Here is a 144,179-nt window from a genome sequence, read left to right as displayed (position 1 = left end):
CCCTGGCGTGAATATTTGCTTATGGAATAGCCAAGCTAGCCTGCAAGTTTCCCTTAAAAGGCTTATCTTCCTACAGATGGAAAGGAGATGACTACGGAGAGAGGGGGGAGAGAGAGAGAGAGAGAGAGAGAGGGAGGGGGGAAGAGTGAAAGACGTGAAAGACAGACAGACAGACAGACACAGCTAGAGGGAGAGCGAAAGAGACAGAGAGAGGGAGAGGGAGAGAGAGACAGAGAGAGGGAGAGAGGAAAGAAAAATGATGGAGGAAAAGAAAGAGAGAGGGAGAGAAGGAGAGGGGTGAGAGAAAGAGACTGACACAAAAAAGAGAAACAGAGAGAAAGTGGGAGGGGTAGGGAGAGAGAGAGAGAGAGAGCTGTGAAAAGTAAAAGGAAAACACTTTCTCCCAAGGTGATTATTGCCCAAGCCTCTACAGTAGCTAATTGATAATCTGTGGGTGGCAGCAGTTTAGCTAGTCACTAATAGCCCTGCTGACTAACTGATGCCTCCTGCTAGCTGTGACCCAGCATTCTAGTGGGCTTAACATGCAGCCGACTACGCCACCAATTATCATCATTAAAATTGTATTTATATGTATTATGATGTTACATCTTGACCAAGGCTCCCCCATCTTAATTCATGAGACTCACATGGTTAAATAGACTCACATTGTTAAACAATTTAAATAAGAATATGTGATCTTCATATTTGATCACGATGAGTAATTAGCCACATTGTCTACAAACTGTTTGACATTCCAATGTGCATCTGGTTCATTTAATCTGGAGTGAAATTGGGGAGCCTGAAACTATCAAGTTTATGAGCCTCTCTGTTGGTTGTCGAGGTGTGAGGCTGGTTGCCATGTTTAATTAATGTGAAGGTATAAGAGTGATGTGGGTGGAGGGATGAGGGAGAGGGGGATGAGGCGGGAGGAGAAGTTTAGAGGAAGAGGGGAGAGGGGAGTGGGAGATGAGGCAGGAGGAGAGGGGAGAATCTGACTGAGAGCACTGACAGCAAATAGAACAACCTCCATCACTCTCATTGACTCTATATAGCGGGTAGAAGTTGCATAGATCTATGATCTGCTTACCATCATCAAATCCCATCCTTAACCATGAAAGTTAAATTGCAAAACTGTCCTCAAATCAGTGTTCTGCTCACTCACTTTGTAGCCTGGGAGGCTGGTGTGCTCCTCCAGTACAGCACACACATACCTTCACAGTGCTTTCAGTGTATTTAATCAATACAACTATAGCTTTTCATTAATGTGGCAGTATTTGGTTTGATATTAAGTAACGCCATCTGTGTTTTTATTTCAATTAATTTCTGGGGGCTTTAGAAAACTCAGCTCTCGTATATTCAGTCTAGACTTACTCATATGCCTCATGCATTTTTACAACCTCTCTTGGTAGCAGGGGTATTGGCGGTATAAGTCAATACGGGATCAAACATTTATGGAGAATGACTAGAAGAGAGGAGGGCCTCCATGCTAAAAGCTCAAGATCTGTATGTCCAAATAAGATGGCGAGTAATGTGTTTTTCAATTAAGTCACATACTGTTTATATTTTTTAATTTATGGGGTCATCTAAGAGGGGTCAAATTTTATTGGGTGTTTGGATTTTTTCATAAGTGGAATCGACCATCCTCAACGCTTCGAGAAAGATTTAGTCTATTTTCCTCATCAAACAAGTTTGTTCAGTTTTGGCTATCATGAGAGAAAGAGAACGAAAGGGAAACATAATAAGTGATTTTCAAGCCTCGTCATCAAAGCTTAAAACCTTAACGCCTTGAGGGAGAAACATCTTGCTGTTACAGATCCTTAATCCATAAACAAGCTGAAATATAGACTACGTTTCTATGTAACAGGCTGAATACTAATTTCTTCAAAGTAGGTAAAGAGTTCAAATCCTCAAATCAAATGTAATTGTATTTGTCACATGCGCCGAATACAACAGGTGTAGACCTTACTAAATAAACTAAAGGAAAAATAGTAACACAATAAAATAACAATAACGAGGCTATATACAGGGGGTACCGGTACCGAGTCAATGTGCAGGGGTACGAGGTAGTCGAGGTAATTGAGGTAATATGTACATGTAGGTAGGGGTAAAGTGACTATGCATAGATAATAAACAGAGAGTAGCAGCAGCATATGTGACGAGTGTGAAGGAATGTAAATGTGTGTGTGTTTTGTGTGTGTGTCAGTGTGTTTGTGTGTGTGTTTTGTGTGTGTGTTTTGTGTGTGTCTGTGTGTTTGTGTGTGTGTGCATGTGTTGGAGTGTCAGTGTAGTATGTGTGAGTGTGTGGTTAGAGTCTAGTGCGTGTACAGTGGGGAAAAAAAGTATTTAGTCAGCCACCAATTGTGCAAGTTCTCCCACTTAAAAAGATGAGAGAGGCCTGTAATTTTCATCATAGGTACACGTCAACTATGACAGACAAAATGAGATTTTTTTTTCCTGAAAATCACATTGTAGGATTTTTAATGAATTTATTTGCAAATTATGGTGGAAAATAAGTATTTGGTCAATAACAAAAGTGTCTCAATACTTTGTTATATACCCTTTGTTGGCAATGACACAGGTCAAACAAGGTTTTCACACACTGTTGCTGGTATTTTGGCCCATTCCTCCATGCAGATCTCCTCTAGAGCAGTGATGTTTTGGGGCTGTCGCTGGGCAACACAGACTTTCAACTCCCTCCAAAGATTGTCTATGGGGTTGAGATCTGGAGACTGGCTAGGCCACTCCAGGACTTTGAAATGCTTCTTACGAAGCCACTCCTTCGTTGCCCGGGCGGTGTGTTTGGGATCATTGTCATGCTGAAAGACCCAGCCACGTTTCATCTTCAATGCCCTTGCTGATGGAAGGAGGTTTTCACTCAAAATCTTACGATACATGGCCCCATTCATTCTTTCCTTTACACGGATCAGTCGTCCTGGTCCCTTAGCAGAAAAACAGCCCCAAAGCATGATGTTTCCACCCCCATGCTTCACAGTAGGTATGGTGTTCTTTGGATGCAACTCAGCATTCTTTGTCCTCCAAACACGACGAGTTGAGTTTTTACCAAAAAAGTTCTATTTTGGTTTCATCTGACCATATGACATTCTCCCAATCCTCTTCTGGATCATCCAAATGCACTCTAGCAAACTTCAGACGGGCCTGGACATGTACTGGCTTAAGCAGGGGGACACGTCTGGCACTGCAGGATTTGAGTCCCTGGCGGCGTAGTGTGTTACTGATGGTAGGCTTTGTTACTTTGGTCCCAGCTCTCTGCAGGTCATTCACTAGGTCCCCCCGTGTGGTTCTGGGATTTTTGCTCACTGTTCTTGTGATCATTTTGACCCCACGGGGTGAGATCTTGCGTGGAGCCCCAGATCGAGGGAGATTATCAGTGGTCTTGTATGTCTTCCATTTCCTAATAATTGCTCCCACAGTTGATTTCTTCAAACCAAGCTGCTTACCTATTGCAGATTCAGTCTTCCCAGCCTGGTGCAGGTCTATGGGTCAATGCAAATAGTCCAGGTAGCCATTTGATTAATTGTTCAGCAGTCTTATGGCTTGGGGATAGAAGCTGTTAAGGAGCCTTTTGGTTCCAGACTTGGCGATCCGGTACCGCTTGCCATGCGGTAGCAGAGAGAACAGTCTATAACTTGGGTGGCTGGAGTCTTTGACAATTTTGAGGGCCTTCCTCTGACACCGCTTGATATAGAAGTCCTGGATGGCAGGAAGCTCGGCCCCAGTGATGTACTGGGCCGTACGCACTACCCTCTGTAGCACCTTGCAGTCGGATGCCAAGCAGTTGCCATACCAAGCGGTGATGCAACCAGTCAGGATGCTCTCGATGGTCCAGCTGTATAACTTTTTGAGGATATGAGGTCCCATGACAAATCTTTTCAGCCTCCTGAGGGGGAATAGGCGTTGTCGTGCCCTCTTCACGACTGTGTTGGTGTGTATGGACCATGATAGGTCCTTAGTCATCCATAAAAATTTAGCAATCATTCTGTGGATGTACCGCCTTTGTTGATTAGGGGATTTCAACATGGTTGTGTCAGCATTTCAATCATCGTGGGAAGAGCTGGCCAGAAATAAATAGCTTGGCAGCCAAACAACCCTTCTCATCTGTGTGGAATAGTGGATGAACACAAGTTTACACAATCAACCCAAATACCAGTTATAGCCTCAAGGGTGTATGAATCCCTCAAACCTGACTTCACTCAGCAGCCTAAAGGGAGTAGCCTGGTTCACACGTTCCAACACTGCATTGGCTGGCACACACACACACACACTTAAATGCCATAATGTAAGATACACTACACAGACATGAGGAGTAATGACCTATCAGGAAAAACACAGATATAGAAACAAAATAAAGTTTGATTGATATGAGCCTTAAACAGAATTGCTCATGTAGGATAAATAAAATATGTAGCTGCAGTTATGATCATAAAACCCTACTCTGCCATTTTCAGAACAAAAGTATAAAGTGCTGCTGTAACCAGGCGTGAGTATCAGAAGCTTTTCTCTCTCTCTCTCTCTCTCTCTCTCTCTCTCTCTCTCTCTCTCTCTCTCTCTCTCTCTCTCTCTCTCTCTCTCTCTCTCTCTCTCTCTCTCTCTCTCTCTCTCTCTCTCTCTCTCTCTCTCTCTCTCTCTCTCTCTCTCTCTCCTCCCTACACTTCAGTGCCCACAACGGGCCACGCTCATTGGCATTTCCACACCCAGCCAGCTCTCCAGTACTAAAAGGGCATTGTGTAGCATGCCAACAGGACACAGAGGGGTTAGGTGAGAGATCAGGCCTCTACGGAGACTGGGGAGGGACATAATAATGTCTTAAATTTTAAACCTAGCAACACTGCTAACAATAATGCCTGACCCTAACCTTAAATTAAGACCAAAAAGCTAATTTTAGTTTTCATGATTTAAAAAAATTATATAGCCAATTTTGACTTTGTAGATGGCCTATCTAACGGGAAATCACTCAATTAATAATAATAATAATATGCCATTTAGCAGACGCTTTTATCCAAAGCGACTTACAGTCATGTGTGCATACATTTTTACATATGGGTGGTCCCGGGGATCGAACCCACTACCCTGGCGTTACAAGCACCATGCTCTTCCAACTGAGCTACAGAGGACATCCAGGACAAGACTCATGACAATAAATGTCAACCTGCACAAAATACTGTTGATAACAGCGTGATGGTATGGACTTTAGACATGGTACTATCGTTAGAGCCACCAATATAAAGTGGTCATCTGATGATTTTCTAGCAGGGTTGAAAAGTTAATAGCAAATCAAATCAAATCAAATTGTATTTGTCACATACATGTTTAGCAGATGTTATAGCGGGTGTAGCGAAATGCTTGTGCTTCTAGCTCTGACAGTGCAGTAATATCTAACAATTTCACAACATATACCCAATACAAACAAAACTAGTAAGGAATGGAATTTAAGAATATATACATACTGTATATGGACAAGCAATGACAGAGCGGAATGGACTAAGATACAGTAGAATATTATAGAATAGAATACAGTATATACATATGAGTTGAGTAGTGCAAGATATGTAAACATTATTAAAGTGACTAGTGTTCCATTTCTTAAAGTGGCCAGTGATTTCAATAGGCAGCAGCAGCCTCTAATGTGTAAGTGATGGCTATTTAACAGTCTGATGGCCTTGAGATAGAAGCTGTTTTTCATTCTCTCGGTCCCAGCTTTGATGCACCTGTACTGACCTCGCCTTCTGGATGATAGCGGGGTGAACAGGCAGTGGCTCGGGTGGTTGATGTCTTTGATGATCTTTTGGGCCTTCCTGTGACATCGGGTGCTGTATGTGTCTTGGAGGGCGGATAGTTTGCCCCTGGTAATGCGTTTGGCAGACCGCACCACCCTCTGGAGAGCCCTGCGGTTGCGGGCGGTGCAGTTGCCATACCAGGCGGTGATACAGCCCGACAGGATGCTCTCAATTGTGCATCTGTAAAGGTTTGTGAGGGTTTTAGGTGCCAAACCAAATTTCTTCAGCCTCTTGAGGTTGAAGAGGCTCTGTTGTGCCTTCTTCACCACAATGTCTGTGTGGGTGGACCATTTCAGTTTGTCAGTGATGTGTACGCCACGGAACTTGAAGCTTTCCACCTTCTCCACTGCGGTCCCGTCGATGTGGATAGGGGGGTGCACCCTCTGCTGTTTCCTGAAGTCCACGATCATCTCCTTTGTGTTGTTGACGTTGAGTGAGAGGTTATTTTCCTGGCACCACACTCCCAGAGCCCTCATCTCCTCCCTGTAGGCGGTCTCGTCATTGTTGGTAATCAAGCCTACTACTGTTGTGTCGTCTGCAAGCTTGATGATTGAGTTGGAGGCGTGCTTGGCCACGCAGTCATGGGTGAACAGGGAGTTCAGGAGGGGGCTGAGCACGCACCCTTGTGGGGCCCCAGTGTTGAGGATCAGCGAAGTGGAGATGTTGTTTCCTACCTTCACCACCTGGGGGCGGCCCGTCAGGAAGTCCAGGACCCAGTTGCACAGGGCGGGGTTCAGACCCAGGGCCTCAAGCTTAATGATGAGCTTGGAGGGTACTATGGTGTTGAATGCTGAGCTATAGTCAATGAACAGCATTCTTACATAGGTATTCCTCTTGTCCAGATGGGATAGGGCAGTGTGCAGTGTGATGGCGATTGCATCGTTGGTGGATCTATTGGGGCGGTAAGCAAATTGAAGAGGGTCTAGGGTGTCAGGTAAGGTAGAGGTGATATGATCCTTGACTAGTCTCTCAATGCACTTCATGATGACAGAGGTGAGTGCTACGGGTAGCATTTTTTTTTGCTTTGGTATAAAGAAGTAAGAAGATATATTTGTCAGTGGATATATTCAATCAAATATGGATAAAAGAATATATGCAATCAATTTTTTTGTTCTCATGAAAGTGACTGCAGTGCCATTAGTAGATTAGATTCACCCCAATATATTAGCAGATTTGATTCACCCGATACATTGGTAGATTTGATTCACCCCGATACATTAGTAGATTTGATTCACCCCAATACATTAGTAGATTTGATTCACCCCAATACATTAGCAGATTTGATTCACCCCAATACATTAGCAGATTTGATTCATCCCGATACATTTAGAGATGTATGCGTCTGCACAGGTACTGGTGTCAAAGGTTGCGTTTCAAATGGCACCCTATTCCCTTCATAGTGCACTACTTTCCCCAGTGCCAATAGGGATCTGTTCAAAAGCAGTGCATTACATAGGGAATAGAATGCAATTTGGGATGTACCCAAAAAGTCAAGAAGGAGGGCGAGGAGGGCGAGGAGGGCCCTAGGAAGCAGAGGGAGGGAGCCCTGCTGTGTTTCACGTATTTTGTTTTATTATTTTTTTATTTAACCTTTATTTAACCAGGTAAGCCAGTTGAGAACAAGTTCTCATTTACAACTGCAACCTGGCCAAGATAAAGCAAAGCAGTGCGATAAAAACAACAAGAAGAAAGAAGACTATCATTTTGTGGGATATTTATGAGCTGCAGGGTTCACGTCTCTGGGGAGGGAGCCTAATAAATTGGAGTTTCAGAGGAGATTGTATCTCAAAGAACTCAACAAGCTGTCGGTGGTTTCGTCTGAAAGTGGATGTGTTGGGGCTTGTGTTAGAGTGTTGGTGTTAGTGGTGGAGATACGCAGAGGTGGAAGACTACTTGGAATAGTTTGGTTCTAGTGAAGTTGCTGTTGTTACCAGTTAGTGTTGGGGTGTTAGGGGAACTGACTATCAAGGAATCTGAAAGACAATACAGGGACATTTTTAAGAGAGGGAGAGGAGCAAAGAGAAGGAGAGAGAGGGAATTGTATTTTCTCTGTCTTATGACATAGTCCACGCTGAATCAGAGCATGTCCAGACAAGTCTCTAACATGTCAATGCAACCAATAATGACTCATTTGGGAGAGTTTGCATACTATACCATTCAGAACATTGATTACAATATACTATACAGTGGGGAAAAAAAGTATTTAGTCAGCCACCAATTGTGCAAGTTCTCCCACTTAAAAAGATGAGAGAGGCCTGTAATTTTCATCATAGGTACACGTCAACTATGACAGACAAATTGAGGAAAAAAATCCAGAAAATCCCATTGTAGGATTTTTAATGAATTTATTTGCAAATTATGGTGGAAAATAAGTATTTGGTCACCTACAAACAAGCAAGATTTCTGGCTCTCACAGACCTGTAACTTCTTCTTTAAGAGGCTCCTCTGTCCTCCACTCGTTACCTGTATTAATGGCACCTGTTTGAACTTGTTATCAGTATAAAAGACACCTGTCCACAACGTCAAACAGTCACACTCCAAATTTCACAATGGCCAAGACCAAAGAGCTGTCAAAGGACACCAGAAACTAAATTGTAGACCTGCACCAGGCTGGGAAGACTGAATCTGCAATAGGTAAGCAGCTTGGTTTGAAGAAATCAACTGTGGGAGCAATTATTAGGAAATGGAAGACATACAAGACCACTGATAATCTCCCTCGATCTGGGGCTCCACGCAAGATCTCACCCCGTGGGGTCAAAATGATCACAAGAACGGTGAGCAAAAATCCCAGAACCACACGGGGGGGACCTAGTGAAGACCTGCAGAGAGCTGGGACCAAAGTAACAAAGCCAACCATCAGTAACACACTACGCCGCCAGGGACTCAAATCCTGCAATGCGAGACGTGTCCCCTGCTTAAGCCAGTACATGTCCAGGCCCGTCTGAAGTGCATTTGGATGATCCAGAAGAGGATTGGGAGAATGTCATATGGTCAGATGAAACCAAAATATAACTTTTTGGTAAAAACTCAACTCGTCATGTTTGGAGGACAAAGAATGCTGAGTTGCATCCAAAGAACACCATACCTACTGTGAAGCATGGGGTTGGAAACATCATGCTTTGGGGCTGTTTTTCTGCAAAGGGACCAGGACGACTGATCCGTGTAAAGGAAAGAATGAATGGGGCCATGTATCGTGAGATTTTGAGTGAAACCCTCCTTCCATCAGCAAGGGCATTGAAGATGAAACGTGGCTGGGTCTTTCAGCATGACAATGATCCCAAACACACCGCCCGGGCAATGAAGGAGTGGCTTCGTAAGAAGCATTTCAAGGTCCTGGAGTGGCCTAGCCAGTCTCCAGATCTCAACCCCATAGAAAATCTTTGGAGGGGAGTTGAAAGTCTGTGTTGCCCAGCGACAGCCCCAAAACATCACTGCTCTAGAGGAGATCTGCATGGAGGAATGGGCCAAAATACCAGCAACGGTGTGTGAAAACCTTGTGAAGACTTACAGAAAACGTTTGACCTGTGTCATTGCCAACAAACGGTATATAACAAAGTATTGAGAAACTTTTGTTATTGACCAAATACTTATTTTCCACCATCATATGCCAATAAATTCATAAAAAATCCTACAATGTGATTTTCTGGATTTTTTTTTCTCATTTTGTCTGTCATAGTTGACGTGTACCTATGATGAAAATTACAGGCCTCTCTCATCTTTTTAAGTGGGAGAACTTGCACAATTGGTGGCTGACTAAATACTTTTTTTCCCCACTGTACATGCATACAAACATACAAACATGCTTGTTTAGGGTCCTTGCATGGGAATATCATTCTCAGTGGATGGGGAAAACGTGTGTAAAAATCCAAATTCTCACTGAGCCAGCTTTGTAAGCTACATTGTATTTTATTTATTTAGTTGGCATGAAATGTTCCCTTTTAATTTGTTGGCATGAAATGTTCCCTTTTAATTTGTTGGCCTTTTATAGCCATTTCTCAGGGAGAGCTCTTTACTGCTAGTGACCTAGCAACACATGCAGGAATCCCCTACTGCTGGTCTAGATGTGGTGCTACTGACAACACTATGGAACGAATAGAATAAAATAGAGAAATGTTAATAGAAAGATTTGACAGGACAATCTCAGCTGTAATTTCTATCAACCTCACAGAATAGTGAGGGATACAGGGTATATCAGTGGTGGCTGGTAGCACCTTAACTAGGGAAGACGGCTCATAGTAATGGCTGGAACGGAATAAATGGAATGGTCTCAAACACATCAAACATCTGGTTTCCATGTTTTTGATTCCATTCCATTCCAGCCATTATTATGAGCCGTCCTCCCCTCACCATCGTCCTCTGGTGTATATCTGATTCTATCTGTGTGAAAGAGACATATACACATAGTTCAGTATGTCCTTGTCCATATCAACACACACACACACATTTGCACTCAAATACACCACATAACATTTGAACATCAAAACATGCATGTTCCATATTCATTTTCTACAATCAATCAAATTCAATCAAATGTATTTATACAATTCTTTTTACATCAGAACAAAGTGGTTATACAGAAACCCAGCCTAAAACCCCAGAGAGCAAGCAATGCAGATGTAGAAGCACAGTGGCTAGGAAAAACTCCCAAAGGCAGGAACCTAGGAAGAAACCTAGAGAGGAACCAGGCTCTGATGGGTGGCCAGTCCTCTTCTGGCTGTGCTGTGTGGAGATTATAGGACATGGCCATTAAGGCCAGATTGTTCTTCAAGATGTTCAACCATTCATAGATGACCAACAGGGTAAAATAATAATGACAGTGGTTACAGAGGGTGCAACAGGTCAGCAGCTCAGGAGTAAATGTCAGTTGGCTTTTCATAGCCGAGCATTCAGAGGTTGAGACAGTAGGTGTGGTAGAGAGAGAAAAGGGGAAAGAGAGAGAGAGAGAGAGAGAGAGAGAGTCGAAACAGCAGGTCTGGGACAAGGTAGCACGTCCAGTGGACAGGTTAGGGTTCCATAGCTGCAGGCAGAACAGCAGAAATTGGATCAGCAGCACGACCAGGTGGACTGGAGATGGGGACAGCCAGGAGTCGTCAGGCCAGGTAGTCCTGAGGCATGGTCCTAGGGCTCAGGTCCTCCGAGAGAGAGAGAAAGAGAGGGATGGGAGAATTAGAGGGAGCATACCGAAGATCACACAGGACACCAGATAAGACAGCACAATTACACCAGATATGACAGACTGACCCTAGCCCCCCGGCACATAGACTATTGCAGCATAGATACTGGAGACTGAGACAGCCTTCAGGAAACTCTGAGCCCACCTGAACTCTCTTTACACACTCCCATTAATACTTTCTGACAAGGCTTCACGTCCCTGATGCTGTATAAAAGGTTGTCATGGGAACAACACATCTTTGCCAACTTCTCTCACTTCTTGCACTTGCTGCACAGAAATACACTCACGGGAAGACAACCTCCAACATGTCCAAGGCTAAAATAAAACGTAAACTGGGGCAGAAAGGGTGATGGGAAGGATTCAGAGGGTAACTCACTGGAGGTGTATCTCAATAGTCTAAAGTGGCTTCCTCTCCTCATCTCCTTTATTTCATCTGTATTGGACATGCAGGTCAAAGCAAGTTCCTAAGAGACAAGGAGAGGAAGCAAGGGAGTCTACTCACAGTGACAGTGATTGGCCAGGATGAAAACTCATCAGACAGTTGTGGCTTTGACAAGTTAATTGGCTCTCTCTCAAAGCCAACCAGTTTTTATCTTGGTCAGGTCACATGGCCCGTAGCTTCCACATAACAGTGGTATTTACACCCAAGCGACCTAGTTCTTTCCTGCTGTAGTAGTGAGAATGATGTATAGTTCTTTCCTGCTGTAGTAGTGAGAATGATGTATAGTTCTCTCCTGCTGTAGTAGTGAGAATGATGTATAGTTCTCTACTGCTGTAGTAGTGAGAATGATCTATAGTAGGAGGTAAAAACTCTAACGGTAAATGAGCTGCAGACTCAGGCATTCTGCTCTCATGTCTGCCTCCCTGTCAGAGATTTATCACACAGTCTCATCACAAGTACACTACACAGCACTCAACACTCCACACTAATCACATCATACCATAGGCCAGAGAGAGAGAGAGAGAGAGAGAGAGAGAGAGAGAGAGAGAGAGAGAGAGAGAGAGAGAGAGAGAGAGAGAGAGAGAGAGAGAGAGAGAGAGAGAAATTGTGTTAGGGATAAGATTGTCTGCATGTGTATTTCTCTGTGTGTGTCTGTGCCCACATTTGGGTCCACATTCCATGTGTATTTTTATGAAATTCAGAAGCCAGGGATATCAGGCCTCCTGTATGAGCTTAGAGCCAAACAGATTCTGATACCGTCTTCCTCTTAAATCATTGTATGTATTTTTAGGCTAAGCAGTTGCCTCAGCTTTTTAGTCTGCATATATTGAATTGCATTTTCCAATATGATCCAAGCCTGTGTTGAAAAAATAGATGTAGTCAGCAATGTTCTGCATTCCTCGGAGTCGATTATATGAATATAATATCTCCCAAACAGCACACGGTTGCATTGGAGGGACGGTTAGATTGAACTCTTCACTGCTCTAGTGTTTGTGTTTGTGTGCGTGCGTGTACTTTCGCTTTTTCGGTTGAGCCCTGCAGCATTGAATGTATAAACTTCATATCCATTCCAGGGGTAATGCAGACTAGCAGATGTTACCACAAAGCAGTGTCTTTTTGACAAAACCACACTATAATATACATGAGAGTCTATGACAAAAACACACCATAATATACATGAGAGTCTATGACAAAACCATACCATAATACAGTTGAAGTCGGAAGTTTACATACACCTTAGCCAAATACATTTAAACTCAGTTTTTCACAATTCCTGACATTTAATCCTTGTAAAAATGCCCTGTCTTAGGTCAGTTAGGATCCCCACTTTATTTTAAGAATGTGAAATGTCAGAATAATAGTAGAGAGAAATATTTATTTCAGCTTTTATTTATTTCATCACATTCCCAGTGGGTCAGAAGTTTACATACACTAAATTAGTATTTGGTAGCATTGCCTTTAAATTGCTTAACTTGGGTCAAACGTTTCGGGTAGCCTTCCACAATAAGTTGGGTGAATTTTGGCCCATTCCTCCTGACAGAGCTGGTGTAACAGAGTCAGGTTTGTAGGCCTCCTTGCTTGCACACGCTTTTTCAGTTCTGCCCACAAATGTTCTATGGGATTGAGGTCAGGGCTTTGTGATGGCCACTCCAATACCTTGACTTTGTTGTCCTTAAGCCATTTTGCCACAACTTTGGAAGTATGCTTGGGGTCATTGTTCCTTTGGAAGACCCATGTGCGACCAAGCTTTAACTTCCTGACTGATGTCTTGAGATGTTGCTTCAATATATCCACATAATTGTCCTTCCTCATGATGCTATCTATTTTGTGAAGTGCACCAGTCCCTCCTGCAGCAAAGCACCCCCACAGCATGATGCTGCCACCTCCATGCTTCACGGTTGGGATGGTGTTCTTCGGCTTGCAAGCAACCCCCTTTTTCCTCCAAACATAACGATGGTCATTATGGCCAAAGAGTTCTATTTTTGTTTCATCAGACCAGAGGACATTTCTCCAAAAAGTACGATCTTTGTCCCCATGTGCAGTTGCAAACCATAGTCTGGCTTTTTTATGGCGGTTTTGGAGCAGTGGCTTCTTCCTTGCTGAGTGGCCTTTCAGGTTATGTCGACATAGGACTCGTTTTACTGTGGATATAGATACCTTTGTACCTGTTTCCTCCAGCATCTTCACACTGTCCTTTGCTGTTGTTCTGGGATTGATTTGTACTTTTCGCACCAAAGTACGTTCATCTCTAGGAGACAGAACGCGTCTCCTTCCTCAGCGGTATGACAGCTGCGTGGTCCCATGGTGTTTATACTTGCGTACTATTGTTTGTACAGATGAACGTGGTACCTTCAGGTGTTTGGAAATTGCTCCCAAGGATGAACCAGACTTGTGGAGGTCTACCATTTTTTTCTGAGGTCTTGGCTGATTTCTTTTGATTTTCCCATGATGTCAAGCAAAGAGGCACTGAGTTTGAAGGTAGGCCTTGAAATACATCCACAGGTACACCTCCAATTGACTCAAATGATGTCAATTAGCCTATCAGAAGCTTCTAAAGCCATGACATAATTTCCTGGAATTTTCCAAGCTGTTTAAAGGCACAGTCAACTTAGTGTATGTAAACTTCTGACCCACTGGAATTGTGATACAGTGAATTATAAGTGAAATAATCTGTCTTTAAACAATTGTTGGAAACATTTATTGTGTCATGCACAAAGTAGATGCCCTAACCGACTTGCCAAAACTATAGTTTGTAAGAAATTTGTGGAGTGGTTGAAAAACAAGTTTTAGTGACTCCAAACTAATTGTATGTAAACTTCCGACTTCAACTGTACATGAGAGGGTGCCGAAAACGGAGAGTGTGAAAGTGTTCTATATTACTGTGTGTGAAAGAGACAGGGTAAGAAATAAGCAGAGAGAAACTCATAGAGAACTCAAAGAGAGAGACTCCTTTCACTCAAGGACATGTTATGGAGAGAGAGAGAGAGAGAGAGAGAGAGAGAGAGAGAGAGAGAGAGAGAGAGAGAGAGAGAGAGAGAGAGAGAGAGAGAGACCTCTCAGTCCGTCCTGACATAGAGAAAGTGAGAGAAAGAGAGACATAGTGATAGAGAAAGAGTCACAACCTCAGTCCAATCCATACATTAACCTTTCAGCCACATCTCTAGGTGTTGACATGTCAGTGTGGCAGTCTGACACTGGGCTGGCTGGGCGTCTCCTGCTCCATGTCAGCCCTACCCTGTCTGTCAGGGCTAAGGGCTGGTGACCTCAGGCCTGCTGATATCCCTTATCTCTGCCTACTAATGATATGACGTCAGCCCATTCCATAGTCCAGACTGTAGCATAGTGACTGCCATACCTCTATTACCATGCCATACATAGCATCCACTGGCAGACTACTCATACAGTACACAACACATTTTGTACTCACTCCTTGTAGACCCTACATGGAAAGTGAAGTTGCCCTTGTCTATAAAGTAGCCCAATACAAACAAACATAGGTTACAGATGAAGGTCTGAGGGTGATACGTGCATGCATGTACACACGAACGCACTCATGCACACCTTCAAGTAAAAGAGGAAGCCCACACCTCTATCTAACACTTGACAGTTTTCCAGATGGACACTTCAGGACTCCTTTTGTTGAGGAAAAACTAACTGTTGGTCACTTCAGTACACACCTCATACATGTCAGAACATTTAGGATTTGTGATTTATAATGTAGGATATATATTAATAATATTCTGTATATTTTCATGGTGTGCACTTTAAATGAGCTACAGTATACCATTAGTTGTCAATTAGCTATTTTGACCTTCTTACTAGGTGTCAACTTGTTCCTTTTTTCACATCTCATAGCTTCCCTCAAAAACAGTTACAGTTAGGACTGAGTGTCTGTGTAACTGTCTGAGGTGATTTGATTTGCCTTATCTCATGCCCACATGCTGCCAAGATGCTTTTCTGTGAACACAATTTCTGTGAACATTAATTCTGTGAACACAAAAAAAGTATAGACAGTCTCAGTTTAGAAGTCACAGAGAAGGACAGAGAGCTCCTCATAGCTGTAAAATATGTAATCTACATTTTAATGAAGCATCTCATCATTTTTTAAATATTTAACCTTTATTTAACTAGGCAAGTCAGTTAAGAACAAATTCTTATTTACAATGACGGCCTACACCGGCCAAACCCGGTGCCCTATGGGACTCTCAATCACGGCCGGTTGTGATACAGCCTGGAATCGAACCAGGGGGTCTGTAGTGACACCTCAAGCACTGAGATGCAGTGCCTTAGACCGCTGCGCCACTCGGGAGCCCGGGCATCATCAAACAGATCTCTTGGAAGAACACACACTATCTATTAAATTATATTTCTCCAGTGGCCCATTTAATCATAAACACATATGGGCGTTCACAACTGGTGATTGTGTAAAAGATGCCGAGCTTAGGCTATATTATAAGCCGCATATTCTCATCAGTTGTATAGAGAGTCACTCCATAAACCATGTATAGGTAGAATGTGTAGGCTAATGTATACAGCACGTATTCTGTATCTATAGAATGTCTATGTATATATTAGTGAGTAACACTTTCATGGACTCAGGTTATACATCTTTTAGACAGGACCACCCACACTGACTGGGTCCCCTCTCCAAATTTAGGCCTGTTTTCACAGTCCACTTCTTCCCTACACCCCCCTCTGCCCCCCTTTTTCCACTTCCCACTATAGCTTGCACTCAAGGTGTTATGGGGCTTGAGTTAGCTTACCCCCAAGGCTGACAGATTTTCAACCCACGAGGGTAACACCTTTTTTGGGTCTGGACTAATCAGTAGCTCACCCCTTTCCTCCTCGCACGTACACAAACACACAGACAGGCACACATACACACACATATATATACACACAGACCATCTGGAAACCTTTCTGCAGCAGCTTGCGACTCACTTCACGCCTCCTGACTTAAAAAAAACCTCTCCAGCTGTTGGTCGTGCCGTTTACGTCATATACACACACAGGTCTGAGAGGGTGCTGAGAGGAACAGGAGGAAGCTTTAATGTCACCTCCTCATCAAAGGGTGATGACAGACAAAACAAAGGGGGTGAGACGCGCACGAGGAAACACACAAAGAACCAACACACAGACACACAAAGATACACATAATTCTCTCTACACCCCCAACACCATTATACAGCCTTACAGACATTTGACCAGACAAAAAGAGATGAAGAGGAAGATGATAAGGTAAATGACGGGAGAGGAGGACCCCACTGTTCCACCCCCTCCTCTCCTCTCACCCACTGCCCAGCAGGTGGTCAGGTCTCTGAGGGACAGGTGACGTTGGGTGAGTGTTTACTGGACATGTGACGCACACCAGAGCCGAGCAGGGGGAATGTGTGGTACGTCAAATGAGACGAGGGGGAGAAGAAGATAGGGATGAGAGAGAGAGAGACAGACAGACAGAGAGAGAGAAAGAGAAAGAGAAAGAGAAAGAGAAAGAGAAAGAGAAAGAGAAAGAGAAAGAGAAAGAGAAAGAGAAAGAGAGAGAGAGAATGACAGACATAAGGGAAAGAGTTAAGCGAGAGAGGGAGAGGTCTAGAGACAGAGCAGCAGGCAGTGTGTGTTTGTCATCTGTGTAACAGTAGATGGGGCTGTGGGGCCAAGGAGGATCTATAAAGGAGAGAGAGAGTGTTATATTACCCATGTTCTCCTGCTGCCCCCAGCTACCGTCACACTCACTCATGTCCCAACACTCAGACACTAAGACACGGATGCATGCACATAGTTACGAACGCACACACAATCAGACCCACATGCACAAATTTACTTACTTACATACTGTACACACACACCACCTCATTGTTTTACACTCTCACATCCCATGAAAAAATACTATAGTATACTATGGTATAAATACTATAGTATTCACTGTAGTGTGTTTGCGGACTGTAGTATTTACTGTAGTATATACTGTATTATACCGCAATATATACAGCTAACTATAGTATAAATAATGTAGTAGAAAAAAATGGTAGTACTGTATATACTATAGTAATTAATGTAGTGTTTTTGCAGACATTATTGTAGTATTTACTATAATGTTTTTGCTTTGTTATCTTTGACATAGACGTGGCGGCTTTCTCCTTCAGGAAATCTACTGAAGAAATACAAAAAGAGCAAATTTTTCATAACCTGTAGCACTTGTGTCTGAACAGATAGTTCAGCGCTTCTGCTCTTTTCAATAACCTGTAGGGAACACAGTATGGTCTATACTTGGCATGTAGGTTTCTCACATGGGTGGCACAAATTGCGATATGGGGGAGGGGGGTGGACAGGGTATATGCAAATTTAATACTTTTTTTGCGGACGTTACTGTAGTATTTAGTACAGTGTTTTTTTTTCTGTATACAGCGCATTCGGAAAGTATTCAGACCCTTTGACTTTTTCCACATTTTGTTACGTTACAGCCTTATTCTAAAATTGATTAAATTGTAATTTTTTCCTCATCAATCTACACACAATACCCCATAATGACAAAACAACAACAGGTTTTTAAGATTTGTTTGCAAAAAAACAAAATGAAAAAATGAAATATAACATTTACATAAGTATTCAGACCCTTTACTCAGTACTTTGTTGAAGAACCTTTGGCGGTGATTACAGCCCCAAGTCTTCTTGGCTATGACGCTACAAGCTTGGCACACCTGTTTTGGGGGAGTTTCTCCCATTCTTCTCTGCAGATCCTCTCAAGCTCTGTCAGGTTGGATGGAGAGCGTCCATGCACAGCTATTTTCAGGTGTCTCCAGAGATGTTCGATCGGGTTCAAGTCCGGGCTCTGGCTGGGCCACTCAAGGACATTCAGAGACTTGTCCCGAAGCCACTCCCATGTTGTTTTGGCTGTGTGCTTAGGGTTGTTGTCCTGTTGGAAGGTGAACCTTCGCCCCCAGTCTGAGGTCCTGAGCACTCTGGAGCAGGTTTTCATCAAGGATCTCTCTGTACTTTGCTCTGTTCATCTTTGCCTCGATCTTGACTAGTCTCCCAGTCCCTGCCACTGAAAAACATCCCCACAGCATGATGCTGCCACAACCATGCTTCACCGTAGGGATGGTGCCAGATTTCCTCCAGATGTGACGCTTGGCATTCAGGCCAAAGAGTTCAATCTTGGTTTCATTAGACAAGAGAATTCTGTTTCTCATGGTCTGAGAGTCCTTTAGGTGCCTTTTGGCAAACTCCAAGTGGGCGTCTGAACACTCTACAATAAACGCCTGATTGGTGGAGTGCTGCAGAGATGGTTGTCCTTCTGGAAGGTTCTCCCATCTCCACAGAGGAACTCTGGAGCTCTGTCAGAGTGAACATCAGGTTCTTGGTCACCTCCCTGACCAAGGCCCTTCTCCCCCGATTGCTCAGTTTGGACGGGTGGCCAGCTCTAGGAAGAGTCTTGGTGGTTCCAAACTTGCTCCATTTAAGAATGATGGAGGCCACTTTGTTCTTGGGGACCTTCAATGCTGTAGAAATGTTCTGGTACCTTTCCCCAGATCTGTGCCTCGACACAATCTTGTCTCAAAGCTCTACAGACAATTATTTTGACCTCATGGCTTGGTTTTTGCTCTGACATCCACTGTCAACTGTGGGAACTTACAGTTGAAGTCGTAAGTTTACATACACTTAGGTTGGAGTCATTAAAACTAATTTTTCAACCACTCCACACATTTCTTGTTAACAAACTATAGTTTTGGCAAGTCGGTTACGACATCTACTTTGTGCATGACTAAAGTAATTTTTCCAACAATTGTTTACAGACAGATTATTTCACTTATAATTCACTGTATCACAATTCCAGTGGGTCAGAAGTTGACATACCCTAAGTTGACTGTGCCTTTAAACAGCTTGGAAAATTCCAGAAAATGATGTCATGGCTTTAGAAGCTTCTGATAGGCTAATTGACATCATTTGAGTCAATTGGAGGTGTACCTGTGGATGTATTTCAAGGCCTACCTTCAAACTCAGTGCTTCTTTGCTTCACATCATGGGAAAATGAAAATAAATCAGCCTAGACCTCAGAAAAAAAATTGTAGACCTCCACAAGTCTGGTTCATCCTTGGGAGCAATTTCCAAACGCCTAAAAGTGTTCATATGTACAAACAATAGTACGCAAGTATAAACACCATGGGACCACGCAGCCGTCATACCGCTCAGGAAGGAGACTCGTTCTGTCTCCTCGAGATGAACATACTTTGGTGCGAAAAGTGCAAATCAATCACAGAACAACAGCAAAGGACCTTGTGAAGATGCTGGAGAAAACAGGTACATAAGTATCTATATCCACAGTAAAACGAGTCCTATATCGACATAACCTGAAAGGCCGCTCAGCAAGGAAGAAGCCACTGCTCCAAAACCGCCATAAAAAAGCCAGACCATGATTTGCAACTGCACATGGGGACAAAGATCGTACTTTTTAGAGAAATGTCCTCTGGTCTGATGAAACAAAAATAGAACTGTTTGGCCATAATGACCATCGTTATATTTGGAGGAAAAAGGGGGGGCTTTGCAAACCGAAGAACACCATCCCAACCATGAAGCACGGGGGTGGCAGCATCATGCTGTGGGGGTGCTTTTCTGCAGGAGGGACTGGTGCACTTCACAAAATAGATGGCATAATGAGGAAGGAAAATGATGAGGATATATTGAAGCAACATCTCAAGACATCAGTCAGGAAGTTAAAGCTTGGTCGCAAATGGGTCTTCCAAATGAACAATAACCCCAAGCATACTTCCAAAGTTGTGACAAAATGGCTTAAGGACAACAAAGTCAAGGTATTGGAGTGGCCATCACAAAGCCCTGACCTCAATCCTATAGAAAATGTGTGGGCAGAACTGAAAAATCGTGTGCGAGCAAGGAGGCCTACAAACCTGACTCAGTTACACCAGCTCTGTCAGGAGGAATGGGCCAAAATTCACCCAACCTATTGTGGGAAGCTTATGGAAGGCTACCCGAAACGTTTGACCCAAGTTAAACAATTTAAAGGCAATGCTACCAAATACTAATTTAGTGTATGTAAACTTCTGACCCACTGGGAATGTGATGAAATAAATAAAAGCTGAAATAAATCATTCTCTCTACTATTATTCTGACATTTCACATTATTAAAATAAAGTGGTGATCCTAACTGACCTAAGACATACATTTTTACTAGGATTAAATGTCAGGAATTGTGAAAAACTGAGTTTAAATGTATTTGGCTAAGTTGTATGTAAACTTTCGACTTCAACTGTATATAGACAGGTGTGTGCCTTTCCAAATCATGTCCAATCAATTGAATTGACCACAGGTGGACTCCAATAAAGTGTAGAAACATCTCAAGGATTATCAATGGAAACAGGATGCACCTGACTCAATTTCGAGTCTCATAGCAAAGGGTCTGAATTCTTATGTAAATAAGGTATTGATGTATTATACTTTGTCATTATGGGGTATTGTGTGTAGATGGATTAAATAAATGAAAATATCATCTATTTTAGAAGAAGGCTGTAATTTACTGTAGTATTTTCCAGTATACTAGTTCTATAGTAAGTACTACACATGATTGAGGGATACTACAGTGTGTAGTATAGTATTCTACAGTATACTACAGTTTAGAATTTTATAGTAAGTACTGTAATATTCTATAGTAAACTGTAGTATTTTTTCATGTGGGCAACTCATTCTCACATACACACAATCGAACGCCCTCACATCCCTTTTCACACACGCAGGTCTCCTACACTCTTACACTCATCACCTATTCAACAACACTTACTCCCTCATTCATATATTCACTAAACCACTCTCTCACTAACTCACCTAGTCCCTCACTTCTTCATTCCCCCACTCTCTAGTGTAGAAACCTCTAGTCCTGTCCTCTGCTTCACTCACCTCCTCATACTCTCCTAGCTATCTCACTCCCCGGGGCACATGAGGATAAGATAGAGGGAATGATATGAGATAGAGATAGATACTGAGAGAGAGGGCGAGATGGTGAGAGAGAGGGAGAGACGGAGAGAGAGAGAGAGAGAGAGAGAGAGAGAGAGAGAGAGAGAGAGAGAGAGAGAGAGAAACACAGTTCCAAGTTCTCTTGCTCAGAAAACATGAAAAAGTGGGCCACAACCCCAATGCGTGAGTAAACCTAGACAGATAGTTAGGACTGATAGGACTGTGCTTTAAACCCAGAATAAATATAGAAGGAACCAGTATCTCTCCACTGCACCCATATGGACGTGACCTCCCTCACTCACGGAGTGAATACCGTCCCCCTCTCAACCCCTCAGCGCTTCAGTCACACTCTACAAATAACTCACACAGGGTCCCAAGACACAGCCACACCCCCCTAGCGTTGTTTATATACTCTCACAGCTTCTCATTGGTCGATACAGAGATGTCAATCATTGATTACCTGCTCTCGTGACCTTTTGTTGGTCGATATGGAGCTGTCAATCATATCCAAGCCCCGCCCAGTCCTGTGTTTTCTGTTTATTTGTGTGCGTTGTGTTGTGCCTCCTGACAGTGCTGTACTGTGCTGCGCTGGCTAGGAAAATGCTTACTGCAGTCGTGACTGTGAAATTCTGCACGCTTCCACGGGCGGACAAGGGCACACACTCCTCGTTCAGGGGCTTTAAATCACACCGCACGGGAGGAGGTACACACACACACAATAACATAAACACGTGTGTACACACCAGCGTAGGTACGCACGCACACACACATCCCCACTGCAGAAGAGGGGAGAGGGTGATTTTTATGTTCCTATTGTCCTCCTGTCCCATTAATGCTGGTCTGAACTGGACATGGGCGTCCATGATTTCCTCTATGGGGACAGAGTTCAATACATGGTTGTATTTGTGTGTTTTGTGTCTGGTCAGACTCCTTGGAGGAGACACAGTGTTAAATGTCTGGTGGGACACGTGAGCAAGATATGTAAACATTATTAAAGTGACTAGTGTTCCATTTATTAAAGTGGCCAGTGATTTCTAATCTATGTATATATGCAGCAGCCTCTAATGTGCTAGTGAAGGCTATTTAACAGGCTGATGGCCTTGAGATTGAAAAACATCTTCTGTCTCTCGGTCCCAGCTTTGATGCAGCTGTACTGACCTTGCCTTCTGGATGATAGCGGGGTGAACAGGCAGTGGCTCGGGTGGTTGTTGTCCTTGATGATCTTTTGGCCTTCCTGTGACATCGGGTGCTGTAGGTGTCCTGGAGGGCTGGTAGTTTGCTCCCGTTGATGCGTTGGGTAGACCACACCACCCCCTGGAGAGCCCTGCGGTTGGGGGTGGTGCAGTTGCCGTACCAGGCGGTGATACAGCCCGACAGGATGCTCTCAATTGTGCATCTGTAAAGGTTTGTGAGGGTTTTAGGTGCCAAGCCACATTTTTTCAGCCTCCTGAGGTTGAAGAGGCTCTGTTGCACCTTCTTCACCACACTGTCTGTGTGGGTGGACCATTTCAGTTTGGCATGGAACTTGAAACTATCCACCGTCTCCACTGTGGTCCCGTCGATGTGGATAGGGGGGTGTTCCCTCTGCTGTTTCCTGAAGTCCACGATCATCTCCTTTGTTTTGTTGACGTTGAGTGAGAGGTTATCTTCCTGGCACCACACTCCCAGAGCCCTCACCTCCTCCCTGTAGGCTGTCTCGTCATTGTTGGTAATCAAGCCTACTACTGTTGTGTCGTCTGCAAACTTGATGATTGAGTTGGAGGCGTGCTTGGCCACGCAGTCATGGGTGAACAGGGAGTACAGGAGGGGGCTGAGCACGCACCCCTGTGGGGCCCCAGTGTGGAGGATCAGCGAAGTGGAGGTGTTGTTTCCTACCTTCACCACCTGGGGGCGGCCCGTCAGGTAGTCCAGAACCCAGTTGCACAATTTTGACAGCCTGCAGCATCTCTCTCTCTCTCTCGCTCTCTCTGCAGCATCTCTCTCTCTCTCTCTCTCTCTCTCTCTCTCTCTCTCTCTCTCTCTCTCTCTCTCTCTCTCTCTCTCTCTCTCTCTCTCTCTCTCTCTCTCTCTCTCTCTCTCATCACAGCTTTGTTCGAGAACAGCAAGTTGGGGGAGAAAATATTGTGTTTCCAGTCAGAGTGCCACCTGAAAAAAGAGATTGGTCAGCTACATTGGTAGGCAATGGATTCCGCCTGTGTGATCTTGCATTATGATCAGCCACTAAAGAGAAACCATGCCAACCACCCTCTCACCTCCATGTAATGAGTGACCATCATCCTTAGGGCTCAGTCAGGGTGAGAGCCAGAGTTATGCTGGTTTCGAGGCAGAGTTAGACAGACAGATTGGATGGATGGGTGGATAAAGACTAGAGAAAGACACAGGCACCAGAGCCTCATTCCACCCTAGCCTCTGTCTGAGACCACTAGACAGACAGGAAGAGAGAGACAGAGAGAGAAATGGTACACACAGAGAGAGAGAGCAGATGGTCTGGTAATGTAATACTGTAGCCGAGTCTAACTCCATGTACTGGGCGATAGGGTAGCATAGACTGGGCTAGTCTGGGAGATAGGGTAGGATAGACTGGGCTAGTCTGGGAGATAGGGTAGGATAGACTGGGCTAGTCTGGGAGATCGGGTAGGATAGACTGGGCTAGTCTGGGAGATAGGGTAGGCTAGACTGGGCTAGTCTGGGAGATCGGGTAGGATAGACTGGGCTAGTCTGGGAGATAGGGTAGGATAGACTGGGCTAGTCTGGGAGATAGGGTAGGATAGACTGGGCTAGTCTGGGAGATCGGGTAGGATAGACTGGGCTAGTCTGGGAGATCGGGTAGGATAGACTGGGCTAGTCTGGGAGATCGGGTAGGATAGACTGGGCTAGTCTGGGAGATCGGGTAGGTTAGGCTGGGCTAGTCTGGGAGATAGGGTAGGATAGACTGGGCTAGTCTGGGAGATAGGGTAGGATAGACTGGGCTAGTCTGGGAGATCGGGTAGGATAGACTGGGCTAGTCTGGGAGATCGGGTAGGTTAGGCTGGGCTAGTCTGGGAGATAGGTTAGGATAGACTGGGCTAGTCTGGGAGATCGGGTAGCATAGACTGGGCTAGTCTGGGAGATAGGGTAGGATAGACTGGGCTAGTCTGGGAGATAGGGTAGGATAGACTGGGCTAGTCTGGGAGATCGGGTAGGATAGACTGGGCTAGTCTGGGAGATCGGGTAGGTTAGGCTGGGCTAGTCTGGGAGATAGGTTAGGATAGACTGGGCTAGTCTGGGAGATCGGGTAGCATAGACTGGGCTAGTCTGGGCGATAGGGTAGCATAGACTGGGCTAGTCTGGGAGATAGGGTAGGATATACTGGGCTAGTCTGGGAGTTCAGGTAGGATAGACTGGGCTAGTCTGGGAGATCGGGTAGGTTAGGCTGGGCTAGTCTGGGAGATAGGTTAGGATAGACTGGGCTAGTCTGGGAGATAGGGTAGGATAGACTGGGCTAGTCTACACCTTGACTGCTATAACAACAGCCTCCCACAGAGCACCATACTACCTAGTACACAGGATCTCTTACTCTATCTCTGTATCTCTGCATGTTCCACGGGAACACAGGAAGTCTCTTTTTCTCTCTCACCTCCCTCCATCTCCCTCTGTGTACGTGTGTGGGAGACAAGACGTAAAATCCACCTGATAACCAAGTATACCGTTACCCTGCTGCTGCTGTGGAGTCATCACCTGGAGAGCAGTTGGACCTACAGGCAGGAGGAGAGGGAGGAACAAGAGGTGAGGGGATGGAACACAACAACACAGATGTATCATAAACACTAGCTATTGGCTGGCATGCCAGAGGTGTTCTGACTGTGTACCATAACTGTCTCTCCCTTAAAAACAGTGTTTAAATGATGCACACCAGGCTATTGAACGTCAGAGGTGTTTTTTCTAACAGAGTACCATCATCCCTCTGAGGGGAAACAGCTGAACGAATGGCAACAGTAGCAGTAGCTCGCTAGGCTACATAACAGACTCAGAATCCCCTCTCTGGGATGCGTGACGTCAGACACCCAAGCACGTCGGCGTGCGCGTACATATGTGTGTAAGATAGACTGGGCACAGCCCCAGCATGGCTTAAGAGAGGAGGTGGGTGGAGCAGGGAGTGGGAGGAGGGGTAAAATTACATCACAATATAATTTCATGGAAGTCGTTTTTTAAGGTGCTGTAGCCCTTGACTGTGTGCAGAGTAGTGGTGCCCCCTACTGGTAGAGAATGGGACATGCATGGCTCTAAGCTCTGTTAAAAATGCCAATGACACATTGAATGATGCTAATGGATTTGTGCCACTCATCTATCAATTTTTACTCCACTTTTTACAATACATTTGTCTCATTGAGATAGAAGTGAGAATATATTGTTTTAACATGTAACTTCTGCATTTGAAACAGGTTATCACTAGGTTTAAGGTCACATTATTCATAATATAAATGTAGCATTTCAAATCAGCAGATGTTATTGCGAGTGTAGCGAAATGCTTGTGCTTCTAGTTCTGACAGTGCAGCAACATTAAGAAAGTAATATCTAACAGTTCCACAACAAATACCTAACACACACAAATCTAAGTAAAGGAATGGAATAAGAATATATAAATATATGGATGAGCAATGTCATTATCAGAGTGGCATAGGCTAAAATGCAATAGATAAAATACAGTATATACATATGAGATGGGTAATGCAAGATATGTAAACATTATTAAAGTGGCATTATTAAAGTGACTAGTGTTCCATTTGTTAAAGTGGCCAGTGATTTTCAAGTCTGTATGTAGGCAGCAGCCTCTCTGTGCTAGTGAAGTTATGCAGCTTCCTGGCTATTATCTGTGGAACGCATTGACACACAACTGCTATGTTAACTTGACTTATAAATGTCAAACAATCAATCAATGAATCAATCAACTGAATCAATCGTCATGAATTCCCCATGAAATTTAGTTTAATAGATTGTTAAAAATAAGGCTATGATGCTGTTTTAGCAAACATTTACCAGGAGAAACCACAGTTATGGCCGTACGGCTTTAGGTGCCCAGAGAAAGGCCTGGTACATACTACAGACCATCCTCTGCGGTACTGGAGATACACATATGCATACACACACACACACACGCGCGCACACACGCACTCACACAAACTCAAATGCAAGCCACACACACACATGCAGACATACACCCACCCAAAAAGGTGGCAGTTAACAGGGATTTGAACCAACCAAAACATAGCAGTGTTCTTTAAAAAAAACATGCATAGCTTAGTACAATGAATGTGTTGTTCTCCTGATCAGTCCACATACATTACTGGACTGTTTAGCTTTGATCCTTGTGTATTTTATGGCACCATTATTACTGATGAGACAAACCCATTGGTTTAACAGTTTGAATATTCTCCTATTATGTTTTTTCATGTAGAAAGTTACATTCTGAACCACCGAGGCTCAATAAGAAAAATAAATACTGGAATGGCTACAAGACGATATGAACGTTATTTCTTCTGAACTGGAAAATAAACAGACTGAGGCCCAACCAATCCCAAACCATTTTTTTTCTTCAAATATATATAAAAACACTTGTCTATCGGTTTTTCTGCTTTCAGGTTACAGACACCATCAAAATACAGATTAATTTATAGAAGTGTCTCACAGACAACAAGTACAAAAAGAGCACAAAATAAAAGTTTGAAAAATAACTGTCATCAAGGTATTTGAATGCATTTGTAACAACACAAAAAAAATGAAACACAAAGCAATCTTAGTGCTGTGTGGACAATGATTTTTTAAGGTGCAACGTAAACACTGACGTTCATTAATACATTCCCTGTGAAATATACAGTATGTCTTTTTCAGAGATTAAACCTTAAAAAATATATATTCATCATCAAATCATTGCTATTATGACTTTACTTAAAACCCCCAGAGAAGATGCAAATGGATAACATTAGTTACTAATGACGTTTGTTTAATATTATTTTCATACTTTATTTTTTTGTACTTTGGTAACTGGGTACACCTTCACAGAAATAAATAGTCCGTTACGTCCCTTTCCCTTAAAATTGTTAGCACATTTTTAGTATAAGTGTACATTACCATGGACGGGTGTTCTACTTCAAGCGGCCTACATTACGTTTTAAAGTGCCAGGGAGCTCTAGCATGAGGGAAGACCCAAAATTGCAGCAGGAGCACATTTCCTTAAAATGGCGGAACAGAAAGAGTTTGCCCCAAAATGGCAGAGCAGGCAGACATTTGGACGGAGATATAGTACAGGACTTCCCCATGCAGGCTGATACTAACTTCGGCACCGTTCCAATACTTCAAAATGGATCCTTTCTCCCCAATTACTTAAAGGAAGGGAGGAAATAAGGAAGGCTTTTTAAACTATTGGAACAGGGCCCTACAGTACATCTCACACATAGGTGCCCAAACATTGCTTACATTACCCACACCACGAAGGTAGCAAAAATAAATCTGTTTTGTTCAAAGGTTACGATCTAAAATGCTCGACACGGTAAAGGCGACAGTGAACCCACACACATACAGTCCCATATCATAACTTTACAAAATAAGATGTAATGAATTCAGTGCAAAACCACTTAACCATTCCCTTTTGTCTTATTATGTTTCTAAACATACAATACTGATGTTCCCTTATCTAATGTAATCTTAATCAATATAATGCAATTCCTCATCTTTGTTGACTGTACTGTTATTTTAATTATTTGTTCATCCTGTGCCATTATTATATGTGCAGTAAATACCAAACAAGAAGTTTGCCTCACAGGAAAATGACGTTATTTGATCCTGATTGAACTATGGGAAGTAGATAGTACCTACACATGGTGATACAGTACATATGTAATAACCTGGCATAGTAAGCCTGTCCCTTTAAAGTAACTGTCCAGTGTTTCCAGATTTCAATTAAATATGACCTATAATTAATGACAATATGAGTGAAATAGTTTTCCTTCCATTTTCTAAAAATTAAATATGTAAGAAAGCTGCTTTTCTATGTTGGAATGGTGTGGGCGTACCCCAACAACAGAATGGTGTGGGCATATACCGGTCATTAAAAATATTTATGTGAGTAGACCGCTGATTGGCCTGCTCATCCTCCTCAGGAGGATGACATCATCCTCTATGAAGAAATAGCAAGCATTTTTGAAACAGTCTGTTTGAGATACATGTTTGAAGTGGGGGTTTTGAAGTGTCAACAACATTATTTAGGCATGAGTTAACAGAATACAAACTTCTAAAAGTGAGATTTTCACTGGACAGTTACTTTAAAACACTGAGCTGCATTTATACCACAGTCGACTTCTGGAATATGCTGCAGATATCTGGAGCAAGTGAAAACAATGGTTTGAAAAGGGCCCGGTGAAGTGCACTGCACTTAAAAAGAGTGCACTTATCTATCCCATGTGCAGTCAGGAGTTGACTTCACTTTAACCTTGCCTGGCCCACATTAGGGCACCAAATTCATGGATACATTTAAAACAGACACTAAAAGAATCCTTAACAACAATGTAGTCATCCACAGTAGTAATAATAATTTAATATCAATAATAACAACTTAAAATCTAAGGGAGGGGCATGCGGGGGGAGGGTTGTACAACCCAGTAGTGATGTGGCAGTCTGTGATTGGCTCACTCCTGGCAGGAAATGACTTGCCAGACGATGATGTGGCTGCGTTCTGGTTTGGCGGGGGTGGCCTGCTTCATGGTGGGCTCCGATAGGCTCCCATCCACCTCTCCTACATCGTCACCTGTTAAAGAGAGATACGTCATATAACGTCATACCCACACACACACACTCACACTCACACTCACACACACACTCACACTCACACTCACACTCACGTCTACTCTACTCTATTCTACTCTACTCTACTCACCCATTCTGAAATCGATGTAGCCTTCTCCTCCACTTATGACCAGGAAGGTTTTGGCATGTTCAGAGGTCGCCGTGTCAGGCGACTCAGAGGCGGGGTTATCCGACCCAGAATCCCATCCGTGTCCGGGGGGCGGGATCACCTGACCTGGAACAGGAAGTTAAGTATTGAGCACTTCCTGAGTTCAATACTCAGTCATGTTCAGGAAGAAAACGGAATGAAACATTGCAAAATGTTTCTCGTTGCACGCCCTAATGAACACTACCCCTTGCTGCTTACCTGGGACGGCTGCAAAGAACTTGACTGCGTCTCTGTGTCCGTGGAAACACAGCTGTGCCTGTGCCATGGAACAGTAGGGCACAAAGCTGCCTGGCAATGTGCTCTCCGTGCACTCCTCACTGTACACCCGCACGGCACCACCAGGGCGATTTGGCACTGCACCCGCTGTCTTGTTGGCTACAACGTCACAACAACAACAAGACAACTATAGAGTTAAAAACAAAACCTATAGAGTCATGCGGTCAGGAAAAACTCCTGGCCTTAACTAAATAATTTCGTAACTGTAATGTTTTGCGAAGTGGATCCATTTAGCTTGTTATCCATCCATAGCAAGAGGCACACTGCAAATATATACCACATCTCCTCAGGCCTTATTGCTTAATTATACCACAAGGCCATGGGTGCACTATGATGACATCACAGCCCAGCTCTTGCCTGGAGTGAACAGACAGATGACAGCACGTGTCATATGGAACAAGGGGGTGAAATGTGACTCAGACAGAAAGAAAAGAGTGATTGTGAAAACGGGAAGAAGAGTGAAAAGAGGAGAGAGAGAGCGAGAGCGAGAGAGTGGGATTAATGGAAAGGATATTGTAGATACTGAAATGTCACGTCAGTAACTGCAAGGCCATCCTGAAAACACATACAGTAGACCCAAAGCCTAGGTCACGCTGTAAAAATGCTACACTTGGAAAGGAAGGAGTCATTACGATATTACTGAACGGAGTGTAACATTTAGCTACAACAATACAGACAAGTTAAAACAAAAATACATGTTATGGGTCGTCAACAGAGCGACAATGACTGTGATTACCCGGCACAGACAATGAAGCAGTCAGTTGGGTCTGTCCGTTTGTCTAGCTGCATAGAGAGAAGCAGAAACCAAACTGTTGTTGTGCACTAGAGTACAGGAGACTGTTGGAGAGGAACAGAGGTTAGGGAGAGACCAGAGACCCACTACTAGGATCAGAAACAACAGGCAGGGAGAGACCAGAATTGACCAAAGAGCACAAACCAGGCCCAAATACATGGAGAGAGGGGGATAGAGAGATAGAAGGGTAGAGAGGAAAAGAGGAGAAGATGCAGCTATATGGAACTGACTAGGAATAGAAGCACTAGATAGAAAGGGCAAGACAGCTAGCAGGAAAGAGTAAAGGAGGAGAGAAAGAGAAGGAGACTGGGAAGAGACAAGATGCAAGAGAGGGAGAGAAACAGAGTGGTAAAGAAAGAGAGAAATCTGGCTAAGCTTGCTGTATGATGGAGACTCACCCCTGAGGCCCCTCAGTAAGACTCCATGCTGAGGAGAACCTATAGCTTCAGTGAAAGAGGGAGGAGAGGAGGAGGGATAGATGGGCAGCGGAGGAGTAAAGAGTCTATGAATACCCACTCTCTCCTTTACAGACAGCTGACTGGAGCTGTTTCATTCACTGTATGAGTGTTAATTAAGCAGGTTGGTATTTATTGGGATGACTCATGTACTGAGGCAGCTCTGCAGAGTAGCCACTAGCTGGCACAGCCACAAAGACATTCAACCCTAACTTTAAACACACTGCTAACCTTATGCCTAACTTTAAATTAAGACCAAAAAGCTCATCAGTTTTTATGCATTTTTACAATATAGGCAATTTTGACTTTGCAGCTGGCCCATCAAGTGAAAATCACTCAATAAACGTCAACCTGCGTGAATGAATGGGCCAAGTTAAAGTAAATACACCTTTTCACCATCCAACAACTTAATATGGTGGCTTGAAAAATATTTGTTGATCGTTCCGTTGTTATAAAACTTGGTATTTTGAGGGACTTTAACGTTTTCAAGGGGCAAGGAACAATGAATGACAGAAGGTGAGGAGGAGGCTATTTTAGATGACTGAGATGTAGCTTGTGTGGGCTTACCTTCTGACAGTGGGATGGAGATGATAACTCCATTTCCTGTTCCCACCCACAGACGGCTACAGGATATCATGAGGGCTGTGATCCTCACGAAGGAGAAGCCCAGTTTACCCGTACCTAGAGAAGGGGAGAGAAGAGAGGACAGGGTCATAACACTGCTTAAACTCAGGCTAAATTGACAGTTAAACAGTGTAATGTACACTGAGTGTACAAAACATTATGAACACCTGCTCTTCCCATGACAGACTAACCAGGTGAAAGCTATGATCCCTTATTGATGTCACTTGTTAAATCCACTAGATAAAGGGAGGAGACAGGTTAAAGAATGATTTTTAAGCCTTAAGACAATTAAGACATGGATTGTGTATGTGTGCCATTCAGAGGGTGAATGGGCAAGACAAAAGAGTTAAGCATGGTACTGTTTCAATGATACTGTAAGTGTTTGATATGATTTTCGATTGCACTTGCATTGATGTCAGAGTGGTTAGAGCCTGAGTCCCAGGCCATTAGCAACCTGACGGTCGTTAGCGAGTTGGGTACTACCAAAGCATGTCCAGAGTGCATACGAGGAGATTACCGTGACTCAACGGTCATGTGGAATTTGACTGCGGTCATGACTCATGACTGCCGGTGTGGCAGTAATACGGTCACCGCAAGAGCACTAAGCACAATCGTTCATTCGTGTATTCCCCATGCATTCTATTGAAACAAATGTATTTTTCATCTATCATTCTAAAACTCCTCTGTTTTGTCAATGTCAATACTTCATGCCAATAAAGCTTTATTGATTTGAACAGTGAGTCAATGTACAGTACCCAGCATCTTGGAGACGTAGGGCTCTATGTCGACGTCCTGGAGGTGCTGGTAGGTGTGGGCGTGGAACAGTCTGAGGGTGGAGTCCAGGCGGATGGATACCCAGATCCCATCTCCCACCCAGGCCAGCTGACGCACCTGGCTCTCCTTTCGGGGGTGTGCGTCAAAGAACTTCTACACAAGGGGAAATAGATAAGATAGCATTATAACCATGTTAAACCAGACTCTATCACTTTTAGATATTGCACAGACGTCATGGGCCGATATACAGTGTATATTCTATTTGATTGTAGTTCTACTTTTGAAAGAATACACAAATGTTAGATCACAAGAAACATAAGACAATGAGATCTCAAAGGACAAAGTGGGCTGGAGTTATTCTAACCTATGTGTAATAAGTCACCAAAGGGGCGATATCAATTTCATGGATGAAAGGCTTAAAAGTAGAACTACAACAATTAGAACAACAAAACATCTCAAAACCAAAAGGGAGATTATACAATAACTTTAGTGTAATTTGCTGTGGGGAAAGTCATAAGGATTCACATTTATCTAGCACTTTTCCAAAACGCAAAACACTTTACACTGTCCCCCCTTCCACCATCAGAAGGTTTACAGTATAAACCGTGTCAGATGATGTACCTCTATCCTCATGGCCTTGGGTTGGATGACGTAGATCTTGTTCCTGTAGCCACACCACACCTTGTCATGCACCACCGTCATACAGCGGATAGAGTGGTGCGGCCGGCCCAGGTCTAGTAGGTGGTAGTTGGTCAGATCCCACTGTCCGTCTGCATAAGGGAGAAACACACAGAGGTGAGAAACGATATGCTTGTGACACAAAATAGCTGCCAAGCTGTTTTACTTGAGGGAGCATCACAATAGCAGGTTGACGTTTATTAGAGTCTGGTCCTGGAGGCAGAATTTAGCGATTTCTGCTAGATAGGCCAGCTGCAAAGTCAAAATTGTCTACAATGTAAAAATTCATGAAAACACACATTTGCTTTTGGGTCTTAATTTAAGGTTAGGGTTAGGCATTAGGGTTAGCATTGTAGTTAAGGTTAGGGTTAGGCATTAGGGTTAGCATTGTAGTTAAGGTTAGGTTTACATTTACATTCCATTTTAGTCATTTAGCAGACGCTCTTATCCAGAGCGACTTACAGTTAGTGAGTGCATACATTATATTTTTTATACTGGCCCCCCGTGGGAATCGAACCCACAACCCTGGCGTTGCAAACGCCATGCTCTACCAACATCCCTGCCGGCCATTCCCTCCCCTACCCTGGGCCAATTGTGCGCCGCCCCATGGGTCTCCCGGTCGCGGCCGGCTACGACAGAGCCTGGATTCGAACTAGGATCTCTAGTGGCACAGTTGGCACTGCGATGCAGTGCCTTAGACCACTGCGCCACTCATATTTTATTACTTTGTGGCTGGGCCAGCTAGAAGATTCATAATGGAAAATGCTAACCTGCATCAGGAAAACGCTAACCTGCATCACAATACGGCTTGAATCAATGCATCCTTACCCAGGCCTCTGTGGAATATAGCCAGAGTGCCGTCCGCCAAGGCAACCAGGACTCTTCCTCTCACATGCCTGCAGACAGAGAGCACACATACACATGTCTGGTGAGATATACATGGCCTGAATACTCACTACAAGACATGTCTGTCTCTCTTTGGGGAAACTTTGTGTGTGAAATAATCAATTAATCATATCAACATCGATCATGTATATAAATGACCTTGAGTAAGAGCGGAGTCCTCAGAGTACTCACACTATGTTGAGGATGGAGTCCTTTAGCTTGATGGCGTGGAGACACTTCCTCCACCGAGCCACAGACGAGTGCACGTACAAACTAGAGAGGGAGGAGACGGGAGGAGACAAAGATTTTAAAAAACACAATCCCCAAATAAATGGGGAAGATTGGCTACAGATAATTATACAGATCAGGATGCATAAACAAACAAAATGATTAACAGAGATATTACAACAACAAAACATTTATAATGTGTTTTCTTTTTCTTGATCAGAGAGATCCTACTGTATATTCCATACTCATTTCTTTCTGTGTGGCCCTAGTGGCCCCTGGTGACCCCTCCCTTGTCCTCACCATCCATTCTGGGCCCCCAGCCACATGGTGGGCAGGGCACTGCTCATCCTCTGGAGGTCCTCCCCAGCAGGGAGCATGTCGTCAGGAAGAGACGCCTCGCCCTCCACCTCCTGGTCCCTGGGAGACAGAGAGAAAGACAGAACAGGGCTGGTGAGCTTTAGTGTATCAAACACACATTAAGAAAGTCATACATTCTGATATTACGCACATGTATGTATTGCTGAGCCAACGTTTCAGCACCCAGTGCCTTAAACAAGGGACCAGGTCATGAGGTCAGGGAACACTACTGGTCCTACTAACTAGTACCAGGTCAGACGGTCTCACCTCTGTGTGTCTGCAGTGGAGGACTCGTGGTGGCCGGCTCCCAGAGGGTCTGTGAACACGTGTTCTGTGTAGATGCCTGGCTGACTGATGTCCAGCCCCTGGCTCTCCTCCCCCTCCTCTGTAGCCTCTGTGGCCTCTTCCGCCGTGGGGACCCCATCCTCCGCCGGACTGGGCTCTCTGGACAGATCTACTGTTGGGTAGAGGTAGGGGGAATATATAGAGAGGAAAGATTACAGTAAGTATGCATTAGATACAAAAGGATGATTGAGAGTGGAACCCAGGGCATACCCCAGTTTTAATGTGTATGAAAGTGTGAAAATGCCAGCACTAAAACCTCTCATTCAACTACTCCTGGTTTAATCAAATGGTATAGTTTTGGTTAGGAACAAACGCCTACAAACACTGTAACTCTCCAGGACTAGTGATGGAGGTGGCCACTGCTATAATGTCCTGAACTGGGGCTAGTTCCTGTGTCTGTGTTACCTGAGCTGTGCTGGGCCGGGAGGTCATTGACCCCTGCGTTGGCCAACTGGAGGACGGCGGTGGTCCCTTCCGTTGCCATGGCGCCGTCACTGCCCATGGAGCCCAGACTGGCCACGCTGCCCGTCAACGACACGCCATCAACTGGCCCCGCCTCCTGGTCCTGGGGTACAGGTAGCTCCTCCCCTGCAGGGTAGTCTGTCTCCAACACACCTGAGAAACAGACATGTGAAAACACACAGAAGCGAGCACACACACACACCCTCCCGTTATATTCATTCCATTCCAGACATTACAATGACCCCTTCATCTGACTGAAAGTAACACCAGCCAACACTGACATACACAGACCCATCTTGAAACATACGTACTATATTAATACTATAAATCCCTCATAAACTGTACACAAACATATATACACAAACATCATACACACCTGGTATGCTGGCGATGCAGAGGACGTGTGAGTTGCAGGCGTAGAAGCTGTCCAGCAGGTCAGAGGGCTGGTTGGCCTCCAGCACCATGACTTTAGTAGAGGAGTGGGTACTGGTACAGATCCACACCCTGCTGGACATCTCATCCTTCTCCTGCTCCTGGTCACCTTTCTCCTGCTCCTGGAGCAAGGACAGGACAGACTGATCATGAGCAAGGGCTCCATTATACCATGACTAGTATGTGGAAGGGCTAACAATGTTGACATGACTGAGCCCTGTCATGAGGGGTTGAGGCCAGTGCAAGTAAATATGAGAGTTTGAATTTGTGTCTGTATGCATTATTATCCAGTCTTCTTTCTCCAGTCATTTACAGTACAAGCTCTCTCAAAAACAGTAATAAGCTGTTTTAAACACACTTATATTGTATAAAGTTCCAACATACAGTACTTTTGTTGACTGATATACAAGCTCCCAAAAGCAGTCATAAGTTTACATATACTATCCTTTGATCCTGATGAGACACTCCCCTTCTGTCAAGGTGCTCAAGGTACGGGTTCACCCCCTTGGCCAACTTGCTCAAAATCCCTCCCCCTTACCTTGTTCTCTGTCTCTAATTGGTCCAGGCTGCTCACAGAGCCCTTCCTATTCTGTCCTTCCAACATGGACCCTCCCTCTCTGATTTTCCCTCCTGACAGGTTCACACCCGCAGCACACCACAGCTGCAGACATATCAATAAATCAATCAATCAATCCAACTTCAACGTAAACCTGATTTAAATTGCATTTAAAAAGCTCAATACACCACAGGAGGTTGGTGGCACCTTAATTGGGGAGGATGGGCACGTGGTAATGGCTGGAGCGGAATGAGTGGAAAGCTATCAACAACATCAAACACATGGGTTTGATGCCATTCCATTTGCTCCGTTCCAGACATTATTATGAGCTGTCCTCCCCTCAGTAGCCTCCACTGCAAAACATGTATTATACTTGTGTATGACAACTTGGTATTCAAATGTTGCATTGCGCACCAAAGTAACACTTGTTTTCACAGATCAAAATTAAGTTAACTTATTCCTAGTGTGTGCTGTGCTCACCTTCATAGAAGCATCTTTCTGGTCCAGGGGCCTCAGGTAGACCGGCACAGGTAGGTTCTTCTCTTTGTTCTCTGTTGGATCCCCGTTCACTACCTGAAAGGACACATAAGATTTGAAACTTGGAACATCTCTCCCTCTCTCTCTCTTCCCCTCTTACCATAGATTTGCTGGGTAGACTCCATCCGTGGGCCTGTACCTGTCCGTCCTCCTTCTGCATGTGGGCTTTGACCTGTCTGTACTGGGCCTTCTTTTGCTCCCTACGGGACGGAGAGGCGCACGGGTCCATTCTGACAGGGAAACAAGACAAAAAGGCCTTTCATTACAAACAACTCCATTATGAGCCGGTTTGCTGAATCCATATCGCGCTCAGCCCTGGACTAGAAAGGAATAAGGAGAGCTACATCAGTACTAACACATGACAGAATGAGTGCGGTGAGGCGGGGGGTGTCACTACTCACTCCTCGTTGAGGAAGTCGAAGGCCTTGGACTTCTCGATGGGGAACTGGGAGAAGGTGCTACTCCTCTTCTTCATTCCCCCTCCTGCAGGGGGCGTGTACTTCACCTCCCTCCCCTGGGACTCCGCCTTCTTCATCACTGCTGTGCTGGAGGCGGATGCGCTAAAGAGACGGCTGAAACTGCGGGGGGGGTTGAGGGAGGAGCAAGGCCAGGGGTCAACCACCAACCAACAGTAAACAGTCACCCACCACCACCACCACCACCACCATCACCTCAAGTATAGTGAAGTGAAGCATGCTGCGGATTTGGGAACGTTGATTGACAGAGCCAAGGCCCACCCACCACAATACCACTCGTGGCCCCTTAACTGAACGGGAGTCATACATATTAATATACAGTATTATAAGCATACATACAGTACACTAGTACTGTACATTAGGAAACCTACACCTGTGTATTTCTGTATTTGTGTACAAGTTATTATCTGAATGTTAATAGCAGATAGTAATCTGATAGTGTGGGAAAGATCATAATCAATCAGATAGATCTCAATACAGACTCCATAACATGTGACTACAATGAGCTCCACAGCACAGTAAGAGGAAAGAGCCCCATGTTAAGACCAGAGAGTTAGTCACAGTACAACTCACAGGGATGAAGGAGGACACCTCTGTCAGTTGATCAAAAGAAGCATGCAATTATATTTTTCATATGTCTAAACAGCATACTGTAATGGACAGTATATCTTAAAAGAGAGCACATTAATAAAGAGTTGGCCCTCTTTATATCTCTGCATTACAGCAGGTTATAGGCCTATTGCAGAATGAAGCCCTTGTCCATAAATTGTCCTCTAAACAAATACAACTTCTGATAAACTCAAAGAGGACATGAAGGTGATACAATCAGCTGACATAGACCTCTCCCTCTCAGCAGTCTTTAAGCAGACTAGCAGGACAACATAAGGCAACAGAGGCAGGCGGGAGGGAGGGCAAGATAATCACATTAGATTGGATGGAAAACGTGAAGAGAGTAGTACACATCCAGGATATGTCTATCGTTCAGGGGACTGTAGCAGACCTGGGTTAAAATATTATTTTAAATCGTTCAAATACTTTTAAAGTTTGCTTTAGCCTGCATGGACTGCCAGGTGGGCGGGATATGCGCAGTTGGGAATGTTCTATTGGTTCCATTGCAATAGGCAAGCTCAATCAAGCAAAGCTAAAGTATTTGAAAGTATTTGAAATAGTATTTGAACCCATGTCTAGACTGTAGTTACTGTACGAAGGGACAAGAGAAGGATGGCTATGACTTTTTAAACGTTTACCTAATGCTGAACATTTAATAGCACATCCAAAAAGAAAGAAAACAGAGATGGAATTTCCAGAATGTTAGCATATTATATCATGTTGTTATTGTTAGATACATCATATCAGAAATTCATATAATTTAACATGAGTTATTTCATGCAGGTAGTCATTGAAGGAAAGATTATTTGAGACTGCTTACAATTGCCAGATGCTAGATTTCTTCTTCTCAGTAAAGGAAGGGTTTTCTCTGGAGGCTCTGGTAAGACAACACAAGATGGCATCAGGTTAAAGGGATAGTTCAGTAGAATTTCTTATGGCATTGGTTAGTTTAACAAAACCAAAGTGTGGATTGCAGTCACTCCTTGTCCATAGTCTGCTTTCTAAGTAAGGACATAGTGATCGAAATATGTAATTTCTAGTCTCACGAGTGGAGCTTAAAGAGTGTATATGAAACAAGGGAAACGCTTCACCAGGCAACATAGTATTATGTTTCATTCTATTTATTAATATTTGATCCCCCAAAAACTAAAAAATATGAATTTTAAAACAACAGTTTGCAAAGTACTTTTGAACATTCTGGACGTTTGGCGTTCTGCAACAATGGACTTTGTCATCACTCTGGGAACCAGTCAAGCAACTGCAGCATATTACTATAGCAGAGGCCATAGAAATAACTGTGAAAAGGAGGAATATTTTTAATGAAATCCATAGTCCATTGTCTAACAGCTGAATTAAGATGGACCTGCCTATTCCTTCATATAGGTATCAGATTCTATAAAAAATTAATCTATATTTTGAGCATCCACATATGCGAAACGTCTGTATGATCGATGGCTTACGCTTCAAATTTGCAACATTGATCATGCAATGCATGCGCAGTCTGGAGCTAAATTGGTGGCCATAAATTGACCTACTCTCTTGGATAATAATCATGGTTGAAAAATTAATCATAAACTAATTTAGGTCTACCGGAACATGACAGCCAGCCAAAGGTAGGCTATATTTTTTTTAACTACTTTATTAATTTATTTAAATTACCGTAGCATTTCTGTTGTCAATACTGCGACCACAACACAGTAGCCTAGTAGATGAAAGGTGGCTGTGGTGCTGAAATGTGGAGACTAGGGCTCAAGTCTATTACAAGCGGCACCCGATCCATCAATCAGAGCGTGTAGATGCGAGAAGGAATTATACAACGAGCAAAGTGATCATGCTGTTTGTATGGGACTGCTATGAAAGTGAATTGTGTTTGCGGGTGATCAGGGGTGTATACATTCCGCCCATTCTGTTGAAAAAAAATATTTTACGGAAGCAAACAGAACAAAACGGGGATAAACATACCAGAATTTGTCAAATAGAAACTCTTGTTTGCAACTGTTTGGACTAATGATTACACCCTAGATCAGCTAGATGCAGACAAGAGTGTGCAAGACGGTATTGAATGTGTCACTGTCTGTCACCTTGATTACTCTAATTTTGCTCTCGACCTGGGCACTTTCATTCATAGGCTAGGTTGTAGCAACCTCATGATGGGTACAGGGAAAATGTTAGTATCATGTAGTAGCCTAAACCTATCGATGTTACATTGAGCTGGGTGAATGGAATATGAATGACAGTCATCCAATATGATGTAATAGAAATAAGGCCATGCTCATTTAAAAAAATTGCCCTCCCTGATCTTAAAACGGCACCGACCGCCACTGACTCAAGTGTATGGCAGTGGCCTAGTTTCAAGTCTAGCATTCAGGTTAATGTGCAGACATAATTGACCGAATAGTCTAATTGGCCATATTGTTTAAAAAGACATGGCTAGCTGAGGGATTGCATTGTATGCTGGGTCTATTCTATTCCCTTCAATCCTCCTCTCTCCTCTCCTTCTTTCCATCCTCTCGTGTTCTGTCCTCTCCTCTTCTCTTCTTCCCCCTCCCCACTCCTCTCCTCTCCTCCTCCTCCTCTCCTCCTCACCTGATCATCTCTGTCCACCTAACAGCCTCCTGTAATTCCATCAGTCTCTCCTTGTACTGGTTCCTCTCCATGAGGACTCTAGCCATCTCTACCCTGGTGAACCTCTTCCTCTGGGCTGTAGGAACGTCACTCTGGAACACCAGAGAGAGAGGGTGTTTTGTAGTGGTCAGACATGCCAATCACAGTAACAATCTGAATGTTAAGGAAACTATATTTTGCAGCAATATGATAAAAATATACATTTAAAAGGATTACAATACAGAAAAGGGCACCACTATAGGACATGAAGAGGTCCAGTCATATTATACAGGACAATGTTCTACATATGGTGAGATACTCACATCCTCCTCCTCATTTGTCTTCCCTTTCACCTCCTCCATCTCCACACGCACTCTGGAAAAACACAAGAATTGGTTCAATCAGGTTCATCAACAATATGTTATGCCATGTGTTCATGTTGACAGTTTACTCTTGGGGATTTCCCAAAAAATTATGTTATAATTGGGTGTCCATATTAATATGTTGTGTTGCTGTTGTCAGTTGTGTGTAGTGTGTAGTGTGTTGTTGACCCACTTCTTGAGCTCCTCCTCCAGCTCTCTGTTCTTCTCCTCCAGGTTTCTCCTGGTCTGTGTCACGGCGTCTAGTTCCCCCTGCAACACTTCCTTCTCACACGACAGCTCATCCACCCGCGCGATCAGGTCATTCTTCACCACATTCAGAGCGTTCCTACAGGAAACAAGGGGGGAAAGGAATGAATGAGACACCTTACAAATGTATGCAAAATGTGTGTTATGTTGTGCTTATATAGTGCGCTATAGTGGGATCTATAAAGCTATCCACATATGGAATAGACTTTAGACCAGTTTAAAAGACTGATAACATTTGAATAACTTTGGGGGATATACATTGAACAAAAATATAAACGCAACATGTAAAGTATTGGTCCCATGTTTCATGAGCTGAAATAAAAGATCCCAGAAACAAAAAGCTTCTTTCTCTCAAATTGATGTCAACATTGTGAACAGAGTGTCCCGTGGTGGCGGTGGGGTTATGGTATGGGCAAGCATTAGCTACGGACAACGAACACAATTGCGTTTTATCGATGGCAATTTGAATGTACAGAGATACTGTGACGAGATATTGAGGCCCATTGTCGTGCCATTCATCCGCCCAAATCACCTCATGTTTCAGCATGATAATGTACAGCCCCATGTCGCAAGGATCTGTACACAATTCCTGGAAGCTGAAAATGTCCCAGTTCTGGCCTGTATACTCACCAGACATGTCACCCTTAAGCATGTTTGGGATGCTCTAGATCGACATGTACGACAGCGTGTTCCAGTTCCCGCCAATATCCAGCAACTTCGCACAACCATTGAAGAGGAGTGGGACAACATTCCACAGGTACAATCAACAACCTGATCAATTATATACGAAGGAGATGTGTCGCGCTGCATGAGGCAAATGGTGGTCAAATCAGATACTGACTTGTTCTCTAATCCACGCCCCTACTTTTTTTTTTAAAGGTATCTGTGATCAACAGATGCAAATCTGTATTCCCAGTCATGTGAAATCCATAGATTAGGGCCTAATGCATTTATTTCAATTTACAGATTTCCTTATATGAACTGTAACTCAGTAAAATCTTTGAAATTCTTGCATGTTAGGTTTATATTTTTGTTCAGTATATATGTCAAATAAATCTAAAACTACACCAAGCTACATGAATCTCAAAATACACCACAGAATTAAGTGAGTCCAGCGTGTGGTTCTTACTTTGTCTCCATTAGTTGTGTGTTCTCCGTGATCAGGTTCTCAACCTCACGGCCCATACCTGTAAACAAAGACCAACACCAGCACGGGGGAGAAATTACTACATTTTCTGGTTTGTGTTCATACAACTGGAGTATATAGAATAGCATGTATATAAGGCCTGGATAGGTTCTCTTATGTATCACATAGTTCTTAATCAACTATGTTTTAAAAAATCTTTATCTAAAATAAATCAATATTTATGGAGATGCATTTACTTCAATGGATGAACACACTGAGTGACTTAAATATTCATATAGATATAATAAAGAATCAGTCAATTCAGGGTGTTAATTAAATATCTCATAGTGAGATATTTCCAAGAAATACAAAACAGGGACAACCCCAACAGCCACCACACAGAACATGTTACAAGTCGCAACAGAGTAGGATGGAGCGAGCGGGTGAGGTCTTACCAAGCAAGCTAAGTTCTGAGAAAACCATGCAATCCAAGTCAAGCAAGAGAATGAGAGAGAGGTGGAGAGAGTGAGACATGAGGTATGTATGAGAAACACAACAGAGGAATGAGAGCTAGGGTACTCCTAACAGGCTAATGGTGAAAGGAATGAGTTACAGTTCTAGGGTTAGAGAGACAGTTGGGACAGCTAGAGAAGCCATAAAAACAAACACACAAACTAAAACAATTAAAGCTGTAAAGTACAAAATGTGTTATTAAAGCTGTACGATGAGTTATTCTTTATGCTTATGGTGCATTTTAGAAAGTCATCAGTATAACCAAAGCAATTATATGAAGAACAAAAATGTGGCAAATGCATTTAGCCCTTCTAACAGCTTTCATATGTCCGGTTTCATCTTGTGATCAACTTTTGTTGCCACTGTAATGCTAGCGAGAATCTGCGGGGGTCAAATGCAGGTCAAGGCAGTAGTAGTAGAGCTATGAGCTGTAGATATGAGGGGGTGAGAGGCCGAATGTAGAGCAGGGATGGGCAACTGGTCCTGAAGGGCCACAGCGTATACAGGCATGCTTTTGTTCCAGCCCAGCATTAAAACACACCAGATTCACAATGCCTAATAAACTAGCCATGGCTTTCCAATATAGGCCATGTTTGGTTTAATTAGGTCAGGTGTGTTAGGGTGGAGCAAAACCCTGCACACACACAACTGCAGTTACCCATCCCTGGAATAGAGTTTTTCTCTGAGGGCATAGAGAGGTATCGGAGGAGAAATAACGAAGGAGAAGGAGCGAAGCAGAGGCTTTGAGGTCATAATACACACCAGAGTACTCCACTGGGGTTAGGGACAAAAGCCAGAGGAGAGGACCCAACGAGGAGAGAGAGAGGCGGGTTAGACACTGATGGAGCTAACAGCAGAGAATGACTTTTAACTTATACAAGCAGAATTTCTAAATCCAGTTTAGCTTTGTTTTTACCTAACAGCAATGGTTATTTTACTTCAGTGCAACAGCCAGTGTGTATAAGTCAGCTGAATGTAGTAAAATAGTGTCATCTTATTGTCTAACTCAGTGGCCTGCTACTATAGTAATTCATGAGTTAGCATGCATTGAACACAGGAGCAGGAACAACATATGGCGGTCACCTGCGTAAATAACACACTCAGACACTCACAAGGGGATGACACAAGTCATTCCCAAACTATTTTAACTTCATCTGTGAAGAGACATTCCAAAGATACACTTTTAAATGAATCCAATGGTTGAACTTTGTAGTTGACAGTGTCACACAGTTCATATGTATTTCTTTTTAAATAGATAAATCTTCCCAAAAAAATTATGCTGTTCCTTGAAGGTGTTAGGTGTCATTTAGTTAGTACAGTATAGCTTACATAGAAACAGATCCTTGTAAGTGTTGTAATTCATTATCATAGCATTACTACAATGTTACTACAACATTACTAAAATGCTAATAGCAACAGATTGTTAAAGGTGTTATATTTTATTACCATAAAGTTACTACAGTGTTATTACTACAATGTTCCTACAATGCTAAAGGCTACACATCCTTGGAGGTGTTTTGCTGCTATGGAAAGGATTCCTTCCCTCTCTTACCCAGCAGGTCCGCCCCCTCGTCCACGTCTCCGATGACGTCCCCTATGCCTGCAGACGACAGCTCCGCAAACAGAGAGTCTGTGTTGCGGTCAAACGCCATGTTCTCAATGCCAATGCCTCCTTTAGTCGGGGTGCTGCATAGTGGAGGAATTAGCAGTTAGCATTTAGCAGTTAGCACTGGCTAACACGCAGTATACATTACAATAGCTTTAGCAGATTGTACAGGAGTAATACCCAACATATTTCAAGGTCTAAATCAGGGGTGTCAAACGTCCGGCCCGCGGGCTGGATCAGGCCCGCAAACTGGTTTAATCCGGCCCGCGAGATGATTTTGTAAAGTCTAAAAATGCGCTGCAATTTTTCAATAAAATAAACTGCTGTTCCAATTGCGCCCACTGGATGGCGCAATAGCAATTGTGTTAAGCAAGCAAACTGTTTATACCGGGGCAGAGCAAGTACGTCAAGCACGTGCAGCCAGTCCAGATGAGCTACTTTGTTTTGCCCGCGATATTTATTACGGCTTCTACTTTTAACATTATGTGCTTTGGCACCCTCATTGCCCCAATATGTCTCTGTCAAAAAAGAGAAAAGTGGACGCAGAGTGCAGAGTGTTCCAAGGAAAATGGTCATCCTCCTATTTATTCACGGAATTGAATGGGAAAGCTGTATGTTTGGTGTGTTCACAGCATGTTGCAGTGCTGAAAGAATATAACCTTCGTCGCCACTATGTGAGTCTTCATGCCGACAAATATGACAACTTTCAAGGACAGCGGAGAAGAGAGAAGGTGAATGAACTGTTGGCGGGTCTGAAGAAACAGCAGTCTGTGTTTACTCACAGCCGAGACATCAGTGACGCTGCAGTGAAAGCTAGCTAACTCATTGCTAATGAAATCGCAGTGGCTTCAAAACCATTTAGTGAGGGTGAATTTGTAAAAACATGCATGATGAAGGCAGCGGAGTTTGTGTGCCCTGAAAAGCGTCAGGCTTTTGTAAATATCAGCCTGACAAGAAACATAGTTGCAGACAGGATTTCCGATCTTTCAGTGGATTTGGACAGCCAGTTGAAGCAAAAAGTAAAGTCATTTATTGCGTTTTCGGTTGCAATTGATGAAAGCACGGACATTACAGATGTTGCACAACTGGCCATTTTCATCCACGGAGTTGATGACACATTGACCGTCACCGAGGAGTTCGTGGAGTTGGTGCCGATGACAGATACAACGACAGCAGCTGATATTTTCACCGCACTCATCGACGCACTGGACAGGGTCGGAGTGGACTGGTCCCGCGCTGTCAGCCTGGCTACAGATGGTGCGCCCTCAATGATCGGGAAAAAAGCAGGCGTTGTGACAAAGTTCAGAGAGAAAGTGCAATCTGCAAATGGAGGACGTGATTTTTTGACTTTTCACTATTTTGCACCAGGAGGCTTTGTGTTGCAAGTCATTAAAGATGGATAACGTCATGAAGGTGGTCATCCAAACTGTTAATTTCATCCGATCCAGAAGCCTGAATCACCGTCAGTTTGACAGCCTTCTCAGAGAGAAAGACCACATCTATGGCCTGCCATACCACACTGAGGTAAGATGGTTAAGCCGAGGTGCTGTTCCCTCGTTTCTTTGATTTACGAGAAGAAATTGAACAGTTCATGGAAGAAAAGGAGTGTTAGAATTTCATTCCGCAGAATGGATGCAGGACCTTGCATTTATGGTGGATGTTACAGAGCACCTGAATAACTTGAACAAACAGCTGCAAGGGCGCAACAAAGTTGTCACGCAGTATTATGACAGCATACGTTCTTTCAAGTTGAAGCTGTCATTGTGGGAGACGCAACTCGCCGGTGGTGATGCAGCTCACTTCCCCTGTCTGAAAAATGTGTGCGCGACCCAACATGTGGCAGACATGAAGCGGTTCAAAGATAAAATAACGTGACTGTTACGGGAGTTTGAGCAACGCTTTCAGATTTTTGGTGAACTGGAGAAAGACTTCAACGTTTTTTGCTCGCCATTCACCATGAATCCCTCTGATCGGCCCGTCAGCATCCAACTTAAAATAATAGACTTGCAGTGTGACTCGGATTTGAAGGGCAAATTTGCCGCAGCTGGCTTGGACACATTTTATCAGAATCTCTTGCCAGGTTACCCCAACTTGACAGCCCTCGCTGCAAAACTGTTGTGCATGTTTGGAACCACATATCTTTGTGAGCAAGTTCTCTGTAATGAGCATAAATAAAACAAAGCTGCGCTCAAGGCTCACGCACAAGCACTTGAATCACATCCTGAAGTTGGCTGCCACTCAGGATGTGACGCCTGATATTGATGTGCTGGTGAAAGCTAAAAGATGCCAGGTATCAGGAGTCAAATAAACTATGCAACCCCACTTAAAGTGCTGCATGAGACACCCTGATATAGTTCTGTGATCTGTGATATACTTCTGTGAATCACTGAGGCATTGTGTGTTTGTGTGTTCTTTGTCCTCAGAACTTTCAAATAACTTGGTGTTTTATGATTAATAGTGATGTTGTGCTTTTGGACACACTGTCCTCAGGCTCCAGCTTTATGTTTATATGTTTTTATGTTGATGTGCTATTGTTTTTAATTGATTTTATTTTATTTGTATATTTAACCTATTCTTGACTCTGTGGTTCTTGCACTTGTTTGGGGAACAGGATTTCATTATTTTTATCTACATTTCTGCCTGAGAAATGACACCCTGATATAGTTCTGTGATCTGTGAAACAGTTCTGTTAATCACTGAGGCATTGTGTGTTCTTTTTCTTTAGAATTTTCAAATAAACTTGGTGTTTTATGATTAATAGTGATGTTGTGCTTGTACTATTTTGGACACACTGTCCTCAGGCTCCAGCTTTATGTTTTATGTTGATCATATTAAAACAAAGAAAACAATCTGAAGTTGTTGTTTTTAAGTTATATATACCATGATTTTACCGGTCCGGCCCACTTGGGAATAGATTTTCCTCCATGTGGCCCCTGAGCTAAAATGAGTTTGACACCCCTGGTCTAAATTGTAGTCTCAATTTGTCAATGAAAGAGGGGATTTATCCCAAGTTGACTCTACATGGTTATGGTTTTGTAGGGGTTACCTGGATGCTTTGTATCCACTGAGGTCCATGTCCAGTTCAGGGGTGGACTCAATGATGTCCTGCACCTCTGAGCTATCCTCGTTCTCTGGCAAAACTACAGGACACATATAATATAGAATAGAATAGAATCAAATCAAATATAACTTAATTATGTGCTATTAGATAATCAAGAATGGATTGAAAGACAAACAGATCTCTCTGCCATCTACCACTGTAATACATGTCGTGAGGACTTAGTTGCGGTATCGTGAGTAACATCTCATACCCACTGATATCGACCTGTTCCCTGGCGCCGCCAGCACCTCCATGCTCTTACTGTTTGGCCCCTCCCCTTCCATGGCGACGTCCGATGCCGTGGTGGACATGGGCGTGACCGACTTTGAGCCAAGGTCCGACAGCTCATCCTGCAACCACAACCGATGGGGTCATCATACAGGTCATAGAGAGGTCAAGAGTCAAAGGTTAACCCTAACCCTGACCATGACCCATTAAGGAAAAACATTTTCCTGAACTAGGGCTCAGAGTTTTTCCTGGTCAGGTCATGTGTGGAGGAAAAACTCCTGTCTCTAGTGCTAGGTACAGTAGAGACAGGACAGGGACTAAGGAACACAGGTAACTGGTCAGACAGGGTAACTGGTCAGACAGGGGAGACACCACAACACCACAGCTCAGCCTGGCTTAAAGCAATCACACTGGAGCTGGGGACAAAACTAAACAACAACTAGTTACAGACATTGAGAACATTTTAAGTCATTTAGCAGACGCTCTTATCCAGAGCGACTTACAGTTAGTGAATACATATTTTTTTATACTGGCCCCCCGTGGGAATCGAAACCCACAACCCTGGCGTTGCAAACACCATGCTCTATCAACTGAGCTACATCCCTGCCGGCCATTCCCTCCCCTACCCTGGACGACGCAGGGCCAATTGTGCACCGCCCATGAGTCTCCCGGTCGCGGCCGGCTCTCTAGTGGCACAGTTAGCACTGCGATGCAGTGCCTTAGACCACTGCGCCACTCAGGATCCACTCAGAACACAAGTAGTACAGACAGAAAACCATCGCCTGTGACTCCCATCAACTTCCATAAAAAATGTATTCTATTATGATGGTAGAGTGACAATATTGTTATGATAAAAGAGAATGAAGATCTTTCATTTTAATATAACATTTCTTAAAGGGATTTCTTTGAAGTTAAGACTTTTTCATTGGGAGAAGCTTTAAAAAACTGAAATTGGTATCTATTATTCTGTACAATAACCAAATATGAATTGATTGTTGATTATCTATTTGCTGTAGTTTGAGCTCAGGACCAGGAATACATTGACTGGGACAAGGAAGGGTAGAACACATAGAAGAAACAGTCAACAGGCAGCTAAAACACACTCATTCACACTTCACATCAGATCACAGGGTTCACATGGACTTCACAAGAGGTCAGAGGTCAACACAGAACATAAACCAATCATGAACCCAGCAGGGAGTGTCATTCCTTCACTGAGAGACAACAACACTGAACACACACAACTCAAAGGACAACTCATAATAGCAACAAACACAAGATTCACTATGAATGACAATACAATAATAAGTAATCTAATCTACAATGTTAAGTCTACATAGAGTACAATAAGATATAAAACTACAGAGAGTGTAGTTCTACTGTGTAAAACTACAGAGAGTGTAGTTCTACTGTGTAAAACTACAAAGAGTGCTATAACTACGAAAAGGGTTATATAACTACGAAGAGTGTCATACATGCTAAAACTGTGAGACACAATTTGCTTCCAAGTTCACATGAAAAACATGAACCGGAGCTAGGACAGCAACAGCGTGTGAAAGAAGTACAGCTAGTACCATGCAGTTTGGCAAAATGAAACACGACAACATAGAAGCTGAATGCAACCACACCTTCCCCACTCTACAGACCACTGACTGATCAAAACAGCTCATTTTAGGGGGGAAACTAAATGGAAATGATAATTTACTGTTCCTCATTGAGGAGGATCTATCTATGATTCGAAGGGAAACTTGACATGGTTGCATTGGCCTCAGGAGGTCTGTGAAGTGAGTGTCGTTGAATAATGCGCGAAGAGATGCTGCTTGTTCTGAAAAAATGAAACAGCAAACTAAAGACAACTACTAAAGCCTACACACACAACATGGCTCCATGGCATGTGCAAGCGGGTTGCAGTTGCTGTTTTCCAATCCACCACCACAGATCCAACTACCTTGCAGTCGTCTGTGAGTGAATTCCCCCAAGTGATCTGCAGCGTACTGTAACCCTCCCTTTTCTTTGGGGGGTCGTCTGCATCCAACTGCTTGGGAAGAGAGTTACAATGAAGAAGCGCATTTCTGCAGAAGCACTGAGTCAAAACACACTGCCAAGCTTGTGTGTGTGTGTGTGTGTGTGTGTGTGTTTTCGTGTCGGTCTGCCATGCTCACAGCTGGTGATGGCTGGCTAAAAGTCAAGGTTATTAGATTCAACATGTCGGAGGTCTTGAGGTGACTGACTAGCCCAGTGACTACCATCTCACCACAGCTGACTGAAGCCTTTGAAGTCCAGTCACTGAACCATACAGAAGAACCCTACTTACATATTCAGAGGGTTGATTACTCAAATAGTATTATTGTGTCAATGAAGTTTAGGGTTTGAATTACTCACATACAGATTATTGGGGTTGAACGCTTATGGAGGTCACCCTTATTTATGGGAGAACCCAGAAACCCTGAACACACTCGAATTCCAAACTTCTCTCTAAATCAGAAAATACATATTTTCACATCTTTCATTGGTGGCTGCAATCTCCCTTTTTTAGGTTATTCTGTATGGGTAAGAGACAGGATACTGCAGTGAATGATTCTGATACTATTCTAACAGTCCAAGCATCAGAAGCAGTGGTAATCTGGTTCAAATGGCACACAGCATTTGGTTCATGGCTGCCTTGTGAGACATATGTTTGCTGTTTGAATTGACACAGCTGGATGAGAGAGCAGTGCACAATCAATAGTAGTGAGTGACCGATGGCATTAGTTAATTAAGTCAGAGCAGTTCATCTGCATAGCATACATGTCAATGTTGGAAAACTATGGTCATGTCAACATGGGTTTTGCACATAACCCCCAGCAGGCAACTGGTTCTAATGACATCATTTCAACCAGCTTTGACCGCTGGGACTGAGCACTGTTAGCCTATATAAAGACTGAGCGCTGTGAGCCTATATAAAGACTGAGCGCTGTGAGCCTATATAAAGACTGAGCGCTGTGAGCCTATATAAAGACTGAGCGCTGTGAGCCTATATAAAGACTGAGCGCTGTGAGCCTATATAAAGACTGAGCACTGTTAGCCTATATAAAGACTGAGCGCTGTGAGCCTATATAAAGAAAACCACTGCGGTCTATAAGAGATACCACTGTCATTACACTTACAGATCAACAATAGATTCCATAAAGAAAAAGTTATTTTTAGGTAGGCCATACCATAAAATGTGATGTAGTAGTACATTTTGACAATCAATACAACTGCTAATTTACAAAGAGTCAAAACATCCCATCACGTGTCGGCCTGTGCTCCCTCTCCCCCAGCGATTGGGTGCCACACAGCAGCCTCCCTCCCAGAATGTACCACGGTACAGACCATCTACCCCTCGTCATGGAGACGATGCCCCACTTCGAAACTAAGCAGAGCAGCAGCCGAAATAACACAGGCACCTTTAGGATATTTTACCATCACTGAAGAGAAAAATAGATATTTATACAGACTCCATGCAGTAATATTCAAAGTGGTGATGCTTATTCCTACCGCTTATGTAAGGGAACTGCAAAGCCCCTTTCAGGACAGTACAATAACACACTGTAAGTCTTTGTGACTGTGGGTCTGTGGGGGAGCGTGACGGCATTTGGTATTCTGCTGAGAATCCCATCCAGCGCCAGAGCGTGATGATGTCATTATGTTACCATCTGACAGACACCTAACAGTGTAAATAAGGAGCATTCTAGCCTGCTAAGTTATGAATATTCATGAAGTTGGCCCTCTCTGAAACATGCTCTGAATAGCTGGTCTGGGGTTTAATTTGCATATTTACTGAGGAGGGGGAGGGCGGTTGTATGAATACACAGAAGCCCCTGTCATATCCTTTTATAAGACATCGCAGAAGGGTGCCGACTCTCTCCCCTCTCAGAGCCCTCTTAATTAGGCATGCTAAGCGTGTCTAGTCCAAAGCCCTGTGCTCTAAGCACATGAGGGGGAGGAGACAATGGGAGGCAGTCACTTTAGACTATTGAGATGCACCCTTGCTCTCTCACACTGTGCGTGATTAGTCCAAAGCCCCCCTTCCTGCAGAAAGAGGCATTTGAAATGTATTTGAACAGGGCCCTATAGCCTCACCGAGGCAGAAATAAACAGACTTAGGATTATTCAAATGTATCTGATCATTAGAATAGACAGTAGCATTTCTCCCCTTGTTTTCTAGGCTATGCCAATCACATCTCTGTGTATCTGTTATCGAGCCATCCCCATTTCCCACCTTGAGGCTGGCGTTGGAGCGCGGATGTTCAAGGTTGTTGAAGATCCAGGCCTCTGCGCCCGATGTCTCAGACCTGGCCTGGAGGTCAGGGGTCAGAACTGACCCCCCTCCTGACATGGGGAAGACGCCCAGAGACATGGGACGCTCTTTCCTAGAGACAGAAGAGGAAGAGGGTCAGTCAGATGATACAGTGTGAGGGGCATGTTGAGCATGACTGGCTACACTAACTACACTATAAATATCTGGGCATTTGTATTGACAACGTTTAAAAAACATACTGATGAGCTAGTTAAAAAGCTAAGATTTAAAGTGGGCTTCTTTTTTAGAAATAGATCTTGCTTCTCCCTAAACAGCAGGAAGCAGATTGTACAGTCAACTTTCCTGCCAGTTCTTGACTATGGTGACACCATTTACCAGAATGCAGCAGCCACTACTCTTAAACCTTTGGATGCCGTCTACCATAGCGCCGTTCGTTTTATTTACATTTGACATTTTAGTCATTTAGCAGATGCTCTTATCCAGAGCGACTTACAGTTAGTGAGTGCATACATTTTTCATACTGGCCCCCCATGGGAATCGAACCCACAACCCTGGCGTTGCAAGCGCCATGCTCTACCAACTGAGCTACAGGAGGCCCTATCACAGGTGACAGTTTTAATATGCATCACTGCATCCTGTATCAAAAGGTTGTCTGGTCCTCATTAAAGACCTGTAGATCACTTCACTAATCCCTTTTTGTTTACAAAGCTCTCCTACACAAGCTTCCAACTTACCTAACTTCGTTGATGAAGTATGAAAAAATGAGATACCAAACCCATTCAAAGGGTTAGTTAACTCTTAAGATCCCTCGGGTCCCCACCGAATTAGGTAAATCCGCCTTCAGTTTTAATGCCTCCCATTTTTGGAATAACCTGCAGAACTCCCTGTGTCCTGATCCCCTGGTGCCGCTAGGGGTTAAATGTCAACATTTATTCTGATGTTGAAGTTGTAGTTTTTAAAATTGTAACCTGTAGTTTTTGTAAATGTTTTATTGGAATTTTAATGTTTGCATCTACAGGTACAGTTGAAGTCGGAAGTCGGAAGTTTACATACACTTAGGTTGGAGTCATTAAAACTCGTTTTTCAACCACTCCACAAATGTATTGTTAACAAACTATAGTTTTGGCAAATCGGTTAGGACATCTAGTTTGTGCATGACACAATTGTTTACAGACAGATTATTTCACTTATAATTCACTGTATCACAATTCCAGTGGGGCAGAAGTTTACATACACTAAATTGACTGTGCCTTTAAACAGCTTGGAAAATTCCAGAAAATGATGTCATGGCTTTAGAAGCTTCTGATAGGCTAATTGACATAATTTGAGTCAATTGGAGGTGTACCTGTGGATGTATTTCAAGGCCTACCTTCAAACTCAGTGCCTCTTTGCTTGACATCATGGGAAAATAAAAAGAAATCAGCCAAGACCTCAAAAAAAATTGTAGACCTCCACAAGTCTGGTTCATCCTTGGGAGCAATTTCCAAACACCTGAAGGTACCACGTTCATCTGTACAAACAATAGTACGCAAGTATAAACACCATGGGACCACGCAGGCCGTCATACCGCTCAGGAAGGAGACGAGTTCTGTCTCCTAGAGATTAATGTACTTTGGTGTGAAAAGTGCAAATCAATCCCAGAACAACAGCAAAGGACCTTGTGAAGATGCTGGATGAAACAGGTACAAAAGGTATCTATATCCACAGTAAAACGAGTCCTATATCGACATAACCTGAAAGGCCGCTCAGCAAGGAAGAAGCCACTGCTCCAAAACCGCCATAAAAAAGCCAGACTACGGTTTGCAACTGCACATGGGGACAAAGATCGTACTTTTTGGAGAAATGTCCTCTGGTCTGATGAAACAAAAATAGAACTGTTTGGCCATAATGACCATCATTATGTTTGGAGGAAAAAGGGGACGCTTGCAAGCCGAAAAACACCATCACAACCGTGAAGCACGGAGGTGGCAGCATCATGCTGTGGGGGTGCTTTGCTGCAGGAGGGACTGGTGCACTTCACAAAATAGATGGCATCATGAGGAAGGAAAATTATGTGGATATATTGAAGCAACATCTCAAGACATCAGTCAGGAATTTAAAGCTTGGTCGCAAATGGGTCTTCCAAATGGACAATGACCCCAAGCATACTTCCAAAGTTGTGGCAAAATGGCTTAAGGACAACAAAGTCAAGGTATTGGAGTGGCCATCACAAAGCCCTGACCTCAATCCTATAGAAAAGTTGTGGGCAGAACTGAAAAGGCGTGTGTGAGCAAGGAGGCCTATAAACCTGACTCAATTACACCAGCTCTGTCAGGAGGAATGGGCCAAAATTCACCCAACTTATTGTGGGAAGCTTGTGGAAGGGTACCCGAAATGTTTGACCCAAGTTAAACAATTTACAGGCAATGCTACCAAATAGTAATTGAGTGTATGTAAACTTCTGACCCACTGGGAATGTGATGAAAGAAATAAAAGCTGAAATAAATCATTATCTCTACTATTATTCTGACATTTCACATTCTTAAAATAAAGTGGTGATCCTAACTGACCCAAAATAGGGAATTTTTACTAGGATTAAATGTCAGGAATTGTGAAAAACTGAGTTTAAATGTATTTGGCTAAGGTGTATGTAAACTTCCGACTTCAACGGTAACTGCCAAAATAAAGGAAACACCAACATAAAGCGTCTTAATAGGGCTTTGGGCCACCACAAGCCAGAACAGCTTCACTGCACATTGGCATAGATTCTACAAGTGTCTGGAACTCTATTGGAGGGATGCAAAACCATTCTTCCACGATAAATTCCATAATTTGGTGTTTTGTCTCAGGCGCTCATTAAACCATTCAGTGACTACTCGTGCCCTATGGATGGGGTCACTGTCATCCTATGTGGGCATAGCCATGGGAGCCAGAATAATGGCCTACCCAGCATTTTTATACATGACCCTAAGCATGATGGGATGTTCGTACGGCCCAGTACATCACTGGGGCCAAGCTTCCTGCCATCCAGGACCTACACTACCAGTCAGAAGTTTGGACACACCTTCTCATTCAAGGGTTTTTCTTTATTTTTTAAATATTTTTTACATTGTAGAATAATAGTGAAGACATCAAAATTATGAAATAACACATATGGAATCATGTAGTAACCAAAAAACTGTTAAACAAATCAAAATATATTTTATATTTGAGATTCTTAAAATAGCCACCCTTTGCCTTGATGACAGCTTTGCACACTCTTGGTATTCTCTCAACCAGCTTCATGAGGTAGTCACCTGGAATGCATTTCAAATAACAGGTGTGCCTTCTTAAAAGTTCATTTGTGGAATTTCTTTCCTTCTTAATGCGTTTGAACCAATCAGTTATGTTGTGACAATGTAAGGGGGGTATACAGAAGATTTGCAGAGGATAAGTTCATTAGAGTTACCAGCCTCAGAAATTGTAGGCCAAATAAATGCTTCACAGAGTTCAAGTCACAGACACATCTCAACATCAACTGTTCCGAGGGGACTGTGTGAATCAGGCCTTCATGGTCGAATTGCTGCAAAGAAAACACTACTAAAGAACACCAATAAGAAGAAGAGACCTGCTTGGGCCAAGAAACACGAGCAATGGACATTAGACAGGTGGAAATTTGTCCTTCGGTCTGGAGTCCAAATTGGAGAAGTTTGGTTCCAACCGCCGTGTCTTTGTGAGACGCGTGTGGGTGAACGGATGATCTCCGCATGTGTAGTTCCCACCGTAAAGCATGGAGGAGAAGGTGTTATTGTGTGGGGGTGCTTTGCTGGTGACACTGTCTGTGATATATTTATAATTCAAGGCACACTTAACCAGCATAGCTACCACAGCATTCTGCAGCAATACGCCATCCCATCTGGTTTGGGCTTAGTGGGACTATCATTTGTTTTTCAACAGGACAATGACCCAACAAACCTCCAGGCTGTGTAAGGGCTATTTGACCAAAAAGGAGAGTGATGGAGTGCTGCATCAGACGACTTGACCTCCACAATCCCCCGAACTCAACCCAATTGAGATGGATTGAGATGAGTTGGACCACAGAGTGAAGGAAAAGCAGCCAACAAGTGCTCAGCATATGTGGGAACTCCTTCAAGACTGTTGGAAAAGCATTCCAGGTGAAGCTGGTTGAGAGAATGCCAAGAGTGTGCAAAGCTGTCATTAAGGCAAAGGGTGGCTATTTAATATAAAATATATTTTGATTTGTTTAACACTTTTTTGGTTACTACATGATTCCATATGTGTTATTTCATAGTTTTGATGTCTTCACTATTATTCTACAATGTAGAAAATAGTAAAAATAAAGAAAAACCCTTGAATGAGTAGGTGTGTCCAAACTTTTGACTGGTACTCTATATACTAGGCGGTGTCAGAGGAAGGCCCAAAAAATTGTCAAAGACTCCAGTCACCCAAGTCATAGACTGTTCTCTCTGCTACCGCACGGCAAGCGGTACCAGAGTGCCAAGTCTAGGACCAAAAGGCTCTTTAACAGCTTCTACCCCAAAGCTATAAGACTGCTGAACAATTAATCAAAATGGCCACCCGGACTATTTACATTGACCCTCCATTTGTTTTTACACTGCTGCTACCCGCTGTCTATTATCTATGTATAGTCACTTTATCCCTACCTACATGTACAAATTACCTCGACTAACCTGTACCCCTGCACATTGACTCGGTACTCGTAACCCCTGTATATAGCGTCGTTATTGTTATTTTATTGTGCTACTTTTTATTATTTTTTACTTTAGTTTATTTGGTAAATATTTTCTTAACTCTTTCTTGAACTGCATCGTTGGTTAAGGGCTTGTAAGTAAGCATTTCACGGTAAGATCTACACCTGTTGTATTCGGCGCATATGACAAATAAAGTTTGATTTGATTTTATGTTAATTCCTTAATTAACTCAGGAAACAGACAAGTGTGGAAGCACCTGTTTTTAATATACTTTGTACCCTCATTTAATCAAGTGTTTCCATTATTTTGGCAGTTACCTGTATAACACCAAGGCTTACCTGACTCTGCCCAGTGTTCCCGAGTCTGAAGTGTCTGCTACACTCATCTGGTGTAGCTTGATCCTCTCTACGTGCTCCATGTAGTTATGGATCATCTGTAATGAACAAAGAGGTTAGTTCTACATGATCCATGTAGTTATGGATCATCTGTAATGGACAGAACAAAGAGGTTAGTTCTACATGGTCCGTGTTGTTATGGATCATCTGTAATGGACAGAACAGATAGGTAAGTTTGACTTTTGGTACTTGAAATCTTATTTCTTAGGAAAACAGTACAGATAGGAAGAGTTCCCTCTTTTCTCCCTTCTCTCTCTCTCTTTACCTCTGTGTGTCTTTGATGGAGTGAGTTGAACTCCTTCTTCAGCTCAGACTCTCGCTCTTCCATCCTGCCGACTGAAGGAGAAGAGAAGAAAGAACATCAGTCAGATTATCAGTCTGTCAGACAGACAGTCAGTCAGATGATGTCAGTCAGTCAGTCTTATCCAACGCGAGTCTAGTCAGCCGTTAAATGAGTAGCTGTTCTTATAAGGAAACACACAGGCACAGAGGCTAACCAATGGGAGTCATCAGTAACACCATATGTGACAGAAGGTAAAGCTTTAATGACCACACAAATAGAACTGCTCTGAACTGAGATAAAATATTCATTCTCTTGCGTTTCTAGAGAGACAACTGTGGCTAGTAGTCTGTTATCAACGCTGTTATAGCCACTACAGCCAGCCCACATTATCAACATCAATTAAAAGCAGCCCAAGACGGCTAGATGTAGGACTCTCTATACACTACTCCCTGTAATGACAATGAGCTGCCACTAGGTGTCCTCGGTTCAACAGTAATAAGCCATCAGACACTAGACTGCTGTGTGACGCCAACGGGGCGGGGGATTTACAGCACTGAGACGAGGTAATCTCTCTCAAATGATTTTAAATAGGCCCGATTTAAGAGGTGACAAAAAAAAACTAATCCTCCCATTAGTCTGTCAGGTTTAGCCTAAGCCTGGCACGGAGCAGCACAACAGCTGGAGCACATCACAGGGATACTATCAATTACACTGATATTAACACTCTTCAAACGCTGCTGGGACGTTGGGGTAATGTTTGAATTGAAAATACTACTGTGATGTTATGGTAATGTTTGAATTGAAAATGCCATGACTATTCTAGAGGGATTCTGTGTCTGTTTCTGATGTGAAAGGAAAATAAGGGTGGGGTAACTTCATATGATGAATTGATATGTACTGTTGATGTACATATATCAAACAGAGCATCTCAACTCTGTGTCTAGATGAAACAGAGTTTAAGTGGATAAGGGGTTTTAATGGTGATGTTCTGGTACAGGGCTAACCCTAGAATAATCTGTGAAGTCAGATAATTGCATTCTGGGAGAATGATATAAGATGGGAACATGGCACCACTACAACAAGGTCAACAGTACCATTTCCATGATGTTGCCTACTGGCACTTGGAATGCATGTCACACAAGGCTGTGGTGGTGGGACATTTATGATGATGTCATCAGACTGGCAGTATAGTCTAGTATTTGTATTTATTTTGGCTCCCCATTAGCTCTACTCCCTTTGATCAGCATAGCAGGGACAAATTCATTAATTCCCTTTGATCAGCATGGCAGGGACTAGTTCATTAATTCCCTTTGATCAGCATAGCAGGGACTAGTTAATTAATTCCCTTTGATCAGCATAGCAGGGACTAGTTCATTAATTCCCTTTGATCAGCATAGCAGGGACTAGTTCATTAATTCCCTTTGATCAGCATAGCAGGGACTAGTTCATTAATTCCCTTTGATGAGCATAGCAGGGACTAGTGCTATGCTGATCAAAGGGAATTAATTAACTAGTCCCTGCTATGCTGATCAAAAGGAATTAATGAACTAGTCCCTGCTATACTAATCAAAAAGGGAATTAATTAACTAGTCCCTGCTATCCGACTGTCTATTACATGGTAAGGGCCCCATCTCACTAATTAACGTAATCTCAGTGTGGTGTTATTGATATTATATGAAGCCATTATACATCTCCTGAATGAGAGACCACTACTCCACTTCACATAAAGGAGGACAGATTGTTCTGACACCAGATTAGATAGACAGACAGACAGACAGACATGCTGTCAGATCTGTATGTAAGAGTATAGGCTATGTAAATTCTGCATTATCGAATAGTAGCTAGCTGTCTTCTGATCTCCATTCAGCTCTTCCCTGTCTTAGGTCTAATTAGCCAGAGCCATATACTGTATGTACTATTCAACTGCACCCATGTACCATGTATACTGCACATGTCTAGCCTGGTGCCTTACCGTCACCACATATGGATGGATTGATTATCACGTATTTTAAGCATAAGCGCAGTGTATGACATTAACATGCCCATAGTGGTGGAAATACTTTCCAGCCACTCATACGAACCAGTGACTGTGGCCAGCTATGGGAGGGGTCTTTCTCTCTGCCTGCCCAACAGGCATCCGCAGGACAGCTATGGGGTCCTTCTCTGAGGAGTGGCGAGAGTGGGTATGATGTAGACCGAGTTAGTGTGTTTAGAACGTTGGCTCACTCCGTTGTGTGGACTGGGTGAGAGGAAGAACTGCATCTATGCAATATTCTGTTTCTTTTTGACAAAAGACAATGAACGCCAATGCCAATGAAAGCAAGAGTTGTGTCTGCAGATCAGGGTTAGGGTCAATTCCATTCCAAATTCCAATTCCAAATTGTCCTAACTGAAAAGCATTGAAGAGAATTGGAATTTCAGTGTACTTCCTGAATTTACTGGAATTTAATTGGAATTGACACCAACCCTGCTGCAAATACAGGCCATGTCTAAACAGCATTCTAGTGTACCATTGTCCTGAAAAGTAACCACGGATCTGAAATCCACTCATCTTCTCCTTTCATACAAGTTTCCATATTGAAGTAAGGGTGCAAGTAAGAGAAGATGCCTGCGGTTTAAGACTATCTACACAGAGTAGCTTTTGGGCTACTCTACACATAGAGTAGCTGTGGACTCTGCCCTGGTTGGAGAACGCCTGTCTGGGAGCAGCATAATGAACCATGAATTATTCACCATAGACTGGGAGTGGCAGCAGCCAGGGCAGCGTGCTCTATAGATGGTTAACTACACGGATGGGACTCATGACTGTTTATACACACAGGGCGTGTGCCGTTAAAAATCAGCATTTCCCAGTCCTGTATTGCCAGTCTGTTTCTGCTTTAGCAAGTGTTTAGCATGACAACAGTAAAGGAAATGGCTGAAGCAGGAACTGGCAGTCAGATTGGCATTTTCCCAACACTGAAGAACAACAGGAGTGTGTCAGTTTATGAAGCTATGGTTCTTCCTCCTCAATAAGTCATTGCTAACAGAGGTTTGAGCTATCACATCAGACTGTGGATGCTTGTGTTCCCTTCAGCGCCGCATCAGACTCCCCTCCTAAGTCCACCAATGGGATGTGGTGCCTGGCTGCCACTTAAAGAGGATGGGAGTAACAGTAATCCTGTAATCCCATTACTGTCACCCGAAAAGAGTGTGAATGAATGTGTGTGTGTGTGTGAGTGTGTGAGTGAGTGAGTGATTGTGTGTCTAATTAATTATCAGAAAGATGAATGGGAGACGAGAAAGGCGGAGACAGAGAATATCATGGAAATACAGCAGCACTGAGCTGCAAGGAGATGCTATATATTGACTGCTGTGTGCAAAATGGTAGGCATACCAATGATGTGAAATGCATGTGTGTGTGTGTGTGTGTGTGTGTGTGTGTGTGTGGGTGGGTGGGTAATGTATGTGTGGATTCAGTGTGAGAGAGGAGAAAGACGAGTGAGATGGTGAATCCCAAACCACCTCCTCGCCCCTACCAATTCACTCCGTTGTCACGTGTTGCTGATGAAACTGAGGGTGACTTCCAGAGTGGCGAGGGGATCAATAAACCCATCAACGTCGAGATACAGTCCTGACTTGAATGATGCAATTCATGTTCCACTTTTAAATAATAAAACAAGCATGACATTTAAATTAACAAATCGACCCTGTTGTTTTACAAAATCTAAACCTCAGCAACAGTTAAACATTTAATTTGGGAGGTATTTCATATTTTACATGTGTCAAGTCTCGACATTAGACATAAACAAACGCATGTGTCATATAATTAGGCACGCCTCTCCATTCTTTTGTGTGAAATTGCGCAAACTCAAAAATAACGCGGTGCCTTATGGGATTGCACTTTGCTATGGAGCTGGCAGTGTTGCAGGCTCAGTCGAAGTGCCTACCGGAGGGGCTAATTATCCCCTCACTCAGCTTTGGGACACTTGTGCAAATGGCAGAGGTGCGTGTGAACGTGCAAGTGGAGGGGAAGGGGTTCATTTGGGATTCAGCCTGTGTGTGTGTGTGTGTGTGTGTGTGTGTGTGTGTGTGTGTGTGTGTGTGTGTGTGTGTGTGTGTGTGTGTGTGTGTGTGTGTGTGTGTGTGTGAGTGGTCTGTAAACTTACTTTGGTCTGCATAGTTCTTGATCTTGAGCTCCAGCTGGCGGGAGTGGGACTCCATTCTGCCCACATGGTTCTGAAGGTCCTTCTTCTCCTGCTCCTGACTGTCCTCAAACTCCATGAACTTCTGCTCAGACACACACACAGAGGTCTCTCAGTCAGTAACATACACACATACACCACACATTGCATAATACAGTTTACCACCTACAAAGAGACACTGAGAATATAAAGTGCAGAATAATTATTTGACCAAATACAGGACCATCCTGTAAGCTGTGCAGAGCGGTACGTGTATCTACTGCCACAACATAGTCTAGACTACACTCTAGGAAGCAGGGATGTCTACTACATTACACTCCCACAGGATAGAGAGACCAGGATCTGGAAGTCTTTTGTTCACCCGTAAATGCAGGTCCCCTCCCCTCCCACATCCTCCTGGTGTGTCAGAGAAGTGCGTCCTGGACAGAAAGCCAGTGTGTGTGTGTGTGTGTGCTTCCGCATCCTGCCAGCTGTAATCCTTTACTCTGGCCTGCTCTTCACTCCTCTCCTTTCTTCTTTTCTGTGCTTGCATTTATAGATGCATTGAAAATAGAGCTACCTACATACAGTACATCAGATAATTATATTTTTTCAGCATTAAACAAAGCCATGACATTCTATACAACACATTTCTATCTGCAACGTTCAACACAGCTGGAAAGGCCACAGCTAATCATCTGGCCTACATACTGTATTATCCAGGCCTGCTCTGCTCCTCCCCCCTAGAAGAACATACCAGGGAGCGCAGAGCCGCCGGAAAATGTGTGGAGAGACATAATTTGCCCCAGTACTTCAATCAGGTGTGAAAGCAGCAGCACTGAACGTGTTTACCAGACATACAGTCGGAAGTTTACATACACCTTAGCCAAATACATTTAAACTCAGTTTTCATAATTCCTGACATTTAATTATTGTAAAAATTCCCTGTCTTAGGTCAGTTAGGATCACCACTTTATTTAAAGAATGTGAAATGTCAGAATAATAGTATAGAGAATGATTTATTTCAGCTTTTATTTCTTTCATCACATTCCCAGTGGGTCAGAAGTTTACATACACTCAATTAGTATTTGGTAGCATTGCCTTTCAATTGTTTAACTTGGGTCAAACGTTCGGGTAGCCTTCCACAAGCTTCCCACAATAAATTGGGTGAATTTTGTCCCATTCCTCCTGACAGAGCTGGTGTAACTGAGTCAGGTTTGTAGGCCTTCTGTGCTCGCACACGCTTTTTCAGTTCTGCCCACACATTTTCTATAGGATGAGGTCAGGGCTTTGTGATGGCCACTCCAATACCTTGACTTTGTTGTCCTTAAGCCATTTTGCCACAACTTTGGAAGTATGCTTGGGGTCATTGTCCATTTGGAAGACCCATTTGTGACCAAGCTTTAACTTCCTGACTGATGTCTTGAGATGTTGCTTCAATAAATCCACATAATTTTCCTTCCTCATGATGCCATCTATTTTGTGAAGTACACCAGTCCCTCCTGCAGCAAAGCACCCCCACAACATGATGCTACCACCCCCGTGCTTCACGGTTGGGATGGTGTTCTTCAGCTTGCAAGCTATCCCCTTTTTCCTCCAAACATAACGATGGTCATTATGGCCAAACAGTTCTATTTTTGTTTCATCAGACCAGAGGACATTTCTCCAAAAAGCACGATCTTTGTCCCCATGTGCAGTTGCAAACCGTAGTCTGGCTTTTTTTATGGCGGTTTTGGAGCAGTGGCTTCTTCCTTGCTGAGCGGCCTTTCAGGTTATGTCGATATAGGACTCGTTTTACTGTGGATATAGATACCTTTTGTACCTGTTTCCTCCAGCATCTTCACAAGGTCCTTTGCTGTGGTTCTGGGATTGATTTGCACTTTTCGCACCAAAGTACGTTCATCTCTAGGACACAGAACGCGTCTCCTTCCTGAGCGGTATGACGGCTGCGTGGTCCCAAGGGGTTTATACTTGCGTACTATTGTTTGTAAAGATGAACGTGGTACCTTCAGGCGTTTGGAAATTGCTCCCAAGGATGAACCAGACTTGTGGAGGTCTACAATTCTTTTTTCTGAGGTCTTGGCTGATTTATTTTGCTTTTCCCATGATGTCAAGCAAAGATGCACTGAGTTTGAAGGTAGGCCTTGAAATACATCCACAGGTACACCTCCAGCTGACTCAAATGATGTCAGTTAGCCTATCAGAAGCTTCTACAGCCATGACATCATTTTCTGGAATTTTCCAAGCTGTTTAAAGGCACAGTCAACTTAGTGTATGTAAACTTCTGAACCACTGGAATTGTGATACAGTGAATTATAAGTGAAATAATCTGTCTGTAAACAATTGTTGGAAAAAGGACTTGTGTCATGCACAAAGTAGATGTCCTAACCGACTTGCCAAAACTATAGTTTGTTAACAAGAAATGTGTGGAGTGGTTGAAAAATGAGTTTTAATGACTCCAACCTAAATGTATGTAAACTTCCGACTTCAACTGTATTAATTATTTCACATCATAGAAAAACATTTTGCAACAAAAAAGAAAGCAGGCATTTCTTATTGGACAAGTTGACATAGTACCTCCCCCAATTTCAGCCCGTTTACATGTTTTAGTGAATACAACCCTGTCCCTGGGATTTCATGCGGTAACCCCCACGCTCACTGCGACAGATGGATTCACGTGTCAGTCACAGTGGTTTCCTAGCTACAGCCTACAGAGGCTAATCAACCACGCCTCCCAACAACTTTTTTGGTTGCAGCAGCACATTGTTTTTTGATTTGCACTTAGTTTATTTCTTCGCTCACGCTCCTCTCCAGTGTGGAATCCTGGTGCAATCTGACTTTGTGGTCGTCTTATCTAGTGGAAACCCTCTCCTGCCTGCCTGGCTCATGAGAGAACGAACACACATTTTCATGGACAACAAGGCATGTGTGAATAAAAGCAGTTAATAAAAGCACTTTATTCATCCTCTAAAACTATCTAGAATTATCCAATCTATAGCTAGCTAGCTAACAAAACTACTAACGTTAGTTTTAGAGTAGCCTTGCTAGATATTACATTTACATTTTAGTCATTTAGCAGACCCTCTTATCCAGAGCGACTTACATTTAGTGCATACATTATTTTTTTTCATACCCCCTGTGGGAATCGAACCCACAACCCTGACGTTGCAAACGCCATGCTCTATCAACTGAGCTACATCCCTGCCGGCCATTCCCTCCCCTACCCTGGGCGACGCTGGGCCAATTGCACGCCGCCCCATGGGTCTCCCGGTCGCGGCCGGCTACGACAGAGCCTGGATTCGAACCAGGATCTCTAGTGGCACAGCTACCACTGAGATGCAGTGCCTTAGACCACTGCGCCACTCGGGAGACTCAGATATCTAGCTAGCTAACATTAGCTAGCTAAGTTGATGCAATCATTCAGCCAGCAGCTAACTTTATGATTTAGACTCCCTGAATAAATGTGTTTGGCACAGGATAAATAGATGAAACGATCTGCTGCTGCTACCCAAGGAGAATGAATACTGATGTTTCTGACAAGGTTGGTCAGACAGTTTGTTAGTCCAGTAATGTTTGTTGGCATATTATTTTATATCCACTGCTGGTGATTATTCACAAATGTTTGTGGCGCAAATTTCACTGTCTTAAAAGTAAAAAACCTACAAATTCCGCCACAGAGCAGTCTGCAGACAATATGAACACACATTTGTTCAACCATAAAGAGAGAATTTATGGATTCTAGCACCACCATAACTTTCACAAATACAGAGACAGGCAGCCATCTTTTTCAACTAGCTAGTGCATAGTGACAACTACTGATATGAACTGCTAATGCAGGTTTGGTTAGAATAGAGTGCAATATAATGAGTGACATTAAATAAAATCTACTTTATGAAAAAGTAGTTGATTTGACAGGCAATCAGATCCTACAGTGAGCGCCAGGGAACCAACCTCTGCTGGGCAGGATGGAGACTATAAAGAGGAAAGGAGAGGATACATATGAGGAATCACAGCGTGGAACATTCCATACCCCCATGATTCATAACGCCCCTCATCGGGACTCTGATTAATGCGGTTCAACAGTTAGGCTGAGTCCCAAATGGCAACCTATTGCCTATGTAGTGCACCAAATGGGCCCTTAGGGCTCTGGTCAAAAGTAGTGTACTATTTAGGGAATAGGCTGCCCTGTCATCATCTCCACTCTCCAATGCAGCACTATAGTTATCTAATGTTGTGCTTCTGAACAAGGTTTCTGGGCCTACCCAGAGATACTTCTTGAACCACCGGTTAAAATTGCATCATTTGTTTTGGAGTACTACCAGTGTCAGTTTGTCATCTGTCCCAACAATGTGTTGTTGAAAGCAGTGCAGTGAGTCTAGGCAAGCAGAGTCTTGAAGAGTGAAAAACGTTTTCACTGTCCATGGTCAAGAACATCTATATGTGATGCATTGTGGGTAAATGGTGACTGACTAATCTACAAATAATAATGAGTAGGTCTAGTTACGTATGATGCAAGGTGATATGTAGACCAGTCAGTCACGACTCTATGTTGAACAAGCCTTGGCTGTGTCTTTGCTTCACTAAGCTGGCCAGCCATGATAATAACAACATTGGCATATTATTGCACAACACAAGGTTAGTGGTTTTATGACTTACACATAACAAAAATTGTTAAAGTCTACTGTGTATAGTGTTAAACGTAACCCTGCCTTGTTACACATTCTACTGTGTATAGTGTTAAATGTAACCCTGCCTTACATAAAGCTTACAGAATTAATAATTGCAGAAGAGCATCTGTAATCAGATGACATAACATTTCAACTTTTCTACATGGAAACCTGTCTGTATTTATTTTTCAAAGTCCACTGCTTAACATTGTGTGTGTGTATGTGTGTGTGTAGAGTGGAATTCATATTTAAAGTAATTGTAACCATTCTTTGCATAACACTCAGCCCTGCTATAGTAGTTTACTAAAACTACAGAGTATGTTGTCCATTGAAGTTGTTGTCTCTGGCTCTTTTGATATTATATTCAGAATGAATAATAACAAGGTTTGTGATAGTTTGATCCACCTTAGGCCAAGATTGTTTCCAATTCACAGGACCTGGCAATTAAAACCCCAGGCCTATAGTCATTACACAGATGAAAAGGGAAGCTATCTATAATAAGAATAATATTTTGTCATAGCCTACGAATAGGACCCAGTGTTTTACCTGACCAGGTCATGAGATCAGGAAAAACTCCAGGCCCCAGAAAAGACACATACGAATTTTGCCACACTACTTTTGAACCGGTGATGCCACCTCTGAGGGAGCGGATCCATGTATATTCATAGTGATTCAAAACATTGGTTGAGGATGAAGTATTACTTGTCACATGGCGGCAAAGTGTCAGTTTATAACCACACCTTAGGGATGAATGTCGAACTGGAATTAAACCTACTTAGGCTCACTCACATTTCTATTAACAGTCAAACAGTGTATCAATCATTTTTACAAAGGGAACTGCGTGATAAACTACTATATCATGGAGACTTTATTCCTCATAGTGGTGAGAAGATGTAAACACCTGAACACCCTTTTTTATTTTTCCAGGTTTGTGTTTTTGGTTTAAAATCAAATAAGCACTGCTCGAGAGATAGCAGTGGCATGAAAGCCAATGGTATTTTCCTGCTTCCTATTGCCTTCACTATCCTGGTGGAACAAGCCTGATCGCTGCATTCACCATTCTATTTCACTTCACGTAAAACAGAATGGTGAACACAGCATTCAGGCTGGTTCCGCCAGGCTATGCCTTCAACTGTCCACAGACACACAGAGCACCCTGCTTTCTAATGTACAGTACACTTGGGTGTTAACTGATCAATGAATCGATTAGCAATGAGTGAGCGATCTGTTAAATAACGACAACAGAATCAATACGTGGCAGAGTGGCCTATAAGAGCTGAAGAACATGTGCACATCCAGGTACTTTTGCCTGATGAAGACCTAAGGGTGGAAACGTTCTTATAATACAATCACCTGGCAGCATGAGCAGCAGCGTGTGGCGTTTTCCTTTCTATTTTTCAGTGGCCAATAAGGCATTAGGGTAACAGATGTTGCTCTTTATTTTCTCCTGGATAAAATCCAAGAGGATTTGACAAACCACTCCCCTGGAAACAGAGTAGGCCAATACTGAGTAAAATGGGGAAGGTTTATTGTGCAACACAAGGCCCAAGAGTACGTAATAGAAGCCAAGGCACAGGGAAGTCTCTCCCTCTCAGTGAGCCCTGGCCATCACAAAGGATCACATGACCTGGAAATCATAACCCGCACAGCCTACAATACGAAAACCTGGGTCCCCACCAGGGCTTCCTGGGATGAAGAAACCCAAGGCGGGCTGGAGGAGTGTGTGGGTCTCACTGTCTCTGTGTCACAGCCTGGACGGAGCGGAGGGGCCTAAAACAGCACCACACGCTGAGTTTGCTCCAACGCCTAGAGCACGGGACTACAGAGAGACAGACGGTCCGAGTCACATCCAATTCCCCCTCACTAAGACTTAGGGCCAGGCAGCAAGAGGTCCAACAAACACACAGACACAAACCAAAACACACACAGAAATAGGTCAAACCAGACTGGGCAGTGCTGCAAGTGAAGCCCCGCAGTCTTGGATGAAGTTGTCTGTAACCACTGATCAAAGCTCAGTTTTGTTCTTTTGACCCCAAATGGCTGAGGTAAAAATTGTGGTAGGATGAGTTGATCCTAGGTCTGCTGTAAGGGCAAGGCAACCTTTAGCTCTATGGTGATCGTTCTGCCCACTGAGGTAGGGTCATGCCTCTGTGTATGGGCCCGGACAGATGCTAAGTTCCTCTTTTTTTCCTGATGCCTATATCTTTACCTTTACTAGAGGGAGGAGCTTGAGACGCATATCCAAAGTAGTTGAAACAATGCAGACTGACGGATGGAACTGACAGAAGGAACTTTATTCTCACAATATTATAAGCTCCGATGTTTTTAAAAAAAACATATTTGAGTAGTAATGTCATGATTACTTTGGTAACAACTCATTCAGGATGATACAGTGAGGAAAGGTGTGATTTCAGAAATAGCATGAAAGCCCTTCATACTGTCAGTGCCAGTAAAACCCAGTTCAGTTTTATCTCCCCTCCTCTCCTGTCCTCCTCTCCACTCGCTTGTCCTGTCCTCTTAATTCTGTTCTGTCCTTTCTCACCTCATCCTCTCCTCCTCTCTCCATCCGATGAGCAGTCATGATAAATTGCTGAGTCACTAAACCTGCTGCTTCTGAGGCAGAATACAGCATCTTCTCTGTGTGTGTGTGTCCAATGTACCTTGCCCGATTCAGAATGTTTGTCTCTATAACATGAGGCCTGAGACAACCTTCTCATAAATGTAAATGTGTAACTACTCATTCATAAACAGTTTCAAGGGTTTTTCCTAGACTACAATAGGTAAGTGCGGCCCACTTATGGACGCTGTATAATAGCCTGACTGTAATTGTCTATACTCTTGTCTGATCACTGAAGCTTTGGTTTAGAGCAGTGGTCACCAACCTTTTCGGATTCAAGATCACTTTGAGTCAAAATGCAAGCCGAGATCTACCGCAGATATTATTTTTTTTAAACATGACTTTAAAAACCTAACCCTATGCAACATTAAGCAATTAAAAACTGTTATGTAGCAATGAGATTTGTGCAGTAGGCTATAGGCCCAATACATCATCACTGCATATTGGCTATGCTTGAATTTCCCTGCCAATGTTGTTCTTCTCAGACTATTTTTAAATTATATTAAAACATTGTAGGTATATGATCACACTGGTAATAGATCATTTGTAGTATTACTTGTGAGGCACTGCTGAGTGAGCATAATAATTTGCGTCTTTTTTTTTTACTGGACTGATGGTCTGCATCTAATGGTCAGTCTGAGGGGAGGGAGGGAGCAGCGGTGAAGCTGCCTCACACCCGACTCACCGTCCCTCCTCTCTCCCTCCCTTCGCTGAAAAAAGAGGACAGTCTTCCAGCTGATGGCGAAACTTAAGTTGCACAGAATTATTTCTGCCTCATGCACCAATTCATGTTGTTACTCCTATGACCAGAGAAAGTGAAACATTCCTTGATATTAAAAAAGACACAAGCCGCTAATAATAACGCAATAATAACAACGCAAGGTAATCGAAACACTTTGCTATACTCATTCATTGCAGCTGCAGTGCTGGTTGTAGCATGAGTGGAAGTAGGGAGAACGCTCATTTTATGGCTTATAAAACTGTTGAACAAAGTGTTGACAGTACTGAATAACAACTTTAAAATGATATTGGTTGAGTCCCTCTCTAGTCATGGTTTCAAAAGTTTTGAAATCTCACATTATCAACTTTGCTGTGCGTTCGAGGCTTCTTTTCACAGTCTATGGTGCGAGGAAACTGTGCAGACACGGTGATCTGAGCGATCTGATTGGCCAGCGACAGGCCTGTAAGTGCACTTGTTTTGCTCTCTGGGACTGCTGGATAGGTGGAGTTCTACCTTCAGACACATGAAATGGTTCAAAATGGGAACACTGCCTTCCTGGCGCTAGGGCTACTGAACTGAACAGCCAGGTCACCCGTGATACCAGTCAGTATTCAACGTAGTTGGCTAGCTAGCAAACAAGGGTTAAGAACGTTGCCAGCCAGTATGGCAATGGAAAATGTAGAACGAACGACTGGGTCGCGTCCATAGATACAAAACAAAAAGACTGAACGACTGGGTTGCGTCTCTGGCAACCGAACCGATAGAACGAATGACCAGCCGGCTTGGGTAACAACCTTAGATTTGTGTCGGGACTATATCTTGTGGAAGGATGAAATAGTATGAATAAATTAATCAAAATAACATTTTTTATGAAAATATTTAAATCATTATTTGAATATGTTGGTGACCCATTGTATAAAAGTGATAATACCCTCGAAGCCGGTGTTTGGCTTTGAGGGCATTAACAACACCAGTGCCAATATATCCTCCAAACACCAGCTTCTTGTGCATTATCACTTAATTGAGAGGCTTTGAAGCCACGAGTCGGCCATATTGGCACTCCCTAGTAAGAGCAGGCCTCCATAGGAATTAATGGAATTCTACAGTATTTCTATTAAATATTTTGAGAACAAAATGACATGGAATGAAGTAGGGGTCAGTAACATTAGTACTCTCTATTTTGTATTATTATGTTTAGCACACATAACAATTTTAAAGTAAGCGTTGAAGTGTCAAAAACGAATGTAGACATTGATAAATGCATTTCAATTGCTTCCAAAATAGTTTTCTACAATAGAGGAGTACCAAGATGACTGCTAGGTGGCTTAAATACCATGTTAAATACAGCACCCCCTGTCAGTCATGCAGGGTTTAAAAACATCATTGGTCTAGACAGGGGCTAATGGCTTGTGAGAGCAGAGCACAGATGGGATGTTTCTGATGACATGATTGGATTTACGGTGACAGGAAGACCGTTCACCCAGTGTCTCTGTCTATCTTTGGAGAAGAAACAATATACTAAAGATATTTACATGCAAAGTAATAGGAGGCTGACAGCTGTTTCTGTAGGCTACAATAGCCAAGCAGGCAAACAGGCTGACAAAAATGGATGGATGGTTGAATGTAACTGGGGCTACGTCCTCTCATGGCAACATGAAAAGCGCACCTATATACTTGGGAGGATAAAAACATCTCGGTCACAGGCATTCTGTGTGTTAGTGCAGTGATGAAATTGAGGCTACTGTGAATCAATCCACCATGGATATGTAGGCTACTGTTAGCATGATGGTAAACTAATCACACAGTTACTCATAACTGGAAAGCAGATATTACGAACTTGGCTCTCCTTGCACAATATAAGATTATTAGCCTCGTGGGCATCCTTTGTTGACAACTTTGCACCACGTGCATGTTCTACACAACACATGGGCATCCGTAGGAATGCTTTGGTGATGAAAAACACTGGCTTGCGTGGCCTTGCAGCGAGAGGCAGCGTTTCAAATCCGCTTTCAATGCCCTCCATCTCTCTCCCAGTCGTTCGCTGCCCGGACTCACCTCCTCTGCGTGTTTCCTCAGCGCTTTCTCCCGTTCATATTGCGTGATGAGCTGTTCGTTGTCCTCCTTTAACAGTTCAAGTTCCACTTCATGCTCCTGGTTTTCCGCGAACACCGAATCCAGGTTCTCCAGCACAGCCACGACGAGCGGCATCAGTTCTTTCACCACGTCTTCGTCGTATTTTCCTATCAGTTTCTCGAACTCGCGGTAGATGGAGTTGGCCAGGCCGGATACCCGCTCCGACATCATAGCCGATGTCCCCGGGTCGTCCTGGTACACTACTCCGTCCTCCAACTCCATTTTCTTCCCTTTCTTGAACAAATAGGTCCTGTGAATAGGATTTACACTTACCCCGCCACTATGAATTCCGTTATTTTCTTTACGAAAATGCAATGTGTATTCCCTTTAAAAGCTTGAATTGAAATGGCAATATCCGTGCAATAGTCCCTCCCTGGAAGTGTTCGATAGACGTAGATTATTTTTTTCCTCCGGTTTCGTCTTCTCACAACAGAGCTGCATTCAGTTCGCTTGAACGTTTGCTACGTTGCAGAACTGTTTGTCCTAAACGACACTCTTTCAAAAACGTTATTGTACATTCTTGAACAGACTGAGGTACGTTTGCTCCCGTTTGGTGGATGTGGCGAGGTGTGGCTTGAAGCAACGAGTGACGTATTTAAAGGGCAGTGGCCATGCTGACAGCGTTCCCCAACCGTTCCTATTATACCTCAGTTTCCCCAACCCACGACCTCCCCGTTATTCAACTGGTCGTTCAATACAGCACCGTTTCAGTTCAATTGAACGTTCCAGAACGTAAAAACTTACTGAATGCAGCCCAGCTGAGTAGACTATCACGTGATGACGTTGAGAATGTAGTTTTACCGAATATTTGTAGCCTACAATGTTAAGCCTAGGGCTAGTCACATATTCAAACACATCATAGTCATAACATAGTAATAAAACAGTATACTGTTAATAAAGGCATCTTTATTTCAATTCCTTTTAATTAAATCCTGCTCTAATAATGATTACATTACATTACCTGGTTAAATAAAGGTGAAATAAAAAATTTAAAAAAACATTTAAATTTTAGTCATTTAGCAGACTTACAGTTAGTGCATTCATCTTAAGATAGCTATCAGTAAGTAAAGTTTTCCTCAATAAAGTAGCTAAATAATAAATAAAATATTAAAATAATATATACAATAAATAAAACACAATAAATAAAATATTTCCTCAATAAATTATACATTGTATTTGTAACCCACTATCTCACAAACCCAAAGACCTAAACGACAGACTAAAACAAACAAAAACAAAAAACAAGTGGCAAAATTGTCCCACTCAAGAGGGATCATGGTTGTCAGTTATAAGCAAACAATGTGAAAGGAAAGCTTTACTAAGACAGGAAGAAGTAGCCTACACTATTCTGTGGGGTTGTATGTGGCTATATGATAGACCCACTTGTATTATGATTCAGTGTGGGCTAGTATAGGCTAGTGACTCTGGATAATGTATGCATCCCTCAGTTATCTTCAGTGTTGTAGTAGCCTACTCGCCGGACTCTGAGTGTCTCGGTGTCAGATACATTTTTACTCTGTCGTGACTCGGTCTCGGACAATGAGGACTTGGTAATTTCTTTCAGAGCCCAACCAAGACCAGCTGAGTGAAAAACTCATAATTATCAGCTCCCATTCATTCAGCCCATAAAACCTCTTAACCAGGCCAAATAGCCACACTCCTTTCATGACACATTAATATCTTATTGACTATTTTCTGGTCTTCCTACTTTACTCTTAACATTACTGTCCTTTACTTTCATTGAAAAATATCCTCAAACTTTGTAGTGCTCCTCAGAATGTCCTTGATTCGCTGGTAGGAAAGAGTGGGGATCATTCTTTGAAAGTTGCTCGCTCACTATTAGTAAGGTGAGACTGGGGGAAGTTGTAACATATTTTGTATTTGTATCTATTATAGACCTGTTTGAGTTAGTGAACATTTGTAAAGTGGCTCTCTAGTTGCCCTCAGCATGCATTTGTCACCATATGAATGTTTAAAGAATTAATATGTTCTTGTGAAATACTGTATGAACACATAGCGGACATTTGGAACTCTTATTATGGTAGAAACTAGGTGTGTGCCAACATAATCGGATTTACTCTTTATTACTCTTGATCAGTGGCGACCTGTCATTCAGGGCATTGAGCCCCACCTAGTTTAGCTAAAAAAATATATAAATATATACAGTTGAAGTCGGAAGTTTACATACACCTTAGCCAAATACATTTAAACTCAGTTTTTCATAATTCCTGACATTTAATCCTAGTAAAAATTCCCTGTTTTAGGTCAGTTAGGATCACCACTTTATTTAAAGAATGTGAAATGTCAGAATAATAGTAGAGAGAATGATTTATTTCAGCTTTTGTTTCATTCATCACATTCCCAGTGGGTCAGAAGTTTACAGACACTCAATTAGTATTTGGTATAGTTGCCTTTAAATTGTTTAACTTGTGTCAAACGTTTTGGGTAGCCTTCCATAAGCTTCCCACAATAAGTTGGGTGAATTTTGGCCCATTCCTCCTGACAGAGCTGGTGTAACGGAGTCAGGTTTGTAGGCCTCCTTGCTCGCACACGCTTTTTCAGATCTGCCCACAAATTTTCTATAGGATTGAGGTCAGGGCTTTGTGATGGCCACTCCAATACCTTGACTTTGTTGTCCTTAAGCCATTTTGCCACAACTTTGGAAGTATGCTTGGGGTCATTGTCCATTTGGAAGACCCATTTGCGACCAAGCTTTAACTTCCTGACTGATGTCTTGAGATGTTGCTTCAATATGTCCACATAATTTTCCTTCCTCATGATGCCATCTATTTTGTGAAGTGCACCAGTCCCTCCTGCAGCAAAGCACCCCCACAGCATGATGCTGCCACCCCGTGCTTCACGGTTGGGATGGTGTTCTTCGGCTTGCAAGCAACCCTCTTTTTCCTCCAAACATAACGATGGTCATTATGGCCAAACAGTTCCATTTTTGTTTCGTCAGACCAGAGGACATTTCTCCAAAAAGTATGATCTTTGTCCCCATGTGCAGTTGCAAACCGTATTCTGGCTTTTTTATAGCGGTTTTGGAGCAGTGGCTTCTTCCTTGCTGAGCGGCCTTTCAGGTTATGTCGATATAGGACTCGTTTTACTGTGGATATAGATACTTTTGTACCTGTTTCCTCCAGCATCTTCACAAGGTCCTTTGCTGTTGTTCTGGGATTGATTTGCACTTTTCGCACCAAAGTACGTTAATCTCTAGGAGACAGAACGCGTCTCCTTCCTGAGCGGTATGACGGCTGTGTGGTCCCATGTTGTTTATACTTGCGTACTATTGTTTGTACAGATGAACGTGGTACATTGTGGCACATTCGTTTGGAAATTGCTCCCAAGGATGAACCAGACTTGTGGAGGTCTACAATATTTTTTCTTAGGTCTTGGCTGATTTCTTTTGCTTTTCCCATGATGTCAAGCAAAGAGGCACTGAGTTTGAAGGTAGGCCTTGAAATATATCCAGAGGCAGGGGCGGTGTGTTCAATAGGGCGATATGGGCGACGCACTGCCAAACGGGAAAAGGAAGGGATTTTTTTTCTAATCAATTATATCACGGCAACAGTAGTTATCAGTGTTGTAATCTAGACGTCTGATCTGCCACAGTGCCACTAAATGTCCAATCAGGCTAAAGTCGTGCTTCAAATGCCCCCCCTTTTGGGGCGATTTCAGTCAGGTTGAAAATCGCCCAGAAGTCTGTCATAGACTCCCATGTAAAATCTATTTTTTTCAAATATCAGAGCTTTCAATACAATCTCTATGGGTTTCTGAGGGCTTGCACTTACGCTTTCGTCATACGTAACATAACCATGAACGTAACTAAGAAAAGAAGCGGGTAGCAGCGTCAATCAATTCACTACTACAATCAAAATGGCTAGGCTTCAGTGCAACTCGATTGTGTCTTTGAAAGAAGTTCCTTTTTGTCGGCGAACAAATGAAGATAAATTGGCAACGAAACAATTAGGACCTCCCAGACCAAATTTAATAATTCAACAGGTTTCTACTAAAGGGGGAAGTCCTACACCCGAGGATTTTCCAAAAATTGGTACGAACGAAAAACCTGGCTAGCAGGCTGCGATGTAGCTAATGCAGTCTTCTGCTACCCCCTGCTTACTCTTTCACCCTGAAGGCGGCACGGCAGACAGCACCGCTTGAACAGCGACTGGTGTGTAACGGACATGCACCATCTTTCAGGAAAGATTAAGAAACATGAGCTGTCAAAGACCCACATGGATAGCTGTTTGAGATTGTCTGCTTTGGGGAGAGTGAACATTCCCACTCAACTGGATGAGGGATACAGGCTAGCTGTCCGCCGCCACAACGATGAGGTTAGTGTTGATAATCACAAGTTTACTGGAGAACTGAAACTGACAAGGCTGACAAGATAGGACCCTTTTGTCCATTGTTATTGGATAGGAACAGAACTTATAACCAGCTCCTGACCTAAATAGATCTTAGCACAACATTTTACTCAACATATCATATTCCATATTCACTATAACAAATATATTTACTACGACATTAGCAAGAACCGCCACATCCTCAGCCGGCTAATCCAGTGTGTGAAGTTTTGCGGAGTGTTTGAGTTAACTGCGAGGCAAAGATGAAACTGAGGGGCTCCACCAACCCTGGTAAGCCAACACTTTTGAGATCAGTCAATAAATGCTTCTGGTATTGACTTATATGCTGCCCCTGTCTTCATGTTGTTGCTGGACATATCTTTTTTAAAATGTGTGTAGGTCACCTAAATCATCAGAAAAATTGCCCCCCCTGAGAATTTTTTCAGGAGCCGCCACTGTCCAGAGGTACACCTCCAATTGACTCAAATTATGTCAATTAGCCTATCAGAAGCTTCTAAAGCCATAACATCATCTTCTGGAATTTTCCAAGAAGTTTAAAGGCACAGTCAACTTAGTATATGTAAACGTCTCACCCACTGGAATTGTGATACAGTGAATTATAAGTTAAATAAACTGTCTGTAAACAATTGTTGGAAAAATTATTTGTGTCATGCACAAAGTAGATGTCCTAACCGACTTGCCAAAACTATAGTTTGTTAACAAGAAATGTGTGGAGTGGTTGAAAAACTAGTTTTAATGACTCCAACCTAGGTGTATGTAAACTTCCGACTTCAATTGTATTTGTTTTGCCTGTTTTGCATGTTATTTTGGCATTAATACGTGTCACATACCAGTTTGCAAACAATGTAAACAAATATATATAATTATTGAGTTAATAAAGCCGCATACAAACATGGTCTCTTTTTTGCTTTCTTGAGTAAGGCAGATCCAAAATGCAGGTGTTTTAGCCTAGTTCAGTGCTTTCTGTGGTGGTGGGGCAGCCAGCGGTTGGTAATGGTGGGGCAGCCAGTGTAGGGGTTGGTAATGTTCTCAAGTTGTGCCGTGATTTGCTCAGTGTTCTGTCGCTCATGGGGACATTACGTCACCGCAAAATCTACGGGGAGAGCTCGAAAATTCAAGCCCCTTGGGTGCTGCCATAGAGTTACATTAGAAGTGCCCATCCAAGAAGGCTCAAGGTCATTGGCCAAAAATAAAACTATGTCAACTCAAATTACAGTGGGGAAAAAAAGTATTTAGTCAGCCACCAATTGTGCAGGTTCTCCCACTTAAAAAGATGAGAGAGGCCTGTAATTTTCATCATAGGTACACGTCAACTATGACAGACAAATTGAGAATTTTTTTCTCCAGAAAATCACATTTTAATGAATTTATTTGCAAATTATGGTGGAAAATAAGTATTTGGTCACCTACAAACAAGCAAGATTTCTGGCTCTCACAGACCTGTAACTTCTTCTTTAAGAGGCTCCTCTGTCCTCCACTCGTTACCTGTATTAATGGCACCTGTTTGAACTTGTTATCAGTATAAAAGACACCTGTCCACAACCTCAAACAGTCACACTCCAAACTCCACTATGGCCAAGACCAAAGAGCTGTCAAAGGACACCAAAAACAAAATTGTAGACCTGCACCAGGCTGGGAAGACTGAATCTGCAATAGGTAAGGAGCTTGGTTTGAAGAAATCAACTGTGGGAGCAATTATTAGGAAATGGAAGACATACAAGACCACTGATAATCTCCCTCGATCTGGGACTCCACGCAAGATCTCACCCCATGGGGTCAAAATGATCACAAGAACGGTGAGCAAAAATCCCAGAACCACACGGGGGGACCAAGTGAATGACCTGCAGAGAGCCGGGACCAAAGTAACAAAGCCTACCATCAGTAACACACTACGCCGCCAGGGACTCGAATCCTGCAGTGCCAGACGTGTCCCCCTGCTTAAGCCAGTACATGTCCAGGCCCGTCTGAAGTTTGCTAGAGTGCATTTGGATGATCCAGAAGAGGATTGGGAGAATGTCATATGGTCAGATGAAACCAAAATATAACTTTTTGGTGAAAACTCAACTCGTCGTGTTTGGAGGACAAAGAATGCTGAGTTGCATCCAAAGAACACCATACCTACTGTGAAGCATGGGGGTGGAAACATCATGCTTTGGGGCTGTTTTTCTGCAAAGGGACCAGGACGACTGATCCGTGTAAAGGAAAGAATGAATGGGGCCATGTATCGTGAGATTTTGAGTGAAAACCTCCTTCCATCAGCAAGGGCATTGAAGATGAAACGTGGCTGGGTCTTTCAGCATGACAATGATCCCAAACACACCGCCGGGCAACGAAGGAGTGGCTTCGTAAGAAGCATTTCAAGGTCCTGGAGTGGCCTAGCCAGTCTCCAGATCTCAACCCCATAGAAAATCTTTGGAGGGAGTTGAAAGTCCGTGTTGCCCAGCGACAGCCCCAAAACATCACTGCTCTAGAGGAGATCTGCATGGAGGAATGGGCCAAAATACCAGCAACAGTGTGTGAAAACCTTGTGAAGACTTACAGAAAACGTTTGACCTGTGTCATTGCCAACAAAGGGTATATAACAAAGTATTGAAAAAACTTTTGTTATTGACCAAATACTTATTTTCCACCATAATTTGCAAATAAATTCATTAAAAATCCTACAATGTGATTTTCTGGAAAACATTTTCTCATTTTGTCTGTCATAGTTGACGTGTATCTATGATGAAAATTACAGGCCTCTCTCATCTTTTTAAGTGGGAGAACTTGCACAGTTGGTGGCTGACTAAATACTTTTTTTCCCCCACTGTATCTACCGTAGCTTTGATTGGACTGATCATGTCAACATCATACTTTCAAAATCTTAGCTAGCAAGCTAGCAGTCATCATCATGAATCAAGTCGACAATCTACTTGCAAATACTTTTCAATCCTTGTTATATGAAGAGAAATTATGAAGAGAAATTATAGATAAAACGTATTGGTGCTCATCGGCCATTGGACATAAACATTACACAACAAGTTGGAAATCACAAATTCAACAACGAGTGGTTTGGAAGGAATCAGTGGCTAACTGCAAGCATTGCAAAGTAATCACTAGCCTGCAATTCAGTGGAGTGGCTGTGTGGTCCAAGTCGGGGTTTAAGGGTCTCTTTTCCAAGCTTAAAAGGATAAACATTCAACATTGGCCATGCTGTCAATCCAGCAAGACTTCAGCCGCTCTCAAGACAAATGGAAACTCGGAACTGGGAAATCTCAAACTTCAGTGAGTTCAAGACAACTGGGAACTCGTGGAAAAAACTAGCTCATACTGGGACAATACGTTTTGAACGGTCATCCAACTCGCAATTCCAAGTCGGGAACTCAGGACTCTTTCTAGAGCTCCGACCTGAAGATCACTGACATCATGAATCGACCTTGTTTATTTTTGAGTTCCCAGTTGTCTTGAAAGCACCATACATCCAGAGAATGCCAGACTTTGATACCAAAGTCTGATGACAAAATTAGCCCACGAAGGACCGCCACTCCACCTTCCTGTTCAAGTGAGCACAGCACAGGTGAGTCAAAAAAAATGGCTTGTATGCTGCTGCATAAATGATGTAATATGCCAGGGAGATATGTATACTGTAGCTAAGAAGGTAATACTAAGTGTATGTTGTGTATTAAACTGTTAGTAGCCCATGTGCCTCACCCTAATAATTTGGCCCCTTTTAGCCTACTGTTCTGATTTGGTGGTGCACATGTAGCCTATAGCCTGTTTTAGAGAATGTCATCATCGAATATATTGTAAGAGCTTTCATTGTCTGCTTATATGCCCCCTTTATTTATCCTACGGTTCTGACTTGGTGTACAGGGAGAATAATGTAAGAACGGCCCATGTTCTGAATTCTGTCGATGTACATTTCAAAAGTGCTGAACAAATAGTTATATTGACTACATCCATCCTAGCTCGCTCATGAATGTCTTAATCGAAATTACGGATTGCCTCTAATCAGCTCGTTGTCCCCGTATGCCATAGTTTGTACATCTCAATTGTCAGTAGAAACCACATTTGTTTAAGCAAGTCAGCCATGTTTTTTTTAAAGACAGTAAATTATGCTGAATGAACTGTTTCGCTGCCAGACAAGGCTCCACTGATAGCCAGGTGTAGCAGTGGTAAGGTCTTGGGACTGCTGTTGGGACTCTGCTGTTGGGACAGCTTTATGTAGACCCTAACAGTTTGTGGGCACCGTTATAGTGCTATTAATGTATTGTTTAGTGTTGTGGCTTTGCTGGCATGCATCCCCCAATTTTTGTTTTTGTTTGCCCAACCAAGATTTACACCAAGATTTACATGCTAAAATCACCACTGCTCTTGATCAGCAAACCCCGGAGTGCGCTTTAAATGCCGGGGTAAAGCATATACCGCAAGTGTGCATTACTGCACTATCACTCAGAGCACATCATTATGTTCCTTCACTCATTTACAGTGGGGAAAAAAGTATTTAGTCAGCCACCAATTGTGCAAGTTCTCCCACTTAAAAAGATGAGAGAGGCCTGTAATTTTCATCATAGGTACACGTCAACTATGACAGACAAATTGAGATTTTTTTTTCCAGAAAATCACATTGTAGGATTTTTTATGAATTTATTTGCAAATTATGGTGGAAAATAAGTATTTGGTCACCTACAAACAAGCAAGATTTCTGGCTCTCACAGACCTGTAACTTCTTCTTTAAGAGGCTCCTCTGTCCTCCACTCGTTACCTGTATTAATGGCACCTGTTTGAACTTGTTATCAGTATAAAAGACACCTGTCCACAACCTCAAACAGTCACACTCCAAACTCCACTATGGCCAAGACCAAAGAGCTGTCAAAGGACACCAGAAACAAAATTGTAGACCTGCACCAGGCTGGGAAGACTGAATCTGCAATAGGTAAGCAGCTTGGTTTGAAGAAATCAACTGTGGGAGCAATTATTAGGAAATGGAAGACATACAAGACCACTGATAATCTCCCTCGATCTGGGGCTCCACGCAAGATCTCACCCCGTGGGGTCAAAATGATCACAAGAACGGTGAGCAAAAATCCCAGAACCACACGGGGGGACCAAGTGAATGACCTGCAGAGAGCCGGGACCAAAGTAACAAAGCCTACCATCAGTAACACACTACGCCGCCAGGGACTCGAATCCTGCAGTGCCAGATGTGTCCCCCTGCTTAAGCCAGTACATGTCCAGGCCCGTCTGAAGTTTGCTAGAGTGCATTTGGATGATCCAGAAGAGGATTGGGAGAATGTCATATGGTCAGATGAAACCAAAATATGACTTTTTGGTAAAAACTCAACTCGTCGTGTTTGGAGGACAAAGAATGCTGAGTTGCATCCAAAGAACACCATACCTACTGTGAAGCATGGGGGTGGAAACATCATGCTTTGGGGCTGTTTTTCTGCAAAGGGACCAGGACGACTGATCCGTGTAAAGGAAAGAATGAATGGGGCCATGTATCGTGAGATTTTGAGTGAAAACCTCCTTCCATCAGCAAGGGCATTGAAGATGAAACGTGGCTGGGTCTTTCAGCATGACAATGATCCCAAACACACCGCCCGGGCAACGAAGGAGTGGCTTCGTAAGAAGCATTTCAAGGTCCTGGAGTGGCCTAGCCAGTCTCCAGATCTCAACCCCATAGAAAATCTTTGGAGGGAGTTGAAAGTCCGTGTTGCCCAGCGACAGCCCCAAAACATCACTGCTCTAGAGGAGATCTGCATGGAGGAATGGGCCAAAATACCAGCAACAGTGTGTGAAAACCTTGTGAAGACTTACAGAAAACGTTTGACCTGTGTCATTGCCAACAAAGGGTATATAACAAAGTATTGAAAAAACTTTTGTTATTGACCAAATACTTATTTTCCACCATAATTTGCAAATAAATTCATTAAAAATCCTACAATGTGATTTTCTGGAAAACATTTTCTCATTTTGTCTGTCATAGTTGACGTGTATCTATGATGAAAATTACAGGCCTCTCTCATCTTTTTAAGTGGGAGAACTTGCACAGTTGGTGGCTGACTAAATACTTTTTTCCCCCACTGTATCTACCGTAGCTTTGATTGGACTGATCATGTCAACATCATACTTTCAAAATCTTAGCTAGCAAGCTAGCAGTCATCATCATGAATCAAGTCGACAATCTACTTGCAAATACTTTTCAATCCTTGTTATATGAAGAGAAATTATGAAGAGAAATTATAGATAAAACGTATTGGTGCTCATCGGCCATTGGACATAAACATTACACAACAAGTTGGAAATCACAAATTCAACAACGAGTGGTTTGGAAGGAATCAGTGGCTAACTGCAAGCATTGCAAAGTAATCACTAGCCTGCAATTCAGTGGAGTGGCTGTGTGGTCCAAGTCGGGGTTTAAGGGTCTCTTTTCCAAGCTTAAAAGGATAAACATTCAACATTGGCCATGCTGTCAATCCAGCAAGACTTCAGCCGCTCTCAAGACAAATGGAAACTCGGAACTGGGAAATCTCAAACTTCAGTGAGTTCAAGACAACTGGGAACTCGTGGAAAAAACTAGCTCATACTGGGACAATACGTTTTGAACGGTCATCCAACTCGCAATTCCAAGTCGGGAACTCAGGACTCTTTCTAGAGCTCCGACCTGAAGATCACTGACATCATGAATCGACCTTGTTTATTTTTGAGTTCCCAGTTGTCTTGAAAGCACCATACATCCAGAGAATGCCAGACTTTGATACCAAAGTCTGATGACAAAATTAGCCCACGAAGGACCGCCACTCCACCTTCCTGTTCAAGTGAGCACAGCACAGGTGAGTCAAAAAAAATGGCTTGTATGCTGCTGCATAAATGATGTAATATGCCAGGGAGATATGTATACTGTAGCTAAGAAGGTAATACTAAGTGTATGTTGTGTATTAAACTGTTAGTAGCCCATGTGCCTCACCCTAATAATTTGGCCCCTTTTAGCCTACTGTTCTGATTTGGTGGTGCACATGTAGCCTATAGCCTGTTTTAGAGAATGTCATCATCGAATATATTGTAAGAGCTTTCATTGTCTGCTTATATGCCCCCTTTATTTATCCTACGGTTCTGACTTGGTGTACAGGGAGAATAATGTAAGAACGGCCCATGTTCTGAATTCTGTCGATGTACATTTCAAAAGTGCTGAACAAATAGTTATATTGACTACATCCATCCTAGCTCGCTCATGAATGTCTTAATCGAAATTACGGATTGCCTCTAATCAGCTCGTTGTCCCCGTATGCCATAGTTTGTACATCTCAATTGTCAGTAGAAACCACATTTGTTTAAGCAAGTCAGCCATGTTTTTTTAAAGACAGTAAATTATGCTGAATGAACTGTTTCAGCTGCCAGACAAGGCTCCACTGATAGCCAGGTGTAGCAGTGGTAAGGTCTTGGGACTGCTGTTGGGACTCTGCTGTTGGGACAGCTTTATGTAGACCCTAACAGTTTGTGGGCACCGTTATAGTGCTATTAATGTATTGTTTAGTGTTGTGGCTTTGCTGGCATGCATCCCCCAATTTTTGTTTTTGTTTGCCCAACCAAGATTTACACCAAGATTTACATGCTAAAATCACCACTGCTCTTGATCAGCAAACCCCGGAGTGCGCTTTAAATGCCGGGGTAAAGCATATACCGCAAGTGTGCATTACTGCACTATCACTCAGAGCACATCATTATGTTCCTTCACTCATTTACAGTGGGGAAAAAAAGTATTTAGTCAGCCACCAATTGTGCAAGTTCTCCCACTTAAAAAGATGAGAGAGGCCTGTAATTTTCATCATAGGTACCACGTCAACTATGACAGACAAATTGAGATTTTTTTTTCCAGAAAATCACATTGTAGGATTTTTTTATGAATTTATTTGCAAATTATGGTGGAAAATAAGTATTTGGTCACCTACAAACAAGCAAGATTTCTGGCTCTCACAGACCTGTAACTTCTTCTTTAAGAGGCTCCTCTGTCCTCCACTCGTTACCTGTATTAATGGCACCTGTTTGAACTTGTTATCAGTATTAAAGACACCTGTCCACAACCTCAAACAGTCACACTCCAAACTCCACTATGGCCAAGACCAAAGAGCTGTCAAAGGACACCAGAAACAAAATTGTAGACCTGCACCAGGCTGGGAAGACTGAATCTGCAATAGGTAAGCAGCTTGGTTTGAAGAAATCAACTGTGGGAGCAATTATTAGGAAATGGAAGACATACAAGACCACTGATAATCTCCCTCGATCTGGGGCTCCACGCAAGATCTCACCCCGTGGGGTCAAAATGATCACAAGAACGGTGAGCAAAAATCCCAGAACCACACGGGGGGACCAAGTGAATGACCTGCAGAGAGCCGGGACCAAAGTAACAAAGCCTACCATCAGTAACACACTACGCCGCCAGGGACTCGAATCCTGCAGTGCCAGATGTGTCCCCCTGCTTAAGCCAGTACATGTCCAGGCCCGTCTGAAGTTTGCTAGAGTGCATTTGGATGATCCAGAAGAGGATTGGGAGAATGTCATATGGTCAGATGAAACCAAAATATGACTTTTTGGTAAAAACTCAACTCGTCGTGTTTGGAGGACAAAGAATGCTGAGTTGCATCCAAAGAACACCATACCTACTGTGAAGCATGGGGGTGGAAACATCATGCTTTGGGGCTGTTTTTCTGCAAAGGGACCAGGACGACTGATCCGTGTAAAGGAAAGAATGAATGGGGCCATGTATCGTGAGATTTTGAGTGAAAACCTCCTTCCATCAGCAAGGGCATTGAAGATGAAACGTGGCTGGGTCTTTCAGCATGACAATGATCCCAAACACACCGCCCAGGCAACGAAGGAGTGGCTTCGTAAGAAGCTTTTCAAGGTCCTGGAGTGGCCTAGCCAGTCTCCAGATCTCAACCCCATAGAAAATCTTTGGAGGGAGTTGAAAGTCTGTGTTGCCCAGCGACAGCCCCAAAACATCACTGCTCTAGAGGAGATCTTCATTGAGGCCAAAATACCAGCAACAGTGTGTGAAAACCTTGTGAAGACTTACAGAAAACGTTTGACCTGTGTCATTGCCAACAAAGGGTATATAACAAAGTATTGAGAAACTTTTGTTATTGACCAAATACTTATTTTCCACCATAATTTGCAAATAAATTCATTAAAAATCCTACAATGTGATTTTCTGGATATTTTTTTCTCATTTTGTCTGTCATAGTTGACGTGTACCTATGATGAAAATTACAGGCCTCTCTCATCTTTTTAAGTGGGAGAACTTGCACAATTGGTGGCTGACTAAATACTTTTTTTCCCCCACTGTATGTATTAAACCACCCAGACACGTCAAAGATACAGTCGTCCTTCTGAACTGAGCTGCAGGACAGGAATGAAAGTGCTCAGGGATGTTACCATGAGGCCATTGGTGATTTTAAAATGGTTACAGAGTTCAATGGCTGTAATGGGTAAAAAAACTGAGGATGAATCAACAACATTGTAGTGACTCCACAATAATGACTTAAATGACAGTGAAGAGAAAAAATTCAAATATACAGAATAAATATATTCTAAAACATGCATCTTGTATGCAAAAAGTGACTAAAGTAGTACAGCAAAAAAAACACTGCAAAGGAATACACTTTTTAGTCTAATGCAAAGCCTTATGTTTGGGGCAAATCCAACACAACACATCACTGAGTAACTGCATCCTTATTTTCAAGCATGTTGGTGGCGCATCATGGTATGGCTACACTTGACATCAGCAAATACTGAGGAGTTTTTGTGGATAAAAAGAAACGGGATGGGGCTAAGCACAGGCAAAATCCTAGACGAAAACCTGCTTCAGTCTGCTTTACATCCCTGTTAGTGAGCATTTCTCCTTTGCCAAGATAATCCATCTGCCATATTAGCCCTCCTGTAGCTCAGTTGGTAGAGCATGGCGCTTGCAACGCAAGGGTTGTGGGTTCGTTTCCCACGGGGGCCAGTATGAAAAATGTATGCACTCACTAATTGGAAGTCGCTCTGGATAAGAGCGTCTGCTAAATGACTAAACATTTTTTTTTAAATGCCTGACTGGTGTGGCAATTTGAATGCACAGAGATACTGTGACGAGATCCTGAGGCCCACTGTCGTGCCATTCATCTGCCACCATCACCTCGTGTTTCAGCATGATAATGCATCGACCCATGTCGCAAGGATCTGTACACATTTCCTCTAAGCTGAAAATGTCTGAGTTCTTCCATGGCCTGCATACTTACCAGACATGTCACCCATTGAGCATGTTTGGAATGCTATGGATCGACGTGTATGACAGCGTGTTCCAGTTCCCGCCAATATCCAGCAACTTCGCATAGCCATTGAAGAGGAGTGGGACAACATTCCACAGGCCACAATCAACAGCCTGATCTTCTCTATGCGAAGGAGATGTGTTGCGCTGCATAAGCCAAATGGTGGTCACACCAGATACTGACTGGTTTTCTGATCCACGTTCCTACCTTTTTTAAAGGTATCTGTGACCAACAGATGCATATCTGTATTTCCAGTCGTGAAATCTATAGATAAGGGCCTAATTAATTTATTATTGACAAATTTTGTTATATGAACGGTAACTCAGTAAAGTCCTTGAAATTGTTGCATGTTGTGTTTTATATATTTTTTCAGTGTAGTTAGCAAACCAGGCCAAAGACCCCTCAGAGACACCAATACTCCTAAGCCGACCCACAAGAATGAAATGGTCTACCTCATCAAAAGCTTTGGCCAAGTCAATAAAAATAGCAGCACAACATTGCTTATCATCAAGGGCAGTGGTGACATCCTTTAGGACCTTTAAGGTTGCAGTGACACATTCAGAACGTGAGCAGAAACCAGATTGCATACCGCAGAGAATGCTATACACATCAAGAAAGCCAGTCAGTCGATTATTGACAAGTTTTCCAACACTTTTGATAAACAGGGCAAGATAGAAATTGTCCTATAACAGTTAGGATCAGCTTGATCTCTCCCTTTAAATAAAGGACTCACCGTGGCTGCCTTCCAAGCACTGGGAACCTCCCCAGAGAGGAGAGAGATAAAAGGTCAGAGATAGGCTCAGCAATGATGGGGGCTGCAACCTTAAAGATGAAAGGATCTAAACCCTCTGACCCAGATGTTTTTTTGGTATCAAGTTTAAGGAGCTCATTTGGCACCTCACTCAGTGACCGCTTGCAGGGAGAAGCTGTGCAGCAGGGCAGGGGAAAAAGAGGGAGGAGCATCAGGGCTAGTCGCCTTAGAAGGGCTGGGCGATGAGGAAGTGTTGGATGGGCAAGGAGCCATAGCTGAGTCAAATAGGAATCCTGACTCAATGAAGTGGTGATTAAAGAGCTCAGCCATACGATCCTTGTCAGTAACAATCACATCAACATTAAAGGAAAGGTTCACTATTTTGAATATTATATATTTTTTGTGCATCTCTGAGTGATGTTCTATCGATTCCCTGGGTCAATTAATTTTTTCATGTACAGTGAGGGAATTTTTGTTTTTGATCCCCTGCTGATTTTGTACGTTTGCCTTACTGACAAAGAAATGATCAGTCTATAATTTTAATGGTAGGTTTATTTGAACAGTGAGAGACAGAATAACAACAAAAAAATCCAGAAAAACGCATGTCAAAAATGTTATAAATTGATCTGCATTTTAATGAGGGAAATAAGTATTTGACCCCCTCTCAATCAGAAAGATTTCTGGCTCCCAGGTATCTTTTATACAGGTAACGAGCTGAGATTAGGAGAACACTCTTAAAGGGAGTATAAAAGACACCTGTCCACAGAAGCAATCAATCAATCAGATTCCAAACTCTCCACCATGGCCAAGACCAAAGAGCTCTCCAAGGATGTCAGGGACAAGATTGTAGACCTACACAAGGCTGGAATGGGCTACAAGACCATCGCCAAGCAGCTTGGTGAGAAGGTGACAACAGTTGGTGCGATTATTCGCAAATTGAAGAAACACAAAATAACTGTCAATCTCCCTCGGCCTGGGGCTCCATGCAAGATCTCACATCGTGGAGTTGCAATGATCATGAGAACGGTGAGGAATCATCCCAGAACTACACGGGAGGATTTTGTCAATGATCTCAAGGCAGCTGGGACCATAGTCACCAAGAAAACAATTGGTAACACACTACGCCGTGAAGGACTGAAATCCTGCAGTGCCCGCAAGATCCCCCTGCTCAAGAAAGCACATATACATGCCAGTCTGAAGTTTGCCAATGAATATTTGAATGATTCAGAGGAGAACTGGGTGAAAGTGTTGTGGTCAGATGAGACCAAAATCGAGCTCTTTGGCATCAACTCAACTCGCTGTGTTTGGAGGAGGAGGAATGCTGCCTATGACCCCAAGAACACCATCCCCACCGTCAAACATGGAGGTGGAAACATTATGCTTTGGGGGTGTTTTCTGCTAAGGGGATAGGACAACTTCACCGCATCAAAGGGACGATGGACGGGGCCATGTACCGTCAAATATTGAGTGAGAACCTCCTTCCCTCAGCCAGGGCATTGAAAATGGGTCGTGGATGGGTATTCCAGCATGACAATGACCCAAAACACACGGCCAAGGCAACAAAGGAGTGGCTCAAGAAGAAGCACATTAAGGTCCTGGAGTGGCCTAGCCAGTCTCCAGACCTTAATCCCATAGAAAATCTGTGGAGGGAGCTGAAGGTTCGAGTTGCCAAACGTCAGCTTCGAAACCTTAATGACTTGGAGAAGATCTGCAAAGAGGAGTGGGACAAAATCCCTCCTGAGATGTGTGCAAACCTGGTGGCCAACTACAAGAAACGTCTGACCTCTGTGATTGCCAACAAGGGTTTTTCCACCAAGTACTAAGTCATGTTTAGCAGAGGGGTCAAATACTTATTTCCCTCATTAAAATGCAAATAAATTTATAACATTTTTGACATGCGTTTTTCTGGATTTTTTTGTTGTTATTCTGTCTCTCACTGTTCAAATAAACCTACCATTAAAATTATAGACTGATAATTTCTTTGTCAGTGGGCAAACGTACAAAATCAGCAGGTGATCAAATACTTTTTTCCCTCACTGTATTACACCCCACCCAGCAGACTGTCGACCAATCGCATTCACGATGTCATGCTGCGTCACACGGTTGCTGAGCTAGATTTGTAATGTTATACTTCTTGTTAATGAAATTTGTGCTAATGTTGGGTTTTGAGCTAGCGCCCAATAGACTCCCATTTACTCCTTGAAGGAGAGCGCGCCTTGTCCCAGAATGCATCACGTGGCCCATTGACGAAGCATGGGCAACGTTTCCCATCTCCTCAAAAGTATATCTGCCATTGCGAATGTTAGACTCCACTCTGTGAGGCACATTGATCCACAGGTTGAACATGGTGAGATTGTAGATTCCTAAATTGATAGTGCAGTTTGTTTAGGCGATTTTACAAGTAACTACCTACGTTACATGCTGATATTGTCTTTGGTATTATTATGTGTAGCTACGTTTGCTAGCCAGCCAGCTAAGCCATAGAGAGCTGCAACAGATTTCAACAACGATTTTCTATGTTGCTTCCAACCTTACAGTGGCTTGCGAAAGTATTCACCCCTCTTGGCATTTCTCCTATTTTGGCACATCTGGCCACTGGGATTTTTGCCCATTCTTCAAGGCAAAACTGCTCCAGCTCCTTCAAGTTGGATGGGTTCCACTGGTGTACAGCAATCTTTAAGTCATACCACAGATTCTCAATTGGATTGAGGTCTGGGCTTTGACTAGGCCATTCCAAGACATTTCAATGTTTCCCCTTAAACCACTCGAGTGTTGCTTTAGCAGTATGCTTAGGGTCATTGTCCTGCTGGAAGGTGAACCTCCGTCCCAGTCTCAAATCTCTGGAAGACTGAAACAGGTTTCCCTCAAGAATTTCCCTGTATTTAGCACCATCCATCATTCCTTCAATTCTGACCAGTTTCCATGTCCCTGCCGATGAAAAACATCCCCAGAGCATGATGCTGCCACCACCATGCTTCACTGTGGGGATGGTGTTCTCAGGGTGATGAGAGGTGTTGGGTTTGCGCCAGACATAGTGTTTTCCTTGATGGCCAAAAAGCTCAATTTTAGTCTCATCTGACCAGAGTACCTTCTTCCATATGTTTGGGGAGTCTCCCACATGACTTTCGGCGAACACCAAACGTTTTTGCTTATTTTTTTCTTTAAGCAGTGACTTTTTTCTGGCCACTCTTCCGTAAAGCCCAGCTCTGTGGAGTGTAAGGCTTAAAGTGGTCCTATGGACAGATACTCCAATCTCCGCTGTGGGGCTTTGCAGCTCCTTCAGGGTTATCTTTGGTCTCTTTGTTGCCTTTCTGATTAATGCCCTCCTTGCCTGGTCCATGAGTTTTGGTGGGCGGCCCTCTCTTCTTTCCATTTTTTTTAGAATGGATTTAATGGTGCTCCGTGGGATGTTCGAAGTTTCAGATATTTTTTTATAACCAAACTCTGATCTGTACTTCTCCTCAACTTTGTCCCTGACCTGTTTGGAGAGCTCCTTGGTCTTCATGGTGCCGCTTGCTTGGTGGTGCCCCTTGCTTAGTGGTGTTGCAGACTCTGGAGCCTTTCAGAACTGTTGTAAACAGCTGCAGAAAAAATTAAGAGACCACTGCAAAATTATCTGTTTCTCTGGTTTTACTATTTATAGGTATGTGTTTGGGTAAAAATAACATTTTTGTTTTATTCTATAAACTACTGACAACATTTCTCCCAAATTCCAAATAAAAATATTGTCATTTAGAGCATTTATTTGCAGAAAATGACAACTGGTCAAAATAACAAAAAAAGATGTAGTATTGTCAGACCTCGAATAATGCAAAGAAAACAAGTTCATGTTCATTTTTAAACAACACAATACTAATGTTTTAACTTAGGAAGAGTTCAGAAATCAATATTTGGTGGAATAACCCTGATTTTCATTCACAGCTTTCATGCGTCTTGGCATGCTCTCCACCAGTCTTTCATATCGATGTTGGGTGACTTTATGCCACTCCTGGCGCAAAAATTCAAGCAGCTCGGCTTTGTTTGATGGCTTGTGACCATCCATCTTCCTCTTGATCACATTCCAGAAGTTTTCAATGGGGTTCAGGTCTGGAGATTGGGCTGGCCATGACAGGGTCTTGATCTGGTGGTCCTCCATCCACACCTTGATTGACCTGGCTGTGTGGCATGGTCCATTGTCCTGCTGGAAAAACCAATCCTCACAGTTGGGGAACAATGTCAGAGCAAAAGGAAGCACATTTTCTTCCAGGACAACCTTGTACGTGGCTTGATTCATGCGTGTTGGGCAAAGCTGAAAATTGGACTCATCAGAGAATATGACCTTACTCCAGTCCTCTACGGTCCAATCCTTATGGTCTTTTGCAAACCTCAGCCTGGCTCTTCTTTGCTTATCATTGATGATGGGCTTTTTTCTAGCTTTGCACGACTTCAGCCCTGCCCCTAGGAGCCTGTTTCAAACCGTCCTTGCGTGCACTTCACCCCAGCTGCCGTTTGCCATTCTTTTTGTAGGTCACTTGATGTCATCCTACGGTTGTTGAGTGACATTCAAATGAGTTGGCGGTCATCCCGGTCAGTAGAGAGTCGTTTTGGCCTCTGCCGATCTGTAGCTTTGTTGTCCCCAATGTCTGCTGCTTGACCTTGTTCTTATGAACCGCCGTCTTTGAAATGTTAAGGATGGAAGCAACCTGACGCTCACTGTATCCCTCTGCCAGTAAAGCCAGAATTGAAGCCTTCTTTTCCTCACTCAAAACTTTCCTTTTCAACTCTTTTGGCATGGTCAATAGTTATTTTTTATTAATATTACTATTAGCACTGTTTTTGCCATAACAGCTGGTCCTATTGCAAGAGGATAGTGATGACCACAGCCGTGGTTTTTATACTTTTCCTCGTTAAATAAGATTTGGTTAATGTGATCACCTAATCAGTACCTAATTCAGTAGAATGACGTGTGCCTGTGTTGGAATTCAACAGACACTGGAATGGAATGGCTGTCATACATGTACAGTGAGGGAAAAAAGTATTTGATCCCCTGCTGATTTTGTACGTTTGCCCACTGACAAAGACATGATCATTCTATAATTTTAATGGTAGGTTTATTTGAACAGTGAGAGATGCATGTCAAAAATGTTATAAATTGATTTGCATTTTAATGAGGGAAATAAGTATTTGACCCCTCTTCAAAACATGACTTAGTACTTGGTGGAAAAACCTTTGTTGGCAATCACAGAGGTCAGACGTTTCTTGTAGTTGGCCACCAGGTTTGCACACATCTCAGGAGGGATTTTGTCCCACTCCTCTTTGCAGATCTTCTCCAAGTCATTAAGGTTTCGAGGCTGACATTTGGCAACTCAAACCTTCAGCTCCATCCACAGATTTCCCATGGGATTAAGGTCTGGAGACTGGCTAGGCCACTCCAGGACCTTAATGTGCCTCTTCTTGAGCCACTCCTTTGTTGCCTTGGTCGTGTGTTTTGGGTCATTGTCATGCTGGAATACCCATCCACAACCCATTTTCAATGCCCTGGCTGAGGGAAGGAGGTTCTCACCCAAGATTTGACGGTACATGGCCCCGTCCATCGTCCCTTTGATGCGGTGAAGTTGTCCTGTCCCCTTAGCAGAAAAACACCCCCAAAGCATAATGTTTCCACCTCCATGTTTGATGGTGGGGATGATGTTCTTGGGGTCATAGGCAGCATTCCTCCTCCTCCAAACACAGCGAGTTGAGTTGATGCCAAAGAGCTCGATTTTGGTCTCATCTGACCACAACACTTTCACCCAGTTCTCCTCTGAATCATTCAGATGTTCATTGGCAAACTTCAGACGGGCCTGTATATGTGCTTTCTTGAGCAGGGGGACCTTGCGGGCGCTGCAGGATTTCAGTCCTTCAGGGCGTAGTGTGTTACCAATTGTTTTCTTGGTGACTATGGTCCCAGCTGCCTTGAGATCATTGACAAGATCCTCCCGTGTAGTTCTGGGCTGATTCCTCACCGTTCTCATGATCGTTGCAACTCCACGAGGTGAGATCTTGCATAGAGCCCCAGGCCGAGGGAGATTGACAGTTATTTTGTGTTTCTTCAATTTGCGAATAATCGCTCCAACACTTGTCACCTTCTCACCAAGCTGCTTGGCGATGGTCTTGTAGCCCATTCCAGCCTTGTGTAGGTCTACAATCTTGTCCCTGACATCCTTGGAGAGCTCTTTGGTCTTGGCCATGGTGGAGAGTTTGGAATCTGATTGATTGATTGCTTCTGTGGACAGGTGTCTTTTATACAGGTAACAAGCTGAGATTAGGAGCACTCCCTTTAAGAGTGTGCTCCTAATCTCAGTTCGTTACCTATATAAAAGACACCTGGGAGCCAGAAAAATTTCTGATTGAGAGGGGGTCAAATACCTATTTCCCTCATTAAAATGCAAATCAATTTATAACATTTTTCACATGCGTTTTTCTGGATTTTTTTATTTTTATTCTGTCTCTCACTGTTCAAATAAACCTACCATTAAAATTATATACTGATTATTTCTTTGTCAGTGGGCAAACGTACAAAATCAGCAGGGGATGAAATACTTTCTTCCCTCACTGTAGAGATGCTGATTTAAGAAACATTTGCAGTGGTCTCTTAATTTTTTCCACAGCTGTATATACTGAAATCATGTGACAGATCATGAGACACTTAGATTGCACACAGGTGGACTTTATTTAACTAATTATGTGACTTCTGAAGGTAATTGGTTGCACCAGATCTTATTTAGGGGCTTCATAGCAAAGGGGGTGAATACAGTAGGCTTGATTACCAACAATGACGCGACAGCCTACAGGGATGAGGTGAGGGCTCTGGGAGTGTGGTGCCAGGAAAATAACCTCTCACTCAACGTCAACAAAACAAAGGAGATGATCGTGGACTTCAGCAAACAGCAGAGGGTGCACCCCCCTATCCACATCGACGGGACCGCAGTGGAGAAGGTGGAAAGCTTCAAGTTCCTTGGCGTACACATCACTAACAAACTTAAATGGTCCACCCACGCAGACAGTGTGGTGAAGAAGGCACAACAGAGCCTCTTCAAACTCAGGAGGCTGAAGAAATTTGGTTTGGCACCTAAAACCCTCACAAACTTTTACAGATGCACAATTGAGAGCATCCTGTCAGGCTGTATCACCGCCTGGTATGGCAACTGCACCGCCCGCAACCGCAGGGCTATCCAGAGGGTGGTGCAGTCTGCCGAAAGCATTACCGGGTGCAAACTACCCGCCCTCCAGGACACCTACAGCACCCGATGTCACAGGAAGGCCAAAAAGATAATCAAGGACCTCAACCACCCGAGCCACTGCCTGTTCACCCCGCTATCATCCAGAAGGCGAGGTCAGTACAGGTGCATCAAAGCTGGGACCGAGAGAATGAAAAACAGCTTCTATCTCAAGGCCATCAGGCTGTTAAATAGCCATCACTACTAGTGCTGCTGCCTATTGAAATCACTAGCCAGTTTAAGAAATAGAACACTAGACACTTTAATAATGTTTACATATCTTGCATTACTCATCTCATATGTATATACTGTATTCTATCATATTCTACTGTATCTTAGTCCATGCCGCTCTTTCATTGCTTGTCAATATATGTATATATTCTTAAATTCCATTCCTTACTTAGATATGTGTGTATTGGGTATATGTTGTGAAATTGTTAGATATTACTTGTTAGATATTACTGCACTGTTGGAGCTAGAAGCACAATCATTTCGCTACACCCGCAATAACATCTGCTAAACACATGTATGTGACAAATACTATTTGATTTGATTTGATTTGACATATGCACGCACCACTTTTCCGTTATTTATATTTTTTCATTTTTTTCATTTCACTTCACCAATTTGGACTATTTTGTGTATGTCCATTACATGAAATCTAAATAAAAATCCATTTAAATTACAGGTTGCAATGCAACAAAATAGGAAAAACGCCAAGGGGGATGAATACTTTTGCAAAGCACTGTATTATAACGCCAAAATGAAACATTTGTTTACAAAACATATTGTTCTCACATAGTGTTATTTAACACTGTAAATTAAAGGAATGAGTGGTTTTGGGTGGAAGTTTCCTTTAAGGGACATGGCAGCTGTGAGGAGGAGGGTTTATTCTCCAGGTCTTTCACTGCTTTCCAGAACTTCTTGGGGTTAGACCAATAGAGAGAGAACTGCTCCATAAAGTAACAAACTTTGGCCTTCCGGATAGCTTGAGTGCACTTATTTCTAATTTGCTTGAACTACAGCCAGTCAGCCTGAGTATTTGTGTGCCAAGCCTTTCGCCAAATAATGTTATTGAGGTGGAGTAACTGCTAGATCAAGGTCAAACCAGGGGCTGAACCTCTTTTAAATTCTAATATTCTTTATGGGGGCGTGCTTGTTAAAAATACCACTGAAAATTTTAAAAAAGCATCTTCGACTGAGGGGATCAAGCTGATTCTATACCAATTTACAGAGGCCACGTCATGAAGGAATAATTGCTCATTAAAGTTTTTCAGCAAGCGTCTATGACAAATCAGGACAGGTCGTTTAACTGAGCAGCCATTATGAACACAGGCTGTAAAACAGTGATCACTAAGGTCATTACAGAAAACCCCAGACCGATACCTGGTGTTTTCTGTAATGACCAGAAAGTTTAACATCAGTGTTCACAACACTCTTTCTTAACCATGTATCAGTAATGACCAAAACATCTGGATTGGGGCTTTGAACCCACACTTTCAATTGATCAATTTGAGGTAATAAGCTTCTAGTGTTAATGTGCGGAAAACCCAGGCTGTTACGAGGGCAGAAATTAGTGAAGCAAAAAATCAGAGCACAAGTCAGAATTGGGGCTAGCAACAGTAGACAGGCCAGGGTGTACATGCACATTTCCAAATTATGTATCATCAGCAGCAGTCATACAATCAGGGCAAGGCAGAGGACAGGGAGAGCTCTGCAGTGTGGATTTTTTAATGACATTTGAATGTGCATCAGATGGAAACAAGATCATATTGTACAGCAATTTAATCAGGTTAATCAGGATGGGAGGCCAAAGTTCTGTGTAACCGATAGAGTCAGAGTCGCTAGTGTGGGAACAACCTTGTCTGTAGGCCTATGCTAGTTAATTAAAGTGTTTGAGTAAAGCTCACATAATAAGATTCACAAGTTAATTAGCCTACATAAAATTCAGATCAGTCCAAAGTCTGTGGTGTATGTGCATGTGTGCTGAATGCATTCGAAAGCTCGGGAGAGAGGGGGGAGTGTGGCGGGGGTACCTGTAGGCTGCCAGACAAGGGGACACATGCCAGGGCAGCTAGGGAGCCGATCGCAGGGTGGGATCCAAGCAGCAGTGCAGCAGGCAACGGGAGTAGGTGTCACACCCGCTTGGGAGAAGCTTTTGTCGGGAGGCTGAGTAGGGGAGGAGGCGTTCAACCTTACCAGACAATTGCGTGGTGGAGCAGATAAAAGTTACGAAGTGAAAAGCTGAACGAAAAACGTAGTGCGAAGACAACCAAGACGCCGGTAAAAACGCTAAATTCCAAAGCCTGATCAAACAGCAATTAAAGTAAAGAGAGAAAAGGAAACGCTGCATTGTGATGACTGGAGTGAAATATGAACGAAAACACTTGATATTCCAGACTGACTGTTCATGCATACAGTTCTGTTCATCTCGCTACATCTTCTCCCACAGCTTCCGCTCATCACAATATTTGTGTCAATTAACTTGTGACATTCCTGGAATACTCATTATATTAATAAAATCTGATTTAATCAACAAATATGATAGTCAGCTGAAAAAAGTTAAGGGTACAAGACTGTGTACATATCTACCTGTGTTGGCAGAATCACTACATATCCGATCAAGCAGGGAGAAGCTGACCATTGTCATGGTTCCAAGACCAGTCAGAAACGTCCATCTAACCCTACATCAATGATGTAGGTGGATCTCAAAACTGAACATGGATCCGCGTTGTAGCACTGATATCCTTCAACAGTGTGCAGTTGGCATGCTGACTGCAGGACTGTCCACCAGAGTTGTTGCCAGAGTATTGAATGTTAATTTCTCTACCATAAGCCGCCTCCAACTTTGTTTTAGAGAATTTGGCAGTAAGTACAACCGCAGCCCATCTGTATGGCATCGTGTGGGCGAGTAGTTTGCTGATGTCAATGTTGTGAACAGAGTGCCCCATGGTGGCGGTGGGGTTATGGTATGGGCAGTGTCAAATTGCGTCAATTCAAATCTGGTATAGGAACAAGAAGAGGTCAATACACATCTTCTAAGATTGACTAGTATTTTAATTAATGTAAACACTTGAATGGTAAATATGATGTTCGTATATACGGGCTCACTGAAACACCACGCAGGGCAGTCAGAGAACTAACTTTTTCAACCCAAGGTTCTTCTTTAATACTCTGACAGAGATAGTTCCTGCTCCAGGCTGGGCCTGTCAGAGTAGAGGCTGGGTGTTGTTTAAACTTACCCAACCTATCGTTGGCGCTCAGGCTGGTCCCAGCCTCTTGGCGCTTCACTGTTGCCAGGTGTTAGTTGTTTCTGTTGCAGTACACATGTGCTTGAGCGGTTTAACAAAGAGGCAGTGTTTGTGTGAGTCACAAGTCTATCTCAGCCTACCCCCTAACGGTTCCTCACATTAATCACAGCTTGTTATGTTAAACAATCTATATCAGTACAGCACAAACCTATTATGTTTAATCATTAATGTATTCTTTCTAAGCTAGGCATCACATCTAGTTGTAAGAAAATAGATCCCCACAATCCCCCTTTTCACACCCGCTGGGTGTGAACCCAAAATAAGAAATTTCAGGGAAATTTAGGATTCCCCCTTTTGACACCCACTAGGGTGTCACTCATTAAAATACAATACAAACAAAAAGAATCACACTTTTATTAATAGGCAATAATGATAATAAAAAGGCCTTCAGTCCTTCCATCTACACCTAACTTGTACTAGGTTGGCTACCAGCCACCCAGGAACTTCAAACCTTCACTTAAGGAAAGACAAACACAATAGTTAAAATGGATTTATAAAACATAAACAGGGAATTTTGATTCCCCCTTTAGACACCCACTAGGGTGTCACTCCACCACCTCACCAATAGCAAACCAAGGGTCATCCTCAGTCAGCTTCATCTCAGTGTCTGCATCTCCTTCTTGAGCCCCTAGGAGGGGCATCATACCAGCCGTATGCACGACATCTGTAACAGACTTTCTCAGACAAGGGATAATACAGGCAGCACAGCACATTAATATTAGAAACACAACTACTAGGGTCAGAAATCCAGTAACCACCAGTGCAGCATACTTACCAAACCACTCCCCCAACCAGGAGAACAGTCCGTTTCCCTCCATTCCAGCCATGCTCTTCATTTCAGCTGATAGTTTATCTGAACCAACTAGGGCTTTAGAGATACTCCCGTCAGGACTGGTATTGTTAGGGATAAACGTACAACAATGGCTTACCATTCTATAGACACCACCCCTTTCTGCCTGATCTAGAGCCAACCTCTTTTTACTAAGTCATAAGAGTGAGATGGCGGATAACAATGGTAAGGGCATAACGTAATTGGTGGTGGATCTTGCATTTACATTTACATTTTAGTCATTTAGCAGACGCTCTTATCCAGAGCGACTTACAGTTAGTGAATACATATATATTTTTTTTATACTGGCCCATCTTGACATATCAAGACCATTGCCGAGACTATGATGCAACTCAAATTATCCATATTCCCAAAAACCGCCAACCCTCTCCTGTCCTCAGTCTTTCTGCTTGGTACTACCCCATACTCACACCCTGAGAACACACTACAGTGATGATAGGTCGGGGTAGGAGATCTTCATTAACAGAGGTGATCCCCAGACCCTATTGGTCAAGTTCTTCTCTCTAACTCTTCATGTGTTCAGTGGTGCTTGTATGTGTTCTTACCTTTTTGCAGTGGGTAACGTGGACCCAGGTTGCTCTTTCTGCCATTCTAATGGCAAAGGCAGTGACCAATATAACCTGATAGGGCCCTTCCCAACAGGCCTGCTCCCAGTTTTTCTTCTTTAGGGACTGGATGCTCACCAGTCACCTGGTTAGATAGAGTGGGTCACCTTCTCCTTTAGTTCACCTGTGGGGCACAAAACCTCTGACATACGGGTGTGGTTAATAAACTATCTTCACACGTGTTCAGCTCTCAATTTCTATTTCTGACTGCATTCTCTTTCTAGACTGTATCTAGAAAGATTTTTTTATTTTTTTAAAGTATTTTGTTCTCTCCTTCGTATATATTTATTATTTAATCCTACCATCTATTATCATCCCCCTTTTGACACATGTTTTGCCCATGTGTCAATATTACCACCTACCTAAACAATCACTTAGGTAATATTGGTAATTTATCATCCAATTGCCATCCCTTATTTTTTTTTTGACTGTCCCTTGCTTCTTTATTGCTCCTCCCACTTCCTTTGTCTTTTATGGCAGCTAAATTCGACTTTCATTCAGTACAGAATCAATAGTAATCAAATCAATCCCTTATCTTGTAAAAACACTCATGTTTAGTTCAAACTCTGTTCTAGCCCGGCTCTCCCGGGCTTGACCTGAAGACTGATGGTTGGACATGACAGGTCCATACTTAAATCTTTCAAACCTAACACAAACCCCCTAAATTTAACATAACAACCCTTTATAACCATCATACTAGGTGTGTTGTTTTTTATTTGAAAAACCCAATTTGAAAAACAACAACCACAAATAGCCAGGCCCCACTTAACTTGGTAGCTCACGTTTATGACCTAAATACTGCCTAACTTCACTACTGCTCCCCCTAGCCCTGGGCAACATTCCAATGAGATAAACTAATCTCTTTCTCCTGGTTATACATTTTGTTAACCTTCAATTACCATCAGTAATCTAAAGATGGTAGTACACACAAAACATGATACAGATATCCCCAGTCCTAACCCATCAATAATTGTTTGTATCAATCTAATTCCTCATAACTAATCCATATAATCACTCAAAATTCCTCGAGTATAGAATGATTATTTAATTGATTACCCTAAATCTGCTACATGTGATCTCATCTCAAATTATCCATTATCAATTATTTGATCAACCCCCTAGGAACATCTGTCTCCCCTTCTATTGTTCCTGTTGAAGTGCTAAGTCAATAGTAGCCAATTCAAACACCTCACAATTTGGATCAAAGGGTTCTACTCTTTCTCCCTCAAGGACTAGTCACGCCTTATCTTCCTCTTCCTCACGCTCAAAGCTGGGAAATAGACGTCTGTTAGGCTTCTCTCTCTTTTCTTTCTTTCCTCCTCCCCTGGGTCTGCATTGAAAAGAGTTATGACCTGTCTTACCACAGTATCTGCATGGGGCCTCACACTCTCTGGCGAAATGCCCTCCTTTGTTACAGTTGAAGCATCGATCTCCCCCGCTGTAGCCTTCACTTTTCCCTGCCTTTACCCACTATTTCCCCAAGAGTGGTCATTAGGTACTCTGCTCCTTTCTGCTCTTTCTTGGCTCTGTCCTGTCTGTTATTCTGCTCATGATGGATTGCATGTCTCTCTGAGGCTATTACACAATTCAGTTATTTTCCCAACATACTCTCTGTGATCGGCCCATGGCAAAAGTGTCCTCTGGGCATCCCCTGAAACCCATTGCCGTCTAACGGCAGCCCAAACCTTACTATTCCTGTTTTGGGGTGGGTCATTCCTTCTACCGCTCTGGCCACATCCTCTGTGTTCTTGGCCTGTCTGCTAAATGGCATATTATTATTATTATTATTATTACTGTGTACATCTAAGGTTGCTGGGGCCCCTTTCATTCCCCGCCAATAGATTAGGTAAGGCTATCAGTGGGTACTGGCCCCCTCCTACTCTCTCTCTCTCTCTCTCTCACTGCTTCTTCATGCTCTTCTCCCATATCTATATAGTGCCCTCTAGGAAGGGAGTTTGCTCTACTTCCTTGTTTAATTTCCTCGCTCAAGTCTCGTATGGTTCTCTCCATCTCCTGCAGCTGTTCCGCGCCTCTTCTTACTTCCTCTTCCAATATTTTCACTTCCATATTTCTTTCTTCTCTCTCTCTCTGTCCTCCCTTTCCTGATTCTTCAGTTCTGTTTGGGTCAAACCCCCATCAAGCATCAGGCTTCCCCTGTCGCCGTCACCCATCAGGCTCATACGACTTTCTTCTTCCTGTAATCTGGACATGTTCTCAACCCTGTCTCGTATAGCTCTTGCTGCTTCTAGCAGTGCCCCTACCTCATGTCTCCAATCGCCCAGATCACAAACCCTCACCCATTTTTCTCCTTCTTCCTCTTCTGGTCACTTATGATATTCGACTTTCCCCACAATATCCAGTGTTGGAGCCATTAGCTTTGGTGCCTCGTATGGGGGTGGAGACGTAGGCAGTTCTGGGTATAATCTTGGTGGCGGTTCCGTAGGAAACCTGGATCCTTCCTTCTTGTCCTGCTTCTCCTTATTGTTCTGTTTTTCTTCCCACATTTTCTTAAGTTTTCCCAACATTGCTAGTCCTATTCTTTCCTTCAGCCTTGCTTTTTCCATTGCTTCCTTGATTTTACCACTTCTGGGTTCTCCCTCTTTCTTCCATTCTCCCTCTGTTTTCTTGGTTTTCCGCTTCAACGATTCCAGTATTTTCCCTGGCTCGCTTCCCACAGGCACTCCATCGGGGGATGGTATCCAACCATCTTCTATCCATTCCTTATAGAGTTTCTCCCCTCGCCTGCTCCATTCCTTCCTGTCCTTTCCTCTATTAGTTTCAAGTGTGGATTTTAGAATCTTCAATATTCTTTCCGCTTCTCCACTGGTAGTCATGTTTTTCGTTTTAATTTGTAATATTCGTCCGTTATTTAATGTCTTTCTATTTATTTAAATCAAATTATTCCCACCTAATTAGTTAAAGTCGGTGCATATTTATATTTCAACGATAAACCTAATTATTTCAGTCTAATTATTTAACCAGTATTTTGCAGGGTCAAACATCAAACGTTAAATTAAATAATAAACCAAATTGCTTCAACTTAATTATTTAAAACCAGTATTATGCTATGTCAAACATCAAACGTTACAGTTCAGTTATATCAGTTCAAACGTTTCAGTTTAGTCATACTAGTTATTCATTATTTTACCTTTATGTTCCCAATTTACTATTACTCCTACCAACCTCGCCTCCTATTCCTCCTCCTATCTACAAAATACTCTGCCGAACCTAGCCGTACCCTCGTAGTTACGGACCTCGCTGGTCGCTAGTATTTTATCTAGAATTTCCCGAACCTAGCCGTACCCTCGTAGTAACGGACCTCGCCGGTGTAATTCTTCTAACCTAGCCGTACCGATAGCAATTACTAATTCAATTATTCCCTATATCCTCGAACCTAGCCGTACCCTCGTAGTTACGGACCACGTCGAGAGATTTCAGTATTTTCCCCGAACCTAGCCGTACCCTCGTAGTTACGGACCTCGCCGGTAGAACAATACTCTATGGTACCATGGTTTAACATCACATTCACCACAGGTTTGCATGTCACAATATGGTGCTTATCTACTCATAATAATTCGTATAATAATTCATAATTTAGTTCACTTACATCAAACAGGTGTTTCACAATTTTTTGGGGGATAAAGCCAATGTGCAGAACTTTAGTTCTATATCGTGGAGCTCCGCCCCATAGGGGAGCTCTGCTCCTATTGGTTTACCCACTGCCCTAAGGCAGCATCAGCCTGAGACAAAATTATGCACACACCTGCAGCCAATAGGAGTACAGGTGTCACTATAAGAGGGGATGCCTCCCCTCAATCAGCCTCCCTTTATCTTCAGCGACTGGACTAGACTGAAGAAGCCAAGAAGACACGAAGAAAAGACTCAGGACGAAGATACGCCGTCGATTTCCAGTTCATCGACGTTGTCCTAGAATGAGCACACCAGGAGATTTTCCACCCCCAAAAGCTCTTTTCAGAGCTCAATGCAGATGCTCCTCCATGGCGGCCGGTGACTCCCACGACTTATGTTTCGTGTGTTTAGGGTCCCAGCATGCCAAAGAGGGCGTCTGCAGTCCCCCTAATTGCGCCTCCTGCGCCCTCCTTTCTGTAAAGGAGAGGAAGCAGCGTTGGGCGTTTTTTAGGGAGGATATCCCCCTAGAGGACGTGCTGTCGATATTAGCCTCTGCTTCAGAGGCCTCATCTGACGGCGCAGACTCAGGGGACGATAGGGACTTTGCGGATGAGGCTGACATTCCAATGGAACAGTCAGACCCCGTCCCTCTTACCTTCAAGCCCCCCTATCCTTTGGATAGAGAGAGGGCTGGTAGTTCCTATGGCGATGACGACACGGGCTCTGAGAAATCAGAAGCCCTGTCCTTCGCTGCAGCATCTCTGAGAGCGGATTTTCCGGGTCTCATAGAGAGAGCTGCCAGACGGTTGGAGATACCGCTGCCCCCTATTCCCTCCGCCCCGGAGGTTGATTTAACGGAGGGCGGCCCATACTCCAGGCCAAGAAGAGCGGCAGAGCCATTGGCTCCTGCCATGCCTTCATTGGCCAAATACGTTGAGGGCTCATGGGAGGCACCTTTAGCGGCGCGTTCGCCGGCTAAAACGTACCTCCCATTCACTAGAGTGGAGGGAAGTTTCCAGGGCCAAAACAAGGGAATCCCCAGGTTAGAGAGCGCCATGGCAGCATATCTCGTACCGGGTTCGAGTCCTTGGCCCTCTTCCAAAAAAGCCATGTTGCCATCTCAAAAGGACCGCCTCACAGCGCAGCTGTTAGAGAAGTCCTTTAATTTGGGAGCCCAAGCTGTAGCAGCAGCTAACAACATTGCCCTCTTGGCAGCCGCTCTGTCCCGTTTAACCACGGGTAAGACAGAGCTGGAGCCAGAGGAGGTGGAGGAGGCGTCCAGGATTTCTGGCGCCATCCTACACCTAACACAGGCATCGGCCGTCTGCTCGGGGAGGTCCATGGCCACCTCGGTGGTTGTCTTTGACGACCATGAAGGAAGCAGACAGGACGTCCCTCTTGAACGCCCCCTCTCTGACGACGGACTTTTCGGAGTCGCCATCAAGGAGGCGACGGAGAGGTTTTCAAGACTGGACGAGGAGAAGAAGCAGTTGGCCAGACACTTGCCATTGGCAAGGAGGTTAGGCCCTGCGCCGTCACAAGGACCATCGACTTCCGCCCCCCAGAGTAGACAAGGGTCTACGGCGAGGCGGCGAATCCGGCGCCAGTCGGCGGCCACAGGAGGCAGGAGAGCGGGCCCAGCCCCCCCAGCAGCCACGGTGGCCCCGTTGCAGCCGGCAAGGGAGGTGGTGAAGACGCCGACCTGGGCCCCCAAGGGAGGCCACAAGAGGAGGCGCACATGACGGGACGCGGGGGAGCGGATGGAGGTCACGTCATCATTGAACGCGACCACTGTTCCCCCCCACCCTTCGGTTGAAGGGATGGGTGATGATGCTTATGCTGTTGTTGATGTATGTAATAAAGAGTTGGCTCCACCTGACTTTGTCAAAAAAGAGCCCCTTTTCCATAATACGTCCGAGAGCATTCAAATCTCACCCTCTCTCACCTACCACTCTAAACGCTGTTCAGCCCACCAGGGGTGCGTTGCTGAACAGGCTGTTAGAGTAGGTACACATAACACTTCAATAAGAAGTGCATCACAGAGCAGACAGCAGTCTCTGTCAGATTCTGACATGATGACGCAGTCGCTATTTGGGGATGGCGCACTATCACAGACCAAAGTCTCAGACCCATGCTGCGTTCACGGAGTGCCCGATTACCACGGTCACGACGGTGCCCAGTGTATCGGCGCCCCCACTTCTCTCTGAACGCGCCATTACTCACCACACTGAGCGTAGTTCAGCCCACCAAAGGTGCAGAGCTGAACGCACACAGGAGGTGAAAGGAGAAAAGATACCGAGACGCCGTCTTGGTATATCTCAAAGAGACCTCACATTACAGACTCCAAGGAGTGTTGTAGTGAGTGCCTCTCATAGCAGGCTACAGCCTCAGTCAGTTGACATGAGGACACAGCCACGGTTTGGGGATGGCACACTATCGCAGACTAGGGTCTCGGTTAGTGCGATTCAGACCCACGCTGCGTTCACGGAGGGCCGAATTTCGAAGGTTACGGGAATAACTGACGTATCTGAGCCCCCACTTCTCACAGAACGCGCTAATACTCACACTGAGAGTGATTCAACCCACCAGAGGTGCAGAGTTGAACACACACAGAAGGTGAAGGCTAAGAAGGTATCAAGGCGCCGCCTTGGGTTACCTCATAGAGACCTCATATTACAGACTCCTAGGAGTGTTGTAGTGAGTGGCTCTAATAGCGAATTGCAGGCATCTACGATGACGCAATCGCTTACTGGGGATGGTGCCCTGTCGCAGGCTGTGGCCTCGGTCAGTGCAATTCAGACCCGTGCTGCGTTCACGGAGGGCAGGAATTCGACGGTTACGAGATTAACCGACGTTTCTGACCCCCCTTTGGGTTCAGAACGCACCAATGTTTCCTCTCCCTTTCATGGGAGGCCCGCCTTGGGCTGTTCCACCTCCTCAGTGTCGAGGAACAGCGGCGGCAAGGGCCATAGAGGAATACAGGTCCTTCCTACTGAATGTACCACAGCTTCGCGCTCGGCCACTTTCTCTGCATTGCTGGCAGTGGCAGCGAAGCTGCACCCTCTCACGCTGGCTAGAACAGACGTTGCAGAAGGGTTATGCTCTCCAATTCCATCGGACCCCACCCCCGTTCAGGGGAGTGGTGGAGACGATGATGAAAACGCCAGAAAAAGTGGCCGCTCTGGTTTCAGAGATTACGGAACTTTTGGCGAAGGAGGCGGTCACAGTGGTTCCCCAGGAACAAAGGAACAAGGGGCTATATTTGCCCTACTTCCTGGTGCCCAAAAAGACGGGGGGAATGAGGCCGATATTGGATTCACGCATTCTCAACGAGAGCGTAACCAAACGGCCCTTTCGAATGCTAATGACAAAACGTCTACTGGAATGTGTCCAGAAGGGAGACTTTTGTACAAGCATAGACCTAAAGGACGCGTACTTTCATGTGCCGGTACAGCCGCGTCACAGGAAGTTTCTGCGATTCGCCTTTCAAGGGGTGGCGTACGAATACACGAGGATGCCATTTGGGTACGCCCTGGCACCTCGCACATTTTCCAAGTGTGTGGAGGCGGCATTGGAACGCTGTGCTGTCAGGGAATACGGCTACTAGCCTACCTAGACGACCTACTGGTTCTCGCCCGTCAGCAGAGCTGGCGATCACTCACACAACACAGACAGTGATTCATCTCACACGTCTGGGGTTCGCTGTGAATTGGAAAAAGAGCGCCCCCTGGCCCAGTCATCAGATTGTCTACCTGGGGATACAGCTAGACACTGTAACGATGAGGGCTCGAATTTCGGACCTCGAATGGTAGCCTTGTTGCTAGCCCTGAGGAAGTGTCGTCCGAATCACACGGTGACGGCGCTGTCGATCATGTCACTCTTGGGTCTCATGTCGTCAGCCCACTCTGTGGTTCCACTGGGACTCCTGCACATGCGCAGGATACAGCGATGGTTAGCCCAACTAAGACTAGACCCAGTGCGTCAACGTCATCGGTTGGTGGTGGTTCCCCTCTCGCTCAGTGCAGATCTGAACTATTGGAGAAACTTGCGCGTTCTCACGCACGGAGTCCCGATAGGCAAAGTGTCCTCCTACATCCCAGTGTTCACAGATGCGTCTCTGACGGGATGGGGAGGGACATGTCAGACCCAAGCGATAGGAGGTGTGTGGCCTCCTTCGAGTCGCCACATCAACCTCGGAGTTGGAAACGGTTCGACTGGTTCTGACCCACTTCGCGTCTACCCTACGGGGTCGCGATGTGCTGGTCTGGTCAGACAACCGGACCACAGTAGCCCACATAAATCGCCAGGGAGGAGTCAGGTCTCCTGCTCTCCACAAGGCGGCAGAGGAATTGTGCTGTGGGCTCACGAGCACCTTTGCTCATTGAGAGCAGCACACATTCCGGGCTACTTGAACGTAGGAGCAGACCTCATGTCAAGAGGGGGTCCTCGAGACGACGAGTGGTGTCTGCATCCGGACATTGTTCTCCAAATTTCGGAACAGTTCGGGAGAGCCGAGGTGGATCTATTCGCGTCACGCGTGAACGCGCAATGTCCCCTATGTTTCTCTCTGAGGGAACAGGAAGAACCGCCACTGGGAAGAGACGCTTTTGCGCACTACCCGTGGCCGAGAGTTCTTCTGTATGCATTCCCTCCGTTGTCCTGCATTCTCCCACTGTTAGCCAGGGTGAGGTCAGGAGGGCTGTCAGTGATACTGGTAGCCCCCGATCGCCCAGGGGCTCCTTGGTTTGCGGAGATGAGTCAGATGTTGATTGCGCCACCTTGGCCAATTCCACATCGACGGGACGCGCTGTCTCAGGCGGGGGGCACGATAGGGCAGTTGCCCATAATCGGCCAACCACTGAAGGCCTGGCTGCTGAGAGGGACAGGCTAGAGCGCCGTGGGTTATCTGATGCGGTGATCAGGACCATACAGGGTTCACGTGCCAGTTCCACTTCTAAGATGTATGCCAGTAGATGGAACGTGTGTTCACGATGGTGTGTCACACAAGGTGTAGACCCCATGAGCTGTCAGGTTGAGAGTATTCTCTCTTTCCTACAGTTCATGTTTGATAAGCAGCGATCGCCCGCCACCATTAAGGTGTTTGCAGCGGCGATTTCAGCTTGTCATGAGGGGTTTGGCAGAGACAATGTCTTTAGCCACCCTCTAGTGAAACTTTTCCTTTTAGGAACGCGGCGGCTTAGGCCAACACCTAGAGCCACGCTTCCTCAGTGGGATTTGGCTTTGGTACTCGAAGCGCTATGTAAGTCGCCGTTCGAGCCATTGAATCAAAAACACCTCAAGATGCTGTCTATTAAGACAGCACTGTTGCTCGCTTTGACTACGGCTAAGCGTGTTAGTGATTTGTGTGCTCTTTCGACGAGACCCGACTGCCTAGCCATTAATGGCGATCTGAGCAGAGCGGTGTTACGTCCTAACCCGGCATTTGTGCCGAAGGTTATTAGGAGTTCATATAGATCACAGACCGTGGAGCTGTGGGCCTTTTCTCCTCCTCCTCATAGAGAGAGGAGTGAGGAAAGGCTCCATCGCCTGTGCCCGGTACGCGCCTTGGCGTGTTTACGTCGAGCGCACAGCAGCGATTAGGTCATCGCCTCAGCTGTTTGTGTGTCACGGTGCAGCTGCACTAGGGAGACCACTTTCGAAACAGTGTCTGTCTCATTGGCTTTGTGAGGGCATTGAGAGAGCTTACGAGGCAGCGGGGCGACAATTGCCTCAGGGTATCAGAGCTCACTCCACTCGTGGAGTAGCAGCTTCTACTGCCCTTTTCAGAGGAACAGGGGTAGAGGATATATGTAGAGCGGCGTCATGGTCAACACCGTCTCCATTTATCCATTTCTATCTCTTGGATATGTCTTCTAACTCTTTGGCTCAGTCTGTACTCAGCGTGGCTGAAGGGAGACTTTGAGCTAAATAGAGAGGAATGCAGGACTGTAGAGACAAGGTCTCTATCAGGTCCGCTTCTGATAGAAGGACATATTTTTGGCATGACTCCTGACTGATAGGTTTCAGTACAGTAGAGGGCATGTATTGATCTGCCCACCAGTGATTCACTGGAGTGGGGCGGCATGATGAGGGATAATAGTAGTAACTTGGTTACGATGCTATTAGACCGGTCATGTTTATTTGACGGAATGTGATGTCATTGTAGTGCCTAAAAGAAACACTTTTGCTGGTCCATGCTTGTGATGATAAGAAGATCCGCCGACACTGTACTCTGTTCACAAAGGTTTATTATAACAAAGAGTTTACAGCATCGAATTTTGACAAACACCTGCAGATGTCTGGAAAACAGCCCGAGCCAATCTGATTAGCTATATTCCTATTCTATTGTTCAAGACATGCTTTTATATCCTTTATGACGTATTATGGTGTGATTCTAAAAAACCAATCCCTAGTCTTCTCCCTCACTCAACATCTCCTCTTTCCATGAACATCAGTAATGCTTTCCAGATGTTACAACCAAGTAGAGCAAAGTTCAGCTGTTACACAATTTTGTAAACGTCAGCACAATCCTAGACTCTTCAGATACTACATATTTCCCCCCTTCGAGACTAATTAAGTCTCGAAAACAAAAAGAATAAGATTATGACAAATAACAATTCTTGCTCTTGAGTAACTTTAACAATAAACCAAAATTTATGGAGATTAAACACATGTTTATATAGACACATTTTTGTATGTAGTGTAAATACATTATTATAGAGTGTAAATAAATTGTCATGGAGTATAAGTAAATTGTCATGGAGTGTAAATAAATTGTCATGGAGTGTAAGTAAATTGTCATGGAGTGTAAGTAAATTGTCATGGAGTGTAAGAGCGAAAAACCTGTCTGGCAGCTTTCATTCCAAATATCCATCAGTCAGTCAAGACAGGAAAATTCTCTCACGGCCCCTCTGCCCTAGGCGACCACCTAAGTACTCCAGATCAATTCATACATCTTCATGAATACATTTTAAGCTATGATGCAATTGAATACATATGAAAACCCCAGCAAACAAAATACAATCAAAATGTCCACATTCAGGCTGGTCGACCCATCGGACCCTCCTGTGGATTCTCTCTGTCCTTGCCTAGACCCCATATCCCTAAACTTCAACGAAATAAACAAAAACATCTGAGGTCCCCACATGTACCCAACACAGAAAACATAATTCTTCAAAAATTAATACAGAAAGAATATAACACTGGAATGTAGTCCACAACACTTCATTTCCTCCACAGTGTCGTCTTTCAATGCGACGTTGATGATGGAATCGGAACATTTCCACTCCTTCCTTGTTCCACTTCCTCCAGTCCATTCATATTGTCCATGTTTGAGTATTTGAGTCCCCTCTACATATTCCCCATGCTTCTGGAAGAAAAGAAAAATACCAAACAGTATCTTTTGCAAAACAACACATGCAAATTAAAACATCAATGTCAACTAAAATTGATATATAAAATTAGATATAAATGAATCACATTCCATTTCCCCCCTTTGATTCATCACAATAATATAATCGTCCCACAATCAGATATTCCAAATTTCCTAGAGTTATTTCAACCCTAGTTTTCATAACATTTTAGTCTGACTTTTTCCAATTTTATCTTTCTCTAATTTTTTTTTTTTTTTTTTTTTTTTAAAACCCATTTCACTGATTTATTCACAAAACTCTTTCCCATTTTCTGAGGATATTAAATCGGGAAATTCCCACCTGCTGATGACTTCTTTACACAATAACTTTGCAACCGACTGAGCATATTTTAGCTTAGTTGAACATCTTATGAACCTCTTGGTATATGAATGTAACCAAGAATAACAGTCACACATTATTTTTCGGACAGATTATGCACCTACCTATGACATAGTCAATCTATTCAAAAAAATATGGTTCCCAAAAACTCTACTCCTTTGTGATCTTTATCCTAATCTCCCCTTTTACAACATTAGCTAACCCATAGCTTACTAAATCATCTTGGTTTCTCCAAAACAATAATTGATTGCTACTCTAACGATTTTTCTATTGTCTTCAAAACACTTGCTTTCGAAAGTCCTTCAATTTCTGGTTCAATTCCTTGGATTGCTTCATCTTTCAATGGATACTGATTCTTCCAAGGATGTCTGGCTCCTGGTCGAAGTTCAACTTTCACCTCAATTGAGTTCAATATCAGTCCTTCTTTGATATCACAAACATTCTTGAACTTTTTTCAACATCTCTTCTTCCATAGATTCTCAATCCATCTTCACACTTCAAACACATTCATTTATCTTCCGTACAGCTTATGACTCTCCTTGTCCTTGAGCCAAAATCATCATTTTCAGAAATCGCTGATTTTCACTCCTCCAAATCCTTCTCATAATTAGTTGATTTGACATAGTGAGATGTGTAACCTCTTCAGGCTGAACACAGATAAAAGCCTTTCTGCTATCCATCATCACTTCCCATAGTCCATTGTTTATTTTCACTTCAATTGTTGGATCTTTTTCTCTTCTTCTCTAATCGGTGCTATCAGTTGAAACTCCTCCTTTCGGATCTTCTGGGCACCTCTAGAATTCTTGCTCCTTTCCCTCTAAAGGGTTCACCTGTCCTCCAGATGATCTTCACTTGCTCCTGTATCTTCCTCTGAAATTATTTCTTTCCAGAAACTATCTATGGATATGAAACAACTTGTACCACTAGTTGTGGCTGGTACAGTTGCATTTGACCTTGTTCAGTTGAAACTGTAGCAGTGATTGTTGATTTGGTTCACACTGATTCTGCATAACCAAAGCTTCTCTTCTCCTTCTTCTTCTCAACCAGTTGTATTTGATTGAGTTTTCGGAGAGTTTCTTGGTCCTGTTCTTTCTGGTTGTGTTCTTTTTTTCCGGTACAGATCCACTTGATGGGCTATATGATCTGTATAGACACCTTTTGTCATGCTCCCAAGTCCAACCACTTCTGCCAGTTTGCTCCTTACCGTAAGGGCAGTCCCATCTGTAGTTTAGCTCTCCAAGATTGACTGCTCAATTTGACTCACATCTGGATCATTTCCGTAATATTTCTCCACACTTGATGAACTCTTGACACGTAGGCTCTTGGATTTTCTTGTTGTCCTAGTGGGTCAATCAGAATGTTGTCAGGATGCACATTTGTTGGAAACGTATCCTTCAGTGCTCTCCACAGCCGATTCCTACTTGCAGCCAACAATTCAGGATCGTTCACTGCAGTCCCCACATATCTATGAAGTCCAGCTCTCTGAAAAATTTCTTCCATGCCTGGAATCCCAAGGAGATTAGCCAAAAGTCTCTTGATGTCTCCTATGGCAGACTGTGTTCCCACCGTAATTTCTTCCAACTTTGAAATCCAAGGATATGCTCCATCTTGAAGAGTAGGCAGCTTCTCAAGTATATCTGACATATCGGTATTCTGCAAAGGCTTATATTCTAGGTTTTGTCCTCGAATGATCACCGGCATAATTTTCTTACTAGTGCCATCTTTCCTTGGCCTCAATGTATATCTCTTCTCAGATTCTTGGGATTCTTTTCTCAGCAGCTTCTTTTCCTTTGTCTTCAGCTTTTTGAGTCGTTCTTCCAGTTCTTTTACTTCTTCTAAGTTATTGGCCTTATACAGGTATGATACGCATCGGTCTATATCTCTTTCTACTTCTTCTGTGTTAGTCATTGGAGGATAAAATCCTCTTGAATATGAAGCACCTTTAGTCTCCAAATCTTCATCGCTGTCTCCATCTTCATTTTCATCAGGGCTTGAATCGCTTGTATTCTTCTTCTTCCAACTTCCATCACCCCTTCTTTCCGCTCTGGCCAACCTCTGTCTGATGACAGGGTCATATCCACCCATGATCTCTTCTGAATCACTCTGATCATCATCATCATCATCATCATCAAGTTCCATCCTCCTTGATCTCACTCTACCCTTAGTCTCCAGACATCTCGTTGTCTTCCTGCCTTTGGAGTTTGGATTCATCTTTATGGTCGTTTCTGCTTGTCCTCTCTCTATTATTCGTTCATCCTCATCTCTGATGCAATAATCACCTTCCTGAATGATCACTGGAAGCTGAGGATAAACGTCCTTAAACTTGGCTTCTTTCTCATAAGGTGGGGGTGTTTTTGCTGAATCCATATATGAGAAAGGTGTATTGACTTCTGCAATCAGTTTTTCTGTCACCTTCACCTCTTTTGCCATTTTCTCTGTATCTCTGTCTCTCCTGTCTTTTGTATCTTTTATCAGTTTTTGTCCTTCATTTTCAAACAGCTTAAGAACATCCAGCTCTCTTTGTCTTTTTCCTTGCGAAGTTTTCCCTTCTTCCCCTTCTTTTGTTCTGCCTTATCGTGGATACAAGCACTTGCATTATCTTGATGACGTCTGGATTAAAAGTGCCTTCCAATGGCCATGGTTGTTCAATGTCAGGCCAACGTTTATTCCATTTCTCAGATAGTTTTGCTATACCATTAACTAGAGGATTACTATTCTGTACTACATGAAGAGGAGTAATTGCTTTTGTAGTTTTGATGTCCTTTTTCCCCATTGTAATGACTATGTTATGTGTTTCCCCTCTTGTTTCCTCTCTTTTTTTTTTTTTTTTTTTTTTTTTAAAAATAATTAATCAATTAATCCAATCAATCAATTAACCAATTAAATCAATCAAAAATCAAATCAATCAATCAATCAATTAATTAAACCAAATCAATCAATCAATCACTAATCAATCAATCAATGAATCGATTACCAATGAAATCAATCAATCAACTAATTCAATCAATAAATCAAATCAATCAATCAATCAACTAATTCTATCAATCAATCAAATCAATCCAATCAACTAATTAAACAAAATCAATCAATCAATTACTAATCAAATCAATCAATGAATTAATCCAATCAATCAACTAATCAATGAAATCAATGAATTACTAATCAATCAAATCAATCAATGAATTACTAATCAATCAATCAACTAATCAGACCAAATCAATCAATCAATTAATTACTCCAATCAACCAGTCAATTAATTAATTAACTAAATCAATCAATAAACTAACTAAATCAATCAAACAATCAATCAATTTGTTTGTGAATTCTATTTTACCAAATTATTGATTGGTGGCAGTCTTACCACATCCGATCAGGAAAGGTAAAGGAAAGTAGTCAACTCCAGAGCAATTAAAAAAATAAAAGATCTGTACCAACTCACAACCCAATTGCTTAATAAGCACCTAATTACCTTAATTTTACAGAATAATGTTAATGCTGGATTTCCAAGACAACTCTAATCAATACAAGTCATTCACGGAAACTGTAATGTGCAATTATCAATTACATAAATTCATCAGTCTGTTGCCAAGCTCTTGCGAAATGGTCACAACATGAAATATTCTATGTAAACACAATGTATCAATTATATCCTGTAAGGGAAAGTAGATTTGTGAATAATAACAGCACTGGCCTTGATTTGGACAGGGTTGCCGTCACTGGTGTCAGTTGATGTCAGCCCTCCTCTCTCTCTCTCTCTCTCTGTCTCCTCCTTCTCGTCTCTCGTATGACAGAAAGACAAAAGCACAAAGAAGAGTTTAGTGTATATATTTTTTTCCCACATTCACGCTAAGAAATAAGCAAACAGCTTAACTCAGGAATATTATAAATAGCTCAATAACATTTTATTTTATTCATTTATTTTATTATTATTATTATTAATCCGTCAATATATCTGTCATTCACCAACTCAACCGATTATCAACCAAACAGTTTTACAGTCAAGCAATAGTTAATTCAAGAGAAGATTTCACTTGTGTGCAAAATTCCCCCTCCCGTTTTCTATTTTGTCTGCACTGAAAACGGACTCTCCCGTTCTCTCTCCAGTTCAGTGCAGGGGAGTGGCTAAACTCACAAATCCTACGCGTGCGCAGTTCAGTCACCAATGTGATTTCAGAGTGGTAGGAGCGGACAGAGCAGACTGTTGCTCCGTTCTCTCCTCCCATAGACAATAACACTTAAGACTTTAACAGAGCTCACAAACTGAACACATAGAACATACAGAACACAGAACACAAACCCACTACCAAGCTTGTTATCTTTCACTTATCTGCAGATTTATAGTTATGCTGTTATCAATTACAAAACATCTCTATACACTCTTAAAAAGTCCTCCCTGTAGGCTCATGATTCGTTAGTAAACGTTCTCTTTTTATAGAGACTCATAAGATCTTTAAACTTATAGTCCTTCCAGGGGCTCATAGTTTATATAGTTTAAGAATTACAAACGTTCTCACAAACAGAGACTCATAAGATATTTAACCTTAACTGTGTTGTAGGGGGTTTTAACTTTTTACTCTAGGGGCTTAACTTTTGAAAACCAAGATACCTAACACATTTATTTACAAGAGACTAAAACTCTGCTCAAAACCTTAGTCGACACACATCTGGAAGTCATCAAGCCCGCAGCCACACTCACTCCGTTCCACACACACATCGCTGACAGAGAAATGTGCTTTTTCCTCCTCTCAGACACACACATAGTTACATACAGGATCCATTAATACAAAGCAAACTTGCTCATCGCCGTTCCTTTTGTCTTTTAAATTATTTTGCTAAATTTCTGCTACCTTCCGGTTTTAGACATTCAAAAGAGAGGATTACTTCAGACAGATGTTTCGTCAAACAAATTCAGAGCGGTAAACGTACAATGGAACATATTGTCTTAAACCAGCAGTCCCCAGAACTGACTTGAAAGTTAATTCTAATAACTATCAAGATTTATGGCCATCATATGGATGCCTTGGTCTCAAGGGCTTGCTTAAATTAACGGCGCCCTAAAAGTATACTGTTAACTCATTTCAAACGTTATCCTCTAAGCCTTTCATTGGACACTCCTTTCACTTTTATTCAAGGCAAAATATGTGTGTCCAAATCGGTGTGCCCTACAGACACTCCCCACTGTTTGCGTTGTTCTCAACGCAAACTAATTCAGAAAATTTAGAACGGAACTCCTACCACACAGCAAAAAGAACCAGCAAAATGCACGCATAAGTAATTTAACGGTACATCTCTAACGCACACACTCTCTGGACTCACAAAACGGCCAGCGTCCAATGTAAGGGATTAAACTCACCTTATTTTTGCCGGCTTCTTTGAGCGGTAGTCGTTTTGTAGCCCAGGAATGGAATGCAAAGAAGAGACGTAGCACGTCCCAAAAAGAATAAAAATAAAATAAAACTACCTCGTCGCCATTAATGTAGTGCCTAAAAGAAACACTTTTGCTGGTCCATGCTTGTGATGATAAGAAGATCCGCCGACACTGTACTCTGTTCACAAAGGTTTATTATAACAAAGAGTTTACAGCATCGAATTTTGACAAACACCTGCAGATGTCTGGAAAACAGCCCGAGCCAATCTGATTAGCTATATTCCTATTCTATTGTTCAAGACATGCTTTTATATCCTTTATGACGTATTATGGTGTGATTCTAAAAAACCAATCCCTAGTCTTCTCCCTCACTCAACATCTCCTCTTTCCATGAACATCAGTAATGCTTTCCAGATGTTACAACCAAGTAGAGCAAAGTTCAGCTGTTACACAATTTTGTAAACGTCAGCACAATCCTAGACTCTTCAGATACTACATCATCTATCTGCTGGTTCAGATTAGTATGAATCATGTTCTGGGATCTGCCCACTAATCTCTGGAGTTCCATTGATAGAGTGAGGCGGCCTACCGTATACACAATGTAGAGTGACACTTTGTGTCATTCCATTAGTGGTCGGTAGTATTGTAACAGGATATGAGGTACCATCTATCTGCTAGTACAGATTAGTATGGCTTATATTCTGGTGATCTGCCCACTAGTCATTGGTGTTGCCATTGGACTAGGTGGGGCGGGTTTTTAACCGATGACGCAGTATATGGTGACACTTGTAAGGTTACAGTGGTCACAGTACTGCGGGACTTGGTTTGCAGCCATTGCTAGGCCTGACCTTTTCATTTCGATGGGAAGTGTTGGGCTCGGCAGGGAGTACATTTTGGAGCGCTACGCTCCGCCTTAAACCAATAGGAGCAGAGCTCCCCTATGGGGCGGAGCTCCACGATATAGAACGATTAGTTACCGGAGTGTAACTCCAGTTCTATGAGTGGAGCGGAGCCCCATAGGACTTAAGGCCCTGCCGACCCTCTCTAGTCTCGCTGAAGATAAATATCTCGGGAGGCTGATTGAGGGGAGGCATCCCCTCTTATAGGGACACCTGTACTCCTATTGGCTGCAGGTGTGTGCATAATTTTGTCTCAGGCTGATGCTGCCTTAGGGCAGTGGGTAAACCAATAGGAGCAGAGCTCCCCTATGGGGCTCTGCTCCACTCATAGAACTGGAGTTACACTCCGGTAACTAATCGTTATATAACAATAGGTGTCTGCTTACCTGTTTTTAGTTGTCCGGACTCTTTGTGAAACACACCGTCCAACGACAGCGATGTCCAATCAGCCGGACAATTCCCAGCGAAGTCCCTCTACCAGATCACGTCGTTGGTCACCAATTGTCAAATTGCGTCAATTCAAATCTGGTATAGGAACAAAAAGAGGTCAATACACGTCTTCTAAGATAGACTAGTATTTGAATTAATGCAAACACTTGAATGGTAAATATGATGTTCGTATATACGGGCTCACTGAAACACCACGCAGGGCAGTCAGAGAACTAACTTTTTCAACCCAAGGTTCTTCTTTAATACTCTGACAGAGATAGTTCCTGCTCCAGGCTGGGCCTGTCAGAGTAGAGGCTGGGTGTGGTTTAAACTTACCCAACCTATCGTTGGCGCTCAGGCTGGTCCCAGCCTCTTGGCGCTTCACTGTTGCCAGGTGTTAGTTGTTTCTGTTGCGCTTGAGCGGTTTAACAAAGAGGCAGTGTTTGTGTGAGTCACAAGTCTATCTCAGCCTACCCCCTAACGGTTCCTCACATTAATCACAGCTTGTTATGTTAAACAATCTATATCAGTACAGCACAAACCTATTATGTTTAATCATTAATGTATTCTTTCTAAGCTAGGCATCACATCTAGTTGTAAGAAAATAGATCCCCACAGCAGGCATAAGCTACGGACAACGAACACAATTACATTTTATCGATGGCAATTTGAATGCACAGAGACACCGTGATGAGATCCTGAGGCCCATTGTTGTGCCATTCATCTGCCGTCATCACCTCATGTTTCAGCATGATAATGCACGGCCCCATGTCGCAAGGATATGTACACAATCCTGATAATGTCCCAGTTCTTCAATGGCCTGCATACTCACCAGACATGTCACCCATTAAGCATGTTTTGGGATGCTCTGGATCGACATGTATGACAGCATGTTCCAGTTCCCACCAGTATCCAGCAAGTTTGCACAGCCATTGAAGAGGAGTGGGACAACATTCCACAGGCCACAATCAACAGCCTGATCAACTCTATGCGAAGGAGATGTGTCGCGTTGCATGAGGCAAATGGTGGGCACACCAGATACTGACTGGTTTTCGATCCATGCCCCTACCTTTTTTTAAAGGTATCTGTGACCAACAGATGCATATCTGTATTCCCAGTCATGTGAAATCCATAGATTAGGGCCTAATGAATTTATATCAGTTGATTGATTTCCTTATATGAACTGTAACTCAGTAAACTCTTTGTTGCATGTTGCGTTTATATTTTTGTTCAGTGTACATCATTAGTCAGAGGTATAAAAAGGTATGTCAGACTTAACCATGACACTTATTTGGGACCTCATCGAATTCTTGACACATCTTATCAGTGGGAGACTTGAGGTAGGCTATAGACAATTGTTTTCCTTTTTAAATATTTTTTTAAATAATTTGTTACATTCTGAAATTAGGCATACATAATATATTTATTATTTTTTATACAGTTGGGTGTTTGACCACATGTTTTTAATGGTCATTTTTCTCAAAAAGTATATTTTAGTGTTGTGTTTATTAGTCTACTGTTGATATGCGCCCAACAAATTGTGCATTAGCAGTAGTTTTCAAGATAGAGCACTTACAATAAAAAAAAAGAAGGTGTGATTATGATGTGATTTACATCATATGATGCATTTTGTACACTACACTCTCATAGTCTGAGAAGACCTGGGTAAAAAATGTCAGCTAAATAAAATGCACTAATAAAAACATAAGTAAAGTATAAGTAAGAGACTGGTCAGTGTGTGGGTGGGAAGTCTGTTTTATGTACAGTAATTACATTGGACTTTGTCTTTGAAGAGACGTGGCTGTTTATATCACCTGCACCATATGTGCCTTCTACAGGTAAGTTGTAGTGTGTTTGTACTTACAGTATGTGATGGACTCGTTTTTGATAGATATCTAATCACTCTGCTGTCTCTGTTACTATCTCAGTTATTAGCCCACACACAATATTTATTTGTAGAAGTATCAAAAAAAGAAACTAACAAATATACAGAGTTTCATGAGGGTGTACATGCACATTTCCAAATTATGTATCATCAGCAGCAGTAATACAATCAGGGCAAGGCAGAAACTTTCAGACCCCTTGTCTTTTCCACATTTTGTTACATTACAGCCTTATTCTAAAATTGATTAAATAAATAAAAATTATCATCAATCTACACACAATACCCCATAATGACAAAGTGAAAACAGGTTTAGACATTTAAAAAAACAGAAATACCTTATTTACACACGTATTCATACCCTTTGCTTTGAGACTCGAAATTGAGCTCAGTTGCATCCTGTTTCCATTGATCATCCTTGAAATGTTTCTACAACTTGATTGGAGTCCACCTGCGGTAAATTCAATTGATTGGACATGATTTGGAAAGGCACACACCTTTCTATATAAGGTCCCACAGGTGACAGTGCATGTCAGAGCAAAAACCAAGCCATGAAGTCGAAGGAATTGTACGTAGAGCTCCGAGACAGGATTGTGTCGAGGCACATGTCTGAGGTACCAAAAAACCTCTGCAGCAGTGAAGGTCCCCAAGAACACAGTGGCCTCCATCATTCTTAAATGGAAGAAGTTTAGAACCACCAAGACTCTTTCTAGAGCTGGCCGCCCGGCCAAACTGAGCAATCTGGGGAGAAGAGCCTTGGTCAGGGAGGTGACCAAGAACCCGATGATTACTCTGACAGAGTTCCTAGGTGGAGATGGGAGAACCTTACAGAAGGACAACCATCTCTGCAGCGCTCCACCAATCAGGCCTTTATGGTAGAGGGGCCAGACGGAAGCAACTCCTCAGTAAAAGGCACATGACAGCCCGCTTGGAGTTTGCCAAAGGGCACCTAAAGCAAGATTCTCTGGTCTTATGAAACCAAGATTGAACTCTTTGGCCTGAATGCCAAGCGTCTCGTCTGGAGGAAACCTGGCACCATCCCTACGGTGAGTCATGGTGGTGGTAGCATCATGCTGTGGGGATGTTTTTCAATGGCAAGGACTTGGAGACTAGTCAGGATCGAGGAAAATATGAACGGAGCAATGTGCAGAGAGATCCTTGATGAAAACCTGCTCCAGAGTGCTCAGGACCTCAGACTGGGGAGAAGGTTCACCTTCCAACAGGACAACGACTCTAAGCATACAGCACAGACAACGCAAGAGTGGCTTCGGGACAAATCTCTGAATGTCCTTGAGTGGCCTAGCTAGAGCCTGGACATGAACCCTATCGAACATCTCTGGAGAGACCTGAAAATATCTGTGCAGTGACGCTCCCCATCCAACCTGACAGAGCTTGAGAGGATCTGCAGAGAAGAATGGGAGAAACTCCCCAAATACAGGTGTGCCAAGCTTGTAGCGTCATACCCAACAAGACTCGAGGCTGTAATCGATGCCAAAGGTGCTTCAAAAAAGTACTGAGTAAAGGGTCTGAAAATGTGATATATTTCAATTTTTTGGCTTTGTCATTATGGGGTATTGTGTGTAGATTGATGACAGAGTTTTTTATTATTATTCCATTTTAGAATAAGGCTGTAACGTAACAAAATGTGTAAAAAATCAAGGGGTCTGAATACTTTCCGAATGCACTGTATATGTGTCACGCCCTGACTTATGGGATTCTAGTATGTTGAGTCAGGGTGTGGTGTTCTATGTTGTATTGCCTATGGTTACGTTCTAGGTGTTGTAGTTCTATGTTTGGCCGGGTGTGATTCCCAATCAGAGACAGCTGTCGCTCGTTGTCTCTGATTGGGGATCATACTTAGGCAGCTTATTGGGAATCATTAGTTGTGGGATCTTGTTCCGTGTTAGAGGCTTGAATTGTGTTTAGCCTTAGGACTTCACGTTTCGTTGGTTTGTTGTTTTGTTCGTGTGTTTATCGTTGAAATAAACATGTATGCATTTCACGCTGCGCCTTGGTCTGACCCGTCCTTAAACGAAGGTGACAGAAGATCCCACCAAACACGGACCAAGCAGCGTGCCCAGGAGCAAACACCCTGGACACAGGTGGGGAAGATGTGGTCTTGGGAGGAGATATTTGCAGGGAAAGGACCATGGGCGAAGGTAGATGCCCAGGCAGGAGAGGAGCAACGGCAACACAGAGGGCGCCGGCCGAGGAGGAAGCCCGAGAAGCAGCCCCAAAACATTTTTTTGGGGGGGCACATGGGGTGGTTGGCAGAGCCTAGGTTCAGAGCAGAGCCAACTCCCCGTACTCTCGCTAGGAAGCGTGTGACTGGGCAGGCTCCGTGTTATGCGGAGCAACGTACTGTGTCGCCAGTGCGGCGGCACAGTCCTGTACGTCCTGTGCTAGCACCACGCACGTGCCGTGCGAAAATGGGCATCCAGCCAGGACGGGGTGTGCCGGCTCAACGCTCCTGGTCTCCAGTACGCCTCCTCGGTCCAGCATATCCTGCGCCGGCTCTACGTACTGTATCGCCTGTGCGCGTGCACAGCCCAGTGCATCCTGTGCTAATGCCACACACGTACTGTGCGGAAGTAGGCATCCAGCCAGGACGGGTTGTGCCAGCTCTCTGCTCCAGACCTCCAGTCCGCCTCCACAGTCCGGCCCGGCCCGTTCCTGTTCCTCCCACCAAGCCAGTGGGGCGTGTCGCCAGTCCGGCCCGGCCCGTTCTGGCTCCTCGCACCAAGCCAGTGGTGCGTGTGTCCAGTCCGGCACGGCCCGTGCCCGTTCCACCGGGGTCCAGTCCATCTCCGGTCAGCTGCTCCACTCCGGAGCTAGAGCAGTCCGCTCCACCGGTGCCTAGTCCAGCTCCGGTCAGCGGCTCCACTCCGGAGCCAGAGTTAATTAATCAAACTTAATGCTCTGAATAATTCCCAGAGGGTGTAAGGCTCTGGTTTAATCATGAATTAAACAAAGGTCCACAACCGGCAAGAATGATCTGTATGTTTAATCATGGAGAGCTCTGCCGCCAAAAACACATATACAGCTTTTATACCCCTTGACACACAAAGGCACTTTGCTCCGCCCACCTTTAGGAGGCCTTTAACCAGTTTCTCAGTCCCCTTCACCCTGGAATGTTTGTCTCAGCAGTTTCTAACTCACCCCCTCTGTTAGTGGGTTCATAATGATAACCCTAACACAGTTCACACAGTCATCATCAGTATTGGGGTTAACAATTTTAGTCATAATCATAATTCCTCTATAAATTTCCCATTCGTGTTCAATGATGTCATCTGCAGAAAAATGTAAAAGGTGTGCATAAGGATGACATCACTAACAAAGGTGTGCGTGAGGATGCCACAAGGTAATGTAAACAAAGTGAAACACAATTTAATCAAAAAGGAATCGCCGTTTCAGTCAGTTAATCAGTATTGATTAAAACATTTTTATTCCTCATCCTCGGCTAGTACTTTGATATTTTTTTTATTTGTTGGCTACACAAACTAATACTGTAGGTGTACTATGTCTTTGAGTAGGAGTGTCATTGCATTGCCTGGAGAGAAAAAGGAATGCTGGATTAAATCAGTTTGCTCTGGCAGAGATTCCCCAAATGGTTATTCTCACCAGAATGGATGAAGCCTGTCCATTGGTGAAGAAAGACCTGAAAAACATCTGAGGAAGTACATAAAGGAGAAGGTGAGTAAAATAAAGACTTCTAGACTAATACAACAACCTCTATACCTTCAGTTTATATTTAGAGATATAGGGTACAGCGCATTCAATTGCATTCCAACTGTATTCTTTCATTGCAGATGGAGCGGTGCAGTACCAAACTGGGAGTACCAGTGAACTGCATCCTGCCTGTGAAGAACAACCATGAGGAAATTGACTTGAATGAAGACATGGATATGCTGCTATTGAGAGCACTGAGGCAAATGGTGTACTTTGCAGATGACATCATCAAAACGCTCCCTCTCAAAAGGCCCCACAAGATAACTGAGGATGCATGCATATTAGGGCTGACCCCATTTAGTTGACTGGTCGATTGTTTGGTTAATTGTTTGGTCGACCTATCATTTTTTTGTCCAGCAGTTGAAAAAAATAAAATAAAGTTTTATGGCATATGTCTCGATTGACGCCTGTCTCAGTGGACTAATCCATTGTGGAGGCCGCGGGGATGGCACACCAGTATCACCAGTAGTACATTTACCGTTAATTCTCATAATTTCTAATCTACAATGTTTGTTTGGTTTTTTATTATCATTATTACAGTCTTTTACAGTATTCATTGTCGGAGTGGACACGTTGTTTGCAGAGTGCACAATTGAGGGAAACGCACAACCTAGGCTACAATGTTGCAAGTTTGTTAGGGCAAGCTTCGGGTTGGACCAAGTTAATAGTTGACACAATGTTTCAAGTTCCTTGCAGACATACCATGCGTAGCCAATGTGATTTATTTTTATCAGGATACTCTACCTGCAGGCTGCAATGTTTTTATTTGTTGGCTTTATGTAGGCTATTTTTACATAATTGGCAATGGAAGTTACTTTTAGATATCATTTTTAACCACATGATAATGATTGAGATATGACGACTTTATTATAAAATAAATAAAACTCTTTCACGAAAATGTGCATATTCAAATCATAACTGGCAAACAGATCGGTAGAAATAGTAAGATAAATTGGCACTCCAAATGTAAAAAGGTTGCCTACCCCTGGTGTAGCCTATTACTGGCAACTTCGGGAGCATAATGGCAGAATCTGCAAAGGCCAGCAGCAGCGGGACGTGGTGGTTCGGAAACAGTTTATTTTTTCTTCTGGTTAGGCTATCTTGATCTCTGGCTCCCCCTTGAGTCATTTGTCTCTTAATTATTTACTCACAGTGTGCTTAAAGCATCAGACAAGCTCAGTAGCCTACATACAGTGTTCGTAAAGTATTCAGACCCTTTGACTTTATGTTACAGCCTTATCTAAAAATTGATTTTTTTTAAACGCTCTCATCAATCTACACACAAAACCCCATAATGACAAAGCAAAAACAGATTTTTAGACTTGATTTAAAAATTAAAAACGGACATTTCACATTTACATAAATATTCAGACCCTTAACTCAGTACTTTGTTGAAGCATCTTTGGCAGTGATTACACCATCGAGTCTTCTTGGGAATGACGCTACAAGCTTGGCACACCTGTATTTGGGGAGTTTCTCCCATTCTTCTCTGCAGATCCTCTCAAGCTCTGTCAGGTTAGATGGGCAGCGTTGCTGCACAGCTATTTTCAGGTCTCTCCAGAGATGCTAGATCGGGTTCAAGTCCGGGCTCTGGCTAGGCCACTCAACGACTTGTCCCTAAGCCACTCCTGTGTTGTCTTGGCTGTGTGCTTAGGGTCATTGTCCTGTAGGAAGGTGAATCTTCACCCCAGTCTGAGATCCTGAGCACTCTGGAGCAGGTTTTCATCAAGGATCTCTCTGCACTTTGCTCCGTTCATCTTTCCCTCGATCCTGACTAGTCTCCAAGTCCTTGCCACTGAAAAACATCTCCACAGCATGATGCTGCCACCACCATGCTTCACCGTACGGATGGTGCCAGGTTTCCTCCAGATGTGGCACTTGGCATTCAGGCCAAAGAGTTCAATCTTGGTTTCATCAGTCCAGAGAATCTTGTTTCTCATGGTCAGTCCTTTAATTGCCCTTTGGCAAACTCCAAGCAGGCTGTCATGTACCTTTTACTGAGGAGTGGCTTCCGTCTGGCCCCTCTACCATAAAGTCCTTATTGGTGGAGTGCTGCAGAGATGGTTGTCCTTCTGGAAGGTTCTCCCATCTCCACAGAGGAACTCTGCAGCTCTGTCAGCTTGACCATCGGGTTCTTGGTCACCTCCCTGACCATGGCCATTCTCCCCCAATTGCTCAGTTTGGCCGGGCGGCCAGCTCTAGGAAGAGTCTTGGTAGTTCCAAACTTCTTCCATTTAAGAATTATGTTCTTGGGGACCTTCAATGCTGCAGAAATGTTTTGGCACTCTTCCCCAGATCTGTGCCTTGACACAATCCTGTCTCTGAGTTCTAGGACAATTCCTTCAACCTCATGGCTTGGTTTTTGCTCCGACATTCACGGTCAACTGTGGAACCTTATATAGACAGGTGTTTGCCTTTCCAAATCATGTCCAATCAATTGAATTGACCACAGGTGAACTCCAATAAAGTTGTAGAACATCTCAAGTATGATCAATGGAAACAGGATGCACCTGAGCTCAATTTTGAGTCTCATAGCAAAGGGGATGAATAATTATGTAAATAAAGGTATTTCTGTTTTTTATTCGTAATAAATTTGCTAACATTTCTAAAAACCGGTTTTCGCTTTGTTATTATGGGGTATTTTGTGTAGATTGATGAGGACATAAAAAAAAAATCAATTTAGAATAAGGCTGTAACGTAACAAAATGTGGAAAAAGTCAAGGGGTCTGAATACTTTCCGAATGCGTGTTTTGGAATATTTATATTCCATATATTTGTATTCTTCTTTTCTCTATGTCATTTAGGTCATTATTGTGGAGTCACTACAATGTTGTTGATCCATCCTCAGTTGTCTCCCACCACAACCATTGAACTTTGCAGTTGTTTGTTGTTCCTTCCTGTCCAGTTCAGAAGGACAACTGCATCTTTGATTTGTCTGGGTGGTTTAATATACCATCCAAAGCATAATTATTAACATGACCATTCTTAAAGATATATTTAATGTATGACTTGTTATTGTTACCCATCTATTAATCACTGCCCTTCTTTTGAGGCTTTCGAAAAGCTCTCTGGTCTTTGTAGATGAATCTGTGCTTTAAATTCAATACTTGACTGACGGGGGTGAACCCTTACATAACAATTATATTTTAGTTATTACATTTTTAATCATTTGTAAACATTTGTAGAGTTGTCTTTTCAATTTGACATTATGGAGTATTTTGTGTAGGTCAATGACAAAAAAAAAATACAATTAAATCTATTTCAATTCCACTTTGTAACGCATCAAATTTGTGAAAAAGGTTAAAGGGGCTGTAGACTTTCTATAGGCACTGTATGTGTAGCTGCATAACAGAGAGTAGGTCTGGACTATGACAATTGTCAGGTAGAGTTGAATGTTTTTGGTGTTTCCTTGAGATTGGCCGACAGTCATGAGAGGGACAGTCATGAGAGGGATCCACATAGCTGGAGCAGAGGGAGAGGTTTGTCAACCGGGGAAGATGAGCAGGTCCTCTTGTGGCAGGCAGGCATCACAGTTCACTCTCCATTCAAGGCGTCTCAATAATTCTCCCCCCAAGATTAGGTCATGGTTAGTGTGACCATTCCCTGATTTTGCTCAATTATTACCATCATATCTAAGCCAATATGACACCAATCTCTATGAAAATGTGCAAATCAACTTGGAGGTACACAACACACTCCCCACCACTTGTCATGAGCCATCCCGTCATTACCGAGAACCACATACCAGATTTTTAACAGGGTCGTTAGCATTAGGATTGTCAGACATTTTTTGGCCCAGAACTAGCTCCATATCTAGGCGTTGGATAAGAACGAGACTACTACTGACCGTTTGACTTGCCACCTTTCAGACTGAATAAGTTTATAGGGGCAACAGTTTTGATTACATTTATAATGTATCGCTCTCACATGCTCATTTCTGTCCATTAAGAACCAACCTTTTTGTAGCATTTATGACAATGATAACAATTTTTTTAGCCGAAGCTCAGAGTTCTAACACCGGGTCGGTTGCTCAGCAACAACACAGCTCCTTGCACCATGCTGCCAGTCATAAGAAGTGTATGCAAACAAACCTAGGCTACTGTATATAGCTAGCTGTATGATGGTAGTCAAGCTGAGAATCAATAAATGCAAACAGATATTTTGATTATCTAGGTAGCTAGCTAATGTTAGCTAACGTTAGGTTGCTTGTCCAAAGTCCAGCAGCTAGCCTCTGTAGCTAGCTAACACCAGTCAGCCAAAAGCTAGCTAGCTAATAATCAGAAAGGTAGCTAACCAATGAATGTGGTTGTTTTGATTAGCTAGGTAGCTGGCTTGCTAGCTAACGTAATGTTTTACCAATCAGTATAACATTGTTTAGGTAGCTAACCAACAAGCGAGGAAAGCTAGCTATAGGTTTTTCATATACGTTAAGTTTAAAACCACCACATTTTGGGAAACTGCCACGCTGCTCACGATAATTTGCATTGCTAGCTACAATCAATGAGATGTATTGCTCAAGTTTACTACCAAATTAGCTAGTTAGGTAGCCAATGATGTTACACCAACAAGACTGTACCACAACTCAATGTTGATAATATATCATAGCTACATTCTTCCAAAAAACATAGCTAGCTCCCTAAATAGGTTCAAAGCAGGATCAAAGCCAATGCAAAACTTTGGGAAACTGTCACACTGCTAGCTAGCTACCTTACAATGCATGCAATGGGCATTGCAAAACTAGCTAGGTAGGCTACTCCATAGACCAAGCTACGATAAGACAAGATAGTCAGATTTCAGACAGGACAAACACTGCACTTAGCTATGCTACATTTCCTCGACTAAGAACAACCAAGACCACAACACAAACCATAGCCGAGAAAACAAATTGCTTTGTTAAGAAACAGTAAGCTAGTTATGAACCGCATATAGTCAATGGTTGAAAACCCAAATCCAAACATGTATGTAGAATAAATTCCAGCTTCGGCATACGCTCCCTCTCCTGCTTTCTTGTCATTACTATAATCCACATTTGTGCTGACTGATTAACACACAGTGTCAAGTTCACAGGAGGCTGCTGACGGGAGGATGGCTCATAATAATGGCTGGAACGGAGCAATTGGAATGGCATCAAACACATGGAAACCATGTGTTTGACGTATTTGATACTATTCACCCTAATCCGCTCCAGCCGTTACCACGAGCCCGTCCTCCCCAATTAAGGTGCCATCAACCTCCTGTGGTGAAGTTGCTTTTTAGTGTGCTCCCAGAAAATCTGAAGTCGCGGTGCACCCAGGTAAAACAACATCAGAATCATTGAGGGGGTTAGATTAATCTCGCCCGGGTGATTGCATTCTATTTGGAACCTGGCTGCCTCCAGAAGTCGGCTCAAAACAAAAGTGACATAATTAACCACTTGCAGTAATGAGTAGGATTCTGTGTTTTGACATGCAAAAGTGATTGCTTTTGATAGAAATGCTTTATATGCCTTCCCTCCCCGCTTTCACTCGATGACGTGACAGGCCATAGCCCGATGTACCAGGGCCAGATTAATCAAACCCCCTCCCTGCCAAAAGAAAATGACATGACATGCTTGCTAACTTGATAACGTGATTAAATGAGTATACAAAACATTAAGAACACTTGCTCTTTCCATGAAATAGACTGACCAGGTGAATCCAGGTGAAAGGCTAATCTGCTGTTAGAAATTGCGTAATTCTAATCTGGTATTGGAATAAGAGAAAACATAATCAAGAGATATTCAATCCAAGCTACATTTATTATATGCAAAATGTATGTATGATAAGTATGTTGGTTCGTATACGGGCTCACTGAAATACCACGCAGGGCAGACAGAGAACTAATCCATTGTTACAGGTTCTTCTTCAAATACTCTGACAGAGATATTTCCCACTCCCTGCTGGCCAATCAGAGTAGAGACTGAGCGTGGTTTAGACTTACTCAGCCTATCCGTTGGCGCACCGGCTGGTCCCAGCCTCTTGGCGCTCCACCTGTTGCACACTGTTGTCAGGCATAAGTTTTTATCATAACAACCTGTGGAGTTAGCACCCAAAAGACACCATTCCACTGTACTGTGAGTACCTAGTTCAAGGACGGTTCACAGACTACGGTTCACAGACAACAAAGAGGCAGTGTTCGTATCTGTAAGAAATACAAGTCTTATCTGTTCTACCCCCTAACGTTCCTTTCATGAATCACAGCTTGTTATGTGAAACAATTTATATCAGTATAGTACAAACCTATGCTTATCATTAATGCATTCCTTCTAAGCTATTCATCACATACAGATCCAATTATGAGAAAATAGAACCCCACAATCCCCCTTTTCACACCAACTGGGTGTGAACCCAAAATAAGAAAACACAGGGTTTCACTCATTAAAATACAATACAAACAAAAAGAATCACACTTTTATTAATAGGCAATAATGATACTAAAAAAATAAAAATCCTCAGTCCTTCCATCTACACCCAACGTACAAACGGTTGGCTACAAGTCACCCAGGAACTTCAAACCTTCACATAAGGAAAGACAAACATTCACAATGGTTAACTTGATTAATAATGCATAATACACAGGATTAATAGAACACAAAACATAAGATTATTAAAACATAAAACAAAAACAGGGAAGTACATTTTGGCCCCCTTTAGACACCCTCTAGTGTGTCACTCCACCAAGCCTGGTAGGTCATATCCTTCATTCCTTAGGTCGGAGTCCGGGATTGGGCCGTATCTCACCATCTGTTGGGAAACCACCTTCTCCATCTCCTTTTCTCACCAACCCTCAGACACAGGGAATAAGACAACATCCACAAAGAACAAGTATACCTATAGAAGCTATAACTTCACCCAGAATAGTTAAAACAATAGTTTTCCATTTACCAAATATGTTATCAAACCAACCGTTTAGGGAACTATCAATACCAGAGTTCTCAGCCAGTTCGTTCGTCAGCGTGGTGAGTCCCTGAAGCGCTTTGGTCATGGACCCGTCCGGTGCTGTATTGTTGGAGATGAAAGTACAGCACATATATCCAAACAGAACACAAACCCCGTCCCGCTCAGCCAAAAGCATATCTAAAGCTATTCTATTCTGCCATGTCATTAAGCTAGTTGCCGCTGTCTGCTCAGCTAATCCCTTTATTGCATCACGAGTGTGGTTTATAAATCTTTGCTGGTTATAGTAAATATAATTTATCCAATCTAAGTTTTTATTAATTGTTGACCACCAGAAAATACTTGATTCAAACCCAGCTGCGATCTGATTCCTAGCTTTGAATTGTTCTGGAACCCCTCGAGGTACTCCTATCCCATCAATATATATCCTTTCATCAAAGGATCCCGGGAGGAGGTCCCACTTTCTACGTGACAACTCACCAGTCTCTCACACGTTTGATTGTTTGCGTATGTAGGTGAGTTCACAATCTGTTATCACCACACAACCATCAGATGTCAGCACGGGCCTGGTTTTGGTTCCTAAAATCCTCTGGCTGCAACAAAGAGGAGAGATTGGTCATGGTCTCTTTAGTTGTGACATTCTCTGTGTGGGAGCAGGAGCTAAGATGCCCTACCCTGTATCCTTCTTACTAGTCCTAGAAAAACAATAATAAGAATCCCCTGAGACTTCAAATGGAGGCAACCTAGGTCGGGGTGACTTTGTTATCGGGGGATACAGATAGTGCAAGTTACCATAAGACTCCTTCACCACATTCCCAGGTGGCTTGAACAATTTAATAATGGAGGATAAACCTGACAGAGAGTCAAAGCCTGTCAAGGGGAATGGAGTAGTTGTTAACCTTGGTTTGGCTGTCCCACAGGCATAACAGTCCTCTTTAGACATAGTTCTTGCCATATACTGAATCCATTCCAACCACAGGTCAAGATTTCTACACCCCGTCTCCACCTGTACTACTTCCTTCAGGTCTATAGTTTGCACTATCTTCACCACAGCCCCGGTCTCACTACCTCCCTCAGAGAGGTTTACTCTATAGGGTGCCCCAGTTGAAGAGGATATCTCACTTGTTCAGGTCCGTAACCTGTTTTAGCGTAATTCGGACTTTCAGACAGTACCTACCCTTATATGGGTCGCACTGCCATTTCTGGTAATTCCCTACTTTCACAATACTACACCTGTCCTTAAACTGTGTATGGAGATTGACATACCCCGCTTGGTATGAGTAACTACATAGTCCCAGGATGTACATGGTGACATACATATGGTGATGTCCTTCCCTAAAGTCCCTAGTACTTCCCCTTTCCCTACGTCTAGCTGTCTCCTATGCCTTCGTAGACTGTGCTCAGGTATTATTTTATCAACTTGTGTTAGGTTAACTACTACTTCTGGCTGATCAGGAGGGTTTGAGTGTGCTAGGAATATGGCCCCCACAATCAGACAGCTATCTACCGTCGGGAGACCTGTGAATCCCCACCCTCGCCCTGAGAACATGTCAGACGCCAGAGGCCAACCCATTGCGTTACCTTCTATCGAACTCACACAGGGATGATCAGACAGGGTAAGGGAATCTTCATTAAGGAGCCTACCCCCGAGCCCTAGTGGTGATCGGTTCTTTCTCCTAACTCTGTGTTTGTTCGTCAGGTGTAACTGGGTTTACCTTTTTGCAGTGTGTGACATGCACCCAGGTGGATCTAATAGGACTTGATAGGGCCCTTCCCAACAGGCCTGCTTCCAGTTTTTCTTCTTTTAGGGACTGGATCCACACCCAGTCTCCCGGTGAGATAGAGTGGGTCACCTTCTCCTTTAGTTCACCTGTGGGGCACAAAACCTCTGACATACGGGTGTGGTTAAAAAACTATCTTCACACATACATGTTCAGCTCTCAATTTCTAATCTTTTTTTTTTTTTTTTTAAGTATTTTGTCCTCTCCTTCGTATATATTTATTATTTAATCCTACCACTCCCCTTTTGACACATTATTTGCCCATGTGTCAATATTACCACTTACCTAAACAATCACTTAGGTAATATTGGTAATTCATTATCCAATTGCCATCCCTCCACTCTCTCTTCTGTTATTTAATGGTTCAAATCATATATATTATTACCAAATTATAATCTTCTTCACACTTTTTCATAAATGTTAGTTATCCCAAGTGTTCATTAAGTCCTCATGACATTCATTCTCATAAGAAATCATATATACCCCAAACTCAGCCAAAACCTAAAAAACTCCATAAAATTCACTGTGTGCTCCTCTAAGACCTATCACCCTTGACCTGCTGAAAACCCCCAAAAATTGAAACAACAAGGCTTTATAAACATCATACTAGGTGTGTTGTTTTTTGTTTGAAAAACCCAATTTGAAAAACAACAACCACAAATAGCCAGGCCTCACTTAATTTGGTCGCTCACTTTTATGACCTAAATACTGCCTAACTTCACTACTGCTAGCCCTGGGCAACATTCCAATGAGATGAGCTAATCTCTTTCTCCTGGTTATAATCTAAAGATGGTAGTACACACAAAACATGATACAGATATCCCCAGTCTTAACCCATCAATAATTGTTTGTATCAATCTAATTCCTCATAACTAATCCATAAAACCACTCAAAATTCCTAGAGTATACAATTATTATTTAATTGATTACCCTAACTCTACTACATGTGATCTCATCTCAAATGATCCATTATCAATTATTTGTTCAACCCCCTAGGAAAATCTGTCTCCCCTTCTATTGTTCCTGTCCCCCCTGTAAATGTCATATTTCAGTTTTTAGCCAATATAATCATGGTTACATCAAATGTTCCCCCAGTTAATGGTATTTTCTCCCTAATATAATTTCCCTAAATGAGATTTAATCCCCTGCCTTTCCTCTACTATCCTTCTATCATTACTGGATCAATGATAATAACTGTAATAACTATCAATAATAATTGTAATAACTATTTCACATTAAATTGTGCCTTTTTTCTGATAATGTTATAATTGTAGCCTTTTCCATCACTTTAGTTTAAAATATAAGTTTGTTTATGTAACAAATCCAGAACCCACCACAGGCTGGCGCTATTCCCCCAGCACAACAGCCAATGCCACTTGCATCCCTGTAACCAAAATAAATTATCGTTCTAAAATGTACCAACTATTTATATTTTCCCGCTAACCGATTCCAGTTCGCTATTCAATTTCTTTAACTGTTCTCTCTGATTAGGCCCTAATTAATAAAACTAATACTTGCTATCGTTGATAAGCATACATTTAATGATGTTCCTAACATTTGAACTGTCTCTCACCCTCCCCTTGCTCCTTCGGGGAAAGCGCATGGGGACCTTGTAACATATTTTCATAGACCTTTCTAGAATACTTCTACTTAAGCTATCTAATTCAACCTTTCACATTTCTCAATCCACGTAGTAATCTAGGTCTATAGCCCCAATGCGAAAGCTTTACCTACTGTCCCTACCTGTGTTCGAACCCGGGACCCTCTACATTCATCGCCAGTCACTCCACACCATCTGCGAGTCTCTCAAAGCAACTACTTCCAGTTCATAGAGCAAGTGACGTCACCAAATGAAAATCGCATTAGCTTTCACCTCAGCAAAAAACTCTCTCTCCCTTCACCCATTCCCTACTGAATAAGTGAGTTTTTCTATTTAACCCCAAAACACGCTACAAATAGTCCATTCAACATTACCAAACTAAATACTCAGTAGCATCCGGTCACCACCCACACCAGCCGTTGAATTCACTCATACACACAGACTCCGAAATGCCACCGAAATGCCAAATAAACCATAATAGTTCAATGGAGCCCCCTATTGGCTCTCCACTATCTATACATTACTTCCATAACCACATTAGTTATGGTCTGATTACCCATTAAACCTTATCACATGATCAAACAACGGCACAACCTTAAACTCATATGGGGTGGCAGGCAGCTTAGTGACCAATAGTGCCGCGCCAACAACCGAGAGGTCGCCGGTTCCAATCCCCGAGCCGACCAGGCGAAAAATCTGCCGAGGTGCCCTTGAGCAAGGCACTCAACCCCAATCGCTCCCGCAAGTCGCTCTGGACAAGAGCATCTGCTAAATTACCAAAAATGATGTACGTCTACACTCGGGTGAGCAAGCCCACACGCACATACCGTCAGAAACCCACAGGCACCCCTCAAACAATCGCCCCGTGGTGTTCCCAGCCAACTCCCAGTCTATTATGGCTCCAAAAGTCACACTTTCGCTGTCTCCAGCCCCTCCCCTCGCAACTCTCTCTTTCCGTGTCCAGTGGGAGTAGGCTCTTTTGAGGAGCTGTTTGCCGTTTTAGTGTTTCCAATATTCTGCCGTTATTTAAGGTACTTTAGTCTATTTATTTAAATCAAATCATTCCCACCTAATTAGTTAAAGTCGGTGCATATTTATATTTCAACGATAAACCAAATCATTCTCAGTCTAATTGTTTAACCAGTATTTTGCAGGGTCAAACATCAAACGTTACAGTTCAATCATATCAGCTCAAACATTTCAGTTCAATCACACTAGCCATTCATCACTTTAGCTTTATGTTCTCAATTGTTATTAACGGGTTATATGGTTTAAGCAACCACAAACCCAACAGTTATTCACAAATTATACAGTTTGGACAGCCACAGACGTCTTTAATTCCCAATTAGTTTTCTATCAAGGTATACAGGTTTATCATTCACACTCTCTTGCATAGCGTCACCCCTGTCTTAAAGAATATTAAGTGTCTCCTTTGAACCTAGTCATATCTAGTCTGAACTGATATGTGCCATAGCGTCGCACTGCCTATCTATTTAAAGTACCTCCTATGGGTGTCTTTTGTTAATGTTTGCACAATTTAAACTTTATTTCCTAATTGTAATTCTCATTATTTACTGTTTTAAAATATTGTTTGTATTCTCAGCCAAAATGGTACACAGTTATTACACAGTTAAACGTAGTATACAGTTATCACACAGCAAAAATAGTACACAGTTATCACACTCACTCACAATACACAGTCATAAATGACACACTTACACTCGACACACAATCTATTTGGGCACACAGCCTCCTCTATTTGGGCACACAGCCTCCTCTATTTGGGCACACAGCCTCCTCTATTTGGGCAAAAAGCCTCCTCTATTTGGGCACACAGCCTCCTCTATTGGGCACACAGCCTCTTCTATGGGCACACAGCCGCTTCTATGGGCACACAGCCGCTTCTATTGGTTACACAGCCTCTTCTATGGGCACACAGCCGCTTCTATGGGCACACAGCCGCTTCTATTGGGCACACAGCCTCTTCTATGGACACAGCCGCTTCTATTTCCCATGGGTTTAACCATCAGAATTATCAAACATTTGCATGGTATTCTATAAAATTGAATTAGTATTCTATAATCGTTATTTATAGCGTAATAGAGTTCACTTACATCAAACAGGTGCTTCACAAAATTAATTTGATAAAGCCAATGTGCAGAACTTTAGTTACATAACAATAGGTGTCTGCTTACCTGTTTTTAGAAGCCCGGGCACTTTGTGAAACACACCGTTCGACGACAGCGATGTCCAATAGGCTGGGTGAATTCCAGCGAAGTTCCGCTACCAGATCACAGTCGGGGGTCACCAATTGTTAGAAATTGCGTAATTCAAATCTGGTATTGGAATAAGAGAAAACATAATCAAGAGATATTCAATCCAAGCTACATTTATTATATGCAAAATGTATGTATGATAAGTATGTTGGTTCGTATACGGGCTCACTGAAATACCATGCAGGGCAGACAGAGAACTAATCCATTGTTACAGGTTCTTCTTCAAATACTCTGACAGAGATATTTCCCACTCCCTGCTGGCCAATCAGAGTAGAGACTGAGCATGGTTTAGACTTACTCAGCCTATCCGTTGGCGCACCGGCTGGTCCCAGTCTCTTGGCGCTCCACCTGTTGCACACTGTTGCCAGGCATAAGTTTTTATCATAACAACCTGTGGAGTTAGCACCCAAAAGACACCATTCCACTGTACTGTGAGTACCTATTTCAAGGACGGTTCACAGACAACGGTTCACAGACAACAAAGAGGCAGTGTTCATATCTGTAAGAAATACAAGTCTTATCTGTTCTACCCCCTAACGTTCCTTTCATGAATCACAGCTTGTTATGTGAAACAATTTATATCAGTATAGTACAAACCTATGCTTATCATTAATGCATTCCTTCTAAGCTATTCATCACATACAGATCCAATTATGAGAAAATAGAACCCCACAATCTACCTTTGCCATCGGTACTATTGGCCAACATACAATCGCTGGATAATAAAGTGGACGAACTACAAGCACGTATACCCCTACCAACGGGACATTAAAAACTGTACTATCTTATGTTTCACAGAGTCGTGGCTGAACGACGACATGAATAAGATACAGCTGGCGGTTTATACACTGTATCGGCAGGATAGAACAGCAGCCTCTGGTAAGACAAGGGGTGGCGGTCTATGTATATTTGTAAACAACAGCTGGTGCACGATATCTAAGGAAGTCTTGAGGTTTTGCTCGCCTGAGGTAGAGTATCTCATGATAAGCTGTAGACCACACTATCTACCAAGATAGTTTTCATCTACAGTACCAGTCAAAGGTTTGGACACACCTACTCATTCAAGGGTTTTTCTTTATTTTTACTATTTTCTACATTGTAGAATAATAGTGAAGACATCAAAACTGTGAATTAGAAAACATATGGAATCATGTAGTAACCAAAAAAGTGTTAAACAAATATATTTGAGATTCTTCAAATAGCCACCCTTTGCCTTGATGTCAGCTTTGCACACTCTTGGCATTCTCTCAACCAGCTTCATGAGGTAGTCACCTGTAATGCATTTCAATTAACAGGTGTGCCTTCTTAAAAGTTAATTTGTGGAATTTCTTTCCTTCTTAATGCGTTTGAGCCAATCAGTTGTGTTGTGACATGGTATACAGAAGATAGCCCTATTTGGTAAAAGACCAAGTCCATATTAGTGAGTGGCGCAGTGGTCTAAGGCACTGCATCGCAGTGCTAGCTGTGCCACTAGAGATCCTGGTTCGAATCCAGGCTCTGTCGTAGCCGGCCGTGACCGGGAGACCCATGGGGCGGCGCGCAATTGGCCCAGGGTAGGGGAGGGAATGGCCGGCAGGGATGTAGCTCAGTTGATAGAGCATGGTGTTTGCAACGCCAGGGTTGTGGGTTCGATTCCCACAGGGGGTATGAAAAAAAATATATATAATGTAAGTCGCTCTGGATAAGAGCGTCTGCTAAATGACGTAAATGTAATGTAAATGTAATATTATGGCAAGAACAGCTCAAATAAGCAAAGAGAAATGACAGTCCATCATTACTTTAAGACATGAAGGTCAGTCAATACGGAACATTTCAAGAACTTTGAAAGTTTCTTCAAGTGCAGTCGCAAAAACCATAAAACGCTATGATGAAACTGGCTCTCATGAGAACCGCCACAGGAATGGAAGACCCAGAGTTACCTCTGCTGCAGAGGATAAGTTCAATAGAGTTACCAGCCAAAGAAATTGCAGCCTAAATATATGCTTCACAGAGTTCAAGTAACAGACATATCTCAACATCAACTGTTCAGAGGGGACTGTGTGAATCAGGCCTTCATGGTCGAATTGCTGCAAAGAAACCACTACTAAAGGACACCAATATGAAGAAGAGACCTGCTTGGGGCAAGAAACACGAGCAATGGACATTAGACCGGTGGAAATGTGTCCTTTGGTCTGATGAGTCCAAATTGGAGATTTTTGGTTCCAACCACCATGTCTTTATGAGACGCGGTGTGGGTGAACGGATGATCTCCGCATGTGTAGTTCCCACTGTAAAGCATGGAGGAGGAGGTGCTTTGCTGATGACACTGTTTGTGATTTTATCTAGAATTCAAGGCACACTTAACCAGCATGGCTACCACAGCATTCTGCAGCGATACGCCATCCCATTTTTTTTCAACAGGACAATAACCCAACACACCTCCAGGCCGCGTAAGGGCTATTTTACCAAGAAGGAGAGTGATGGAGTGCTGCATCAGACCTGGCCTCCACAATCCCCCGACCTCAGCCCAATTAAGATGGTGTCTTTGTGAGACGCGGTGTGGGTAAACGGATGATCTTCGCATGTGTATTTCCCACCGTAAAGCATGGAGGAGGTGGTGTTATGGTGTGGGCGTGCTTTGCTGGTGACACTGTCTGTGATTTAATTAGAATTCAAGGCACACTTAACCAGCAGGGCTTCCACAGCATTCTACAGCGATACGCCATTCCATCTGGTGTGGGCTTAGTGGGACTATAATTAGTTTTTCAACAGGACAATGACCCAACACACCTCCAGGCTGTGTAAGGGCTATTTTACCAAGAAGGAGAGTGATGAAGGGCTGCAGCGGATGACCTGGCCTCAACAATTACCCGACCTCAACACAACTGAGATGGTTTGGGATGAGTCGGACCGCAGAGTGAAGGAAAAGTAGCCAACAAGTGCTCAGCATACGTGGGAACTCCTTCAAGACTGTTGGAAAAGCATTCCAGGTGAAGCTGGTTGAGAGAATGCCAAGAGTGTGCAAAGCTGTCATCAAGGGAAAGGGTATAGAAATATTTTATGTATCATTAAGGAAAATGTTGGGAAACGTCAAAAATATAGTAAACACGATTGACATTTTATAATCCAGATGCATGTCTAAATAAGGAATATAGCCAATACAGTGTGTAAACATGCCTTAATGTATGTATGTGTATTATTTTTAAGAAAGGATCTTCCACCAATATAAAGAGATAAGGGAAAGAGGCCTCAATTGGAAAGCGCACGTAGCCCTTGTAAGAGTAAACAATATGTGTTATTAGACTTTGAAAGATAATGGTGGCGTGGCAGTTAAAGATGTTAATCAGTTATCTTAAGGGGAGTAGCTGTATATGCTATGTAAACATGACTATGCACTTGTATAAAATGAGATCTTTGAGCCAAGGAGAGCAGCCGTTCCATGGAACTGCTCGGCTTCTGATATTAGATAATAAAAGTCTAATTTTTGGATTCACAGGCTCCAGTCTCTTGAGAGATATTCTTTAGTTGACTACTTTTGAGTCAAATATTTCTACGACATAAATGGCGAGCCTTGCCAGGAGTTGAAAACAGGGGCCAGAGACAGTGTACATCTGCAGTTGTGAAACGGCTTGGACGGACCATACAAACAAAAGCGGCCGCTTTTAAAAGGTAAGCCAAGTTCTTACTTATATAGTATAAAGTTTGTGTGGTTCGATCCAGGGCCCGGCATCAGCTGCAGAATACCAAGTAGGTCTCTTCAAATTTAAGAACCAGAAAGTTAGTGACTGGGAGCTTTTGGATTTATGAATACATGTCGATGTCACTCTGTTGTTCGTCTGAACCGTCTGTTCAATTCATTTGATTCATTTGATTAATTTGATTCATCCTGCTGATCGCTTTGTCTGGGTCATTTCGGCACGGGCGGCTGTCCATCTGGTTGAGCGATCAGACAATAACATGTTAGAACGTCCTACGAATACCGCTTTAAAACGTGTCGGGGAAGTGAATTGTTTTTTAGGACTGCTTAGGTAGGCGAAATCCTGTACAAATATCGCTTTTTCTCTGTGTCGAGGAAGTGAATCAGAGAAAGAGGGCAGAATTTACAGGTTGCTTAGGAAAGCGTAGGATAGATAGTGTCCAGGTGTGTCGAGGAAGTGTATCACCTAGGGGGCTAAATAAATAGAAATCCTGTATAAAATTGTTTTCTCTGTGTCGAGGAGAACTGTTTTCTAGTCCCCGAGTGGTGCAGTGGTCTAAGGCACTGCATCGCAGTGCTAGCTGTGCCACTAGAGATCCTGTTTCGAATCCAGGCTCTGTCGTAGCCGGCCGCAACCGGGAGACCCATGGGGCGGTGCACAATTGGCCCAGTGTCGTCCAGGGTAGGGGAGGGAATGGCCGGCAGGGATGTAGCTCAGTTGGTAGAGCATGGCGTTTGCAACGCCAGGGTTGTGGGTTCGATTCCCACGGGGGGGCCAGTATGAAAAAATATATATAATAATGTATGCACTAACTGTAAGTCGCTCTGGATAAGAGTATCTGCTAAATGACTAAAATGTAAATGTAAAATGAGGAAGTGAATCAGAGAAGAAGGGCAGAATTTACAGGTCGCTTAGGAAAGCGTAGTATAGGTAGAAGTCCAGGTGTGTCGAGGAAGTGTATCACCTAGGGGGCTAAATAAATAGAAATCCTGTATAAAATCATCTTTCTTGTGTCGGGGAAGTGAATCAGAAAGGGTCGATCAGGTAAAAAGATAGGTCATCCGGAGTAGGTGACATAAATTGGAAGTTAACACCGGTCATCCTGAGTAGGTGAACGGGTTAAACAGTCATTAAGGCTTCAAAATATAGAGAAAGTGTTAGATAGAGTAGGTCTGATCATCTCATGTGGATGAGTGGTTTGCTTGGGCTACTGTGAGTCATTCAACTCTCTGATTCATTTGGGCACATGTGGCTGCTCATCTGTGTGAGTGAGAATAATAAGAAATCCTGCAAGTAAATAGCCTTTTCTGTAAGGAAAGGAACTATATTTGAGGTCGTTTGAAGCTTCTGCCTGGTGGAGAAAGGGCATGCCCAATCTCGCATTAGGAAAGAGAAGAATTAATGTTATGTGGATATACATTTACCAACTGAGTGGAACATTCACATTACTAGGAGGGGTATGAGAAATCCGGTTGGAGGAACAGGTCACATGTACCGGTGTGATCATATGACGTCTATGCATTGTATTTTGATCAATCTTTTAGGGTGTGTTTCTGACATTATATTTGGAAACTTTAGAGGTGATGTAGTATTGTGATAAATTGACTACAGTAAAAGAATAACTTGGATAGGGTTAACATTCCAAATTTGGGTCCTTTGATAGAATAAAATATTCCTGTAGGTTATACAAATAGTAATTAAGCACGTTTGAGAACAACATTGTATGAATGTGGAATGAGAGTGGTTTAATGGTGTAAATGAGTCGCACTCTAAAGTTTGAATGATGAGATATAGAGGGGTGTATGATAATTATATATATGTTGGAATAATAAGCTTTTCTTGTAAATGATATCTTGGAGTTTCGTACAACAATGCCTGTCATAGAATTTTGTAAGATCAGTGAATAGTGACCAGCCTATATGATTCTGGGAGGATTCTATGACTGAGGGGAAGGATTTGGGTAATTTGTTGTTTGTTCCGCTGAGACTAGATTGTGATTAACTGATTTGTGGCAATAAAGAATCATTAGAAACATGAATGGTTTGGTTGATGTGAATATATTAGAATATAATGAATTTTATGTGAGTGTAATTTATTACGAGGGATTGGATAAAATAATAGGTGCTGACTTGCACACCCAAAAACGTAGACGTACGTGAGGGATGGGAGACAGTACATAGAGCATGTGGTGGAATTAAGCATTATAATAAGCTATCTATTATTTCAGAAGCAGAGGTGATATAGTCAAGGAATTTTTGTATATTAGGGGGAAAATATAATTCATTTGGTTAGGTCGTTAGATCTGTTTCCAAATCAATGAATGAGGGGTTGACTCGTTGACTGCTAAGTTGTTTACGTTGAGCGTGTGAGATCTGTGTCCTTCAAAGCTATTTTCTGATAAAGTGTGGTATGTGCCGGATACTAAAACTACTGACCATTATCATTGGAATAAAGGAGGATTAACTTGTCATTTCAATAAAGCATAGATTCTGCATTGCTGATTAGAGTCTAGGTTTTCTAAGTATAGTTCAACTATGGTTGTGGGTTGTTTAGATTGACGGAACAGTCAGGATAAGACTGGACGATTTAGCAGCCTGCGTCTTTTCAGACTGAAGGACTCACTTATTCAACGGGAAATAGGGAGGAGTGACTATAGTCTAATCAGAAAGGACAGTTACATTTGAATAGCGGACTGGCAATTGCGATAGAGTTATGGCCATAATTTTAATTGTTTAGGTAGACTGGAATGAAAGTAAGGTCTTTTAATAATATGAATATGAATAGACTTTACTAATGCCATGATCTGGTTCTTGGGTAAAAGAGAGTCGTACTTGCTTGACTGTATCGAGCTGAAAGAGATATTTGAAGCAAGTCTGAATTGTTGGATGGAAAACATTTATTTGACAAATTATAATTGTTATTACTTTATTCTATAGTTTGCGTGACACCAGAGATGTATACAAATAGTTAATGAATTCTAAAACGTTAATTTGTTTTCGTTACATGGACCAGTGGAGTGTAGGTAGTTTTAACTATTATGCTGATGGGATAGTACCGACTTAATGTAGGTTCTAGATTTGTTCAACAACAAGTTTGTATTTTAAACTAAATTAATGCAATAGGCTACAATTACAACATTATCAGAAAAGGGCACAATCTAATGCGAAACAGTTATCACATATGTCATTAATCCAGTAATGAGACAGTGGGGAAAAAAAGTATTTAGTCAGCCACCAATTGTGCAAGTTCTCCCACTTAAAAAGATGAGAGAGGCCTGTAATTTTCATCATAGGTACACGTCAACTATGACAGACAAAATGAGGGGAAAAAATCCAGAAAATCACATTGTAGGATTTTTTATGAATTTATTTGCAAATTATGGTGGAAAATAAGTATTTGGTCAATAACAAAAGTTTCTCAATACTTTGTTATATACCCTTTGTTGGCAATGACACAGGTCAAACGTTTTCTGTAAGTCTTCACAAGGTTTTCACACACTGTTGCTGGTATTTTGGCCCATTCCTCCATGCAGATCTCCTCTGGAGCAGTGATGTTTTGGGGCTGTCGCTGGGCAACACAGACTTTCAACTCCCTCCAAAGATTTTCTATGGGGTTGAGATCTGGAGACTGGCTAGGCCACTCCAGGACCTTGAAATGCTTCTTACGAAGCCACTCCTTCGTTGCCCGGGCGGTGTGTTTGGGATCATTGTCATGCTGAAAGACCCAGCCACGTTTCATCTTCAATGCCCTTGCTGATGGAAGGAGGTTTTCATTCAAAATCTCACGATACATGGCCCCATTCATTCTTTCCTTTACACGGATCAGTCGTCCTGGTCCCTTTGCAGAAAAACAGCCCCAAAGCATGATGTTTCCACCCCCATGCTTCACAGTAGGTATGGTGTTCTTTGGATGCAACTCAGCATTCTTTGTCCTCCAAACCCGACGAGTTGAGTTTTTACCAAAAAGTTATATTTTGGTTTCATCTGACCATATGACATTCTCCCAATCCTCTTCTGGATCATCCAAATGCACTCTAGCAAACTTCAGACGGGCCTGGACATGTACTGGCTTAAGCAGGGGGACACGTCTTGCACTGCAGGATTTGAGTCCCTGGTGGCGTAGTGTGTTACTGATGTTAGGCTTTGTTACTTTGGTTCCAGCTCTCTGCAGGTCATTCACTAGGTCCCCCCGTGTGGTTCTGGGATTTTTGCTCACCGTTCTTGTGATCATTTTGACCCCACGGGGTGAGATCTTGCGTGGAGCCCCAGATCGAGGGAGATTATCAGTGGTCTTGTATGTCTTCCATTTCCTAATAATTGCTCCCACAGTTGATTTCTTCAAACCAAGCTGCTTACCTATTGCAGATTCAGTCTTCCCAGCCTGGTGCAGGTCTACAATTTTGTTTCTGGTGTCCTTTGACAGCTATTTGGTCTTGGCCATAGTGGAGTTTGGAGTGTGACTGTTTGAGGTTGTGGACAGCTGTCTTTTATACTGATAACAAGTTCAAACAGGTGCCATTAATACAGGTAACGAGTGGAGGACAGAGGAGCCTCTTAAAGAAGAAGTTACAGGTCTGTGAGAGCCAGAAATCTTGCTTGATTGTAGGTGACCAAATACTTATTTTCCACCATAATTTACAAAATAATTCATAAAAAATCATACAATGTGATATTCTGGAGAAAAAAAATCTCAATTTGTCTGTGTCATAGTTGACGTGTACGTATGATGAAAATTACAGGCCTCTCTCATCTTTTTAAGTGGGAGAACTTGCACAATTGGTGGCTGACTAAATACTTTTTTCCCCACTGTACAAAGCTAGAAGGATAACAATAGAGGGAGAGTGAACCAATAAAGCATTAAAAACAATGCAACAGGTTGAAATTATTATATTACTGGAAAGTGGTTATGGGTTTGTTATGTTATAGGTGTATATTCCACTTAATGAAACATGATAAATGTCTGATATGTCTTGGTTGAGAGTCTTTTCTGGGATTGATGGAAATACCCTACAGAATGAATGATAAAGGAGATGTAGGAGACCCACGTCTCAAACAAAATTTTAATAGATACTTGGGATCAAATATCACTGATTATTTACACGGAGAAATTGACTGTATTTGTGGTTATGGAAAAGCCTTGGGGTTTAAGTCTTATGGGATTTTATTTAGTTTTATGTGCGCTGAATTTTGGAATTCACTGGAGAAGGGAGAAGTCACAAGTGATGTTC

At 43.0% G+C, this 144,179-nt stretch overlaps 1 protein-coding gene across 6 annotated transcripts; it reads right to left on the bottom strand.

Annotated features, from left to right (window-relative positions):
• Nucleotides 1–28,499: 28,499 nt before the first annotated feature.
• On the bottom strand, nucleotides 28,500–72,148 carry LOC121568833 (C-Jun-amino-terminal kinase-interacting protein 4-like). Of its 6 annotated transcripts, XM_041879272.2 has the most exons (34): nucleotides 71,528–72,148; nucleotides 61,453–61,573; nucleotides 57,287–57,357; nucleotides 56,965–57,059; nucleotides 51,897–52,047; nucleotides 49,602–49,688; nucleotides 47,637–47,775; nucleotides 47,372–47,465; nucleotides 44,272–44,405; nucleotides 43,482–43,493; nucleotides 42,662–42,676; nucleotides 42,210–42,267; nucleotides 41,007–41,159; nucleotides 40,775–40,826; nucleotides 40,434–40,564; nucleotides 38,668–38,724; nucleotides 38,486–38,491; nucleotides 37,164–37,340; nucleotides 36,863–36,992; nucleotides 36,706–36,798; nucleotides 36,208–36,330; nucleotides 35,614–35,791; nucleotides 35,181–35,390; nucleotides 34,698–34,887; nucleotides 34,374–34,490; nucleotides 34,038–34,118; nucleotides 33,789–33,856; nucleotides 32,904–33,052; nucleotides 32,264–32,435; nucleotides 31,452–31,565; nucleotides 30,828–30,872; nucleotides 29,559–29,735; nucleotides 29,283–29,426; nucleotides 28,500–29,153 (listed from the first exon to the last, which is right to left on the bottom strand). In XM_041879272.2, the coding sequence occupies exons 1-34, from the start codon at nucleotides 71,825–71,827 to the stop codon at nucleotides 29,035–29,037; spliced, it is 3,963 nt and encodes a 1,320-aa protein (XP_041735206.1). In that variant the 5' UTR covers nucleotides 71,828–72,148; the 3' UTR covers nucleotides 28,500–29,034. The 6 variants fall into 6 exon arrangements, with proteins under 6 accessions (XP_041735206.1, XP_041735207.1, XP_041735209.1 ...); XM_041879273.2 differs by lacking the exon at nucleotides 38,486–38,491; XM_041879275.2 differs by lacking the exon at nucleotides 42,662–42,676.
• Between the last annotated feature and the right edge of the window lie 72,031 nt (nucleotides 72,149–144,179).

Source organism: Coregonus clupeaformis, unplaced genomic scaffold (assembly GCF_020615455.1).
Source record: "Coregonus clupeaformis isolate EN_2021a unplaced genomic scaffold, ASM2061545v1 scaf0119, whole genome shotgun sequence".
Classification (NCBI taxonomy): domain Eukaryota; kingdom Metazoa; phylum Chordata; class Actinopteri; order Salmoniformes; family Salmonidae; genus Coregonus; species Coregonus clupeaformis.
The sequence above is the reverse complement of the archived record's forward strand: the minus strand, read 5'-3'. Positions and strand labels throughout refer to the sequence as shown.

What these genes read in the sequence shown, in the direction of transcription:
- LOC121568833 (XM_041879272.2), bottom strand. Translation starts at nt 71,827, where the DNA reads ATGGAGTTGGAGGACGGAGTAGTGTACCAGGACGACCCGGGGACATCG. An exon ending in GCTCCAACGCCAGCCTCAAG is followed by an intron (nt 49,689 to 51,896) that starts GTGGGAAATGGG and finishes CTTCCCAAGCAG; the next exon opens with TTGGATGCAGACGACCCCCC. An exon ending in CCAAGGCCATGAGGATAGAG is followed by an intron (nt 32,436 to 32,903) that starts GTACATCATCTG and finishes CCCCTTGTGTAG; the next exon opens with AAGTTCTTTGACGCACACCC.